Genomic DNA, 133490 nt, shown 5'->3' with positions numbered 1-133490 from the left:
TCTTTTGGGGGCGGGGCGCGTAACAAGGGATGGAACTCAGGGCCCTTAACCCCTGAGCCACGTCCCCTTTTTCAAAATGTACTTTATTTAGAGTCAGAGTCTCGCTGAGTTGCCGAGGCTGGCTTTGAACTTTCGATCCTCCTTCCTCAGCCTCCTGAGCTGCTGGGGTTACAGGTGTGTGCCATTGTGCCCGAGTCTTGGAGTCTTAATTTGAACTTTGTGTTTCTTGATTCCTGTGTTTACTTTTTGATCACAATCACAGGGCGATGCACCCAAGATGCCACTTGCCCTCTTACCCATTTGGAAGCATGCCGGCCAGTGACATTAGGGACATTGGCAGCCAGGCATACGAAGCTGTGGTGGAACTCTGACAACCCCTCCCCACCCCTCTGCCCACCCCTGGGCAGCACCAGGCTGCTTTCCGCCTCTGGGGACGGTCTGTTCCTTCTCTCCGCTCCCCCAGCAGGGCCTGCGACACAGGAGGTGCTCAGCCACCCCATCCACAGGAGCGTGGCAGGCGCCACGTCTGCCCAGATCTGTGCACCCTCCCGGGTACTTTAGACCTCCCGGGTGACTTGGTGCCGTGTGCCTTGTCCCGCTGTCCTGTTTAAGGAAGGGTGACAAGACAAGCGGCCTCTCTCTGTCCCGCAGGCCTGCTGCTCCTGGTCAGCCTGGAGGTGTTCCGCCACGCGGTGCGGGCGCTGCTGCAGGGGGCCGCCCCCGAGCCCGGCCCGGCCCCGCGCCTGGCCTATGAGTACTCCTGGTCCCTGGGCTGCGGCGTGGCGGCCGGCCTGGTCCTGCTGCTGGGCGGGGGCTGCTTCCTGCTGCTCTCCCTGCCTTCCTGGACCTGGGGGTCGCTGTGCCCCAAGCGAGGACCCCCGGCCACCTAGCGCCTCCGGCGTGCCTCCCAGGCCTGCGCGGCCCCTTCCTCCAGCGGCCCCGGAAGACCTGCTGGTCCCCTGGAGGACTGGCCCTCCCGGGGCCCCTGCACCTGCTCCCACCAGCACCTTGTCCTCTGGGAACACGCTCTTCTCGGTGGCCGACGTGGTGTCATGGAGTGGGACAGGAAGAGGCTTTCTGCACCTGAGGGTTCCCTGGGGGGGGGCTGGTGGACCTGATGGGGAGACTGAGGCTGGGGTGGGTGTGGGGGTCTCGGAGGGGGTCGGGCCTTCCTTTTCCAGGTCTGGACTGGTTCCCCTGCGGAGAGACTCCTGAATCTGCAGCTCGGGTGGGATGAACTCACTGTGACCTAACTGTGACCTGATTTGAGATTAAAGATTTGGAGATGTAACGGCTTTGATTTGGAGTGAGTCTGTGACGCGGCCGTGCTTTCTGGGGCAGGGCGGAGCGGCCTGTGTCCTCCCCAGAAACCCGCCATCACACCTGTCAGCCCTGGAGTCCCGCAGGACGTGGAGACAGGAGTGACGTGGGTGACGGTCGACTCGTGTCCCCACCAAAGGCCACGTGCTGGGGGCCCGACCCACAGTGCCCCAGAGTACAGCCTTGTGGGGAGAGAGGGTCAGCGGGGACCAGGTGACGGGTGGGGGAATCCAGAAGGACCAGTGTCCTTGTGAAAGGCGGATGATGTGGACACAGAAGCACAGAGGGACAGGCACCTGAGGGTGCAGCGGAGGAGGAGGCCCGACCACCCTCCCTCCTGGCCTCGCGGGGTCCAGGGGTGGGGGACAGGGGCTGAAAGACGTGGAGGTGGCTCTGGAATTGGGTGCTGAGCACAGGCTGGGCCAGCTGTGGGGTCGTGAAAGAAGCAGCCCGGGGTCCCCGGGAAGCCTGGGGAGACTGTGGTGTCATAACAGGGGCATTCTGAGGAGGGCTTGGGAGGACAAAGGAGCAGGACAGAGGAGTGGGTGCCACGGACCACCCACCCCACTACTCACAGCGGGCGTGAGTGGGCACTGTGGTCAGGGCCAGCTTCTTCCCTTAGGAGACCCCCATGCACCTTGCACCTCCTGTGTTCTGGGTGCTGGGCTGAGCATCTCATGAGCATCATCTTGGCAACAGGCACAGTGCTGCTGAGCTGCCGTCCGTGGGCTCGTTGGACTGCTGTAAGCACAGTGGATCAGAGCAGTTAAGCAACTTTCTTCAAGTCACACAGATACTGAGTGGAGAAGGTGGGGTTCGAACACGGATCTTCTGCACAACCATCCTCACATGTGCCAGGAAGTGTGAGAGAAGAGGGAGGATCAGCATCCCTGGAAACGAAGACCTCCCACCGCCATCCGTGAGCTTGGAATGGGTCACGTTAGTTACTGCACGTAGCAGTGAGGTGACGTCACACTGGTTCAGATGGCCCATGGCCAAGGTCAGGAAGAACAAGCTCTGAGGAGCTCTTAGACGAGAGGAGACCTGGGAGACAGGCCAGACGCAGACGGTGCAGGGTCCTGGGGCAGAAATAGGCCACCGACAGAAACACTGGCTAAGTCGGAGTCCTCGCGGACCTGACCAACATGGTCACGTGGGGGGTCACTGCAGGGGAGATCAACGCCTGGTGAGGACCTGGGGCCCCTCTGGACTGCCTTTGCTGCTTTCCCGTGTGTCTGAGATGATTCCAAAGGGGAAGTCCCTTCCCACAGACAAACTCCACCAGTGGGCCGGGAGCTGGGTCCTCCTGGGACACCTGTCATCCCTGAAGCTCGAGTCCTGCACTGGACAGCAGGCAGGAAAGTGAGCTGGACCTGCCTCCCAGCGCAGCTCGGCCGGGCCACAGGGCAGCTGGTGAGTGCGGAGGTGGGGGCTCCAGCCGTGAAGCCCAGAGGGGGAAGAACCCCTGGAGAGTGGGGGTTGGCTCAGGCACGGGAGGAGGAGACGCCTAACTTGAGACTTAGGAAGAGTAAAAGGCAGCGTTGGGCTCCTGGGCTCTGGGCATTCCAGGTAGGAGGGAGACAGACCAGAGATGGCGGGAGACCAGAGATGGCGGGAGCCTGTGAGTGGGGTCTAGTGGGCAAGAGAGGGGTCTCAGTATGGAGGAGGCGGGGAGACCTACCTGTCCAACTGTGTAACTTGGCCTTTATCTGAGGGCACTAGGGAGCCGTGGTGAGTTGTTGAGCAGAGTCAGGTTGAGGGGTTAAAATGAATTTCTTGTTCTTGAAATGATAAAGTCATAGACACAGAAGAGATTGGTGGTTTCCAGGGGTTAGGAAAGATTGGGGGTGTCACAAAGGAAGGCACTAGGAAGGATCCCTCACGACAGAGATGACCCAGCCCTCCAAATAGAGAAACCCCCTGGGTATGTTTTTCCTGAATTAAACCTTTAATTTCTGTGGGTTTTTTGTCCAGCTTTATTGAGGCATAATTGGTCACAGTGTAAATATCTAAGATGTATAACATGGTGTTTGTCATATGTGTGCCCTGAACGTCGACCCAGTTGGGCGGACCCACGGGCTGCTGCGCTGAGCCTGAGAACTCGTAAGATCCCTTGCTCTGCTACCATCACCCGTGTCACCTTCTGAGACCTACCGGAGTGTGCCCAGCAATGTCTCGGTAGTCAGTCAGGACTACACTGCAGGTGACCTCACTCTGCCATGAGCTCTGTCCGTAAGACGTTGAGACATGGAATAGCTGAGTCCCACCATGGATTCAACACACCTCGCCAGGGATGTCACCACCCAGCCACACACATGCTGCTGAGATGGCGGTTTCCCTGTGTGACCCCGGACCTGCCACCAGGTGTCCACCAGGTGCCCAACCCCGGGAAAGACCAGCTTCAAAATTCAAAGTGTGGTTTCTTCTGAATACATAATGCTTTTGCACCATTTTAATCCTCAAAAGCATGAGCCCGGCAGGTTCATACAGGTACTGTGTGTGGGATGTAATATGTTCTGTAATGTGTTTCGCATGTATCCTGCTAATATCCTATGGGAAATGTGGCGTTTATGTCCTATAACATGACAGCAGGGGTAGTGTCATGATAGGTTGCCCCAGGGTTGAAAGCCACCGAGAACGTGGCTCTGCCGTCCAGGCAACGTGGGCGGCTGGACCGACGTCTCAGGAGCACTGCGGGGCAGCGCTCCCCTGGCTCCTGGTGTGCCCAGCGCAGTGCTGAGGGTGCAGAGGGCAGAGAGCCGGGCGTGGGCCCCTCCTGGACCCAGCAGGCAGAGGCCGTGTCCTCCTCGGTGCAGCGCCTGGACCCAGAGGGGCAGGCTCAGCCCGAGCGACCCCCCGGCCTCTGGATGTCTCCATTTCTCCATCCTCCCAGGCTGCACGGACCTCCCAGGGTCACTGTGAGGAGCAAATGCGATAATAATCCCCACAGAGCGGCGCGGGGCCTCCTGGCACCGGGTCGTGGGACTTGTATGGAGTGGCACTCCAGGCCTGGCGTACAGTAGAGGGCAAAGCAGGACCCCTGTGGAGCCTACGGCGTGTGGTTGGAAACAGATATTAATCACATCTCTGCACTAATGAGTGTGTAATTATAAACTGAGATAAGTGCCGGGGAGAGATCCGCAGCAGCTGCCCTTCCTCTCCGACCCGGTGCCCAGCTAAGGGAAGCCCGAGCCGTCTTGCCCCGGGGTGGGGTCCTCACTCTGGCCTTCCTTCCCACCTGGGCTCAGGGAGGGAAGCGGCAGGCCTGAGATGGGAGGGAGAGTCTGGCAGTGTCCCTTGCTGACCACGGCCCCCTGCGGCTAGGCTGCTTTGCGTCACTGTCACAGAATACTCAAGAAGTCAACTTAAAAGGAGGGAAGGTTTCTTTTGGCTCTCAGCTTCAGGCTGAGGTCACTTGGCCCTGCCTGTCCTTCCAGGGCAAGTCCTGATGACCAGCTTCTCCCACTGGTCCCACCCCCTGATGGAGCCAGCACCTCCCAACAGCACCATGGCCCTCGGCCCTCAGGACGCCCCTGGTCCAGGCCATCGCCCGTGTGGGTGGGGACGGCCGTGCGTGCACCCCTTTCTGTCTGTCTCTGGGGTGTCCTGGTGTGCTGCTGAGGTTTCTGGGCACGCGCTTCTCGGTGGCCTCGAGCTGTGCCTGCTTGGTGCGTCTCTGCAGCTTCTTTGTATCCGTGTGTGTGTGTGTGTGTGTGTGTGTGTGTGCATTTCTTCCCCGGGTTTCGTCCCGACTGTGCGCATGGGCTTGTGTGTTGGAGGGTGCTGTGCTGAGACTCTTCGTGTGTCCTCTGATGTGTGTCTGTGCTGTGCGACCCTGTGTGTGTGTGTGTGTGTGCTCGCTAAGTGATTTGCAGCATGTCTGTCTGCAGGTTTCTACTTGTCCATCTCTACCTGGCCCAGGCTTCTTCACAGAGGGGGATGGGAGAGAGGAGGAGCTTCCCTCTTACCACGGCCTTGGCAAACCCAGAAAGGGGAAGCCACGGGCCTCGTGGGCAGGAAACAAGAGGAACTGGCCCTGGGCACATCCCTTCCTAGCTCTGTGACTTTAGACAATTTGCTTCACCTCTCTGTCTCCGTTTCAGCTGTTACACGGGGTAGTAATGTTACTATTTAGTGGCATTGCTGGGAGTGAGCTAATCCAGGTAAAGTTTCCAGCAGGCCTCTGGCACAACACCTGGGCCACGCATGCTGGCTCTTTGTGACGTGACGATGGTTGTCATGGTTTGGGTGTGAGGTGTCCCCCAAAGCTCCTGCCAGTGCAGGGATGTTTGGAGGTGACATGGTTGGCCTGTGAGAGCTGTCCCTCCATCAGTCCATCTTAGTTTGAACGGACTGACTGGGTGGCCACTGTGGGCAGGGGGGGTGTGGCCGGAGGAGCTGGGTCACTGCCCTGGAAGGACTGGTCTTCCGGTGGCCCTGTCCCAGCCCTGCTTCCTGACTCCCCATGACGGACGGCTGTCCTCCACGAGGCCTTCCCTCAAACGCAGCCTCAGAGCAGGGGAGCGGCTGCCATGGAAAGGACTCTGAACCCCTGAGCCCCGGGAACTTTTGCTCCTCCAAGTTGTTCTAGTCGGGCGTCTCGGTCTCAGGGACGTGAGAGCTAAGACACGCCTGGTAACGCAGGGCGCCACAGGCAGGTGATGAAGCTGTGGCTGTTTTAATTTCACCTCCGTCATTTAATTCTGCCGTCCTCACCCGCCCTCTCGGGAGTGACTGTAGCTGTGCTGGAGAGGCCAGAGTTCCGAGGGACACTGGGGAGCAGGGAGGTACCAGAGGCGAGCCTGGTGACGGAGGCTTATGAACTTGAACTCCTTCTGCCTCCGCCTCCCAAGCCACTGGGTGACAGGCACGTGTCACCACGCCCAGGAAGCAGCTGCGGGGGTCCCCCCTCCAGCGGTCCCCCCTCCAGCTTCCAAGACCGACCTGTCCCTTTGGCTCATTTCTCTCAGCGGGAGGTCCTGGAGGGGCAGGGGCCGGTTTCCCTTTGTGTATCCATCAGTCTATCAGGTCACGGGGCTGCTTTGCCTCCTGGTTGGTGTGAAAGACTCTGCCGGGGAACGCGGCTGCGGATACCCGTCCAATTCCCTGCCTCCCATGCTTGGCCTCTCTGCCCAGGTGTGCAGTTGCTGGGTCACGGCTGCTTCTATTTGGAGTTAGGATGTGGTGTACGAGTGTTCGCTGTGTCAGTCGAGGACGCGCCCTGAGACCAGCCTGCAGGAAGGGGACTTTAAGACTCAGATGTTGCAACCCAGTGACTACAGTTAATAACAACGTGCTGCATCGAAGACCTAGGAGAGTAGATTTTAAGTGTTCTCAGCACAAAAGGGAAAAAAATTTGCTGATCGGCTGAGCGCTGTGGGGTAATTAGCTCGCGCTCCCCATTCCCCACGTTACATTTTCAAAACATCATGTTGTTCACCGTTAATTTGTACAGTTTTTATTTGTCGACTAAAAGCCAATTAATTAAAAATAAATCAGTAATGGAGAAACATTTCAGTTTAATACTGCGGTGGGGAAGGAGTTTGCTGCCGAAGTAACCACATCATTCCCCAAGGTTGGCAGGAGGCACGCTGCGGGGTGGAAGACGGGCACAACGGCCGGGGTGAACGCCCACCATGCCTGTCCCCTCGGCAAGGGACGAGGGTCTTTGGAACAGGACAGGGCCCCATGTCTCAGCTCCTGCTCTGCTTTAGGGGGCCCTGGGGACTTGGGTCAAAGGCTTGGGGTGGAGATGGGGACATGGTGTGGAGTGGTGCCGGTGAGGCTGGGCTTCTGTAAGGAACAGGGGTCACGTTTTTCTGATGGATGCTCTGTGCACACTAGAGGTAAGGCAAGAGCCACTGAAGACTGGGACAGAAAAGTGCCTCCCTCCTCCTCCGCCTGTGGTGGGTAACGGCATTGGCCGCCATCTGGCTGTAGAAATGGCAGCAGTGCCCTGGTCCCCGCAGGGCTGCAGGAGTGATGGCCCTCGCCACCGCGCTGTCCAGTCTGGACAACTGCCTCTCCCCAGACAGCGCCTCTGCCCTGGCCAGCTTTGGGTGGTACCCCACCACCCCTCTCTGTGGCACGTGCTCAGGAGCCTGTGGTCAGGGATGCACACGGCACGGTCAGTGGGTCCTGCTCACTCCCCATCACCCGGCTCAGCTGGGGTGGCTGTGGGTGTCTTGAGCTCAGGGTGCTGGACTTCCCTGGAGTCATCTGGAAGCTTCCTCACCCACATGTCAAGCTGGCCGAGCCGGGGGACAGTGACTACGAACCTGCTATCTAGGTGGCCTCTCTGGGAGCCTCACAGCATGGTGGCCTCAGGGCCACACAGCGCAGCATTTGGTTCAAAAACCAGGCAGAAGTTGGGTCACCTTTTATGGCCTAGACTCAGTGTCACTTATGCCGAACCAGCACGGCTCACCAGGGGACAGCCAGTGTCGGGCAGCCTGCGGCAGAGCGGCAATCTCTCCTCCAGGATTCGAGTATGGAGCTGGGTTCGGAGGAGTTGCTGGGTGTGGTGAAGCCAGACAGGAGCAATCATTCTTTGCAGGGCTTGGGGGAGAAGGTGCAGGTGGACCAAGAACTTAAAATAAGCACTGCTAGGACTGTGGCACATGCCTATAGTCCCAGTTATTTGGGAGGATGAGGCAGGAGGATCACAGGTTCAAGGCTAGCCTCAGCAACTCAGCAAGACCCTGTCTCAAAATAAAAGTTACAAAGGGCTGAGGATTGTGGCTAGGGGTAGAGAGAGGGCCACTGGCTCAATCTCCAGGACCAAAAATTAAAAACAAGTAAGTGCCGGGTTTCTGTTCTCGAGACTAAAAGGCTCAGGGGTCACTCTAGTTAAACTGGGCTAACTGGGCTGCATGAAATAACCACACAAGAGACACAGATACCTTTTTCTTTGGGGTCACTGTGACGGCTCCTCTGACCTTAAGGGTCCGCAGAAAAGAGAGAGAGAGAGCAGGCGCTGACCCCTTTTATTGAGGAGAAGTTATTCAAATGAGGCAAGGGGTCAGGTTTCAGGGGCTGAGTCTATCTTCATGATGTCCACTGTCAGCAGGTTGACTGACACCTGGGTAGGCCACACCCAAGGGCACAGTAAGAGAAGGGGACACACACAAGGCACTTCCATGGAAGATTCTATCCTAAACAGGGCAAGGGGTTATATTACAGAGGAACAGGTGAGCATAGCTTCACCCATGGGGCTGTAGCAAGACACATCCATTTCTGTGACTGAGCGCTTCAGCACCCAGCTGGGGAGTGTAACTCAGTCACCCATAAGGTTGGCCTCCCGCAAGTAAGCATGAGAAATACACCAAGAGAGGCAAGGAAACAGGTTAGCAATGAGAAGCAAGAACAGTGATCCGTAAAGCAAGGAGTTTGTGAACATAATGGGTACGACGATAAATGGTGGTGAATAAAGAATGTGGGGCTACCCTCTGATAGACAACCAGCAGACTGGGTAGAGCTGGAGTGCTGACTGGGGAACTTTTCCAGGCCACGCCCGTCATTCCAGCGATTCCAGAGGCTGAGGCAGGAGGATCGCAAGTTCAAAGCCAGCCTCAGCAACTCAGCAAGGCGCTCAGCAACTCAGTGAGACCCTGTCTCTAAATAAAATACAGAATAGGGCTGGGGGTGTGGCCAGTGGTCTAGTGCCCCTGGGTTCAATCCCCAGCACCCGCCCCCACCCCAAGAAAAAGAGAGAAAAAAGGAAAAGAATCCACTTGGACAACACAGATGAACCTGGAGGACCTTCCATCAGGTGAAACAATCCAGGCAGAGAGACAAATGCCGCATGTCTCCTCCCACAGGGACCTAAACCCACACTATGGAAGCACGTCCCAGGGGCTGGGGCGGGATGGGCCAAAGTCGACCACAAGACTCAGGGGTTTGGGGAGAGAGGAGGGATAAACTCGGGGATCTACTGGGCTGCTACTCTGAGGGTCACCCGGCTCCTGGACCCATTGCCCTGAAGTGACCCGCCTCTGGCCTTGGGGTCAGGGGAGGCGACAGGGGTCTCTGTTGCCTAAGCCCCTCCAGCAGGGCCTTCCGAGCAGGGGACCTGCCCTCCTGCAGGTGGAGGGGCCTCCAGCCCTCCTCCCCATCTTTTTGAGATCCACGTGAAATAAAGTCCCTGACCTCGATTAGTGGTCAGCTTGTGGCAGTTCAGCTGGGCAGGCGTGGCCAACACTTCCTTGTCTCTGATTTGGCTTTAGTGTCCAAAGACAAAATCGCAACACATTTAAAGACCTAACTGGCTTCTATTTGCCATCTTCAATCCGACAACACCCTGCTCTACAGAAGGGCCGTGCGTGGGCTGAGCAGGGAGGTCGGCTTCACAGACAGAAGGATGAAGAGGTGGGAACGTCACTTCCGAGCCACCGTCCCAGTGGGGTTAAAGCAGAGGGGACGTCCTTGACACGCTGACTCAGGTAGACTGGAAGCTCCTGTGTTTAAAAACTGGCCTTTATTAGAGTCCAGTTTGATGACGTGGCACGAGGCCCAGGTGACTCTGCTGGGGTTTGGTCTTGTCACCTGGGGCCAGAGCAGGAGGCTAGTCCCACACTGTAGCTCCCCCAAAATGTCGGGTGATGGGGACTCTTCTTGGAAGGGAACTTCAAGTTCCTCAGTGTCAGCGTTTCTCTCGGGGACGTCTAAGGTCACCAGGTTTTATTAAGCAGATTGGGATTTGGATGAGAGAGATGAAGCTCAAAGGTGATGTGACCAGCTGTGCCCTTGAGAGGCTCCGCGAGAGACAAGCTCCACAGATTTATTTACTCAGGAGTTTTGTGTGACCCAGGCGCCTGCAGAGATGAAGGCAAAACCCGGGGGAAAACCGTCCTCTTCATGCTTAGACGTGAAGGGACAGAGGGGAGAAGGGGGCTGGAGGAGTGTGCTGCCTGGTGGCAGGGCTGGGACAGAGACCCAGCAAGGCGTCGGGCCGGCTCCTCTTGGTCTCTGTGTGACTTTCCTTCACCCAGGGAGACGGCAGGCCCCTCTGGAATGAGGGCCCCCAAGACTGGGGCTCTCCTAGCTTTATGATTGGGGGGTCAGCAGGAGGGGGAGGGGGGAGAGGGCTTCTGGGGCCGGCCTCCAGGAAGAGGAATTCTGCGCCTGCGGCCCAGCGTCTGGGAACAGTCAGGAGGAAGAGGGGCAGGAGGAGGTCAGAGGAGACGTAGCTCCTAGGCCCGAGCAGCGCCCTCCAGTGAGAGCGCCCAGCCTGCTCTGCGCACGCCCAGGTGCCCTCGGAGCCCAATGGAACCACCTGGAGCGAGTGAGGGCCAGGCCTGCTGGTCGGCCGCCTCCTTACCTGGGACCCGGGCACCTCCCTGGCAAGACGGCCGCCCTCACCTTACCTTCCTGTGGCCCTTGGCCTTACCTGGAAGTGGCTCTGGTGGCAGAAGAGCATTGGAACAGGATCACCTAACGCTGAGCACATTAGTCTAAACGTGCTAAGGGGCGGGAGTGTGAAGGCCGGTGTCCCCAGACCATCTGCTGGGCTTTGCCTGGCGTCCTTCAGGCTCTCCTTCTGTCTCGGCCCCTCCTGCTTTGTGGAGGAGAAGGGACAGCTGCCGTCGGGTGCACCCTTGAAGAACATCCTTGGTGGGGCCTGGGGGTGCCAGCGGCTGGAGCACACCATCATCTCCCACCCCAACCTGCAGCTCTCCTTTCCGACTTTCCATTCTTTCAAAAGGACCCTTCCTTAGCTGTGGTGCAGGACTGAAGTGGCCAGAGCCAGCCAGAGCCAGGTGCAGTGGCGCACACCTGCAATCCCAGCAGCTTGGGAGGCTGAGGCAGGAGGAGCATGAGTCGGAGGCCAGCCTCAGCCACCTAGCGTGCCCCGGTCTCAAAAATAAGTAAGTAAACAAATAGAAGGGCTGGGGACGTGGCTCAGTGGTAAAGCACCCCTCGGTCCAATCCCGAGTACCGCAAAAAAATGAAATAAAAAGGCTAAAATGGATCCAGAGAAGACGCAGGTGTGTCCCCACCTTGTCTGCAAGAATCAAGCACCACAGAACAGAAATAAGGTGACGTTGGTGGAAAGCATGGTGTGCCACCTTTACTCACGCTCACCAACCACCATGGCTGGCCTGCCGTCCTCCTGTAGGTGACAGAGCATCTCAGCTGCTGATCAGGCCCAGAGACCTTGGATGCCCAGGATTCTAGGCTAGGACACTTTGTACAACTTCAAGATGCCAGGAACCCAACTCCTCCACGGCCCTGGCCCCTCTTTGTGTCTCTTTAGGAGGGACAGTTGGTGAGTGTGGCTTGCGCCCTCTCCACCTTAGGGGCTGGACAGCGGATGGTGGTTTCTCCTTGGGGTCCAGCTGGACCAGAGGGAGGGAGACAGGAACCCTGGAGGCTCACGTAGCCGCTGCAGGAGCGCCACCTGGAGGCAGGAGGTGAGGCCTGCAGGGAGAGGCTGGAAATGTACAGAAGACCAGGGAGGTGACCTTAGGTGGCCAGCTAGGGGAGGTGCGCAGCAACAGCAGGGGAGGGATCTGCAGCCTTGTGAGCCCGTGGGAGAGGAGCAGATGCTCCAGGTGGGAAGCAAGAGCTGGCTGACCATGCTCACCCTGCAGCGCCGTCAGCCTCCAAGAGCATTCCAGTGATTGAGCTGACGCCTGTCCCACCCCGCAGCTGACCAAGAAAAGGAGAGGACATAACAGAAAAGGAAAAACGCTGAGACCAGAAGTCCTTATGACCTTAAGATGACCATAAGCCTCATGAGGCTTACCTCCAGGTCACCCAAGGCCTCGGGAAAGTGATCCCACCGAGAGGTGGCCACTGGGGGAAGAAAGCAGGTGTTTGCTGATTTGCAAGATAAATGGTTTTGGGCGGGATCGTGGCTCAGCGGTAGAGCGCTGGTGGGACCCAGGTTCAGTTCTCAGCACCACATAAAAATAAAGGCATTGTGTTGTGTCCATCTACAAAAAAGATTCTCTCTCTCTCTCTCCCTCCCTCCCTCTCTCTCTCTCTCTCTCTCTCCCCCTCTCCCGTTAAAAAAAAAAAAAGATAAATGGTTTCCTGCTTCCAGTCAGACGAGCTGTTTAACAGCACTGACTGATTCCCTGACTTCACTTAAAATGCCTACGAAAGGGCTTGCATAAAAAAAAGCACTGCAATGCTTTAATTTTAATATGCATATAAGTTCAGTCTATAATAAAATGTGTTAAATGTCAACATAAAAAGGAAGACGAGGAAAGCAGGGTTCCTGGGCTGGTGGGGCCATTGCAGCGCGGACTTCGCCTTTGCACCCTCTCGGGTCTCTCCCTCATCCCTGTTGAAAAACAGAACATGCCGCATCCTGAGATACCTGTTCACACTACACCAGCCCTGGGAAGAGGGAGGTAGTGGTCACACCACTGGCAGGACCCTCAGGGACCTTCCTGTCCACCGCGAGGAGGTGCACGGAGCCCTGGAGGTCTGAAGGGAGCTACCCAGCTTCGCGCCACCTGACCTGTGCCCAGGCTGAAGACAGACCCGCTGCTCTCCCCACTTCCTGTCCTGGGTCCCTGCTCTCCAGGGCTTGCAGTGGGCCATCCTCACCATGTCCTCTCACTCCCGCCCCTGTGCACACACAGTCCCCTCACCACGTCCTCTCATGCCCGCCCCTGTGCACACACGTTCCTGTGTGTCTTTGAGTCCTGCTGCTAAATGACCCAATAAAGTGGGTCCAATAAAGTCATTCACAAAAACACTTCCAAGTTTTTTTCCACGTCCTCAATTTACCGGGCTTCAAATCCTGGGCCTGGGTTTCCTGTGTCCCAGTGCTGCAGCTCACATATTGATACCGTAACCCCTGATATGAGGGTAAGAAGAGGTGGGTCGTGAGGGTGGGGCCCTCAGGAGTGGGATTAGTGCCGGGGGCCCCCTGGCCCCTTCCACCTTGTGAGGACACAGGGAGTTGGCCGCCTGCCCCCTGAGAGGCCCTGGCCAGAACCCAGCCTCACTGACACCCTGGTCTCAGACTCCCAGCCTCCAGCACAGTGCAAAATGCACTTCTGTGGTTTACAAGCCACCCAGTCTTGGTGCTTTATGGTGGCAGCTTGAGTGGACTAAGGAGCCTGATCCAACCCTGGAGACTGGCGTCAGAGGAGGCCCGGGCTGGCGGGCAAGAGGGGAGGTTGACCAGGGAGCCCACGGTGTGGGCACCTGCAGCAGGGTTGGTTGGCCCCCACTTCCCTGTCAGTGCTCAGCCCAGGATTGCACACAAAGGGCCCCAGGACGGATGATCCGCTGCAGATTCACCACCCAGGGATGGCGCGGGCTTGCCTCTCAGGCAGGCGGGAACACAGGAGCCCAGAGGGTGCGCTGCAGGAAGGAGGCCGTTCCAGGCCCAGCTTGGAAGTGCCTCCTCCCACGCGGGACGAGTGCGGCTCCGCCACCAGGACGGGAGGACTTCCTTCCCCCCAGAGAGCCGCAGAGGAGGAAGCTGAAGGGAGGATGCCGACTTTGGAAGCCGTCAGAACAGGGAGCCAAGTTGAAGGCACCGTCTCTCCCGCCTGTTTCCCGTGTTCTCTGAGTCACCAAGAGCGGCTTCCTCCACATGGCGGGACAGATGGCCACCGAGGGCTCCCCGTTTTAAAGTCCAGGACCATGTGCGATGAGAGGAGCAGGGAACACTCCTCCCCGGCCCTGCTGTTCCCGTGGGACTTGGGCTCTTTGTCAGCTGGGCTGGGGGTGGGGACAGAGAGGACGGGAGGGTGAGGATGCCCTTCAGGCCCTGACTTCCTGGAGCGCAGCGGCAGGACCAGCTGCGTGGGTGCTGTGGACCCAGTGTGTGTCCCCAAATCCATGTGGTGGACCTCAGCCCACTGTGACAGCGTGAGGAAGTGTGGCCTTTGGGAGCTGATGGGATCGTGTCCTTGTGAAGAGGCCCCAGGGCTCCCTCATCCTCTACCCGTGAGGATGCGGGGAGAAGCCACCATCTGGGAGGCAGAAGCGGCCTCCCCAGACCTGAGCCTGCCGCCTCCTTCTCAGACGTTGGTCTCCAGGCTGTGCACAAGAGTCAGTTGTCACTAGCCACCCAGTCCCAGGAGCTTTGCTCCAGCAGGGGAAGGGCCGAGCTCTCTCCTGGGGAGGCCTAGGGGGTGCATCCTGGGCCCCGTGTCCTGGAAACACTAGGGCCCCGACTTCAGGGACCGTGGGGCGCAGGATGTGTGTGCTGCCGCGTCTGCGTGTGCACGTGTGCTTGTGTCCGTGCGAGTGTGGGGCAGCGTGGCTCAGCCGGGGTGCTGCTGTCCCGGGAGTGCAGCCGCCTGCACTGGGTGTGCAGCTACCTCATGTAGAACACAGTGTCACTCGTGCCACCGTGACCAGGTCCAGCGTTCTAGCAGCTGAAGCAGAAGCTCATCGTCTCCTGGTTCTGGAAGCCAGAACCCTGAGCTGTCGCAGGGCTGGCTCCTTCAGGGCCCTGGGGGAGAGTCTGCTCCAGGCCTGCTCCGTTCCGGGGCTCGATGGTGAGCTTGGCTGGCTTTCAGGCAGACCCCTCTACTTCTGCCTTCACCTTTACGCAGGCTCCCCACGTGCACGTCTCTGCGTCCAAACTCCCCTTTGCATAGGGACACTAGGCCTGTGGGATGAGGAGCCCCCCACTCCAGTATGGCCCCATCTCCAAACAGGCCCTACCTGAGGTTCTAGGGGCCAGGACTCAGCAGACGGACTCAACCTACCACAGTGTGTGGTGGTGTGTGTGCCATGTGTCAGGGCTCTGAGTGGCTCTCACTGGGCATGTCCACACGCTGAATGTCCTTGTTCCCCCAAACTCCCAACCCTCAGTGTGGCCCACAGTGCACGCACACGTGTACACATATTCATTGTCCCAGTCAGTTTTTTATTCCTCTAATAGAGCACTTGAGCCTGGGTAATTTATAAAGAAAAGAGGTTTATTTAGCTCCTGTTCTGGAGGCTGGGGGTTCAAGATCCGGTGTCCCCCTTGGCGAGGGCCTCGTGCTGCATGGTAACATGGCGGACAGCATCCTGTGGGAGGCGGGTATGTGTGACTGTGAGTGGGCCCATGTGGGAGAGAGGCGGGATGAAGGGGACACACACATGGCCACTCACTGTCACAGTGGCTCACCCACTCTGTGCTGATCTGCTCAGGGAGGTGGAGCCCCATGATCCAAACACCACTTGGGGGCCCACACGCTCCAGACCCCCACATTCGTAATTGAATTTCAACACGAGCTTTGCCAGGGCAGACCACAGCCTGCGCGGTGGCTGTGCCTCCAGGGTCCTCTTCTTCCAGGCTCCTTACTCTGAGACACAAGCCGCAAGCTTCCCCGAAAACAGGCGCCTCCCAGGCCCCTGGGCCAGCGGGGCCTTTCTCCAGGGAGATGCTGGCCGAGCCCTCTTAGGAGACCTACACCCTGCGCAGGAGGCTGTCCAAGGCGGGAGGACTGGGTGCTCTCCCATCCTGCAGGATCGTTCATTCTGAAAATGGAGAATGAGGAGGCAGAGTTCCCTGTGCGCTGAGCCCGTGTTTCTGCCCATTCCACTTCCTACTCTGGTAAGTCAGACTGGCAGAAGCCGCGGCCCAGGACAGGGACTGGCAAACACGCCCTTGCTCGTTTTGGTAAATCCAGTTTCACCTGAGCGCAGCCACCTGTGCGTGAGCTACGATGGCCCAGCCGCCTGGCCTTGAGGAGGCCCTGTGGCCAGAGCTGACAGCACCACTCTGGTCCTGCTCGGGCCATGGTTTCTGTCCACTGGTGCAGGAGTCAGCGGGTCAGGGCTCTGAGCTGAGTCTGCCACTGGTACTTGCTCGACTTTGGAAGAACAATCCTGACTCAGATCACCAGCTCTTGCACCTGTCACCAGGGACCTGACCAAGGTGTTGGGCAAGATGGCCTCTGAGATGACTCTCCTCCTGAGGTGTCACCACGGACCCCCTGGTGGCTGTGAGCCCGTGTGCGAGGTCCTGCTAATGTCACACTCTGCTTTTCAGGGACACCCATCCAGGAGTGTTTGAGAGGTGTGGAAGCCAAAGGAGAAATGTCATGTTTTTCTTGTTATCTCCTGAGCCAATGGAGCAAGGTGCGGCAGATGTCCCTGGCCTCGCTGCCTCTTTTAGACACTCTCCGAAAGCTGATTGGAATATTTACATACACTTTAAATTATCTTGTCTTCCCTCTCCATTGAACATACTGAGTTTATATGGAAAGACCATTCTCTCAGGAGGCTGAGGTGGGAGGACCACTTGGGCCCAGGACTTAGAGGCCAGCCTGGGCAACATAGCAAGAGCCTGTCTCAGAAAAGCAAAAGCAAATTAAAAAAAAAAAAAAGGAAGACCATTCAGTTATGACCGAGCCCTTAGATCTGTGACATGCCCATCCATTCTACCTTTGCATAATTGTCAGTAATACGCATAGTTTAACTCTCTATCTTCCGCTCATTGGGTAAAACAGGCCACGGAACTGAGCTGAATCCCTTTGACCGTTTTATTCTCCCAGTTTCTCCTGGAGAGGCTCACTAATTATTTGCTGACAGTGGGTCAGTGGTTTTTGGTTATTTCCTTGAATTGCTCAAGGGAGAACTGTGTGCAGAGATAGTGGGGTCCAGTTGTTGGTCTTGATAATCCATGAAGAAGCCAGATCCTTCTGAGATGAGAAACTTCTTTTATTGATGTGGCTACGAGCAAGGCCGCAGGGACAAGTGGATTTCCGCATTCCCAATCACCACAGTGCTCCTAATCCCTCCCCCAGCGCGTCCCCCTCTTCTACACTTCCAGCTCTGCACCTTCTCGAGATGCTGGGGGCACCTCAGCGGGGACAGAAGCCACCTCGGAGGGTAAGTCGGCGTTCAGCTCAACATGGGTCACTTCCTGGAGATGGATACAGAGGGTCTGTAGAGCTGGGTGGTCCAATGTGGCAGTCCCTAGCCACAGAGGGCTACTTAAATCCACATTAATCTAAGTTGCATTGAAATTCAGGACCTCGGTGCCACTGGCTGCATTTTGCATGCTCAGGGGCCACATGCACTGGTGCTGGTTGCATTAGGCAGAGCAGAAGAACAGACATGGTGCCGGTTCAGCTGGACGGCCCACTCCGAGCTGTGCTCGAGGAGGTGGGGTGTCCTGCCCATGCTCACAGGGACTGCCACAAAGGCCCAGGGTCGAGGAGAGGAACTGCTCCTCTGCAGCCACTGGCTGTGAAATATTGCATCATTACAATAATTCTACCTCCAACTCTCTGTTAATTGATGCCAGAATTTGAACATGGCAAATAGACCAGATCAGAACAGAAAAGGAGAAAAAAGAAAAACGCACAGCAGACCAACCGTGGGTTCTGTGAGGCTGGGACGCCGACCTGGGACAGAGACCCTGACAAACCTGACGTCTGCGATCCTGCTGGGTCCCCCAGGCCTTCTAAAATGAGGGTGCAATATCCACCAGGTATGGGGACCGGAGTGAAGCCCAATCCCTGGGGATCCTGTGATTACTCTAAGACCACGTGGGTGGTGACCAGGGGCACCCTGGATGGAGCCCAGCAGCTCTGGACTCAGGCTCACGGGGTGAACACAGTGCCGGCCGGCCTCCTGCCACCTGGGTGAGTTGGGGCATCATAAATCAGAGAGTGGGGTACACCAGGGGGCAGACGTGACCCACACTGGCAGTGAGTGAGCTTCTGGGAATTCCTGAGGGGGGCACTCACGGGGACAGGTGAATTTTCCAGGTGAGCGAAATCTGTAGGAGAGAGAGAGAGAGAGAGAGAGAGAATATCAATTTTCAGGCATTCGGTTTTTCTCTCCATGGTTTTTACCCATCTCTTTGTCACTCACCTGAAGTCTCCTGCTTGTCACACTTGGAATGGCTGCTTCTGGGGGGGGGAGAGAGACGGGCTTTGGAGAGGTCAGGGGAAAGGCACACAGAGGGCTGGGGCGGGGTTTGGGTGGGCTGGACGCCAATCCCTGAAGTGCAAACGGGGTCTCTGAAGAAAGGGGTGGGGTACAGGCCTTGTCGGGGGCTTGTGTCCATCTACCTCTTGGAGGAGTCTCCGCCCGAAGCGTCTGAAAAGAGCAGAGGGAGGGGTTCCCTCCTGAGGACGCCTTCTCATCGTGCCCACCCCGGCCTGGCAGAACGGCCTCCAGCTCACCTTGCCGTGTCCACCCGTCCACCAGGAAGACACAGATGAGGAGGAGGACGATGGCCAGGCAGCTGAAGGTGGCGGCAAGGATGCTTCTGAGGTCTGCTGAGAGAAGGGTGGGCAGAGTCTGCTGGGACACAAGCAGCCAGGGGCCTGGCGGCCTGGCTCCCCAGCTGGGACGCCCCCCACCCTCCCGCCTCCTCTCCCTGTAGTGTGAGGGAGCTGTGGCAGCCGCTTTGCTGAATGGTGGGGAGGAGACGTGGACCCATGCAAAGGCCTGGGACGTGCCTTGCCGCCAGGGAGTTCCATCCTCTGCGATCGATCGTTCTGGTCATTGATTGAGAGCCAGCTCTGCACTAGCTGCTGTGTGTACGTCTTCCTCATCTCCACGGTAAGCACATAAGTAGACTGACTACTTACTACCTCCATTTTGAACTTTTAATCCATCCATTCACTCATTGATTTTTTGGTGCCGGGTATGGAACCAGGGCCTTGCTCCTAATAGGCAATTGTTCTGTCTCTGAGCTCCATTCAGCAGGGACAAAATATAAACCCCAAAGGCACTGCCCCAGTGACCCACCTCCTCCAGCCACTCACATCTGCCTAGTCACCACCCAGTTAGTCTGCATCAGTGGACTAATCCACTGGTATCTGACCATCTCACCTCTGAATGCTCTTTCATTGTCTCACACATGAGCTTTTGGGGCCATCTAAACCACAAGGGGTGAACATTTAGCCAACTTACTGCAATGCGAGACACAATCACTGATGAACAAAAAGTCCCAACTCGCACCTGAGTCAAGAATCACTTTATTTTTTTCTGCCTTCAAAATGGCACATTGAACCCACTCATTTACCCCCTCCCCAAGCCCCCGACACGAGGAGGCAGCTTGCTATTATTTCTGGAAACACAATGGACTAGACGCACTAACTCTTCTGGCTGAGAACAGCTCATAAGTTCAAGTATTTTCTGACTTTTCTTACGTGCAGCGAGTTGACAATGAAGTTAGAAGGTTCTGGAGAGAGGGAAAAAAAAAAACTGCAGACAAGAAACCAGACAGGAAGCAGACCCCTGGGGCTGGCTGTGGCCGGTTAGTTGCCACTGCTCTGGGGCACGGGCTGGGGGGGGCGGTAATACCAGGTGCCCAAGACAGGACCTCCATGCAGCGGGGACCCCTGAGCCACGTCCCAACGGCCAGTGGAAGAAAAGAGAAAGCCCTGATGTTGTGTGTGAGTCTTGATTCTGCATTAAACAATCAACATTAGTGATAGGTTAAAAAGAAAAAGAAAGAAACAGCAGGGAGACCCAGCTCTCTAAATCCTGTGGAAGAAAGAAAGTGCCCTTGGAAACCAGGACACCAGCCCTCGCATGGGGTTGGAGCCAGAATTCAAGCCCAGAGAATGACAAGAGCGGAATCTGACTACAGGAAGGTGACAAAGGGTGACAAAATGGATATCCTTGAACACAGAATCCTTAATTCAGAAGACACCTACTGAATGATTTAAGAGTCTGGAGTAACTCAAAGTGGATCAAGGACCTAGGGTTAGATCAGAGACCCTGTGCCTACTAGGAAGAAAAGTAGGCCCAGCTCTCCATCGTGTGGGCCTAGGAATCAAATTCCTCAATAAGACTCTTAAAGCACAAGAAGTAAAATTTAAAAAAAAATTAATAAACAGGATAGCATCAAACTAAAAAGCTTCTTCACAACAAAGGAAAAAAATCAAGAATGTGAAGAGAGAGCCTACAGAATGGGAGAAAATCTTTGCCACCTGCACCAAGAGAGCATCAATTTCCAGGATATATAAAGAACTCAAAAAACTTAGCACGCGCACACATACACACACACACACACACACACAAATAACCTAATCAATAAATGGGCAAAGGAACTGAACAGACACCTCACAGAAGAAGAAATATGAATGACCAACAAATATATGAAAAAATGTTCAACATCACCAGCAATTATAGAAATGCAAATTAACACTACACTGAGATTCCAGCTCCCTCCACTCAGAATGGCAATTATCCAGAATACAAGCAACAATAAGTGTTGGTGAGGATGTGGGGGGAAAGGCACGCCCATACATTGCCGGTGGGATTGTAAACTGGTACAACCACTCTGGAAAGTCTGAAGTTTCCTCAGAAAACCTGAAGGCACGAATTGGTATGAATATACTCTGTATACAGCCAGAGATATAAAAAACATTGCGCTGTAAATGCTGTATATGTGTAATAAGAATTGCAATGCATTCTGCTGTCATACATAAATAAATATAATAATTAAAAAAATTAATCAACTTGCAGATCATAGATTACCCTTTTAGTTGTGCCATGTAGTTGTAACTTGGTTGTATTTTAAGAAAAGCAAAAGACCAAATGGTCCTTTAAGAGACAAATAAAATGAAATTTAGACCATTAAAAAAATCGTACATCTAGAAAAAAAGAATGTGGAGTACATGTTTGTAGTTAGGAGAAGAAAGGTAGAAGGTAGTAAAAGTGGTAAGTTTTATGTCATGCATTTGTTACCACAACGAAACGGGAAAGCCTGCGAGGTCCGACTAGTTTCCTAGATGCTCCTCTCCCTTTGGACTCTGAACCCGCAGGCCCAGGCCAAGCCCATCGGGCCCAGGGGGTGTCTTTTGTGACCACAGTATTTCTGAGTCTCATATAGAATCCTGGTGCCATCGGGCACAGCCAGAAGCCTGGGTGTGTAGGAAACTGGTTTCTAGACGGAGAGTGTCAAGGGGCGCGTCTTTGTCTTATCCTGCAAGGCCACAGAGGACATTGCGATGTTGATTTTGTATGTCCGCTTGGCTGGACCATGGCACCCAGCTGTTCTGCCAAAAGCCAGTCCCGACGTTGCTGCGAGGCCTTCTGTGGCTGGGATCGACATTTCAACTAAGACATTTCAGGACTGCACAGAACAGATCACCCACCAAAATGTGGTGGGCCTCGGCCCATCAGTTACGGCCTCAGAGGAAAAGATGGAGGTCCCCGAGCAGGAAGGGGTGGTGGCTCCGAGGGTCTTTGGCTCAAGCTGCAGCATCAGCGTCCCCATCTCCAGCCTGCGGCTTCCAGACTGGCCAGTTCCCCAAACCATGAGGCGATTCCTGGAAATAAGTCTCCGGGCACACTGGGTTCTGCTCTCTGCAGCCCTGACAACAGACATGGCCGTAGCTCTCACTTCAACGCCCTTCCCTGGGCTCGTGGGGCTTGGAATGGGCAGGGCCTGGGGGACCTGGGCACCAAGGGCGTTCAGGGTGGGGCTGCAGGACCCTGAAGGAGACGTGATTCCAGGAGAGGACTCAGGAGGTCCTGTCGGGAGCAGAGTGAGCGCACTGTGGAGAAGCCCGCCCATGCCCGCGCGCACCGTGCTCAAGAGAGACCCCCCAGGCCACACACAAGACACTGAGTCTCCAGAAGTGACAGCGCGCCCCTGAATCCAGCCCCACTCCCAGCTGCAGGGCACACACGCGGCTCCACCATGCTGGACGCTCCCAGAGCTCTGCAAAAGCAGGCCCCAGTCCGCCCCAGCTCCTTGTTGCCCCTAATAGTCTAGGAAGCAGACATGGGAGGCCTGTGGGATTGGGAAGCAGAGGCTGAGAAGCTGAAGACGGAGTCCACAGTCACAGGGGCAGCCTGCCGCCACCTTCATGAGTGAGCACCGGCCTGGCAATGTTTCCCGGATATAGGACCATCTGTGGCCATGTGTGGAACCAGGTCGGAGGCCTTCACAACTTCCTGTCCAGTGCACTGACCCAGGGTCACTGCCCCAGACTCGCCCCCACCTGTCACCTCACTGTCTATAGGTGGAATCATCTGTCTAATCCATCTACTCCTGAGGTCTAATCTGTCCTCTATGTAGGTATACAGGTATCCACTGGTTACCTCTCCACCATCTCTAAGTATATTTCTACCTACCTACTTTCCTCGAATCTTTTTATCGAAGATGTCACACGTTGAATTGCCTCCAGTCTATGTCATCTGTCTGGTATCTATTACCTAGCTATCACCTCTGTCAGCCAACCCTCTGTTACCAATCACAGAGCTAACGGATCTCCTTATGTTTCGTGCATCCTCTTGGGGTATGTGTGTGTGTGTGTGTGTGTGTGTGTGTGAGACATTGGGGACTGAGCCCAGGCTGGGGCATGTGACGCAGGCTCTCTACCCCTGAGCTGCATCCCCAGCCCTTTTTATTTCGAGAGAGTTGTGTTTTCCAGGCTGGCTTTGAACTTCTGACCCTCCTTCCTCAGCCCACCCAGTGGCGGCGATGACGGTGTGTGCCACCACACTCAGCCCAGGGAGGCTCTTCTTAATTGATGAGCAGGAAGTCGTGCAGGGACTGCAGACTTTGTAAGTGTCCCTTCCCTTCTCAGAGCAGGTTACTGTTTGGTTAAATAGAAGAAGGGCAGTGGGCAGGTGATCACGCCTAACAGGATTTCTGCAGTGACGAGAAATCAGGACTTTAAAGCACTTGGTGTGAAGCTGCGGCCACATGCAGGATAAAGACGAGGTCATATGACTGCGTCCCCCCATCTCGTCCCCATAACAGATGCCACGGGCTCCCCTGCAGCCCACCATTGCTGCACACTGCAGACCGTCCCTCCCCACAGCTGTCCTTGCCGGGTGACTGTGTCTGGGCGACTGCCTGGGACAATCCAGAAAGCCACGGGCCCTTGGTCAACGGCCATCGCTGTGGGAGTGTCAACCCCAGCTCCCTGCCCCTGTGCTGTGACCACCCCGACTCCAGCACCTCCCTGAAGACAACTAGAGATGCCATCTGAGGGCGAGATGGCCACCCTGCTGAGCCTCTTTCCCTCCCAGGCCTCGTCCTGACTCCCCTAAAATCTCACTTTCCCAGTGTCCCTAAGGGCCTGTCTCTCGATGACCCTCACCCAGGAACCCTCCAGAGCAGCACTGAGTCGCGCATCTCAGGGACAGTGACGCCGGCGAGCACCTCTGTTCGGGACCTTTGGGACCGTCCGTGGAAGCACAGAGTCTGCTGCCTCACCTCCTCCTGGCCGTCCCCCCCACTTCCTGGACTATGGCTTCTTTCACCCGCAGTTCCTAAGAAATGAGAAGTAAATCATTGCAAAATCACCCTCCCCACATGGTCCCACAGCCACTGACCTGGCTTCACACTGCGGTGTCCACACAGCCTGGTCAAGTTCCACATCACTGTTTCCAAATGGCCAAAACAAACAACAAAGTGTCCACAATATTGGCATCCCCCGACCGAGCAGTGGGCACGGCCAGAGCGGGGTACGAGTAAAGCCTCAGGTGCCCACAGGGAAGCCGGGCCCCGGGTCAGAGTTAGGTGGTGAAGCTCTTCACCTAGAAGTTGGTGTGAGGGTCCGTTTCTGGAGGCTTTGAGGTGACAATGCAGGGTGGGGACGTCATTCCTCTGCAGAAGGGTATTTTATTCTTTTTAGAACTGTGCCGAGATAAATTTGAACTCAGAAAGGATGTTTTAAGAATTCATATCTGTACCTCCTAGGAGGCCTATAATTTTTTAAAGAGGAAAACATGTGTTCACGAGGAGGTGGAGGTAAACAGAACCTGCCCGTGTTTCTGGTGGGAAGGTGAAATCACACAGCTACGATGGAAACGGCTTGGCAATTCCCAAAAATTAAACAGAAAGTCAGGGCAGGGGCACACGCCTGGAATTCCAGAGACTCAGGGCAGGAGGGTGGCATGTCCAAGGACAGCCTTAGCAACTTAGCAAGACCCTGTCTCAAAATGAAAGAATAAGAACTGGGATGGAGCTCAGCGGCACCCCTGGGTTCAACCCCCAGTGCTGAGCTCAGAAACAGACAGACAGACAAGCAGATCACAGATGGGCAGGGCCTGGTGAGGGAGGGACTGCTCAATGGATAGGGGATTTCATTTTGGGGTGGTGAGAATATTCTGGAATTCTGGAATTAGATAGTGGTGATGGTTCTACCACCTTGTGAAGACACAAAATGTTACTGAATGGCGCACTTTACGACAGTGAATAGAAGGAAAAATAAAACAAAAAGGGAAATGAATTATCCAAGAGCTCAAAGCTGCACGTCTCATGAGATGGCCTGCTTGCTTCCGATACTCCCACACTCCTCCGCTCTCTCAGATTTCAGAGTTCCTCGAGAAAACATTCCTGGCATCAACTGCGTCCATAAAGCTGGAGCAGAAATCATTTCCAAGTCTGTTAACATGGAATCCAACCCTATTCAAGACTGATGCTCATCCCGCAAGAGCACACTGGGGGTACCTTTCCCAAAATAAATTTCACCAGCACAGACTCTCGCGATGCCATTCTCAGTTTCGCCACTGGGCAGATTACAGGAAGGTCATGGGTTGCTGAAAGAAAGGTTGCTTAAGCACGTAGTGGGCCATTAAAGTCTGGGCCAGCTCTTCCAGCCTCCTGCTGCCAACAGCCCTGATTTTGGGGGGAAACTCTAAGGACAGACTCTTAGTCACTTGCTCATGGAGGGGAAAAAAGAACATAATATAGTTTCCTGGTTTTGAGAATTTCAGAGCTTTAAAATGTCTTCAATCACACATTTTCCCAAAGCACTGCAACGCACAGGTCCCAGACCCCAAACAGTCCCCAGATCCACCACAGTTATCACCATGTGACATGGCGGACGATGCTCCTTGTGCTGTGTACCCACCAGCATTTCCAGAACCTGTAAGTGCCTCAGAGATCTTTGCCCCAGAGAAGGCAGCGCTTCCCCCAATAACCCAGAGAAAGTGGGCATTTAGTTCTTGTGCTCTGAAGCAAAGGGGATCCCCGTCCCAGGAAGCAGACCTAATTGGGAAATCACCTCCTTTCTAACAATCTTACCTGTTTTTGTGGAGGGAGCTCCAGGTCCATCAGTTTCATCTAGGAAACAGGATGCAAGGAAAGGAATCACAAAGTTGTATGGGAACGTTGAGGCATTAAGTCCTCGATCCTGCAGAGGGGCTCGGGCCCTCTCTGGGAAGCAGAAGAGTGACATTTATGAAAGGCATTACTAATCCCATCCCTTCCGTCTCTCTCCTTGTCCATCTTCCCACCTCAACAGAGACCACCATGGACCCCCACATTCTAAAGCCAACTCGCGAGGACCACCCCGTACTTTCTGACATCTCTGCAACAGTGAATCCAGCCCAGCACCACAACCAGTAAGTTCTATCTCAAATGTGTATCTGAAGCCTGGGGCAGTGACACACAGCTGGAATCCCAAAAGCTTCAGGGGCTGAAGCAGGAGGATTGCAAGTTCAAAGTCAGCCCCAGTGACTTAGTGAGGCCCCAAGCAACCTAGCAAGACCCTACCTCAGTAAAAAAAAATAAAAAGGACTGGGGATGTGGCTCAGTGGCTAGGCGCTCTTGGTTCAATCCCTGGCACCAATATGTATCTTGAAATACAGGTCAGGGTGAGTCCACATCCCACGTCCAGTGGCACTAAGTTGAAATGTCCCCCACCTCCAGCCCCGGAAACGATCACTCTCCTCCGTTTGTGGGAGCTTGCCTGGTTTAGATTCCGTTCACACAGCGTCTGTCTTTCTGTGTCTGGTGTATTTCAGGTGAATCGTGTGGGGGGGGGGGCACAAGGTTTCTGATGAACAAGCTCTGGGGGCTGATGAGGAGTGCAGTGACAGATGTGCTCAGTAACCTGACCGTGATAATCATTATCGCCTTGACAACTAAATATGTTAAAATAAAGTGTCCCGTTGCCTGAGATACAGCTGCCAGCACCCTCCTGGGCTCCTCCAAGCCTCTGCCGTCCCAGAGCCAGAGGTCCTTAAAGCCGGGGCTTCCAGTGCCTCAGAGCAGAGTCTGTGGGCGGGTCAGATACTCCTGCTCCAGGCCACTCGGGCCCCACCCTTCACCCTGCTCTCCCCTCTCCATCTTCCTTTCTGCTTCCCGACCATTCCCAGACATGGGTACTTCTGGGAACTCGCTCCTACTGTTCTCCCTCCTGGATGCCCTTCCCCAGAGGTCAGCATGGCCGGGTCACTCCTGTCCTCCATGCCTGCGGCTCAGACTCCAGGTCCCTCATCAGCCCGAGCTCCTGTGTGCACACCTGTGTGCTGTCCCCTCTCCCTGAGTGCGGGGACCTGTGGCTTGCTTCTAACGACAGATATGCAAAGGTTATGGGATGTCCCTCCAGTGGTGACATTAGTCCACAGGAGATTGTTTTGCTAGGGGAGAAGTCTCCCCCCCCCCTCTCTGCCTCTCTCCTGTGGGCTCTGGAGAAGCAATGGAGAGGAGAAGCAGCCTCTTCCACAGTCAGGCCTCCAGATGAGAGCCCAGCCCTGCCTGACACCGGGCCGCAGCCTGGGAACCCCGAGCAGGGAACCAGCTAGGTGCTGCCTGGCCTCCCAACCCACCAACACCACGGCATGCATAAACGGCTGTTGTAAGCTGCTAGAGTTGTGGCTAGTTAGTTGGTTAGTTAGTTATCATTTATTCTCCATCTATAACTTTTTTTTTTTTCATTGAACCCAGGTGCACTCTACCACTGAGTCACTTCCCCAGTCCCTTTATTTTTTTATTTAGAGACAGAGTCTCTCTAAGTTGCCCAGGCTGGCCTTGAATTTGCCTCCTCCTGCCTCAGCCTCCTGAGTAGCTGGGATTACAGGCTTGCACCACCACACCTGTAATTATCTACTATCTGAGAAGCTGGGATTACAGGTGTGCACCACCACACTTGGTTTATCTATTATTTTTTTAAAACATAAGCTTCATATCTTCTTATTTATTTTTTTTTCTCCCCCCAAAAATGATGTATGCTCCTATTGACCAAGAGAACTGATCTGTCTGTTACTGCTGATACTACATATCAAAGTATCTAGGTTTGTAGGGTAAATGAACAGCCACTTTGTGCTGTATACTTTTAATTTATTTTCTTCTGTAACAGAAGCATTCATGTTCTCATTTTGTAATAGGTGAGGGGCAATAACGAGAAAGTGGTTTGCAAAGCAACAAACGTTCTGAATGGAGAAGGAGGTCTGAATAATTGAATCACTGAAAAGTGGTAGTATAGCCTGTCTGTTGGCATAACAGGCAGCTGAGAAAGAGAGGATCAGGGGAGAATAGACAATCTACCAGCAAACAGCTGGGACCTGGCAAACTAGCACCACGACTTTAGGTCTAAAGTATGGATAAAAAAAAAATTCTTAAGACTGCAAGAAAAAGTTATTAGGGATAAAATAGGAAATTAATTTCAGGGTGAGGAACACATGGCTGGAGCACCAATTATCTTGAGCCTTCCAAAGGGGTAGTCAAAAATCAAATGTTGTCTTCAAGTCCCAAGTCCAAGCTAAGCCACAGACGTGGATACGTGGCTACTTGTACACACGCTGGTTATTGTGAAGTTCCCCAGGGATTCTCCTACTGGGAGCAACTTCGGTCACTTGAAGAAGAATGTTGAGTGATTGGTAGACAAAATGATGGAGGGATGGAGGGATGATGAGTGAATAAATGGATGGATGGATGCCGGGTGAATGGATGGATGGGTGGATGGATAGTTGGAAGAAAGGATGGATGGGTGGATGGATGGATGATGTGAAGATGAATGATAGAAGGATAGTTGGAGGAAAGGAAGGATAGATGGATGGATGGATGGATGAAAAAATGCAAAAAAAAAAATCACCCCTTATGCTCCTTCCTTGAGATCTCAGGTGCTTATGCAGCCACCTCCCATGAGCCCCACATTCCACTGGTCACCTTCCCTACGTCCCTCAGAGTGTACCGGTCATTCTTTCTGGCTTTTCTTTGGCATTAATAGGAATTAATTTTAAACTTATGTTTGAACAGCATTGTGAGGCTAATTATCTTTGTGTACCTAGGAGGTCACCCCTAATCTCTATAAGCAAAAACCACCCTCATAGGGAGAGACGACTGAACACGCTAATGGAGGTAAGTTGCTTATTGTAGAGTCTGGAGCATAGAAAACGCTGGACACGTGCCCAAAGTCAGCGTCATCACCTGAATCCTCACCTGTCGCCTGCATCTCCAGGCGGCTGCTGCGGGAGGAGCCCAGGTGTGGCCAGTCGCACTGGTAGTACACACAGCTGTAGTTTCCCCTGTCCTCGCTCGACTCGCGGAGCGTGAAGTTGGTTTGGTTTTCTCTCCCCTCCTTGACTTGCACGGGGTCTGGGGTGCCTGTTCTCAGCAGAGCGGTGATGAGGCACTCAGAGCCATTGTTTGGAGTCAGGCATCGCAGCGTCCTGTGACCTGGAGCAGCCCCGGGGTCTGCACTGACTGAGAGGGAAGGTGCTGGCCAGGATCCTGGAGGAGGAGGAGGAGTGAGGGGAAGAGCCAGGGCTGAGAGGCCCCACATGCCTTGGGGCCTTGGTGGCCTTGAAGGGACTCCCCTTAACAGCTGGGCTGGTTAATCCCATTGTCAGGCTTTGGCTTTCCAGTGCCAATCACCCCATCCAGAGCCCCATGCCAGCCCCCTGCCCCACGGGGCTCTCATACTCAGGACCACAGCCCCCCTCCCCACCACCCAGGACCAAGTGCAAGCCACCAGGAGCACCCCGGGACAAGGAGCGGGTCCCAACCTACTCTTTCCTATGGAAATACAAGGTGGCTCTTGCCCGCAGTTCCCCCTCCCTCTGTGGCCTGAGCAGCCCTGGCTCCCTGCCATGGGGCCTCTGTGGCGCAGTGAGCTCCTCCCCAGGCACTGAGTCACCAGCTGTCTCAGCGGCAGGTGTCTCCTCGACTGATGGCCTCCCTGTACCTTGAACCCTTAATTAATTGATTATATTCTAAAACTCCCCCCACATCCGCATCATGAAGACCCCCGGGAATCCCCACACTCGGCTCCCACCTCCCCGGCTCCCCCCAGGTCTTTCTTGGCTCCTGGATTCCTTCTTCCCAGCCCACTGCAGCAGAAGGAGGTGATCTCAGGCCGCCCCCTCACCTGTGACCACTAGCTGTAAGCGCTGGCTCTGCTCTGACCACTGGCCAGTGGCTGCCGTCTTGTAGGCACAGAAGTAGCCCCCGGCATCCTCAGGCTGCAGGCTGGCCAGGGGGAACTCAGCCTTGGTTTCTGCTGAGCTCTGCTCTTGCTTGAACCCGGGGTCGTGCAACTTCCCCAGCATGAAGGTGGCATTCTGGAAACCAGACTGGCACTGCAGAGTCACACTGCTCCCCAGTTCCACCACAGAGCTAGGCCAGGCACAGAGCCAGGGCCTGGGAAGTTTCTCTGGAAAGAATTCAGAGTTAACTGCATCTTCATCTGGAATCAGGAGGATTGGAGGAGAAGGCCAGAAAATGTGGAGTGCAGGAACGCCAGGGGACCGGGGGACACTCACCGTTCTCTCCCTGGTCTGCAAGGCCCAGGCACAGCCCTGGAAGAGAGGATGCTTTTGAGAGATGGCTGTGCGCCTGGCTTCGCGTGCAACCAGGAGAGAGCGCAACAACCCAGGTTAACCTCTGTAGGTCCCCATAGTTCCCCCGGCTTGCTCCGGGCCTCACTGTTGTCATTCAGAAGTTGCGCACAGAGGGACACTCCCACAACCCTTTCAGGATCAGTCCCTTCACCAGGTAGAAATCACTCACCTCGGCCTCCCCCCTCCCCCCTCGCACGGCGGGCATTTTCCAAGGTTGTGGTTCTCAGTCACACACTTACATAAATGCAAAGGTCGCTTTACCGTGGGGGTGTGCAGAGGGTTTTCTACTCCTTCAAAGGGACCCCTTGCCTCCCTGGAGATTCAGGCCCCTCCCTCAGGCCGGCCAGCTGCCTGCTCTAGCCCCCCTTCTGCTCCTTCTTGAGGTCTTCCTGGGAAGGGAGCCTGAGGAGCCCCCGGGGGAATGGGACACCAGCCTGGAACGTTTTTCTGGGGGAAGCTAGTATGTCTCTGGAGCCACCAACTGTCTCAGGCTGTCTGTCCTTGTTTTGAACCAAGTGGTGAGTCAGAGCACGGACGCCAGCCTCCCCAGGAAGGAGAGAGGCAGGGCCTTAGACAGGACTTCAGCTGTGTGAGCGTGGGTAGGGCCATGAGGGTAGGTGGGGACTGTCCTCCAGGGGGACCCATGTCAAGGGGCCCGTGTCAACCTGGCTCTGCTCTCTGCAAGCTTCTCTTCAGTACCTATAAACTGGAGCTAGTTTTTGGTGATCCGGTAGTTGGGAGTTTACATTACCATCCTCTTCTGGGGAGCTCAGTTTCTTTCTTTCTTTTCTCTTTTTGTTTAGGGGATTGAACCCAGGGGCACTAAACTCTGAGCCACACCCCCAGCTCTATTTTGTATTTTATTTAGAGACAGGGTCTCACTGAGTTGCTTAGTGCCTTGCTTTTGCTGAGGCTGGCTTTGAACTTGTGGATCCTCCTGCCTCCGGAGCTGCTGGGATTACAGGTGTGCGCTTCTGTGCCTGGCTGGGGAGCTAGGTTTCCAGTGTTGCTCTTCCCACTTGACGGAAGGCAACAGCCCCTAAACAGCGCGGGAACTGCACGGCTCTGCATTGGAGTATGGCAACACACACACAGAGACGGTACAGATGTTAAAATTGTAGCTGTAGGTAAATGCTGAGAGTGTGTAGAAGACCTGCTACTGGATTACCAAAAACTAGCTACAGTCTGACAGGTCCTTTGAACACAGCACCTGGTGAGATCTACACTTCTCTGTAGAGTTATTCAGCCACAGAAAAGAAGGGAGTACGATTTATGCTACGATGTGGGTGAACCTCAGAAACATGATGCTAAGTGAACAAAGTCAGGCACCAAGGCCACCAGGATATGATTCCATTTTATGCTACATCCAGAACGGGAGAGTCCGGAGAGACAGAGTGGATGCTGGGAGCAGCGACCAACATATGGGGAGGAAGCACCAAAGGTCCTGCAGGCTGATGAGGGTCTCGGAACCTGACAAGGTGCTGCTGAACGTCACCAGTAGAGACTCAGTCACCACCTCATACACTTGGAAGTAATAACTTTAAGATTTTATGTGCATTGGTGTTCTTACCCTGTCTAGTCAAGACCTACATAAATTTAAATATTAAAAGTTCACCCCAAATAAAACGAAGCGGAAGACTGATAGGTGGCTCTGGCTCACGTGCACGCCTTGCCTATCGGTGCCCGGCAGTGCCAACACTCCAGGCTCTGTTCTCCTGGCTTTCCTGTCTGGCTCCCTTGGGACGCCGGCTGGAGCAGAAGGGGCCCAGGAACAGGGCTGTAGGAGCTACAGTCTTGCATCTTTGTAGGTCACACTCGGGGAGGAAAGAAGTCCCCATCTCACTGCTGGTCTAAAAACGTCCAGCAGTGTCAGACTGGCCCGTCCTGTGTCACAGACCTGCTTCTGGAAGAGTACTACAGCCAGAGGAGGAGGGTGTTAAAGGTTCACTTGTGTCCCCAGGAGACACAATTGAGTTCCAGCTCCCACAACTGTGGACAGTATCCCGCTTTACAAACGTGAAGAGTTAGGCTAAGTGGGGCCATCCTCTGATGTGACCGCTGTCCCTGTAAGTGGAGGATAAGAGACACAGAGACGAAGAAGGGGGGGGGGGCATCCACACACAAGCTGAGTAAGGACAGAGGCAGAGATTGCAGCAATACATCCACATGGCAAAGAATACACAGGATCGCTGGTGCCAGAGCCAGGCAGAGGGGCAGGGAGCAGAGCCCCTCGGCACCCTGGTAAGGAATGGGCATTGCCAGCACTTGAGAGAGAATAGTTCCCATTATGCCAGGTTGGCTGCGCTGGGGTTCAGCAGCCACCTAAGGAGCACAGGGCAGAGGAGGGCACCTCTGGGCTACCCTGTTCCCTCTGTCCACACCTTGCTTTTCACAGTGTCGGCCGTTTGATAAGGGTAGGCTCAAACTGAGGACAGCCCCTGTCCGCTGTAGCCCATAGGGACGCCCTCCGCAAGAGGGCACAGTCAGAGGGCAGCCTTGGAGATGCCCGCGGAGCACTGCCTTTCTCCTGGAGTAGGCTGGGAGTCCCCGAGCCCTGCGCCTGGGCTCCCGTCTCTCAGGATGCGCACAGCCCGAGGCGGCCAGCTCTGACGCACCCTCGCAGGGCCATCCATTCCTGCACTCCACCTTCCCGGGCGTGAACCCACCCCCATCCAGCCCTAGCGCCCACTGGAGACCTACCGAGGCAGAGCAGCCACAGGGATTCTGCGCTCATAGCGCCTTCTGCCGGAGCCCGACCGACCCTGGCTTCAGGCGGAGCAGGCAGCGCTCTCCCCGCCTGCCCGCCACGAGCCCAGAGCAGAGGATGAGGCTTTGCTCTGATGCTTTGGATCTGTCATCACCGGGTGCAGCGTTTCCTTCTTGCAACTGACTCAGGAAGCCAGAAGCCAGCGGTAACCACACGTTCCACAGATGCTGGGGTGTGGCTCCACCTGCCCCGCCTCCTGGGGGTCCTGCCCAGCAACGTTGTAAACTAATTTTGAACAAATATTTCTTTACTATATTTATGTATTATATATGTCTACATCTTCATTAAGATGTTTTAATTTTGTTGTTGTTGCTTTTAGCTATTGGAGATGGTTACAGTTTCACACACAAAAGAGTCATCATTCCTTGTTATCTGACGGAGTTTGTTTCCAGAGTGACCCCAAACCAAAATCTGAGGATGCTCAAGTCCCTTATGGAAAATGGGGCAGTGTTGGCATGTAACCGAGGCACAGCACACAACCACAGCATGCTTCCAAGTATCTGGATGACCTGTGATACCCGATACAGGGTAACCGCTCCAGGAACCATTGTTACCCGGTGCTGCTTAGAGAATACACACAAGGACGCTTCCTCGGGGCAACTTCTCCAGAATATCCTCCATCCCTGGTGGAATCTGCCAGCATGGACCTGCGGCTCTGAGTGCCGACTGCAGCAGAGCACCCACGTCCCCTTCAGCCACCCACCCAGTGGTGACATAACCACAGGACATTTTCAACACCAGAGAGCCGGCATCTGCACAGACAACCCACAAGGTCACCGATGTCTCTCAGACGTCGCCAGTCTCTCTGCTCATCACAGAATAAGGATAACAATAAGGGCGGCGGGGCTTACAAGTGATGGATGTGTGTCTGTCCTTGGTGGAGATGACTTCACAGGTGTGCACTTACCCCAGACTCACTGGGTGGTAGACATTAAATATAAAGTTTTTTACATGTCAATCCCACCTTAATAAAGTGCTTTAAAATTTTATTAGTTTAGCTTCATTTTTAATTGACAGATAATAACTGGATATACTTAGGATGTACAATGTGATGTTTCAGTACATGAGCACAGTGTAGAATGACCAAATGAGAGTGAGGAGCTCATCTATCACCTTAAAAATGTATCATTTCCCTGGAGTAAGAATATCTGAAATCTCTTTCCTGAAATGGTCACAAGAATCAGCATCAAAATACTCCAGAACGGGAGGGGACAAGTCTCCCAGCAGCAGATCTGAGCAGCATCGTGTGGAACTTGCAGGCATCTCAGCCCGTGGGGCTCAGGAACGGGCAGGGTTGGAACTCGGGCAGAGTCCTCTTCTGCCTGTGTCCTGTTCAGTGCATCTTATTTCTAAAAATAAATTGTGGATCTGGGGGGAGGCTGTGGGTGCCAAGGACAGACCTAAGTTCAGAAGAGGATCACTGATTCTCCGCGCCTCCAATACGGGTTCTAGATGGAGATGAAAGTGTGGCAGGGAACCCAAACCAGGTGAGCCCCTGTGGACGGGAGAGAGCGTCCTGAGTCCTGAAGCCCCTCGCCTGAACCAGCTGCCCTGGAGGTGAGGGAATCCAGCTCTGAGGCCATTTTTCATGCTCCATTAGAAACTGGGTAGCGTTGCTGGCAAAGATTCGATTAGGGCCAGCAGTGAGCCGGGCTCTAAATCAAACCTTCCCATAGGTACAATTATTGGCAATGTTCACTCGTGTGTGTTTACAGGGTTAAGGGTATCTTCAAGCCAGATTCTAAGAGAGAGTGTGGATATGGAGTTTTGATAGATAGCATCCAATTTTTCTCTTGAAAGGTGGAGTGGGGAAAGGCGAGAGAGTATTCCACAGGTACCGAGTCACCATCCGTCAGGAGGAGTTCCCAGCGACTGCACAGCGAGGTGACATAGTTAATGGTAATGGATGGTATGTTTCAACAGCCTTGTAAGGATTTTGTTTGTCAATTATCTGTCAATAAAACTCAGGGGAGGCTGGGGATGCAGCTCGGTGGTACAGCACTTGCCTATCATGGGATGAGGGGCCCTGGGTCGGATCCCCAGCACTGGGGGGTCGGGAAGAAGATGTGGTGGTGCACACCTGCAATCCCAGGCACCAGGAGGCTGAGGCAGGAGCAGGAGCATTGCAAGTCTGAGGCCGGCCTGGGCAACTTAACGAGACCCTCTCTCAAAATAAAAAGGGCTGGAGATGTTACTCAGTGGTAAAGCACCCCTGGGTTTGATCTCTAGTACTGAGAGAGAGAGAGAGAGAGATTTTCCTTGGTGTTCTTCACCCAGACTGGCTGTAAAACCAGAGCTCTATCAACTGTGGCCACTCTTGACCAGACAGCAGCCCAAAGCCTCCTAAGCAGGAGTGAGTGGTGAGCCTCTCCCTGGGATGGTGGGCTAGACAGCCCTCCTGCTGCCTGAGCACACCAGGAACATCTGGGTGAAGAAGGCCAGGCACAGGGGACAGCCAGGACGAGCCCTGACACCAGGGCAAAGGGCACTGGAGAGAGGCAACAGAAATAGGAAGGGAAACCAGAAAACTGGGAAGGGAAACCAGAAAATTGAGTCCTTCACCAAGGGGTGGGCAAACACATTTCTTAGCTAGGATACAGAAGGTTTTCCCATAAAGGAAAAATATTCTTGGTTTCTCATTTTCACCAAAATTCAAAACTCTTGCTTTTCAAAAGATGTTAAGGGGCTGGGAGCTGGCTCAGTGCAAGGCCCTGGTTCAACACTTAGTATAGAAAGGAAAAAAGAAGTTAAAATCTGAAGATAGGGCATGGACTGAAACCAATAATTGCTCAGCGTATATGGGCTGAGGGGCTTGTGTCCAGATTGTGTGTATCTTTACGTTGCAAAGTTAAGAAGATAAAGAATTCAGCTAAGCATGCCCCAGGACCCGGGCTCCATCCCCAGTACTGCCCCCCACCAAAAAAGAACTCAACTAAACATAAAAGTGGATAAAATGTCCAATCAGCAACTTATCAGGAATATAAGTATGTATTATAATAGATGATATATATATATATATATATATATATATATCATGTATATTTTATATTCTCAACATACACTCTTAGGAAAAGGAAAAATAAAGCCACAATGACCAAACTGATAGAATTGGGATCACAGAAAAGGTTCATACATACATGGGCTTTGGCTTAGAATCCAGGTGACATGGCTGTGTCAGTAGAGAAAAGAGCTCCTACGTTTTATTATGATAATCATAAAAATGCTTTATTGGTGAGGGTGCCAAGCCTGTCCCTGTCCCAGGTAAGGAGTCAGGAAGAGGGAGCCATTATTCAAGGAGCTGGGAGACCCGGTGGCACAGGACACTGTCTCAGACCAGCTGACCCAACTTGTCCAGGATTCACGGGTGCACTGGGGATCTGGGGGGAGCCTGTGGGTGCCAAGAACAGACCTGAATTCAGAAGAGGATCACTAACGTATCCCCACCTCTAACACAGGTTACGGCGGCCCCCCTCCGCCTCCCCTCCTCCCCTCAGGTGCTGGCGAGCTGTCATGGAGGCTAACGGCTCCTTGTTAAATTCTACTATGACCGGGGCTTCACTGGCACCCCATAACAATTTAGAGTCTGTCCCTAAAATGAATAAGACAGTCGCACATGGTGAAAAGAACAGTCTACCTAATCTGCCATCTGTACCCGTGTGGAGGAACCAGAGAGGGCCCCGGGTAAGTTTGGTGCTCAGAGAACCCGGGCGGGTGGAGCACCGGGTGGCTGCAGTCAGTGGCGCGGCACCAGGTCGCTGAAATTTGCTGGAACAGTGGATCTTTACGAACAGCTGCTTGGTGGCAATCATCTATCTCACCAGGAGTGGGAGGACGTATTTAGTGCACAATAAATGACCTGATTCTTCCTCCCAGGCTGACTGAGGCAAATAAAATTGGCAAATAAAAACAAGCGGACGTGGCAATAGTGTATTCTGTTTCTGTTCACCAGAGACACCCCTCCAACCGTGGGGGCGTCGCTGCAGCTGCCCGCCATGGGCGGTGCTCAGCTGCCTTACCTGGCCGAGCGTGTGGCACCCCGCTAGCATGCCAGGCTTCCAGCACGAGGACCACCCCCATCAGCAGGACGCCGGCCGCCACTCCCAGCCGCACCAGGTTGCCCTTGGTGTAACCCTCGGACGAGGCCCTCGGGGGAACTGAAAGAAAGGCCAGCAAGGCCGTGAAGGCCTCCCTGCGGCTGGACTTGGCCCTGGAGAAGCGCAGCTTGGTGTTGGCCCTGGCTCCTGTCCTGGCTTCAGCCCACCCCAGGAGCCCAAGGCTCACCTCATGGGCAACAGGGTTCCCTGCAGGCCGAGTCCCTAGGGAAGACAGCAAGTCCCTCGCAGGTCGGGGAAGCCCTCTGCTGCTCTCACCAACGACCATAAAGACCTAAAGACCTTACCTCTTCCCTTTCCTTTTTTCTTTTTTGGTACCAGGGATTGAACCCAGGGGTGCTTAACCACTGAGCCACACCCTCAGTCCTTTTTATGTTTTTGTTAGAGATAGGGTCTCACTGAGCTGCTGAGGCTGGCTTTGAACTCCCGATCCTCCTGCCTCAGCCTCCCGAGTCACTGGGATTACGGGCGTGCACCACCGCACCTGGCCAGACCTTTATTTCTTACTATAAAACAGTCGCACTCCGCACACAGTCTCAAGGCACAAAAGAGAATTCACAAAGCTGAAGGAGGGGAGAGGGCAGCTGGCCTCGCCACCTGCTGGCCTGGACGATCACTCAGTCCTAACAGTGGCCCCAGAGACAAGAGACCCGAGGAGAACCTGCGCCAAACCAGGTGGAAAATGGAGAGTCCTTGAGAACAAAATCCGATCCCGAGGACCACACGGACCCGCAGAGATGCAGGGAACCCGAGAGGCAGGATTCAGGATGTGGAAGGATGGCGCAGGGGTCACCAAGGGCCAGAAGCAACCGAGGAAAGGAAACTGGGGAAGGGAAGGCTGTTAAGAGAAGCGACAGACTAAGAGGTGACAAAGAGCTCACCTGTCACCAGGATGTCCAGGGCAGGGCTGGGGTCCGAGGCCCAGAAGGGAGCCCTTGCCTGGTAGTAGATGCAGCTGTAGGTCCCCGTGTCATTGACTGTCACGCCCTGAAGGGAGAAGTCTGACTCCGACCCCACTGGTCTGTGCAGCTGCACGGGCGACGGGGTCCCGGCCTTCAGTAGGGCAGACTCCAAAGGCCGCACGATGGTGCTGGGTATCTGGCACTGCAGGGTCACCTCTCCCCCTGCGGTCACCTGGCCCACATGATGGGCCTGGAGGGAAGGTTTAGGCAAATACCCTGCAAGGGAAGGTAGCTCTGAGGTCCTGGGGAAAGGCCCCCCCCCCCCACCACCCCCCCACCCCCACCCCCACCCCCGGCCTGGCAGGAAGTCCCCGCCCCACCTCCCCTCCCCCACTGTCTGCTCTGGATTCAGGACAGAGATGTCCCCTCCCACAGTCCTGGATGAAGCCAAGGGATCCAGTCCTGTCCCAGCCCCTCCCCAGATGCTCTGGAGATGACAGCCCAACCCCTCCCCCTCTTCCTCACCTCCATCCGTCCATCTGAGGGTCACCACATGCTATTCTGGGCAACCCCTCCTCTCACCTGTGACCAAGAGCAGAAGGACATTGCTGAGCTGAGAGGTCACACCAGAGAACCCTCTCCAGAAGCATTCGCAGGTGTGTGGCCCAGCACTCCGGGGTCCTAGCTCAGTGAGAAGAAACTCGGCCGTTGTCTTAGTGGGATCCAGTGGCAGCCTGGAATCCAAAATATCAGGTCCCTTTCTGAGAATGAATCGGATCCCCGGGACGGGGCTGGAGCACCGCAGAGTCACGTTGCTCTTGGCGGGGACCACGGAGCTGGGCCAGGCGCTGAGGGTGGGCTTGGGAAGGGAGCCTGGAAGGAAGCAGAGCTCAGGGCTGGGTCGCAGAAGCCCAGTGGGAGAAAGGGTAGGGCTGGGGACGTTCTTGCTCAAGGACCCGGCAGCGTGGGCAGAAGCATCACTCACCATCTCCTGGGGGGTCTCTTTGGCCAACACACAATCCTGCAAAAGAGCCTGTGAGGAAGCTGAGCCAACCCTGGCTCACCCTCTGGATGCAGGTCCCGGGGCTGCGCGTGTGCTGCCGGGTCTCCTCCACCCCTCGCCAGCCTCCCGTGCTCCCACCTGCGCTCCCCGGGCTCCGACAGAGCCTCTGTTCTCATCTTCTATCCCCAGGTTTCACGTATTCCCACCAAGTCCGCCACAGCCTGGGGCGCAGGGTGCGAGCCCCCTGCCTTGACCCCAGGGGAGGGCTCCCTGCCAGGCAGACTGTTGGGGAGGATTCAGGCCTGGGGGACCATGACTGCTCCTGAGGACCTCAGGACCCTATTGCTGGAGTAGGAATCTCCTGTAGACTCCCGGGACCGAACAGCCCACATAGGCTTGGTACCTCGGGTGACGTGGATGAAGACGAAACCACTTGGTCGTCATAGTTAGGAGCTGAGAGAAGTGTCTGTGCCCCATGCCATGGAGGTGCTGTGACGGAGCAGCAGGAAGGCTGGTCTCTGTGTGGCCCCCAGGTCTGTCCAGGCCCTGGCTCCTGGTCGGCCATCAGCAGCACGTGTTGGCTGACTGGTGATACGCCCCATGATGGGGTTTGAGTGTGTCCCCTAAAGTCTCTAGTGCTGGAGGTTAGTTAGGTCCCCAGGGAACAGTACTGAGGTGGTGGCCCCTTTGAGAAGCAATGCGATCACAGGGCAGCGCCTGTGAAGGTTGATGCCCTTCCCACAGGACCAGGCCAGCTCCCCCGCCAGCACACATGCCCCTTCTCTGCCAGGCAGGACAGGGCACTCTTGCCAGATGCCAGTGCCATGCTGTTTGGACTTTCCAGCCACCAGGATGGGAGCTGCTCCAGTGTGGATCTGCAGCGTCCCCCCAGGCTCGTGTGCTGAGGCCTGGTCACTGGGGGTGTGCTCCTGAAGGGGTGATGGGGACCCTGGCCCCTTCCCATGTGTCTCCTTTTGCTTCCTGGCCACTGTGGGATGAGCAGCCTCCTCCACCGTGGGCTCCCGCCATGATGTACTGTACTGCCACAAGCCCAAGGCCACGTGGAACCGACCCTGAGCTGAATCTTCTGAAACAACAAGCCAGAATACACCTTTCTTCCTTCTAAATTGATTCCCTCGGGCACTTGATATCACCAACAGAACGCCCACTACAGCAGGAGCCACAGCCTCAGGTAATTTGTTATAGCAACACAAAGCAGACCGCCGCTCAGTTTTAGCATTAGTCATATTTTACAAGGATGGGCCCGGGTGCTCCTGGCCACAGCACCCCGTCTTCCTCCCTTGCTTCCGATACTGCACCATCATATCCACCTGCTGGGGCGAAGGACTGGCTCTTGGGGAGGGCTAGGGGAGCCAGCCTTTACTCTAAACCTGAAGGACTTCTGACCCAGTGTTTACCATTACTTCTTTTCATGTTTGGTGCCCTGTGTAAGCCTCAAAAAAATCCAAACAGATAGTCCAGAAAACACAACCTTGCCCACCCACAGGTAGCTGCACTTGTGGGATGTTCCATCTGGGTGGTCTTACCCTGGGCTGCCCACTGGGCTGGGGACCTGGGAAAGTCCAGTGCACAGAGCCAACCCAGAAGCACGAGTCAGGATCCCTGGGATGGGCTCGGGCCCTGGCACTTTTCCACATGCCCCTGGTGATTTGAATAAGAGGCGGGGGGGAGCACCCCACTCTAAATGAACCAGACCCGCACCTCTCAAGACTCGGACATCAACTGATGCAAAAAGAAACTTCTAAGTGAAGGTGTCTTGACACAGGTGACCATTCACAGTGGTCCTGCCCTAAGTGCCCAGACACGGGGGACTCGGTTCTGCCTGAGTGCCAAGACCTCTTTCAAATGAACATCAAGCCTGAGTATGGACACTATCATAATAAAGAGATTGGGCTGATTCAAAGAGATTTCCTCTTTTTCCTCCACTGCGGAGCAAACAGTTTTGTGTCTTAGTAGTAAAAGGAGGAAGTTTCTAGGCTTTTGTGCTAAAATTACATACAAGAATCGGTTGAAAATACATTTCATGTTTTAAAAAGGGAAGTAATAAATAGCTAAATGGAGGAAAATACCCAAGTGCCCGTCGACTGAGGAATGGATAAGCTAAAGGTAGTCCATCCTCAAATAGAATGTTATTCTCACACATACACTCACACACACACACACACACACACACACACACACACGAACAAGGAAATGTCGACATGCCAGGCCATGGTGGGCAGACCTTGAGGACGTTGCGCCAGGGGGAGGTGCCAGGAAAAGAGGACATGCACGGTGCCCCTCCTACAAGATACCTAGACTAGGTAACTCATATGAACAGAAGAGGGACAGGAGAAGTTTGCATTTGGCAGTTTGGGGGACGTCTCTGCTTCTGCCACTTCGAGAACCAGCTCCTTGGAAAAAGTCCCATTCTAGATCTAGATCTGTGTCTATGGAGCTATATGTTATCCCACCTACAATGAAATACTATTCAGCCATAAAAAAGAAGGAATGAGATTTCCATGCAGACAGCCAGGGAAGCTCTCTCAAAGAAACAGTTGACGGAATCAGTCCCTAACCAAGTCAGAGACGGAAGAATAACAAAAAGTATCATCATTAGCCAGGCATGGTGGTGCACCCCTGTAATTCCAGCTCTCAGAGGTCTGAGGCAGGAGGGTGGCAAGTTTGAGGCCAGCCTGGGCAACTCAGCAAGACCCCATCTCATAAAAAAAATCAAGAATCATTTTTGAGCACTGTTCACTCACACACGAACCTGTTAAGCTGACCTTGAAAGAGGAGGAAACGGAGTCCTAAGTATTGACACAGCGTCCTGACACCCTACAACTGGTGCACCCAGGAGTGAAGGTTCTGGAACCCTGCTACCTGCCCAGTCCCCCCAACACATCTGAACACCTCTTCCTTAGACAGGCCTCTCACAGAAGAAAAGCTCCGGGAACCTGAAGTTTTGGGGTCAAAGAATCAGAGTGACGGAAGGACCCCAAGGCCACATCAAGGCCAGGCGGCTTTCTTCAGGGCTTCGGGGGATCCAGCGCCACTTGTTTCTAAAGGTATTTTTCCGGGGTTGCGTTCTGGCCCCACAGCTGGGCACATTCTGAACTACTCTAGCTCCTCAGATTTCTCCAGATCCAAGTCCCTTCCCATACCCCCAGGACACACCAAGGACCCCTTCTATACATGCCCCTCCCAGGGGACCTCCGTGGCTGTGTGGAAACATTGACCACGTGGCGACAGACGGTCTTGTTTAGAAATTCAGTTTCCCTGAATCCATGCAGTCCTAAGCAAGTCACTCTACATTGCAAATACAGATTAAATTCCTAAGCTGTAAAAGTGGACCGAACTTGCTTTTGCAGGGCTCTTTAGGGGCTGGGGATAGAACAGAATGGTGTTCCCCAAGTATGGCACCAGTCCCACAGGTGTTCTATGCAATGATTTCAGGTGGGAGGAAGGGCGGGTAAAGTATCGAATCCTACCTGAAAACTCTGTTATCTGTGGGGCTGGGGCTGGGGTTGTGGCTCAGTGAAGAGCACTTGCCTGGCATGTGTGAGGCCCTGGGTTCCATCCTCAGCACCACATAAATAAAAAATAAAGGTCCATCAACAACTAAAAAATATTTTTTTTAAAACCTGTTATTTGTTATCTTCTGATGTCTCTTGTATTACTTTTGATTATAACAGGAAGAAATTCCATTTGAAGCCAGCCTCTCTATACTGCCGTCATAGCTAACTGCCTCCTTAGAAAACAGCAGGCGGCAGGCTCAGAACCGTGGCCAGCAACGGCGCAGGGTCGGAACCCCGGACCTTGTTTCCTCTGCATCTTATCTACTTTACAGTTACGTTCCGCTTGACATCGGACTTTAATTACGACCCTGATATAAAGTCTCTATCTTCAACACTTTTACTTACACAAAAGGCTGAGTGATATTGAGAAGACCAAAACCCCCGGGCAGCCTGGTGCAGAGGCACTCAGCAAAACCAGGAGGTTGGCACGGGCTGGAACTCGTGCCTCCCCTGCATCACCAAGGTCCAGCTCTTCCCTGTGACTCCTCTCTCTATCCGTCCCCAACCTCTCACCACTAGGAGACTTTCTGCAGCCCCAGGGGATGGCCCCGGGACACTTACTGAAGCAGAGGAGGGACAGGAGCCGTGGGATCATGTCCGCTGCCAGCTGTTCCAAGCGTCCTTCTTGGTTTTGCAGCCCACAGACCAGCCACAGCCTCCCTGACCCAGGAAGTGGCCTTGCAGTGCCTCCCTCCAGCAGGCACATCAGGAAGCATGCTGATTTCAACACGGTCCTCACACACCCGCCTTCAAGGGCCTGACTCACAGCAAACCCTGCTCGGCCTCAGTCGCACGTCGGGCCTCCGACAGGAAACCCCCAAAAGCTTAGCACTGGGGCCTGCAGAGTTGGTCCCGAGGAGGTGCAGGCACCTCGCTCTTGAGAACCCGGCATTCTGCACACGTGAAGCCACTCGATGCCGGCTAAATCGTCCTGCCCTCACACGGGCCGTCAGGGCGTCTCGCTCAGGAAGATTCACAGAGCCCAAGGGGACTTTCCACCCACAGGCCACACCGGTGAGTGCAGAAGGCCAAGGCGGACTTGCTTTGGCTTTGCTTTCGGGTGGCGTGAGGCTCAGAGGTACAGTGCTCGCCTAGCACACATGAGGCCTTGGGTTCGATCCCCAGTACCACAAAAATAAAATACGTAAACAAATAAAAAAACATATTCACTTGAAACTTTCATTTGAAATTAGGTAAGGATTATTTCAACTCTACTGATGTCCCCTGTGTCTTTATGATGCCCCCTTCTGCCCCCATCTTATTCCTCTCCAGCTTCCACACATGAGAGCAAACGTTGGACCTTGACTTCCTGAGTCTGGCTTATTTCATTCAGCATGACGTGCTCCAGTTCCTTCCATTTACCAGCAAAGGACGTCATTTCACTCTTCTTGATGGCTGGATGGAGCTCCATTGTGTATCTAAGCCACGTTTTCTTCACCCACTCACCTGTTGGTGGGCACCCGGGATGAGTCCACAGTCTGGCCATTGTGAGTTATGCTGCTATAAACACTGATGTGGAGAGCGAGAGGGAGGGAGGAGGGACGGGAAAGGGGAGGGAGAGTGGGATGAATCCAACAACCCATGCTATGTGCATATGTAAATATACTACAGGGGATGCAGAAAGCCCAATTAAAAATAAATAAATGAACAAGTGAAAGGAAGATCAATAGAGGAAGGAGGGTGGGGGAGGGAGGAGGGGAGGGAGGAGGGACTGAAATCAAATTCTATACGTGTATGATTTTGTCAAAATGAACCCAGCTCCTGTGCATCTCTATAATGCTCTCTAATTTTTAAGAGGATCATTTCTGATGTCAGAATAGAGATGCGCCTGGCAGTTCACCAGGATACCATTTGACTTTCCTTTCCATCTGCTTTCTGTAGCAAGCTCCTGCGCAGGAGTCCGCGGGCAGGAAGGACGTTAGGGCCATGAGAAACACCGCTGCCGAGGACACGCTACCTCCCGGGCCACGTTCACGGAATCCAGAATCCAGCAGGGATTCCCAAGGGGCACAGCGCGGGCGAGGGAGGGGGGCTAAGAGATGATGGCCAGAGGCCAAAGCCTCGGTTAGCCGGGTGGGAGGCTTTTCCTTGATATCTGCTGTGTAGCAAGAAATGACAAGATGCCATACATTTCAAATTCACTAAGAGAGTCAGTAAGAGAGTCAGTTTCAAATGGTCTCACCACAAAAGCTGACAGACGTAGTCATTAGCTTGATTCAATCACTCCATGTCACCTTCACGAATCATAATACCCCCTTTCACACCATAAATATATATGGTACTTTGTTGGTTTACGATCTTTAAAATGCAGAAGTGTTAAAAAGAGGTAACAGGTCAAATGAGGTCGTTAGAGTGGGCTCTAATCCAGTCCCACTGGTGTCCTTCCAAAGGGACAGATAGGCATAGCGGGATGCAGGGGGACAGCGCCACCTGCAGGCGGAGGAGAGAAGCTTCGGAGCTCCAGCCCTGTCCTCTCCTGGGTCCTGGACCTCTGGTCAGCAGGACTGAGAGAAAACACAATCATGCTGTTCCAGCCACCCAGGCTGTGGTCCTTCCTTACGGCAGCCACAAGACCCCCAGGGATAAAACAGCTGCAGGTCGGATGGTGACCCCAGACTGAGCCTGCGGGAGTGATTCTGCAGCTCTCCCGGCCGCAGCACGCAGGGAACCCGGGGCTTGCGTTTCACTCACCCACTGGCCCCATTACCCACCCCACAGGCCTCGCCAGTTCCAGTTGCCTCTCCAGCCTGGGCCCCAGCCCCAAATGGCCCTGCTCTCCCCCAAGACTTATCCCCGGATCATATGCCTTGATCAAGAATGTTCCTTCAGGGCGGGGTTGTGGCTCAGTGGTAGAGAGCTCATCTAGCACTGGTGAGGCACTGGGTTCGATCCTCAGCACCATATAAAAAAATTAACTAATAACATTTTGGTCTGGGGATGTGGCCCAGTGGTAGAGTGCTCGCCTAGCATGCACAAGACACTGGGTTCAATCCTCAGCACCACATAAATGTAAAATAAAGATATTGTGTCCACCTAAACCAAATAAATAAATATTTTTAAAAAAGAGAATGTTCCTTCAGATTTGCTATCGAAGTCGATATCGTTTTGCCTCTGGAATTGGCAGTAACCCCTTTAGGGTTTTAATCCCCTAACACACAAAGCCTGATTCCTAGTCAAAAGTCAGGAAATACCTGCTCACCCAACCCTGTCCCAGGGGCTGGACACACAGGGAATCCAGACGGCCCTCACTGAGGCACAGACGTGAATCCACACAGAGGACAGGAGAAAAACTGCTGGTTGAACACCAAGACCCACTGTCCCCTCCTCTGCAGGGCAGAACAGAGCTGGACACACACAATCCAGGATGACAGCTCAGAAAGCTTTCTCGCAGTCAGGTTTTCTGGTCAAAAAGACACAAGTAGAAGTGACATGTCAACTCTGGCCACCCTGGGCAGAGCCGATGACTGAGAGAGAACTTTCAGGAACACCACCAAGGAAGCGAGGGTGGAGGAGGGGACGGAAGTTCCAACAGGAAAGGTCAGAGCATCACGCTGTCAGCAGAGACCCAGGGGAGGAGGCAGGCCGTGCCCCACGTCTGGGTGGTGCAGACAGATCGCAGAGAACACGGATGCTGGATCCCAACAGGCGGGGGCCGACATGCCCTGGAAAAGTCTGGAAGGCTGTAATCACATACTCTTGGAACACTGTTCTCTGAGTGATGAGGGATTGTGGTCGATGTTTTCCCATTTGCTTATTTGTGCTTTCTAAACGGGCTGGAATCAATATGCTACTTTCACCATTTCACATGTTTAAAAATTCTTAGCTTTTAGAAATTTCACATGGAGTGGTGTGGGACGAGGAGAAAGCCAAGTGAAAAGGAACCGCAAGGACTTTCACATAAACACGCAGCCGGACGCTCCCTGAAGCACTGTTCACACCCCTGCCCACCTGCGGCTGGGAGGCTAGAGATTAAGTCAGGTCTGGCCCAGCAACTCTGCTTCTGGTGTAAACCAAACTAACTGAAGGCAGGGTCTTGAAAACTCTGTTGCTCATAGCAGCGCTGTTCACCAGAGCCAAAAGGTGGGCCTGCCCAGCTGTCCACAGTCGGGTGAGGACGGGCAGCTCGCAGCCCCTCCACATGGCATCGAAAACGAAGGAACCTGGGGCCTGCCACCCCACCAAGACCACGTGACCCCACGCCCCTGGAGCTCCCAGTCCTCCAGGGTCACGGGGACAAAGGTGGACGGTGGTGGACAGGGTGGACTTGACCGATGGGGGCAGAGTTTCCAACTGGGGATGGCGGGGTTGAACAATCATGCAGATGGTAAGTTTTATGTGACGTGCATTTTACCACAATTATATGGGGAGTCAAGGGGGTCGAAGTCAGAGGCTCTGTGTAAGAAGTCAGCCTGGGACCTCCCCTCCCCTGTGCTGCCAGCCTGTACTGCCTGTTCCCTGACCCCCGAGGTCACCTCTGCCCTCCTCCTGGGCACACCCGAGACCACATTCCCAGCCCCTGGGGAAGACAGCAATAGAGCATCTGTGGAGGTGCCCTGCCCATCAATCAGGGGCCAGGAGGCAGCACCTTGGGCAGGTGGGCACCTCAGCTGCTGTGGCCCTGAGGACACGGCTCAAAGAGCAGTCAGCGCTGGCCTCCAGAGCAGAAGTAGCAGTCCCTGCCAGCAGGCCCACTGCGGGGCCTCCGGAGCCCCACCATCCGCTCCAGTGTCCTTCCTTCCTTCCCAAGAGTGCAACTCGATCTCGCATCCTTGTCCTGGGGCCGCTGCTGGGTGCTGCAACATCGTTTCCTGAGGGGACATGGAGCAGGCTGAGCAGCCCTCGGGTGAGTGACATGGACTGGGACCAGCTTGTGATGAGGTGCTGTACTGTTATGGACATCACAAAAGCCACCCTTCAAGTTTAGTGATCCCTCTGTGAAATCATCTTCCTCACCTCAGAATAGTCCGGTGCATGGCTATCTTTATCAGATAAGAACCATTTTTAAAAATAATCTCACCACCACAAGCAATATCACACCAGGAAAGTTCACAGAGCTTCCTTGATAGCAGCTGATAGCCCGTCAGAATTCAGATTTGCCGGATGGCTTTAAAATGTTCTTTTTATCAGTTTTTTTTTTTTTAATTGGGATTCAAATAAAGTTTAAACATTGCATTGGGTAGGTATGTTGATGTAAGGAAGAGAATTCTCGATTTCTATGTTAAAATAGGAAATCAAATAAGTCACCAGTCTTGATTCTTTCTTCCCACCATGCATTTGGAAGAAGAGCAAAGGCCCCAAGGCTGTTTTGTCCTGATAAAGCTCACTCATCTCACTGTTTGAGGTTACAGAAAAATAATAAAACAACAAATTATCAAGGAGTAAAACCAATTACAACGACAGATGTTTCTTGAAAAGTTATTTTCAAAAGATGTACAAACAATTTTTAAAGGCTTGAGAATCCAACAAGACCCTTTTATTCAAGCAACGCTTCTGTGTAGAGATTCATTTGAACAGAGAAGGGAACACTTCAGAGGCAGTCATGAATATTCATGTGGTTCTCCATATTGCACCAGAAAACAAGATTGATATTCTCCGGAACGTTCTCAACTCAACACCTTATCAAATCAATTCCTTAAATTAGTCTTATGACTCAGAAGAATCTTTCTCCTTATGTAGTATCAGGAAAACGGGGACATGTTCTCCCTCTTCTTAACGTCTCTTTGGCTAACTTTGAAGATGTGCGTTTTAAACGTAGGCTCTGGAATTTATCAGCCAACAGCAAAGGCCTGCCAAAGCTCCATTCCCCTGGTGGCCATGAGGAAGGACTGTGTAAGGTTTGCTTTAGTGAGAGAGTCACAAGGAACCGACAGCAGCGGTCTTCCTGCCACGACCCAGCCCCGGCTGGCAGGCCTCAGCTCTGTGGTGGGGAAGCACAGGTGGGTGCAGTTAGGCACTCCCGAGGTGCTCAGGAGACTGAGACCTACTGTGTGACTCACTTCATGCTGCGATTGTGTGCTGCGCGTCCGTTCCTTGGACACTGGACCCAGGACACCCCACCCCACACACATACCCAGATCTGCAGGTGAGTACCTGATACAACGTAGGGGCTGATCAATGGTTGTCACGCTCACTGTTCAGGGGGTGTCCGCAGAGACAGAGCCTGGGCCTGTCACACACACGCACTTTTGTTTTGTTTTCCACCCGTGGTTGGTTGAACCTGCAGAAGTGGGACTCGTGGAGACAGAGGGCCGAGGACATCCCTAACTGAGGAGGAGGCCCTGGCTTCTGGGCCAGCCTATGTGAAAGAAGGCGCCAAACTTAGTGTGTGAGAGCGGATGCCTCCCAGATATCTGACACCACACCCACTTCCTGAACCCGGTACCCCACCACGGTGCCATGAGGGGCATGAGCCTCTCCCTTAGGCCTGCTGCTGGCTTCTGCCACAGGTGCTAAGCTGGTCCTGTGCAGGTGCCATGGAAGATACTAACAGAGCTGGTTGTGGTGGTCCACATCTGTGATCCCAGCTGCTCAGGAGGCTGAGGCAGGAGGGTTGCAAGTTCAAAGCCAGCCTCAGCAACTTAGCAAGACCCTGTAAAAATAAAAAGGATGTAGCTCCGTGGTGGGGTCTTCCTATGTTCAACCCCCAGTACAAAAATGAAAAAAAAAGATGGAAGAGGAGGAGCTAACACAGCAAATGAGCACTTGATTGCAGTCCCAGTTTATGAGCATCATCAAAATCACCCGTACTGGGGCTGGGATTGCAGCTCAGTGGTAGAGAGCTTGTCTTGCACATGTGAGGCTCTAGGTTCAATCCTCAGCACCACATAAAAATAAATCAGTAAAATAAAGATATTTGTCTATCTACAACTTAATTTTTTTAAAAAAAAAATCACCTATATTGCTACAACTCTAAAAAAATAAAAATAAAAAGATGTATCTCAAACCCTTCACCTTAACATCAAAATGTAGGGTAGCTGTGTTTGAATAGCTTTTGTTTAAGAATAACTTTGTAGCATGTTTTTGACAACTGGGGACTAGGTTAGATGATTTTGATAAGTTACTGTTCATTTTATTAGGTGTTTATCACACGTAAACACTAGAGATATATTAATAAAAGTAGAAGTCTTTATAGGTGAAATAATATAATAAAATTTTATAACTGAGATCTACTTTAAAACAGTATAAAGTGGGAGGGGTGGGGGCCCACACCTGTGATCCCAGCAGCAGCTTGGGAGGCAGGCAGGGGGATCGCAAGTTCAAAGGCAGCCTCCGTGACTTAGCGAGTCCCTAAGCAGCTCGTGAGACCCTGTCTCTAAATGAGATATAGAAAAGGGTGGAGGATGTGGCTCAGTGACGAAGCACCCCTGGGTTCAATGCCTGGTACCTAAAATAGAATAAAATCATAGGAGACATAGGGTGAGGAGGGGAATGGGCCAGAAGCTTGAAGAGAGAGGGGGTGTTGGGCTTGAAGAAAGGGAAGCAGATAAAAGAAGGAAGAGGAGGGTGGGTAAAAAGGGGGTTGAACACACAAGGCCAGGAGGGGAGGAGGAGGTGGAGAACAGGGAAACCAGAGGCGAAGGAGGCATGTGAGGAGCAGGGTGTGAGAAGAAGGGAGAAGGACCATGGCAGAGGGAGGATCCGGTCGTGGCCAAGATGGCCCATACCTACAGCTTAAGAATCTGGAGCCAGAATATGAAGTTCATTTTAATCAACTTCCTCAGAACTCAACTTGCCCAGTATACCATAGGTGCTCCATAAAGGGAACTGTGGCTGTGCAATAAAAGGTCTGAACTTGAGCAAAGAAGTGTATCTCCATGTGGCCAAGAAGGACAACTGTCCCTGCAGTGAGGTCTGCACATGTCCTCCAGGATCAGCTTTAGGAGGCTTACCTGCACCGCAGCTGGGCAGAGGGGCCTGAGGGCAGGGGTCTGGGTGTCCAGACTCCATCCCACCTCTCCTGCCCTCTCCCACCCTCTGCCTTCCACCATGGGCACTGCAGCAAGAAGGCCCTGGCCAGATTTTGCTTCCTTCTCTTGAACTTCCAGCCACCGAAGCTGCTAGAAATAAATTTCTTTTCTTTAGGAACGACCCAATCTGTAGCCTTGTGCCATAGAAACACAAAACGGACTAAGGCCCAGAGCTAGCAGAAGGACCCTCTGGAAGGCAGAGTTAACGGCAGGAATGAAAAGCCATGCATTGTTCTGGGGTCTCCAGGAAACCCTCCGGAATCTCTGCTTTCAAAACCCCAGGCAGAGGGAAGAGGAGCGTGTGCAGGGCGCTGGCATGCCACTCGCACTTGGACACCTTAACAAGCATGAACGCTAAGCCTGCAGAGCTGAGCAGACTTCCTCGGGAGAAGGGGGACTCCCTGCCAGGCCACAGGCACGCAGCCTTCTCCCCAGCAGCCAACGCTGTGCACCACAGGCAGACTGACGGATGACCTACAGCATGTGGCCCGTCCACACCCGGGAATACCAGTCCACCTGGAAAAGGCAGGGCCTTCCGAGGCCAGCCACAACAGGGGTGAGCCTGGAGGTCAGCTCTGGGGCAGGAGGCTCTGTGGAGTCAGATCCAGAGACAGAGATAGAAGGGCGCCCAGGGGCCGGGCAGAGGGCACACCGAGGAGTAGCTGTGCGCTGCGTGAGCTTCGGGCTGACCTAGGGTTCCCGAGACGCTGGTCGCGATGGTTGTACAACACGGTGATCCAGGTCAGGGAGCGGCACTCTTAAAAACGGTCAAGATGCTCAATGGAAGTGTGTGTGTGTGTGTGTGCGCGCATCCTTCACATCTCAGGCCCTCCCGGTCCACTTTCCTCTACCTGGTGACCCCCTCCCACCCATTTTTTGCTTGACCAACTTCCCTCAGAGGCCATTGTAGGAACCCTCTCTTCAGCCGGGCCTTCTCCACCTCCACACCACTTCACCAGCTCTCCCACAGCCTCCCGAGGCTCATCCATGGTGTCCTTGTCTCTAACATTCCCCCCCCCCCCCCCCGTTCTTCACCATGGCCCAAATCAGGGGCAACCCTTGTCTCTGTCAGATCTGGTGTTAGATTCTGCAACTGAAATTAAATCAGATTCTCAAACTCTTGCCGAAGTACAAAATCTAGTCTCCTTGGCTTTTAACTTTTCCATCATAAGTGTGGGAGGAAAACAGCACACGGTGCTAATGAGCGCCTTCTGATGCCACAGAACTGATTGGTTCCACAGCTCCTGCCGCCTGGGAAGGCAGGGGTATCAATTATAACACGTTGCCAGGGCAACAAGGCATGGCCAGGACCCCCACTCAGCACCAGGTTGCTCCTTGAAAGCTACTGCCACCATGCTGTATGGGTCCCGATGCCGTCAGACTCCTACAAGGTTATTCTGTGCGAGTAAAGCTTCAAAGGACAGGTTTATAGGACCAGAGGACAGAACACATGAGTGACCGTAATAAATAGCCATACATCCCCAGACTGCACATGACACATTTATAGTCTTCTGAATATCCTCAGTTATCGGCTTATCAAATGAGACTCTTGAATTGGTTTTATGGCACAGAATAATAGCTTTCTTCTTGTTCTCACTTCTGGGCCTTTCTCTGTTTCCCACCCTTCTCTCTGTCTCTCCCCTCTCCCAAACCTGTGAAGGAGGAACATCCTATTCTAATTCTCATCCTTAGACTCCTTTTGGTTACAGAGGCTTGAATTTTTAAAGCTAAACTTGGAGATTTTATTAGGTAGCCTAAAAGCCCAAAGCAGGCCCTTAAAGTTCAGTTTGGTAGAAGAAAGCAAGCTATGGGTTACTAGGATGTTCACTGGTAACAGTGTGACCAGGAGGACATGCAGCTGTCAAGCTCACACATGGCGGATGAAGCCAGGACAGGGCTGACTGATCCAACCAGGGAGGATAAGACAAGCCACTTTTAGATTTAGGTGAGGCATTATTTACCTAAAGAGCAAAAAGAACAACCAGTCCAAGGAGCCGGCTCCCTGTGAACCTTGATACCAAATGTGTGAGCTACAGTCTGCAGACCACTGGGTGTCCAGAGGTCCAATTCCAATCTGATACTAACACCTGGAGTTAGCCCAGACCCCGCCCCCGCAGATCAACCCCCCCCAGCAGGCTGCTCCCGTCTCAGGTGCCAGCTGCAACAGTGGGTCCCTAAGTTACCATGCTGCTGTCTGATCTGGGGAGAAGTGCTGCCACAACCTCCCTTCATATTTGAGAATTTGCTACAACAGCTGGGGGAATGCAGGGAAGTTCTCCACTTACTATGGCCAGTTATTATAAAGGATGCTATGAAGGATGCAAAGGAAACCCAGCTGGAGAGACAGCAGACATGGTCCAGAAGGCTCCCCAGCACAGGTCCCCAACCACAGGGTTGCCCCACGTGGACGTGTTCGCCAGTGGGGGGGGTTCTGCACCCATCATTCAGAGCCTTTATGGAGGCTGCATTGCATGGGCATGGTTGATTGGCTGATCACCCCCAGCCCCTCTCTCCTCCCTGCCGGTCAGAGGATGAGGTGGAAAGTCTCAGCCTTCCAATCACCCCGTTGCTTCCTTTGGCAACCTCTCCACATCCCCAAGTCACCTCCTCAGCATAAACTCGGGCAGAGTTGAAGGGGCTCCTTGTGAGTCACAAAAGATGCTCCTGCCCCCACTACCACCCAGGCAATGCCAGGGGCCAGGAACCGGGGTTGAAGACAGAGTGTGCATGTCTTATTGTACACAGGATCCCTGGAGGTGGGCGGGAGATGGTCTCGCAGCCAATGCTCGCAAGCTGGGCTCCACTCCTGTTCCGGGAGCATCACACAGGCCGGTTAGGGTCCTCCTGGATCAGTGGCAGTTGAAGCCTAGTTTTTACTTTTTGGTACCAGGGATTGAACCCAGGGATGGTTTACCTCTGAGCCACATCCTCAGCCCTTCTATTGTTTTATTTTCAACCAGGGTCTCGCTAAGTTACTTAGGGCCTTGCTAAGTTGCTGAGGCTGGTCTTGAGCTTGTGATCCTCCAGCCTCACGCTCCTGAATTTCTGGGATTACGGGAATGTGCCACTGTACCCAGTCAGTTGGAGCCTGTGAGCATCTGGATGAGCATACGGTTTCCAGAATTCCATCACGCAGCCAGCCCTGACAGAGACAGGAAACTTCCACAAATCTGTAAAAATAAATAAGGATACTCAATCGCCTAGCGGATCTGTCAAGGGCTGAGTGCAGGGTAAAGCCCTGACCCCCATGTGATGGCATTAGGAGGTGGGCCCTTGGTGGCCATTTGGCTTGGATGAGGCCATGAGGGTAGATCCCCAGGATGGGATTAGGATCCTTAGAAGAAGGGGAAGACACACCAGAGGGTTGGGTGCCGGGTTTCTGTTCTCGCGACTAAAAGGCTCAGTGGTCACTCCAGTCAAACTGGGCTAACTGGGCTGCACGAAATAACCACACAAAAGACACAAATACCTTTTTCTTTGGGGTCACTGTGATGGCTCCTCTGACCTTAAGGGTCCGCAGAAAAGAGAGAGAGAGAGCGATAGCACGCGCTGACCCCTTTTATTGAGGAGAAGCTATTCAAATGAGGCAAGGGGTCAGGTGTCAGGGGGCTGAGTATCTTCATGATGTCCACTGTCAGCAGGTTGACTGACACCTGGGTAGGCCACACCCAAGGGCACAGTAAGAGGAGGGGACACACACAAGGCACTTCCATGGAAGGGCAAGGGGTTATATTACAAAGGGACAGGTGAGCATAGCTTCACCCATGGGGCTGTAGCAAGACACACCCATTTCTGTGACTGAGCGCCTCAGCACCCAGCTGGGGAGTGTAACTCAGTCACCCATAAGGTTGGCCTCCCACAGTTGGGGGCTCTCTCTCTCCCTCACCCCCTCTCTCTCTCCCCCCTCACCAAAGCCCAGCCACACTTCATCATGTACCTCCCCACACCCCAGAACGGCTCTTCAGGTCACCCAGTCTATGACATGTCGCTGCAGCCTGAGCTGATGGAGACAGATGCCCAAAGGGCCAGATGGACTCCTGAGCGGGGAGCTGGGTGTGGAACCAGGCATGTAGGGAGACTGTAGTAGACTCAGCCCGCAGGAACCTCTGTGCTCCTCCTCCTCCTCTGGGCACCCTGTTTCCAGCAATGGCCAGTCAGGGTGCCACTCTGAGAGATCTGGGAATGACATTCGTGACTCATGATCCAGAATCGGCACAGTGACTGGCAAGTGTGCTCTGGACTTCAGCTCTGGTCAAGGACAAGGATGTGCCACAAGGTGGCGGTAATGCACTATGAGTTTATTTGGATGAACCTTGATGGGTTTGCAGAAGGGAAGTCCCTCCGGATGCCTAGGGGACAGCAAGGGGGTGGACCAGAACTCCAAAGGGTGGCAAAGACCTGGGGTCTTTCCCAGCCTCAGGGTTTGGCTTGCAGGTGTTGAATGTGGTTTTGTGGGCGGTGCAAAGCAGGTAAGCTCCGACTGTCTAAAAATCTGCTTACTTGGGCTGCATTTGAAACAACTGGAGCCAAGGGGAAGTGGTGCTCTCCTGTAAGCCTGGAGACTTGAGAAGGCGGATTCAAGAGGATCAGAAGTTGGAGGCCAGCCTCAGCCACTTAGTGAAACCCTGTCTCAAAAAATAAAAAGGGTTCAGTGGTAAAGTGCCCCAGAGTTCAATCCCCAGTAACAATATGATAACAATAATAATATTTATAAAATAATAAAACAACTGGATGTATAGAAATTTGAGTTTGGCCCCATGAGAGTTTGAGCCAATGGAAACAGCATGACTAGCATCAACTCAGCAAGGAGGATGGATGGAAGATATGTACCAGAGACCTCGGACTCATCACCAGTACCTGACACACTCTGAGCACATATAGGTGACAAGTAAAGAAATGCCTGCCTCGAGAGCCACAGGTTGCTTTGCAGATGTGAATTGTGAATTGTTCCCCTCTCTCTTCCTTATTTAAAAGTAAAAGTGATAAAGGAGGCAAAAACCCAACAAAACTCAGAAATCTCCACTCAATACATTCTTGTGTTGAGAAGTAGCCACGGAGAAAACAACTCTGACCACACAGACTTGAATCCCGGGCTGACCGCCTGGGTCTATCTTGGAGGGCTGTTGGTGACAACAGGAATAAAAGATGTGGATTCAGTGCACAGGCAGATGAATGCATAGTGCATTGACTAATTAGTCAACAGTTCAGTGGGTCAATAGATTGATTAATGCAGGGATGGAGGGATGGAAGAATGAATGAATGAGACGGAGGGAAATGGGAGAATAGAGAGGTGTAGAAATGACAGCAAGCAAGAAGAGGTGGGTGGTGGCTACAGATGAGCGTCCACGATAGGTGTGAGTGGACAGCAGATGTGTGGTGGAGTGAGTGAGGAGGACGCCAGGTGAAGTTGCACCAGGTGAAGTTGCACCAGGTCAAGTCGCACCAGGAGCGCCTCCCTGATGTGCCTCCGACTTCCTATGGTGTCAGGGGACTTCACCACACTGCTCCTTTCCACAATTTTTCATCTACAAAGAGGGAAGACTGGGTTTGATGACCCTGAAGCCCCATCCAAGGCTGCTCCCTTCATTCTCACTTTTTTTTATATTTATTTTTTAGTTTTAGTTGGACATGATACCTTTATTTTATATACGGTGCTGAGGATCGAACCTAGGATCCTGCACGTGCTAGGCAAGTGCTCTACCGCTGAGCCACAACCCCAGCCCCTTCATCTCTCTTGATGTCCCACGTCCACCTGTGTCAGGGAGCTTTGCCCTGGATGAACCTTGCCAGGGTCCCACATGGGTACCAAGGACAAACCCAGAAGGTCCAGCGGACACCTTTGCAGCATGTCAGTGCACCCAGGTAGCCAGTCTGACTTCAAAGCTCAGTTCTGCCTGATCTCACATTTGAACACCCTAATCTTGCCCACTAAGACAACTCAGGTATTAAAATAACACTATTTTATATGGTCTGTGCACATTTTAAACTTCTCAATCTTTATGCACAATGTGGTGTAGGTTAGTCTCTAAAAGAAAAGAGTACAGCAACAAACGTGGCTTATACTTCTTGAGCCCGTGAGCACGTTTGGTGTGGTCCTAAAGGCATTTTTAATAAGACAGAGTACGTCAGTGTGCATCTGCACAGAAGCAAGCGTTGCTTTATGAATGTTAGTGCATGTGTGTGGGTGTGTACACAGTTACATGTAAATTTTACTTGTCGTGTGCAGAAAAAGGAGCAGTGAAGGCTGCTGGCCTAAGGTTGGAAACACATGTCATCCGTTTAACTCTCTCTAGAGATGACATGGTCGATATGTTCAGTCCCCCCTTTCACAGAGGAAAATTCAGAAGGCTTGATAAACTGCACAAGGTGACAGCCGGCAGAGCTGGGGCTGTCCAAGAGCTGAAAGTTACAGTCTTCTCCATTAACTGGGAAGAGGAGGAGGAGGAAGTTGGAAAACATAATAAAAAATAGAGTCTGTGCTCCACCGCAGAAGTCAAGAGGGGAATACATGAACGTTGAGTGGGGAGAACTGCTTGGAGACGGAATCTGGGTTCCTGGAGATGAGAACAGCCTCAAGGTTGGCCAGAAAAAGATAGAAGTTAAATGAATAAATCCAGGAGAAATTGTGCAGGTCAGCCAGGCCTTGGGGAGGGAGAGAGAGAAAACAAGGAAAGGGAACAGGCTGCAAGAGGAAGGCTGTGTGTGTGTGTGTGTGTGTGTGTGTGTGTGTGTGTGTGTTTTAACCACTACTGCAGCCAAGAGTACGATGGGAAACTGACGGAGTAAAGATCAGCGACCAGGTCCAAGCTCTACTGCGCATGCACCACTTGCTCTTGCCTGGCAAAGGAGCTGGCTTTAACGATGATGGTGGTGGTGGTGGTGGTCAAGGAGACCACTGCAAATGAAGCTGTAACTAGGGCAGAAGCTCTGCTTGGTCTCCTCTAAGTCTACTTTTGGGGGAAGGCCTGAACAGTTTGAAAGGGATTTGCTTGGCAGTCAAGGGTGCCATAAAAGGAGATAACGAGTTGCTTAAAAAGCGAGATGGAGCAGTGCAAAGGTAAACTTCAATGGGGTCTTGCAAGCCTGGTAGAAATTACAATAGCTAACATTTATTGAGCATTTACTGTAGGCTACTCACAGTTTCTAAACACTTTTTGGGGGGAATTATTCACTCAATCGGACGATAATCTGTGGTGTGATATTATCAACGTGCCCATTTTACAATAAAAGAAACCAAGGTTTGAAGAAGGTGGCAGGACACAAAGGTGAAGGATGGCTAAGTGGGGCTGAGCCTGGGGGGCTGGGGGACTCCAGTAGGGGCTGTCCGGCCCCAGGGATCCCAGTGTCTGCGCTGCTCTGCAGGAATTCTTCTGACATCACAGGTGTCTACCTCCAGACCCCCTAGGGCAAGGCCTGGTCGAGCGCACGGCTCCTGCTGCAACAGTCCAAAACGACCAGCCCACCCAGGGACGCGAGGACCAAGCCCGCCAGCCCCAGGCGGATGAGGTTCCCCTGGGTGTAGTCCAAGGAGCTGGAGTCTGCAGGCCAAGGAGAGAGAGATGCGCTGTCAGCTCCAGACCCCCAAATGTGCACCTTTGGGGCTCTAACTCCTGGGGTGGAGCTGGGGACCCAAGTCTCAAAGTTGGGCAGGGCAGATGGGAGAACAAGGCCTCAGACTCCGGGTCTGAGGGAGAAGGACTGGGCTTGGGGCCCTGGATCTGGGGAAGGAGGGCTGGGTCTATCTCTGTGTCCTGAGGAGGGCTGGCGACAGTTCCTTAGGTCCTGGGGAGAAGGGCTGAAGCCACTCGCCAGGTTCCAGAGGAGGAGAGCTGGACTGTGTCCCTGGGTCCCCAGGAGGAGGGCTGGGATCGGCCCCTAGGTCCCGGGGCGCCTCACCGTCAGAGCTGACGACCAGCGGCTCGCTGCGCGGCGACAGCACGTAGGGGGCGGAGGGCGTGTGGTAGTAGCAGCTGTAGGTGCCGGGCGCCCGGGCGCCGAGCAGCGGGAAGTCGGCCCAGCGCTGCGCCGAGTCGCGGTACTGCAGCGGCGCCGCCAGGCCCACGCGGTACAGCGCGAAGCTCATGCCCGGCAGGCGGCCCGCGCAGCGCAGGCTCACGTTGGCACCGGGCGCCACCACCGGCCCGGGCAGCGCCACCAGCGACGGCCGCGGCAGTAGGTCTGCGGGGCGATGGGGGCCTGAGCTCGCGCGACCTGGCTCCTCCCCGCCCATCCTCCCCTGTATCCCCCTCTCCGCTTTCCCAGCGCGTCTGTTCACCTCCCAGCTACCCACCTAGCTCGGTCTGTTCACCTCCCAGCTACCCACCTAGCTCGGTCTGTTCACCTCCCAGCTACCCACCTAGCTCGGTCTGTTCACCTCCCAACTACCCACCTAGCTCGGTCTGTTCACCTCCCAGCTACCCACCTAGCTCGGTCTCCCCTCCCTTTCCCGGCCCCGGCGCCCCTCGCCTTTCCCGCTCAGGACCTCACCTGTCACCAGCAGCTCCAGGACGTCGCTGGGTTGGGACCAGATGCCCGGTCCCCAGTCTAGCCTGCGGTAGCAGCAGTGGTAACTGCCCCCCTGGGCGGGAGTCACCGCCTCCAGAAAGAACTCGGCCAGCTCCGTGGACACGTCCCGGAGGAGCAGGGGCACGCTCTCTCCCGCCCTGAAGAGTGCAAACCTCCAGGCGGGCTGGGGTGCGCGGCACCTCAAGGTCACGTTGACCCCCGGGGTCACGACTGCCGCTGGCTGAGCCCCCAGCCATGGCTTGGGGTAGGAGGCTGGGGGAACTTAATAAAGGAGTCGGCGTGAGCCCTGGGACCTCCCAGGAACCGCAGGGGGTTCAGGGAGGTTGGGGGAGGAAGAAAGCAACCGGGACCAGCCGCCTTTGCCCCTCTGTGCGCCTCAGCTGTGTAAAGTAGAGGAAGGCCTGGACCACACTCAGGCTGGTCAGAGAAAGAGGCAAGCCGGCGTGGTGGAGCCGCCGTGATCCCGGGAGGCTGAGGCTGGAGAAGGGCAGGTTCAAAGCCAGCCTCCGCATTTGAGTGATACCTGGTCTCGGTCTCTCTCTCTCTCTCACACACACACACACACACACACACACACACACACTTCCAGTTTTGTTGTTTGTTTGTGTAGTTTGTTTGTTTTGGGTACTGGAATTAACTCACTGGTGCTTTACCACTGAACCACATCCCTAGCCTTTTTTATTTTTTTTTTTTTTAATTTTGATTCAGGAGCTCACTAAATTACCCAGGCTGGTCTTGAACTTGCAATGCTTGCCTCAGCCTTCCAAGTGGCTGGGATTATAGGCATTTGCCAATGCCACTGCACTGGGTTATGGCTTTTAAACAATTTCAGAGGGCCATGTCCCAGACATCTGCGTTTTTAGTCTCTAGAATGTTGGTACCAGATTTCAGTCGTTGCTGCTCTGGTTTGAATTTGTCCCCAGGAGATAATGTGTTGGAAACCTAATCCCTAACACAATAGGGTTGAGAGGTGGGAATTTAAGAGGTGATGGATTGTGGCTCAGTGGTAGAGCACTGGCCTAGCTCGTGTGAGGCCCTGGACATGTCGATCCTCAGCACCACACAAAGATAAATAAAAATATTGTGTCCATCTACAACTAAAAAGCATTTTTTTTTAAAAAAAAAGGAGGTGATTGGTTGGATCAGTGCCATTATTGCCAGAGTGGGTGTTTGATATAAGGGTAAGTTACACACACGAACACACACACACACACACACACGCACATGCATGCGTGTGCGCGCACACACACACACAATACCCTTCTTGACTAGGTGATGCCTTTGGCCACAGCATGATGCAGATAGATGGTCCTTACCAGGCCCTTTGATATTGGACTTTGCAGCCAGACTAAGAACTAAATAAAATTCTGTTGTGTATAAATTGCCCACCCTGTGGCACTCAGTTATAGTAGCACAAAACAGACTAACAGTTGCCAAAACTTGCTATTTGGAAAAAAGTAACATGGGATCCTACCTCGCACCATTCCCCCAATCAAATTCCAGCTTAATTAAAAACCTACATGTGTTTCTTAAAATGTATTCTTAGAATATGTAGAAAAACACAAATATCTTGAAGTAGGAAAGGTTTCTTAAGCTGTACAATGAAAAATTCATGAGATAAAATTAATAAACTTGACCTCTTGGGTTATATTTGCCAAAAGACAAATGAAGCTAGAAGTCATGTGACAGTATTGGCAAAAATCACTTGATTCATAAATCATTTGGATTAAGAATATAGAAAGAAACCCGAGAACCATTCAAATAAAATCTGTACAAGACATGAATAGGCAATTCACAAAGGAGGAAGTCAGTCGGCTACAACACAACTAAAGGAAAAAGGTTGCTTAACCCTCATAGCAATTATTAAAAAAAAAAATCACCAAGATTGTTTTGCCAATCAGGTTATCAAAAACTGTGGTTAACATTGAGTTTGGGTGAATATGTTGAAACCGGCCCCTGGGCACTTGAATGTACCCTCTCTGAAGGAAATGTGCCAGTTTCTATCAAGATACAGGACATGAGTAATGACCTAATAATTCCACTGCTTCTCCAGGCACAAAGGTGCACATGTGTGCACCAGAAAGTCATGCAGGAGTGCTTGTTGCAGTATTGATTGTATAGCCAGGAAAACTGGATATACCTAAATGTATATCAAAAGGGAATGACCCCTCACCCCAGAATCCAGCCATCCTGCAATAGCAAATTCTGGTCAACAGTTGGAATAACAATAAAAAGTAGAAAGAGTGGCATGGAGATAGCTCCAAGACAGATTATAAAGTAAAAAGCATGAGATACAGAACAGGGTGAGTCATCCATTATCAATATTGCTTGGGAAAAACCAAAACCAAAAAACAAATCTATAAATACATGCATGTGTGTGAATATAAGGAAATTCAGATCATTTAAGGAAGATGAAGAAGAAGGAGACTGTTATATGTTTTTTGCTAATGACTGAATTTTTATAACCATGAATAGATATTAGCTTTATCATAAAAAAAAAAAACTTAACTTGAGCTGAGTGTGGTGGTGCACACTAGGAATCTTAGCAACTAAAGAGGCTGAGGCAGCAGGATGCAAATTTAAGACCAGCATCTGCAACTTAGTGAGTCTCTGCCTCAAAATAAAAATAAAAGGGCTGGGGATGTGGCTCAGTGGTAGAAAAACAATTTGAAAGAAGCTGGTAGCTCAGACATCGATGGTTTCTCAGATAATTCTTTTTTTTGAATTTTTAATATTTATTTATTTATTTTTTAGTTTTCGGGAGACACAACATCTTTGTTTGTATGTGGTGCTGAGGATCAAACCCTGGCTGCCGGCATGCCAGGCGAGTGCACTATCGCTTGAGCCACATCCCCAGCCCTTTCTCAGATAATTCTTATTTGAAGTTGTAGTGTTGTATAGTGGGAGAAAGGAAAGGTCAGTGTCACTTCTGAGGAAACAGGAAGAAACCCGTCTCAGGATGGGAGACCCTCCTTTTTGTAAGGGTGGAAAACTGGATATACCTAAATGTACATCAAAAGGGAACGACCCCTCACCCCAGAATCCAGTTGAAGGGATAACTGGTATGGCAGGAGATGGTACTTCTCCAAGCCAGGGGATTTACCCATGTGGTTAGACTAAGTCCTACAACAGCCCATTTTATAACGAAGGAAATGTCTTCAAAGCCGTGGTTTGTTCAAGGTCATCTAGTAATAAGGTGGTGAAGCTGGAGTTCTAGGTCATGTCTCTTCACTATCCACCTATCATGGCCACTAAAAGGAGTGAGGAAGGAAGGAAGAAAAAGAAGGGGAGAGAGGGAGCAGAAAGGGGCAGGAGAAAGGAAGGGAGGGAAGGAAATCTGGGGTGAGCCTGAGCACCAGAATAGAATCTGAGTAGTTGGAAAAGAGATGTCAGCAAAGCAGAGGATGAAGAGGAGTGTTACTCACCAGACGGAGTGAGGTCTGCGTGACCCAGAGCCCCTGCACAGGGTTGAGGAGAAATTTTTTGTAAAGTCCTTCGAGGGTGCCAGTCCCACCTCACCAGGAGCCCAGGAATGGGATTCCTCAGCCTCTCCTTAGTCTGAAGAACAGGAACTTCTTCCCTACTTACTCCTCTCTAAGCTGTCAGGAATTCAGGCTTCCTTCCACACCTGCTTATGAAGCCAGATGTTTGCCCCTAGCCCCCTCCTCCCTCCAGCCAGGAGTCCTGCCCCCCACCCCTCCTTTCCCAGGGATTCAGAGGTCCTGGCTCCCACCTCCTCCCCTATCAAAATCAGGAGTCCACAGCCAGGTGGGGGGTGGCACAGCCTGTCATCCCAGCAGCTCTGAAGGCTGAGGCAGGAGGATCTCAAGTTGAAAGCCAGCCTTAGAAATTTAGAAAGGCCCTTAAGCAACTCAGTGAGAGACTCTGCCTCTAAGGGGGAAAAAAAAAAAAAATGGTGGTGGGGATGTGGTTCAGTGGTTAACTGCCCTTGAGTTCAATCCCTGGTACCAAAAAATACAAATAAATAATTAAATCAGGACTCCACACTCCCTAGTCTCTGATCCCCTCCTGTCTCAGGATCTAAGAAGCCTGTTCCCACTTCCCTCCTCTTCTAGGACTCCGTGTTTTCTAGTTTAATGCCCAGCAGTCTTGGCCCCAGTCCTGTCCCTTGATTCTCAACTAGACGTGGAATGCTAAACGCCCAGCTGGTGCTGCAGGGTGGCTGGGTCCCCAACCCTTTTCTCTCTCTGCTCCCAGCCCAGCCAAGGACCCAGGCAGAAGGGAGGGGGCAGCTCACAGAGGGTCAGCAGCTGGAGGGCCACCGCCAGGGCCATAGTGGGCTCTCTCTAAAGCTGAAGCCAGGAATGGAGATGCCCTCCTCCCTCCCCGGAAATGAGGCAGAAAGCCAGACGTCAGACAGCCCTGTATAGGGAAGGAGAAGGGCTGCGGGGAGGAAGGGCTCTGGGTGGCTGTGTCACAGCCCCGTGGTCTGTGGGAAAAGTTGGAAGGAGGAATCATAACCTGTTGTGTTCATTAAACTTAAAAAAAAAGAAAAAGAAAAAAAAAAAAGCACCCATTAAGCGCCAGGCCCTTGCTGCGTGAAGCCGGGAGCAGAGGGCTCAGACCTCGTTACTGCTCTCAAGCAACTCCCACTTTCACTGAAAGACAAACCTGGACCATTTCACTTAAGGAAAAAATGGGGAGGGGAGTGATCCCAGCTATACGGCAGTAACAGCGGGAACTGTGAGAGCCCACAGAAGGTCCCTAAACCATCTGACACGAAAACTAGCGCTTCCAGCACCAGCTGATGCCGAGCTGCAAATCCGCTTCTCCTTCTGTAAATGGGTTTTCAAAAATTCCGCCGTATGTGAGTTGCTGCAGGAAGACTAGAAGTCAATCCTTGGGAGCGACCCCTAGACTGAGAAAAGTGAACCCAGCTGGTGCTCAAGGTATTTAAATCTTCCCCGCCACAGCCTCCAACTTCCGTGCGCACGCGCGGACTGAGAGCGCAGGGACCACAACTCCCAGGGTGCTGCGCGCCTCCGCTTCCGCCAAGACACGTCTCCAGGGCGCACGCGCAGCCCAGGTTGCGGAGGCTGGCTCAAGGACCACAACTCCCAGGGTGCTGCGCGCCCTCGCCGCCGCCAGGAACAAGATGGCTGAGAGTAAGTGTGAACGCTGCGGTTGTGCAGGGCACGGGTCTTTCTGGTAGCCCGCGGGCGGTCGTAGGGCTGAGGTGCGGCGGAATACACGTGGAGGCGGTGGGGTCCGTCCTGGACAGGGCGCGGCAGGCAGATGGGGGCTCTTCCCGGGCGGGGTGGCGCGAGCGGGCTAGAGGTCACCCGGCAGCCCCTGCAGGTGACTCTCTACCCGACCCCCCAGAACTCGCCGCCTTTCTGAAGAATGCCTGGGCCAAGGAGCCGGTGCTGGTCGTGTCTTTCGCCATTGGAAGTCTCGGTGCGTGAGTGCCCCGGGCGCGAACGTGCGTCACCCCACCCCGTTCCATCTCGCGCCCCACGGCGTCCCCTCGCCCGCCCGAGCTCACGCCTGAACCGCTCCACGCCTCCCAGTTCACCGCCACTCTAGAGGTGCAGAGCCTCTGCAGGGCTGTCCACCCTGGTTGTGCCTTGGGACTCACCCAGTGGTGAAATAATGAGCCCTTCCCCGCCCCCGCATCCGCTTTGGGTTGGCTGGGGTGGGAGTGAGCTGGGGAGTCTGTGCCACTCACCTTGAGGAAGGAGCTGTGCCCCGCACCTGCGCTGCTCACCCAAGGCTCACCATGGGCAGGGTGGGCGGTCCCGTTAAAAGCATTTATGATTCTGTAAGCTTGGGGCAAGGCCTGGGATTCTTCATTTCTAACAAGTTCCCGGGTCTTGTCAGTACTGCTGGTCTGCAGATCACACCGGGTGAGATTCTAGAACGCCACGGGGCTCCTGAGCTTTTGAGGGGGGCCAGTACTTTGAGATGGTAGGAGACACACTGGATTTAAAAGCTTAGCATGTTCAAAAATATGTACACTTATCAACATTTTAATGTTGATTTTTTATGTAAAAATGATGTTTGGGTGTACCAGATTTAACATAAGATTAATATGAAACATTTAATGCCACTCTGTAAAATTACAATGTAAAGTTATCTTTATGTCAGGCAGCCCTGGCCTAGATCCTTTTGCACACCTTGCACACCCTTTCACCTCTGGGATGCCTCACTACCCTCTGCCCTCCAGGCCTGACTTGTCCCTGACTGATGGGCTCCCATCCCTGGACCATCAACTCCCTTGAAGTATTCTGCCTGTAAATGGGGATCCTAGAATACTGAAGGGCCCACAGAATGAAGTGTCCTCCTGGAATTTCTAGCCCTTCCTGCTCCCCTTGATACCCCCTTCTTTGCCGAGACTCAGCTTTTGCCCTTTTTCCCACCTCAGAGAATCACTTTAAGCTGGGCCTTACTCTTCTCTCCACAGCTGTGATTCTGCCCCCACTCAGCCCCTACACCAAGTATGCCATCATGATCAACAAGGCCACACCCTACAACTACCCAGGTGAGCGGGGACGTGTGCTGCAGGGAGGGGTGGAAGTGGGCAGTCCACTCCTGAGCAGGGTCAGATATTGCAGTTTGTCTGCACTCTCCCTGTCCAAATCCTTAATCCACATATTTTGCATCCCATTGTTTTTATACTTTTGAGTTTCTATTGTCTTTCCAGATTTCTGTTCCTCTTTGGGTTCCTGCATCTGTTGCTTTCCAGGTGTCTGGTTCCCCCATCACTGGGGATAACCGTCATTCCCACCATTTCCTGTTTCTCTACCTCTCTGCATCACTGATTCTCTGATCCTGGTTCTCCTTTCTCTCCCCTGGAAACCTGTTTCCCTTTGAACTTGCACCACCATCCCTGCTGTTCTCTGCAGGGCTGTAAAGATCTGCTGATCTCAGTGGCCCACCCTTCTGTCTCACAGTGCCCCTCCGAGATGATGGGAACATGCCTGACGTGCCCAGCCACCCCCAGGACCCCCAGGGCCCCAGCTTGGAGTGGCTGAAGAAACTGTGAGCACTTCCATTGACAGGGAGGAGGCACCTTCGCCCAATAAAATGTGAAACCAACCCACGTGTGATGAGAAATAGGAACAGTTGACAGGGACTAGGTTGGATGGGGGGGGGGGGCAGTTTATTGGGTTGGGGTCAGTCAAAGGGTGGGCTGGCAAGAGTTGGGTAGGGCAGCAGTTTGTCTGGTCCCCGAGAAACCCAACTTGAATCCAGGGTCTCATCTGTTTCAAAGCCAAAATCTTCCTCAGCCTTAATCTGGAGAGGGAAGGAAAGCACAAGTGAGCCTGGGAACGCGGGAGACCCGGGGTCTCCCAGCACTGTTTTCACAGGCCAGCTTCCTGTGCTCAGAGGCAGCCCCAGCTCTGCGCCCAGACGTGCCACATTCTGCACCCTCACCCGCCTGCCCTCCTTCTCTCCTCCTATCTTGCTACCTCTCCAGCCACTTCCTTCTGCAGGTCTTCCCCTTCGAGACTTGTCCAGCCCCAGGCCTCCTCAGCCCTTCCTGCTTCACCTTTCTCCAGCTCTGCCTAGCTCTGGGCCCCTCAGCACAGCAGCCAAGCCCAGGAGCCAAGTGACACTCTGGCCACAGCACCTGGACTCCTTCCTACCTGTGCTGGGGCCAGTTCTGGAGTCAGCGTGGTTCCTGCCCGGCACCCATCCCTAGGTACCCGCCGCCTCTTCCGCCCACTGGGCCCCTCACCAGGGGCTGGGCTGCTGGGTTCTGGGGGTATAGGAGTCCTTCTAGGCGGGGACAGCCCCTCTTTCTCTGGAGGCTCGTTCTCAGCATTGCCTGGAGTGGGGGCGTCTGTACCCTGGCTGCCCTCATCCTGGTAGGTAAAGGGGAGGAAGTCAAGATTGTGTCCTGGGCTTCAGTTCCCCAACCTGCCCGAAGGCCAGTGCTCACCTCCAACACAATGGTGAACTGGCTGGCCCGATAGTCATCCCCGTAGGAGTCCAACACTCTCATGAGGAACCTGTGTGAACAGAGAGGCCACCAGTGGGACAGCTTATTTATTAGTGGGGTTGGGGGCACACAGTAGAGCCCAGCTCTTATTCTACTTGAAGCCAGATTGTCCTTGACCCAGATTTAGAGTTCTGCAGCCTGAGAGGCCTGGAAACTGGGCACTAGCCAGGCAGTGGGGCCTTGGGCAAGATGGCTTGTCTGACCTTTCGTTTCCTCTGTAAGTGGGAGATACTGATCTAGGCTGGGCTGGGCTGCATGCAGACACAGCGATGGCTCTCTGAGGCTGGCATTTTGCAAACATTCACTTAGGAGCTGTGATTCCTATTAATGACTGAGGTGAGCATGACACTCCTACTGGGAACCTCACCTCTGACCAAGGCTGCTTTCTCTTCCTCCCCTCTGCTTCCACAAGTTTTCTGCACACTTCCCATACCAGGGTCCTGGCAGTGGTTTACACAGGTGATCTTTCATTTCACAAATACCTCTTCAGGGAAGTTCCAAGCTGAGAATATCCCCAAGAGCCCAGCCTAACCCTCAGAGCAGCTTTGACATTGGTGTTGCCCTCAGTTGATTGGAAGATGCAGCTCAGACGGGATATTGCTTGCTCAGAGCCAAACAGCAAATAGGTGCCACTGCTCCATCCTGCTGTCCTGTCCACTCAGTCTGCTCTCCCAGCCCTTCCCTGGGTCCTGGAGCCAGCTTTTCCCTCTAAAACCCAGCTCCACTCTTTCTCCCTGTCTGCCTCAACCCTAGCCTTCATCTTCAACCTCTTGTCCTTGAGGCCTGTGAGGGCCAGGTGGGTGAAGATGGCAGAGATGGTGAGGGGTGGTGGCATAGAAAGGGTTACCTGCGCTCCTGCTGGAGTCTTCGAGTTATCCTCTGCACCTGGTGGAGCCTGTTCAAGACCCGCTCATTTACCTGCGGGGAGATGGTGAGCAGGTACACTGGATTCCACTAGTCTCCCACTCACTGGACAGGTCTGATGGAGCGCCATCTATGGAGGGCCTAGTGCCTGCACACAGCAGCCCCCGTCGGCCTTGCTGAATGAGCAACTGCAGGGCTAAGTGCGTGATGCACACCAGCCAGGCTGACATGCCAAAGGCAAGGCGGGGCCACTTTAGTGAGTGCTATCAGAGGACTGGTGGGCTGAGTGATGGGAAGGAGACAAAGGAGTGACCACCAGGAGCAAAGCCTTCCAGGCTGAGGGGACAGCCTCTGCAGTTTCTGAGGACTTCAGCCTGGGTGTGGAGGGCAGAAGACATGGCTCAGGCAACAGCCTAGTATTGGCTGAAGCATGTGCTCCTCTTGCTCAGAAAAACCTAGGTTCAAATCCTGACCTTGCTGCCACTACCTGTGAACTTGAGTAAGTTACTAAATCTTGAAGCCTTGGGTTCCTGCATGTGTCAAACAGGGATAAGAACAGACTATTCCTAGAGAAGTGGGTTAAGAGCAGGCTCAAGTAGAATTCCCTTGGACTCTGCCATTCACCTGTCAGGCAGCATTCTGAATACCTCCCTGGTCTCCTGGCCCCTGGTCTGTCCGCTCTCAGAACCACCATACCATTGTTATGGGTTGACTTGTGTCGTCCCCCCCACCCAGAAAGGTGTGCTGAAGTGCTAACTCCCAGCGCCTCAGAATGTGACTGGATTTGGAGGTAGTCTTCACAGAGGTAGTCAAGTTAAAACATGGGCTGGGATTGTGGCTCAGCAATAGAGGATAGAGCGCTCCCCTAGCACGGGCGGGACCCGGGTTGGGTCCTCAGCACCACATAAAAATACTAAAGGCATTATGTTGTGTCCATTTACACCAAAAAAATAAATATTAAAAAAACAAACAAACATGGTCATGGGAGGCCTTAACCCAGCATGACTGCCATCTTTATAAAAAGGGGAAACAGACGTAACACATGTGCAAGGAAAAGGCAGAGGTCAGGGGATGCCTTTACACACCAAAGAACACCAACGATTACTGGCAGCATGAGAGAGGAAGGCCTGGAACGCAGCCAGCATCCAGCCCTCTGGGAACATCCCTGCTGACAGCTGATCTCAGACTAACAGGCCCTCGAACTGTCAGAGTGACGGTTGAGCTGGTCCCAGTTTACTAAGCAAACCTGATAGGACCACCTTTCAAGAGTCTTCGAGGACCCAGGCCTGGCCCTGTGTTTCCCTCTGTTAAAACTGTAAACGGGTTCCCTAGCTCCCAAGAAAGAAAAAAACCCAAGCATCTGGCCCTGGTGTCCCTGGCCTGCTGCTCCACCCTTATTCTCACCAGGGGACCAGCAGCCGTCCCAGCTGGGGAATCAGCCTGGGGAAGGGGCCGGGGATTTGAGGGAGGCGAAGGATCCAGGGAAGGTTCTTGAGCAGAGTAGACTGGCCTCGGGGCCTCGAGTTAGGGGCACAGAACTGAAGAGCTTGGGCTGAGGACGGGGAGGTGCGTGGATGGAGCCGCCAGAGCTGGGCTGGCGTCAGGGGCTCCCGAGGAGGGCTCTGCAGGAGCGGCGGTCCCAGGCCGGTAAATAAACGGGAAGGGAAGAGGGAAGGCAGGGCCTGGCCCGGGACCCCGACACGGAAGCCGCGCTGCCCACCTGCTCGATCTCTCGGCAGCGCCGGCCGAGCGCCTGGTACTTTCTGCGGTTCAGTTCCCGCTGGCGTCGCCGCCGGCCCCGGGCGGCCTCCTCCTCTTCGTCCCGCTCCCTGAGCCCGGAGCCGCCCAGGCCTCCGGACACGAACTCCACCTCCGTCTCCAGCTCGCTCTCCAGGATGTGCCCGCCGAACAGGGGCGGCAGCGCCAGCTCCGAGCCCGGGGGCGCCGAGAACTCCTCAAAGCCCACGGCGGCCATGGTTCTGTGGGTCAGCAGGGGTCAGGCGCAGCCGGCTGCTCTCCAGCCCTCCCCCAGACCCGGGGTCCAGGGTCACCGCCCCCCAAAACCCAGGGTCCAGGTCCAGCCCTCCCCCCTCAGACCCGGGGGTCAAGGACCAGGCCTCCCCCCCAGGCCCCAGGGTCCAAGGTCAGCCCTACCGCCTCAGACCCGGGGGTCCAGAGCCACCTACCCCCCCAAACCCGGGAGCCCAGGGCCACCTGCCCCCCAAACCCGGGGGTCCAGGGCCAGCCCTCCCTCTCAGTTCCGGAGGTCCAGGGCCACCTCCCCCTCTCAGACCCGGGGTCCAGGACCACCTCCCCCTCAGACCCGGGTCCCAGCCCCAGCCTCCTCCCCTGGAGCTCAGCCCCAGCCCCCTCCCCTAGAGCCCGTCTCGGCCCCGGAGCGGACAGCCCTCCGGTGCAGGACACTGCTGTACAGACCACAAACTACAACGCCCACGGCCTCGGGTCGAGCTCTGACAACCGCACGTTGCGAGGGCGCGTCGTCTTTCTGCAGCCGGGCACCGGGCTCCGCTACTCACCCCTCTCTCTGCTCCAGCTCCATGTCTCCCGCTCCGGGCACCGCAGGCCTCAGCGCTCCAGCCTCAGGTGCCCAGGTTGAGCCGTGCACAAAACTACTTGTCCCATCAGGCTTCGCGGCCCGGGTAGCTCGGCCTGGCCCGGGGCCAGCCGGGAGTTGTAGTTTCCTATTTCCGGCTTAAGGCCTTGTTTTCTCATCCAACTCCGCCAATAGTCGGCCGCGGGGCGCCGTATTTATTCTTGTCCCGACGCCGTGTCGCCTGCCCGCGGTGACCCTCACTTGCAGGCCCAGGCCTCGGCGGGCCGTGAGCCCGCCAGGCCGTGCCCTGGGCCCAGCAACCCCGTCTCTGCTCCGAGGCAGGTGCTAATAAAGTTGTTCCAAGCGCTGCCGGAAAGTCGCGGGCGGTGGCCAATCAGAGCGCAGTTTTGTCGCAATTTCGGCGCAGGTTTGAGACGTCATCAGTGAGTGTCGACCGCTCTCGCAAAGCTGATATCCTAGGCGCCGTGGAGCGGAGTGAGGAGGTGAGTGTGATGGAGGCGAGGGAAGGGCGGGAGGCCGGGCGCCGGGGTCTGCGCGGGAAGTGTGTGAGGAGAAGGACAAGGAGAGGTCTTCCTAGGCCGGTCGCTGAAAGGTCTGCTGTGCTTCTCCCGTGGCACGGCCCCGGGGGCGTGACCGGCGCCCTCTCGGATGCCCGGGAGGCGAACTTCATCGCGGATCGCTTAAGTAATCACGAGTGTGCGGAGCGCCTTAGGGCAACACGCAGGGCGTGTGGGGTGCATCACAAAGCTCCCTGGGCTGGAATGGGGTGCAGGGGTCGGACGGGGACAAGGAACGCGCGGGGCCGAGGCGTTGGGCCGGGGAAGAGTGAGGCGAAGAGGACTGACTGCACGAGGCTCCGGAGACACGAGAAGAAGGTGGTAAGTCTTAGCAAGGTGGCGGTGAGAGGGGTGTGCTGTGGAGACGCCCCCAGGGAACAAAGGAAAGCGCTTGTCCTTATGGAGTCTGCATACTAGAGCTGAAACGAAGGACCAGGGCCTGCCTTCTGGTAATAGGAGGGACTCAACTGGGGTATGGTCTTGCTCCCCATAGGCTTTGGGATGTCTCTGGCAGATGAACTCTTGGCTGATCTTGAGGAGGCAGCAGAAGAGGAGGAAGGAGGAAGCTATGGAGAAGAAGAGGAGGAACCAGCCATCGAGGATGTACAGGAGGAGACACAGCTGGATCTTTCTGGGGACTCTGTCAAAAGTATTGCCAAGCTATGGGACAGCAAGATGGTGAGAGGATGAGGGTGCGGATGGCTATAAAGAGAAGCTCCCAGGAGCAGAGGGTGGGAGCCATAACTCTTCTTTAACAGTCCTGGATTCTGACTCTACTCTCCTTTCCTGACAGTTTGCTGAGATCATGATGAAGATTGAGGAATATATCAGCAAGCAGGCCAGAGCTTCAGAAGGTACTTCCTCCCCTTTGTCCCTTGTCCTGCTGGGCCTTCTTGCTCTTTTGCTCTATGTTGCTTTGAAAATTGAGTGTAGTTCCCTCTCATCCTTTTCCAGAGCCATTTTCTTTTCTTTTTTATTCCACTCCAATTCATTTATCCCCTAAAAATACATTGCATTATAAAGCTGACACTTAAGTGTTTACTCTGTTGAGCACTTACTAATTTTGATAGTACTTACTTCAAGGTTCCCCAAACTTTAGTGATTGACATGACCAGTTGGAGAGTTTTTGCTATTGTGTAAACCATATGTCCTATTATTAACATTTGCTTCAAATTAATGAATGTTTCTGCTTAAGTTTAAAAACTAAAGGAATTACTATTACAAATGGAACACTGGGAGTCATTTGATAAATACAAAGTAACCATAAAAATAAATACAGTTGTTAGGGTGTCACCTAAATTCTTTTCACACTTCCAACTTTGGGGAACACTGGGTCATCTCTTAAGCACTCAGATCACATCTTAAGAGTGCAGTTTGGTTTCCATTCCTCCTCTTCTGGGCAGGATGGGCTCTCAAGTGAAATTCCCTAGCAGTGGAATTCCTGGGAAGCTGCTGGGCATAGGAATGATGTAGTCAGAGTAGAGCTTCAGGGAGATTCACTTCTTCCATTATTTAACACTTTCCTGAGCCCTCTCAGTTGAATCAGCCCAGGTCTCTGCTTTCAAAATGCTGAGGGTCTAGTGGAGGAGTTAGGCCAGGCTCCAGGCAGTTATTGGTGGGTGGTGACAGGCTCAGTACACTTCAGAGCCACAGGGTGGGTTAGCTGAACCTGTCTCAGGGGTCAAGGAAGAAGTGATACCTGAATTAGAGTTTGGAGCATGAGTACATATACCAAGCAAAGAAAGGGAGGAAGGCGTCCCAGAGCAAGAGAACAGCATGCCCAGAGCTCCAGGCATAACTAGGAAGATGCCAGCTCCTACAGGTTCTAGGTGCTAGTCTGAGGAACTTCTTGACCCAGAGAGCCATGCATGGGCAGTTCAGAAATGGACAACTTCCTGAAGTCAGGCCAGGCTCAGGGATTGAGTCAGAGTTGCTTGGACTTGGAATTTGGTGGGGAAGGTGGACACAAAACAACTCAAACCAGGTGGTGATCCTTGCCTAGCAGAGGTAGCGTGTGTTATGGAGTGCAGAGGAGACATCTGGTTACCTTGGGTCACCATCTGAGTCTTAAGGGCTTCAAGAGGCATTTGGGCGTTCAGGTTAAAGACATTACGACTCTGACTCTGAAGCCACCCTGCCTGCAGTCAGGTCTCAGCTCTGCCATCTACTGACTCCAACATCAGACAGCGCCCTCCATTTCCTTCTTGGCAATTCTGATGTAATGTCCACCTCCCTGGGTGGTTGTGGATGAAGTAAATTAGCACGTATGACACTTAGAACAATGCCTGACACATCCCTGCTAAGTCCCGACTGTGACAGCTGCTGTGGCTGCTGCTCGTGATGATAGGGTCAATGTCAATCCCATGGCTGTGAGTACTAACACAGAACGAGGAGCTTCTAGAAACAGACTGAGGAAGGGAGGTTTGAGGGAGAGGAACAGCACATGTGAAAGCCAGAGGAGTGAAACTGAAGTCTGGCCTTTGCGGCTGGAGTGTGAGGAAATGGAGGTGTGCTGAGAGGACGGGCTACGAGACTGAGAGCCAGACTGCAGAGCTGGTGCGTCCTCAAGTGCCAGCTGAGTGGCTGCAGGGTCTGAGCACCAAAGGTGCCGCCTCGTACTGGTCCTTACCAGGCTTCTAGGCATATGAGGCCTTGAATATCAGTCTGGGGAGCTTAGTTGTGAGCCTTGGGGTAACAGGGAGCCATAGGAGGTTTTAGTTCTGGGGCACAATGGGGTCAAGTCTAGACTGGCCGACAGGGCAGACCAGAGGGAGAGATTGGAGGCAGGCCGTGAGTTCCGGGGTATTTGCAAACATAGATCCATCAGCTAGTGGACGTTCAGCCTTCCCGCTTCCCTCCAGCTTCATGCCCCTAGCTGTACCTAGGAGGTGTGGAGTTTAAGCACACACCCATCTAGGCTGCTTCTCATCCTCACAGTGATGGGACCAGTAGAGGCAGCCCCTGAGTACCGTGTCATCGTGGATGCCAACAACCTGACTGTGGAGATCGAGAATGAGCTGAGTGAGTGCCGGGAAGGGCGGTGAAGACAGCTGGTCTCCCCTCAGTCCCTGCCCTCCCCACAGGAGGGACAAGCAGGAACCTGGACCACTTCCTTCACTGGCCATTCCCAGGGGGCTTCCCCCAAGCCCTGGTGTTAGCTCGAATCCAGGTTCCGCCGCTGTCACAGTGGCTTTCATGTGATATGTGAGTCAGAGTCAGCAGACCAGGCCTGGTGTCACCGTTGAGTCTCTGCAGGACCCAGGCTCTTTCTGTCTTGTTGCTCTGTCACCTATTTCATGCTACAGGGTGATGCCCTGCTTCCATCCCTTACCTCCACACCCCCACCAGTAGGTGGGAGGGAAGAGAAGGTCCTGGTTCTTTTTTTCTCAAGGGCATGACCTGGATATTGCACAGGTCACTTTGGTTCACACCTTGTGGGCCAGAACTAACTCATGTGGGCACACCTACCATTAAAAGCAGCCAGGAAATGTAGCCTTTATACTGGATGTCCATGTGCCAAGCTGTGATTCAGGGGTGTGGTTTCTAAAGGAAGAGGGGGCAGTGGACATTAGGAACAACCAGTAGAGCCTGCCAACCCCTCACTGGACATCTGCTCTTCCTTAGACATCATCCATAAGTTCATCCGTGATAAGTACTCAAAGAGATTCCCTGAACTGGAGTCCTTGGTCCCCAACGCATTGGATTACATCCGCACAGTCAAGGTGAGTGGACCCTGGAAGAACTGAGGCCATTAGAGTGCAAAAGGGGGCAAGGCCCACTCAGGCCCTTGGTCCAGAAACCTCGAGGTCTGGACATGACGGGAGAGGTGACTGGAAGCTATGGTGTTCCCATCTGCTCAGCAGAGAGGGATGGAACCAGGAGGGATATTCTTGTGCCACTCCCTGTGCCCCCACCCCTTGCTGCTGTCTTCCCTTCATCTCCCAATGGGATCCCCACTGGCCTGACTATTATTGCCCCAGCTGTGGCCAGAGCGGGTGACATTTGAGTTGAGGTCTGAGGGCTGACCCAGCAGCCATGTAAAGATACAGAGGACTGTTGCGTAAGTGCAAAAACCCTGACTGGCAGGAGGCAAGAGGAAAGGAGGAGGGGCAGGGAGCGAGGCTAGAAAGGGAGACCACGTCAGACCTATAAGGTTCTGAGTCTCATAGGAGGGCCGAGGGAATTTGAGAAAAGAGCAGCAGGAGGAGAAGAACACGCCCCCCCAACCCCGTGTCCCTGAAAAGACCAGGATGGTGGCAGAGGAAGTCCTTTTCACTACATCTGTGCCCATAGTTGAATGGACCAGTGGGCTTATTCAGGGCATTTCCCCTGGGTGACAGCTCTGCTCAGGCCCATTTCTGGATCAGCCAAGCAGGCAGACAAAGCTAATACTCTGAGCGAAGCTTTGGGAACTGGTAAGAGGAAGGAGAAGCTCCGCATGTATAGACTACAACTTCCCAGTGTCCCCAAGAAGAGTCCCAGACGGGTTGCTGAGCAAGAGCCAACTTCGTCCTGAGTTCAAGGACCCTGCTCCCTCCCCTCCCTACCTCAGGAGCTGGGCAACAGCCTGGACAAGTGCAAGAACAACGAGAACCTGCAGCAGATCCTGACCAACGCCACCATCATGGTCGTCAGTGTCACCGCCTCCACCACCCAGGGGTACGTGTGCCAGGGGATGCTGTGCTGCACATCTCCCCAGGCCTGGTTCACAACAGAGGCCAGAAAGGGCAGGACCAGGGCCCAGGCTGGCCAGGGTGGTGCTAGCTGAGAACTGTGATTCCCTTGTGCCTCGGCTTCTGGGATGATAGGACTTGACGGCCCTGAATCTACGCGCGGGTGTGCCCACACACAGCAGGGGGGGCCTGGGCTGAAACCAGGCAGCTGGGGCACTTAGCAGGGCTGGGGCCATTCGCCTTGCAGGCAGCAGCTGTCTGAGGAGGAGCTGGAGCGGCTGGAGGAGGCCTGCGACATGGCGCTGGAGCTGAATGCCTCCAAGCACCGCATCTATGAGTACGTGGAGTCCCGGATGTCCTTCATCGCACCCAACCTGTCCATCATCATCGGAGCATCCACAGCTGCCAAGATCATGGGTGAGGCCCTAGGCCATGTCCCACAGACAGGTTGGCCAATGTATTGTGTGACTCTGGGAGCTCTAGTCCCTCAGAATGTGACTACATTTGGACATACGGTCTTGCTTTAAGGATTCATTCTTTTGATGAGGTAGTTTGCGTGATCCTTAAAAACACCCTGTGGGGGCTGGGGCTGGGGCCTATCCATAGCGCACTTGCCTGGCACGTGTGAGGCACTGGGTTTGACTCTTTAGCACCACATATAAATAAATAAAGACCCATCAACAGCTAAAAAAAACACCCTGTGGCTGGTGCAGTGGGGCACACCTATAATCCCAGCAACCAGGGAGCAGAGACAGAAGGACTGAAAGCTCAAGACCTGCATCAGCAACTCAGCAAGGTCCTATGCAACTAGCAAGACACTGTCTCAAAATAAAATAGAAAGGGCTGGGTTGTGGCTCAGTGGCAAGGCCCTTGCCTAGCAGGTACGAGGCCCAAGTGGATACCCAGTGCTGCAGAGCCGCACAACACCACTGTGGAGCCTCGTGTACAGCCCCCGTCCCCTTCCCCCGGAAACCAGGATGACTAGGCCCACGCACGGTCGTCAGAGGAGCCCTGGTTTGAAGAAAACTGTTCCAAAGCAGTCAGTATCCTTAGAGTGCAGTAGTGTGGCTTAGCATGGACTTTGGGGTCACTTCTGTTGGGTTTCCTCTGAACCTCCTCTGCATCTCTCTCCAGTGAGATGAGAGGCGTCAGTCCTTCCTGGCAGGGCCTCTGTGGGGATCCAAGCAGATCCTCATGTAAAGGCATGGAGCACACAGTGAGTCTCCAGACACACGCCCCATGTTTCCTCTGACCTCTCCTCTCCTGCTGCAGGCGTGGCTGGTGGCCTGACCAACCTCTCCAAGATGCCTGCCTGCAACATCATGCTGCTCGGGGCCCAACGCAAGACGCTCTCTGGCTTCTCGTCTACCTCGGTGTTGCCCCATACTGGCTACATCTACCACAGTGACATCGTGCAGTCCCTGCCCCCGGTGAGCCCTCCCTGTTGTCACTCCTCAGCCCCAGCTCTTGCACAGCTGTCAGTAACCGTTAGGAGCCTGGAGAACAGGGTAGTGCAGGCACAGGAATGAGGACATGGGTTCTGAAGCACCGCAGAGCAATTGGGTGAGCTCAGCGAGGGCTGCTCACCATGCTTTGGGCTTGTCCTCTGTAAAGTGGGGAGATGGTGTCTGCTTCATGCGGCTGCTGTGAGGACCCATTATGTACAGAACACCTACAGAGCAGGACTGGACGAGCAGCCTGAGGTTAGCTTGTGAGTGAGGGGCCCAAGACCCCTCAGGTTTGGTGATTCCCTAGAAGGATCTGCGGGGCTGCCTGAGAGATGCTGGTATGGCTTATTACAGGGGCAGATTCACATCAGCCAACAAGAGGTCTAGGGCTTGGATCCAGGAGAGAGAAGCACCTCAGGACTCAGTTCCTGTCCCTTGGAGTCAGGACACTGTTGCTTCCTTGCATCAGCACATGATAGGCACAAAGTATCACCAACAGGAAGCTCTTGTAAGCCTCAGTGTTAGGCTCTTGGGGCTCAGCTGCATGGACATGATCAAGTTGCCCTTATGACTGATCTCAGTCTGCAAACAAGAGCCCCCAGCCTAAGTCACATGGCTGGTCTTCCCTGAGGGACCAGCTGTATAGGTACACTGGACCACCTCATAACCAGCCAGCCAGCCCAAGTGCTGCAGGCCTGCAAAGGTCACCTCCCAGGAGCCCAGGGCAAAGTTAAATTCTTTAATACACATTGCTGCCTCTGGCTTTGTTGTTTTAATGTTATCTATCAAGTCTGTGACCATGGGCTTTCTGCACAGTTTTCATGTTTCTTAGAACAGGAGCCACCTCCCTTTAGAAGCACAGAAGCGTGAATCTCAGGGACACGCGGATGAGTCTTTTTATTTTAGTCACCACGTACTTTGCTTCTGTTACTTAGTAACCTCCCGTTTGTGATACCATTAAGTTCCCTTCTTAAACAGGTTTGTGCTGTGTGAGAGTAGGTTAAGAAAAAGGGTTGATGGCCGTGTGACAGTGCAGGGACAGCGATGGCTGGAATGGTGACGGTGGCGGTTGAGACCATGGTGGCTGGAGTTTTAGAAACACTTAGGGATTTCCCTGAGTCCTCACCACACTGTGAAGATGGCACTTCACTCTGCTCCAGTGTTGCCAGCTGCTCTTGGCGCCCATTTTACAGAGGAGGAAACCGAGGTGCTGAGTGTTGGTGGCTTCTCCAAGAGCATGCGGGTAGTGCAGTCATCTGGATCCAGGCCATCGGCCCAGAGCTGGGGTCCACCTCTGCTGCTTGGCCCAGGCGCCGCCTCACACTCCCTCTTGTGTGGGAGCCACGGCTCTGGGACAGGCAGGTCTGGGTCCAGCCCTGGTCTGTTGGCCGTGGTCCTGTGCCCTGGCCAGCTTCCCTTCTGTCTGTGGGATGGGGGAACACTGTTGGTGGCCGGTGCTGAACGGGCATCTGCATGTGGGTTTTCTCCTTTGGTCCTCATGGTGACCTTCCAGGTCAGGTACCGCTACTAGAACACCTGGGGAGCCAGCAGCGTGCCCTGAATTACATACTCCCAGGGGAGGGTGAAGGTGTTGGAGCCCAGTACTCGTGGCCAGGGTCCTCTGGCACTACCTGTCCTACTCCAACCCAGGCCATGTCACCAAGGGCCCCTCCTTTCCTTTGTTCCAGGATCTCCGGCGGAAAGCAGCCCGGCTGGTGGCTGCCAAGTGCACGCTGGCAGCCCGTGTGGACAGCTTCCATGAGAGCACCGAGGGGAAGGTGAGGGCGGCTGGCATCTGGGTCTGTCCAGGGGGGAGCCATCCCCAGAGGCCCACAGCATATGTCAGGACCGCCCAGGTGGTGTGTCTGTCTGTGATCCCCATGGAGGCCGGATCTCCCCCACCCGCCCTGTGTTCCTCTCCTGGGACTGATGTAGCAAGTCAGCACAAACTTGGGGCTTAAAACACAGGTTTATTATCTCACAGTCCTGGAGGTCAGAAGTCCAAAATGCAAAATGGGTCTCGAAAAGCTGATGTCCAGGTGCCAGTAGGGCTGTTCCCTTCTGGGAGCCTTGTCCCTATGCCTTTTGCAGCTTCCAGAGGTGGCCTCCTTCCTGGGCCAGCCACCCCCCACCATTTCCAAAGCCAGCCGTGCAGCGTCTTGGCCTCTCCAGCTCTGCTTCCATCTTCCTGTCTCCTCTGTTTTAAGACCCCTGTAATGACATTGAGCCCACACTGATAATGGGAGCATGTCTCCACCTCACAGTCATTACCTCAGTCACATCCACAAAGACTCTTTGCTGTGCATGGTGACAGTCGTGGGTTCTGGTGGTTTGAACAAGGACATCCTCGGGGGGTGTTGAGGGGACATTGTTTTGCAGTATCCTCTCTACAAGCAGGGGCTCCTGGACCTCATTCAAGCAGTTATTCAGCAACTTCTGTTTTCCTTCCTGGATTTGTTCGGGAAAGTAGGTCTGTCTCCATCTGGCGCATCTTTGTTTTCCAGGCAGCTGCCTGGTGGTGTCAGGTGCTCGGCCTCTCTGTCTCCTGTCTCAGCTGGGGACACAGCAGGGGCGGCACAGACACAGGGGCGGGCGTGACCGATGGTAAACCATGTGTGTAGTTGTCCCTCAGGGCTAAGTGAATAAATAAATGCCAGGAGTCATTCAGGGACCGGGTGGGAGGGAAGTGAGATGCCCACGTAGCTGGGATGCCAGGGAGGGTGTCTCTGAAGGGGAGAGGACTTAGGGGGTGACTTGCATGGATGCGTGGGGGAAGAACACTCCAGGCAGAGGAAATGATCAGGGTAGGGGCCCTGAGGCTGGAGCACTGTGAGCCCCAGGAGAGGGGGCCTGGGGACACAGGTAGATAGTTCACAGGCCAACATACTCTGGCTGTGATAGAGGTGCCCAAAAGGGGCCAGCTGGAGTCATTCTGAAGGAAGAGCCTCGAGTGATCCGCGGTGTGGGAGAGAGGCTGTGGAGGTGACCTGCCGTCTACTGGTCTGGGAACGAGGGGGCAGAAGACTGGAGAGGGGAGGAGGCAGGGATTCTGCCTGGCTGTGTTACCGTTGAAGCGTTCCTGTAGAGGTGGTTGTCCATGGGGTGCTGAACTCAGAGGTGCGGGCTAAGCCCCAGGTAAAGGTTCAAGGGTCATGAAGTCCTAGATGGGATTTGAAGCCCTGAGAGTCCATGGGATCCTGTAGGACCCCAGGAGGAAGACTCCTGAGGAGACTGCTCTGGTGGACAGGGATGGTGGGTGGATGGGCAAGGCCTGGTGGGCAGCCACCGCCTCTCCTCACCCCTCCCCAGGTGGGCTATGAACTGAAGGACGAGATTGAGCGCAAGTTTGACAAGTGGCAGGAGCCGCCACCTGTAAAGCAAGTGAAGCCCCTGCCTGCACCCCTGGATGGACAGCGGAAGAAGCGAGGTGGCCGCAGGTGAGCAGCCCTGGGTCCAGGGCTGGTGGAAAAGGAAGAGGCTGCCGTGCTCTCAGCTGATTCCTGGGCCTCTGCTCCCCGCCCCTGTTGCAGGTACCGCAAGATGAAGGAGCGGCTGGGGCTGACGGAGATCCGGAAGCAGGCCAACCGCATGAGCTTTGGAGAGGTCAGATCCCTGCCTGGCAGCCAAGGAACCTTGGTGTCCTCCCACTCTCTGGTCCCACTCTCCTATCCCAGCCTGTCCCCTTGCCCAGCTCCCCAGCTCCCCACAAGTCTCCTCCGCACCCAGGCTCCTCAGCTGAGCCCTACGGGCCTTTCCAGCTCCTCCCTCCTACCTTGAGGCTGCTTCAGGGCTCAGCTGACTTTGTGAGGGGCCCAACTGCTCATGAGCCCCCTGGCTGCACTCCGTCCTATATCTGAGCATCCTCCAGCGGGTCCCTCAAGAACTAGCTCAAGAACGGGGTGCCATCTTGGCAGTGAACCCCACCCCACTTCTTGCCTCTAATGTGCTCGTGATGGAGCAGTGAGCTATCACTGCAACTCAGGGAGTAGCACCAGAATCCTGTTTCTCAAGGGTCCCAGCATCACCTGAGCACTGTCAGGCAGGGGTCTTGAGTGCCCTTGGGCTGGGGCTTCACAAGGCACTCAGACTGAATGGGTGTCTTTGAGGCCAGCACTCGAGACTGCTGGGTTTCAGCAAGTTGGAGGGTGCCAAGGGGCTGGCTGAGTATAGTCCTTGTGTCTGACTGAAAGATTCTCTCCCTCCCACCAGATCGAGGAGGATGCCTACCAGGAGGACCTAGGCTTTAGCCTGGGCCACCTGGGCAAATCAGGTAGTGGTCGTGTGCGGCAGACACAGGTGAATGAGGCCACCAAAGCCAGGATTTCTAAGACGCTACAGGTATGGGCCATCTGCATGGGGCCAGGGGGTAAAGGGGCCAGGGGCCAGGTGAGCCCAGATCACAGCCTCCCTTTCCCTCCCGCAGCGAACTCTACAGAAGCAGAGTGTGGTGTATGGTGGGAAATCCACAATCCGAGACCGCTCCTCTGGGACTGCCTCCAGTGTGGCCTTCACCCCTCTCCAGGTACCCTCACTCTCACCAGAGTCAGGTGCTCCTGCCCTGGGTTAGCTTTGCTCCCTGGCCTCTGAGTGATCCTGGTGAAGCTCCCTCCCCTCTGCCTCTAAAGAAGGCACATGATAGGGCTGTGGTGGAGTTTCATGTTGACAAGGTACATGAAGGGCTTAAGCAGCTCCTGGCATATAGTAAGTGTCAAAGATTAGCAGTGATGGGAGGCAACCCATGGCTGTGGTCAGCACAAACCAGCTTTAGAGTCAGGACTGGAACTGTGTCCAGCCATCCCTCTTACCCTCCATTTAGGTTACATCTGAGGCTTCAGGTCCTTGCCTTGGAAATGACTGGGGCATTGGGGTATCTCATGGCCTTGCTCAAGAAAGATGGCAGTCAGGTGGGCTTGGATGTCATGCCTGAGTTCAGGTCCCTGCCCAACAGTAACAGACAAGTGTGGAGCTGGGTATCTCTCTGCTTCAGCTTACTCACCACAAAGTAGGGTGAACCTGTCACGTAGTGTCAGGAGGAATCGATGAGTTCACTGACTCTCCAGCAAGTGTCTTGTTGAGTGGCCACAAAGTTTCCAGCACTGTTCTGGACTCTGGGATAATGAGAGAGACAAGTCTTCCCCTCGAGGTTATGGGGCAGCAGGGTAGTGGACTGATGAGCAAAGCACCCAGTGTGTGAGAGGATGGCAAGAGCCAGGAAGAGACAGGGCAGCAGAGGGGCTGGGAAGGGTAGGGGTAGGGCAGCCAGGGAAGCCTCAGCAGAAGACAACAGGTATGCATTGGGCTGGGCATGGTGGCGTACACTGGTAATCTCAGCAACTTGGAAAGCTAAGGCAGGAGGACTGCAAGTTCAAGGCCAGCCTCAGCAACTTAGTGGGGCCTTAAGCAACTTAGCAAGATCCTGTCTCAAAATAAAAAAGTTGGGATATGACTCAGTGGTTAAGCCCCCTAGGTTCAGTCTCCGGACCAAAAAAAAAAAGAATTATTGTGTTGGAAGAATTCAGAACGGTACTACCACTATCCTTGGCTGGTTTTGGTGGTGGTGTGGTAGGACTTTGGGCTAGCCGCTTCCTCTGGGTCTCCGTTTCTTATCCAGAAACCAGGCAGGAATGGCTTTTCTCAAACACTGGTGATCTTAACATCATCTTGGGAACTAGTTAAAAAGCCTGATACCTAGGCCCCTCTCCTCAGCCCCAGGTCTGCTGATCAGAGTCTCCTGAGTTGAAGGAAACTCCAGGAACTGGTGAACCGTTTTCATGTCCACTGAAGCCTGAGGGCTTGGGAAGGATGGGGAGCTCTGACACGTGAAGAGGGCCATGGTGGAGGCCTGGCCTTTTCCCCACTCCACTTCTCATCCCCTCTTACTCTCCTCATCCAGGGTCTGGAGATTGTGAACCCACAAGCAGCTGAGAAGAAGGTGGCTGAGGCCAACCAGAAGTATTTCTCTAGCATGGCTGAGTTCCTCAAGGTCAAAAGTGAGAAGAGTGGCATCATGTCCACCTGAGAGATGGCATACGCCCAGGGTGGCCACCCACTGAAGAGAACTGGAAGCCCAGCCCTCTGAAGGGATCCAGCTCAGAGCCAGGAAGTTCTGGGGTGGAGAGCCTGCTCTGCCCTGCTGTTGGTTCAAGACCAGGACATCGATGGAGTCAATGGAAGAGGCTCTGTCCGCCACCCCCAGGACTAATACCACCACCCCATTCAGGGGCAGAACTGGTCTTCCTCATACTCATCTTTTTAACTGAGACAAGAGATCCTTTTTTAGGGAAGAGTGTAATTAAAAGCACAGTACAAAGATCTGTCCTTGGGGAGTGATCATTCATCCAACACCTTAGAGGAGCCAGAGCCACTGGGTTTAGGGAAAGAGCTTGGGCTTCCAATCCAGGTGGTGTCTGGGCCACCCCCCTCCCTTATCCTGGGGTCCTGGGTGAAGCCCTGGAGAACATCAGTCATCGTGATGCCCTGGCAGTATTGCCCTTAAAGGCTTCAGCATGCAACATGGGCAGACTGGATTGTTCTGGTCCCTTGGGCCAGTGGCTTCACCTTCCCAGCATTCACGCCCTCCCCATGAGGTACCTGGGAGGACTGGGAAGAATGCACAGCCCACAGGAGGGGCCCAATAGCTGGATTCTGTTATTTTTTTTTAAATCATTTATTTTTTAGAAATTGTTGGACACAATACCTTTATTTATTTTTATGTGGTGCTGAGGATCGAACCCAGGGCCTCATGCATGCTAAACAAGTGCTCTACTGCTGAGCCACAATCCAGCCCTGGATTCTGTTACTTTTAACCCATGTTTGCTGGGGGTAGGGGGTGCTGAGTTCTGACAAGGGTGAGGGAAGCAGACTTCCTGCACCAGTATGAACTACTGACTCTCAAAGTCCCTGCCAGGTAAGGAAAAGGAGCACACGTACACCCTCACTCACACTCACTGACCACCCTGTCTGGGGAACTGGGGCTCAGTTGAAGTGCCTTCACTCACTTAGGCTGAAGGGAGAGGTGTCCTGGTGAGCAACAGTGTCGTGGGAAAGGGTCCTTTGTCCACATCTCTCTTCAGAATCTCCTTTCCTTCCTTGACCTGCGTTTGTTATCTGCCATTGGTGGGTGGGGTGGAGGCATAGAGGTGTGAATCTCAAAATTCAGTATGCTTCAGAGTTCCTGGAAGACTTGTTAAAACATGTTTACTGGGCCCAGAGTTTGGTTCAGTTTCACTAGGGTGGCGCTTAAAATGTGCATTTCAAAGAAGTTCCCAGGTGGTTGATATTTATGCTGCTGATTCCAAGGACCACATTTTGGGGAGTCAATGCTCTAGAAAAATCTTCTGTGAGTGGCTCAGATTAGCTGCACACTGGAATCATTTCAGGAAAAATTACTGTCTGGTTCCCACCCCCAGAGAGTAATTTGGTTGGTCTAGTGTGAGCCTGGGAATCTGGATTTTTTTAAAGCTCCCCAAGTGATTCTATTGTGCAGCCAAGCCTGATCGTCATCTCTCTGCATTCTTGAGGTTCCAAGTGTGAAGTATGGACTAACAGCATGATCTATGAGCTTGTCAGGAAAGCAGAATCTGAGACCTCTTAAACCAAATCTGTATTTTAAGAAATCCCTAGATGATTTGTGAGATGCCTACAAGACATCTTTGTACCCATGGGCCACACTTTGAAAGGAAAGCTCTAGATCAGTAGCTCTCAAACTTCCTGGGAAATATGTAAAAATGCAGATTCCTGGGTGCCACTCCCTTAGATCGGTATGGTTCTAGAAATACGAATTTTTACAAGCATTCCTTCCTCTCTTGCCTCATGCAATTCTGACAGAGGTGGTGCAGAATGTCTAACAGGCCATTACTTTTCACCATAAGTATGAAAATGACAGTCATGCAAAAATAAATCCTCACCTGAACATTCAGTATGGTCAATTAGACTTTTTCCCCCAAGAAAAAGACAACGGAGCTGGGATGTGTAACGAGCAGGTGTTACTGGAGACAACCCAGGGAAGGGAAGGGCAGCCTCATCTGTACCTTCTGCGGCATACTTACTGAAGAAAGGTGCAGAGGACAGTATTCCACTGTTCGCTCACTTAACCAGTCAAGGCAGGACAAAACCTCCACTTCTCGCGCTTTCCAACCAATTCTGCTATATATGATACTAGTGACTTGGAGGCACTGTCTCAAGTTCCTTCCTTAATTCAGCAAATACTGAGATTTAGAGATGTTCTAAACAGAAGCAGTTAGAGAAAGACCATAAAACTTAGAATGCAAGAGATGCGGAAGGATGCTCCTGAGAGCCACACCTGCGGGATACACCCTAGGTCACACGATGTATGTGTAGATGCCGCCCCACTCGCTACATTATTGGTCAAACTGAGATGAATAACAGGACCTGCGAAGGAAAAGGGGTGGGCCTTCTTGCCTAGCTCCGCCCCCTCGGGCTGTCAGCTGTTTTGATTGGCAGATGAATTCAGTTCGGCACCAGCTAGGAAGGCACCTGTCTCGGATTAGGTACGCGGCTTTTAACGCCCACTCTCCATGCCTTCCTCCACTTTCCCCACCCACTTCCAGGTACAACCAATAGCTTCAAGGCAGAATGTACCCCGCAACCAATTAAGAATGGCTCCGAACTTGACGGACGACTTCCCGCCCCTGATCAGCTTGGCTCCTCCTCCCGACCAATTGGTTAAGGAGAGGGGGGCGGGTACATCCAATCAGCACGACACAGGCCTCCTGATGGACGCACAGGTCCTCGCGCTGGCGTGTTGTGCCCTGAGGCGGGAGGAGGAGGAGGAGCGAGGAAGAAAATCTGAGCCAATCCTAGCAGGCTGCGCGGGAGGCCAATCGAACGCCGCGCCTTGCAGAGATTGCCCAATCCGCAGGAGGGGGCCGGCCGCATCTCTGCCAAGAACCAATAGAGTGCGTCCGACGGCCAAGAGCGGCGTGCGGCAGGAGCAATGACAGGCCTATATTCGGGGCTCGGGGGCGGGTCGGCGCCAGAGACGAGAAGAGAGGAGGGGAGGCCTCCTCCGCCGCCGCCATCTTGGACCGGGCCCGGTCAGCTTCCGCGGAGCCATCGGCAGACGCCGCGGCCTCCCTTGAGCCCCGACCCCCGTCGTCAGAACAACCCCGGGCCCACTCCCCCCACCCCACTTCCGCTTCGCGCCGCTATCGCGATAGCGCCCGGGCCCGGGGCGCGAGAAAAAGGCGGCGGGCGCTCGCCTCCCCCGCCTGTCGCGATACGCTCCTCAGCGGCGGCGCCAGCTCCTGCGGTGAGAGCGTCGGGCTCGACTGGGCCGGACCCCTTCCCCTCCCCCGGTGCCGCCGGCCGCCTTTCGTGCCGCCTGCCCCGGCGGTCCGCCGCCTGTCGTGACACGGCGCCCTGCCCTGCCTTGCCCTGCCCTGCCCTCGCCGCGCGCCCGCCGGGCCCCGCCGCCGCTCCGCGCCCTCCGCTCGGCCCTTCCGGCCTCGGCCGCCGCCTCCCGCGTGGCGCCGCGCCGGCCCGGGTGCGAGGTGCCGCCCCCTCCGCCGCGCTCGAGTCCGCCCCCGCCGCGGCGCCCGCGCACCCTCCCGCCGCCAGCCCCCGGAGCGTGGCCGCCCCGCCCCGGGCCCTGCCGCCGGCGGGCGATCGGTGGCGGACTGAGTCCCCGGCCCGCAGCGGCCGCGCTCGGAGTTAGAGCCTCAGCCAAAGTTTCCGCCTCGCAGCGTGTGGCTGTTGCCCCAGTGTAGAGTCCCGGCGGCCCGTGCCTGAGCCTGAGCCTGAGCCTGAGCGTGGCGACCCCCGACCCAGGCGGTCCCTGGCGTGCCCGCCCTGTTATCTGGGGCTGGGCGCCGCCTCTGCTTCGGGGGTGCCGGGTCCCCTGGATGCACACTGCCTGCCTCTCCGGGTGTCAGGTCCACCGCGGTGCGGGTGTCGGGGCCGGTTAGCTCCCCGGGTCTGGGTGAAGCCTCCCGAGCCCACTCTCCTGCTGTTGGTGAGCTCCTGGCGTGGGCAGGGCACGCGCCTGTTTTTCTGAGTGGTAGCTGCTTTTTGGTGCAGGGGCTGTAACCTCCCCCAGGATTAGCCTCCTGCCCTTTTGGTGAAGGTTCTCCACGCCAGGGGTTGTGCCTTCCCTGAGTCTGAGACATCTGTTTTGGGTGTTGTCACCCCAGGAGCCAAGAGCCCCTTCCCCTTCGGTATTCTGGAGAGAACTCTTCCTATGAGGGTGTGATTGTCCCATCATCGAGTTTAGGAAGTTGTAGAATATGGGCTTGCAGGCCACTCACCTGTCACCCCACAGGGATGGAAAACCTCTCAGACCTAAGGCTTCTGATGGGAGAGGTGGCTTTTCTCTCTAGGGTTGTGCTTTCTTTCCAGGGTAAGGAGTTTGTCTTGGTGTTGCCACTCCCAGGAATAAGGTCCCTGCTTTCTTTGGTGTTGACATTGTCCCCTCTCCTGGTTTTGAGGTGTCCATGCCCCCATGTGTCTTCACTAGTGAGACTAAGGACCCCCTTGGGTTGGGGTGCCCTTGGCCAGTGCTTCTCATCTCTGACCTTGTAATCACAAAGACCTTGCTGTGGGTCCCACTCTATTGTGGGAGTATGAGGTGCCTGAGACTGGAGATACCTCATGTGACCACCTTCCCAGGGAATAGAGTGCTCTGCTATAACTCCATGGTGGGAATTCCCATACCTACCCTTGGTGTTGGGCTCTCCCAGGGAATATAACTACCTCCACCCATGACCTGCCACCTGGTGCCTGCATCTTCCCCAAATTGAGACTTGCCTTGTGACACTGCTCACCAGAGCTCCTTATCTAGAGTGTAAGCTCTCCTAGATCAAAGGCACTTTGCACCGAGATCTCTGTATGAGCATGTGATGGCCCCAGGATTAGGGACTAAGCTTCGTGCCCCTCATGGCGCCTGAGGTGAAGTTCTGGGGCCTCTTTGTTATTGGCTTCCCTGCTCTGGTGTGTGGCTCATCCCTCCTGCCCCCTCAGTGTGAGCTCCTAACTTGGTGATGAACATGAGATCCTTGTGGTTGGGCCAGTTCTGGGCCAAGAGTCCCAGATTCTTCAGTTCTGTCTCAGACCCCACTGTCTGAGCACATGTTTGGTGTGAAGGCACCCCTTCTTCACAGGCCCTGAAGTAGTTAACTCCTGGGGGGTCTCGGGGAAGCCTTGGATGAGGATCCTCTGGTGGCGTCTTCACCTCCGTGCTGCGCACCAGCCTCGTTTCTCTTTGTACCTTTGCTGGGGATGGGGCATCTGGTGTGCAGGCATCCTCTTGGGGGCGGGGGTTCTTGGTGGGGAGAGCACTGAGCTGAGACTCCAGCATCCCAGGGAGGAGTACCCTGGGCCTGTGGCACTTGCCCCTTCTCTTGTGGAGATGCTTTTCCCCCAACCAGGTATTGTCCACACCAGTAGCAGCTGTGCCCACCTTGATGTCAGAAGCACTGCCCCAGCACCGTCCCACTCCTCTGGCTCCTTGCTTCTGACTCCTTCAGGACTTGCGCCTCCTTGGTGCCACAGCATGGTCCCTCCTGGAGGGTATCAGCTCCTCCCCTGACTAAGGTCCCAACCCCTTTGGTATGGGATTTGGGGAGGGCGTCACTTCCTTAAGGTGTAGAGTGCCTTATTTAGGAATGTGAACCATGAGATGACTTCTCCCTCCAGCCTCTGACCCTCTGTTGCACACTTGGGTGGAAGGAGGGAGTGTAAAGTCTTGTCCCTGATGAAGTAGGGGCTTTTCTGTGCTGGCGTGTTGGAGCCAGTACTCAGTCTTGGTCAACATCCCTGCATGCTGCATTTTGGTGTCTGGGCCCTGGTAGAAGGACGCTGGATCAAAGGTACTTGCCCCAACCCAGTTTGAGTTCTCTCACTGGGACTGTCCTCTGTGTCCTGTTGCTTCACTTTCCTGGAGGTTCCCCGCATTTGTGTCCGTTGACCCTGAGGTACTGCTTTTCTTCAAATGACCCTGTACTGAGTCCCCTGAGTCTCAGGTGCCACCTCCACCTATCTCCATCCATAGGAATAGGTCCCTATGGGATCAGTAAAAACAAAAATAGTAAACCCTGTGGTGAAGGTATGGCTCTGTTCTTTCTTTCTGTGCCTCGTGTCTTAAAGCCTGCTGTCTTTATAGTGCCCCATTCAGTAGGTGCTAGCCCTTGTGGCAATTAGTAACAACTTTAAAATAAAAGAAGTTGTTGGGTATGATGGTTCTTGCCAGTAGACCCAGCTGCTTGGAGACTGAGGCAGGAGGACTGCTTGAGCCTGGAACTAGAAAACCTAAGCAACATACTGTGAATTATTTTTTTTAAAAAAAAGTAAGTTCCTTAGTTGCACTGGCCACCCTTCAAGAATTCAGAGGCCAGCCAATTCAGAGGCTGTGGAACATTTCCCACATTGTACGTGCTATTGGACAGGACTGTCCCCTGGGTGTTTCCTACCTGTTGGTGAGGATTCCTGGTGTGGTCCCACCAGGTTGAGGCTCTTAGTCCTCCGTGTGAAGCAGTTGCTGCCTTCACAGTAGTAACTGTGGGTACCCCTGCCCTTTGCCAGTGGAGTAGGAATGTCCTTGGATCCTTGCTTTTCAGTGTAGGCCCCTGGGGAAGGCAACCTCTGCTTGCAACTCAGAAGTCCTCTTAGCATGGTCCTCCCTCCCAAGGGTCCCTTGGTCTCCGTGTTGGGCCCTGTGGTGTGGCTTCAGCGTGACTAGAAAGACTGTGGTCTCCCCTGGATTGCATGTAACTTTCCTTAGGGCAAAGATGCCTGTCTTTAAGTTCTGGGTGCCTGCCCTGGTGGTATAGGTTCCTCCAAGTCTAAATTACCAGTCTATTTGATATGGAATTTCTTTGCATGTGCAGATCAACTCCCTTGTGGCTAAGGTACCTTTACATCCTCTTATCTTTGTAAGATTTCTATCTTTTCCCAACTCTCTCTTGGGTACTGCTTTCTGCCCCCAAATCACCTGCCCTTCTTGGTATCACACTCTTTGGGTTAGTATTGTTCCCTTTTGGCTCAAGGATTCGGCCCTGGGGTAAATTTCTTGGAGATCTACGCCCTCTCTGGTAGGATTGGGTTTAACTCTTCTTAGTTTTAGGTATCTCCTGTCACTCTTCCACCTTGCCCCAGCGTCCCCTCCCTCTTGCACACTTCATGGGTGCATACATGGTATCAGGCCTTCATGCCGCTTGTCTCTTGGCTTGCCTGAGGAATGACTTCTAGTCGCCCCTGTTCCCAGTCCCTTTTTGTAGGAAGTGTGATTTCTAGGGCCAGTGCCTTTGTCTTGTAGTCAACCTTGTGCAGTATGACTGTCCTGCTCTACAAAATCCTTGGATGGTTATCTGGGGAAAGGATGCTCTATACTCTAGGAACCTTCCAGTTCCTGGGTCAGAGGACCACAAAAAAGTGTCTTTCCTCATTTTAACAAAACTCCCAGAGTATCGCAGCTGGGCAATTGAGGGAGCATAAGGAGAACTGGACCCGGCCTCTCATTAGATAGTACACATTTTTTCCCTTTACCCTGCCTCTTACCCCACATTTCCCACCTGTGTTCTTGTCTCTGGACCAGCAGAGGAATAGGTGTTAATTCCTTCCCAATCTTTGCCAGCAGCGTCTGTCTCCAAGGGAGTATGAAGAGAGTGCGTCTGTAGGGCAGGGAAGATGGCGGACAAGCGCAAACTCCAAGGTACCGGACTGACTACCCACTGCACGTGTAGCTGAATGCTCTCTTTGGGGGGTTCCTCTTTGGCTGCTCAATGGGCAGGATTCTAACTGCCTGCCATCCTCCTTCACAGGTGAGATTGATCGCTGCCTTAAGAAGGTGTCCGAGGGTGTGGAGCAGTTTGAAGATATTTGGCAGAAGGTACAAGGGCCCTAAAAATCTGGGTTTCCAGGGAGAACACAGGAAGCGCTTTGGGGGTCTCTGGGTGTTGGCAAGGGAGGGGGCTGTATATCCTGGTGCTGAGGACCTATGAGAACCAGCTTAAAAATGGATGGCGGGGGCTGGGGTGGGTGTCAGAGTCCCCCGCCTGAGGAAGAGAGACTGGACCTTTGCCGTGGAGCAGGTTTCGGGACAGCCACTCCCACACTGACTGCTGGATTCTCCATCCCTCAGCTCCACAACGCAGCCAACGCGAACCAGAAAGAAAAGTATGAGGCTGACCTAAAGAAGGAGATTAAGAAGCTACAAGTGAGGGGGCTGGGGCTGGACTCCTGTGTCCTGTGGGAGGAGGGCCTGGGAGAGTGGACTACTGGGTCCCAGGAAAAGAGGGAGCTGAGGGTCCTGGTTCCCAGATCCAAGATCTGACTTTCTTGCTTCTCTTCTCTGCAGCGGCTGAGGGACCAGATCAAGACATGGGTAGCATCCAATGAGATCAAGGACAAAAGGCAGCTTATTGACAACCGCAAGCTTATCGAGACGGTAGGAACCCAGAGCCTAGGTCCCTAACCAGGGTGGTAGCCAGATTCCTGGGACCCCAGGGGGCAGAGATGGAGCAGTCACTCCAGAGATCCCAGGAGGAATACGGCATTTAACCTGAGGGAAGGGAAGAGGCAGTGGGCCTAGAGTCTGAGGGATGGGTCCTGAGGCTCAGATTCAGGTGTTGCTGGCCCTTAGTTCCATTCCCACCTTCAAGCCCCCCCTGCCAACTGCTTTCTCTGCAGCAAATGGAACGGTTCAAAGTTGTGGAAAGAGAGACCAAAACCAAAGCCTATAGCAAGGAGGGCCTGGGCCTGGCACAGAAGGTGGATCCCGCCCAAAAGGAAAAGGAAGAGGTTGGCCAGTGGCTCACGGTGAGTTGGGGCAGAGAAGAAGAGGTAAGCTTGGGGTCCTGGCCCCAGCATACCCAGGACCCCTGGCTAATAGCCTTCTCCCCCTGTAGAATACCATCGACACCCTAAACATGCAGGTGGACCAGTTTGAGAGTGAAGTGGAATCGCTGTCAGTGCAAACGCGCAAGAAGAAGGGCGACAAGGATGTGAGTGGGGGGAGCCCTGAGACCCATGGGGTGGAAGATGGAGGTGGGCTAGCAAGTGGGAGCCCATGGGAACTGGGTCTGGATGCCTGAGCAAACCTGGGGTGAGGGCTTGGAGAGGCAGAATTACGGTAGTACAGGAAGGAGGTAGACAGAATCAGGCCCTAGGTGTCTGGGTAGATGGTAGGTAGCGAGGCCATCACAAAGAGGAGCAGTTTGGAGGAAAATGAACTCAGGTTCAGCTGGGGCCACAAAGTAAGTGTGAGACCTGAAGGGTGACATAGGTGGGAGGCCACATAGCACCTAGAGCCCAGATTCTCAGGAGAGGGTGGCAGGACAAGACAGGGCTCTGAGAGCAATGGGTATGGCCTGAAGGAGAAGAGTGGTCTGGGATGAAGTCAGATGTTGGAGTCCTGGATTCTACTCTAGGATTGTAGGGTGTGGATTCAGAGGAATACAGATAATGACCGATGGGGTTCACTAGGAAAGTTGGAGGTGGGAGTATGACAGTGTTGGATGTGAGACCCTGAGAAGTTTGGGAAGTAGGAACTCAGAGAGAGTGGTTCCTTGAAGAAAGGAGAAATTTGAAACTGATCTAAGATGTCAAATCCAAAAAGGAACTGGGGCCTTGGGAGCAGGCAAGAGCTGGGCTTCTGGATCTGGGTCTCTAGGGGTATACAGATAGGTGTGGGGGCTGGTGATGGGTGATTACAACAAGCAGATCCTCAGACAGGAACTGTCATTGTTACTGTTAGGGCGAGACAGGAGAACGGGTGTTTATCCCAGGAGGTCAGAGCAGGTAGGGGCGCAGTTGAGAGGCTGCAGGTGGCATAGGAGCATCTTGGTCTTTCACCAGTTTCCAGGGATCACCGGAGACAAAAAGGGTCTAGGGAGGGTGTGGTAGGGATCCCTGAGATGTCCGAAACCTTGAGCTTGGTTCCTGTGGGGTAGAGGGTGGGCAGACTCCACACTGCCCCATGCTGGGAGGGGCCAGAGTGGAGCCTCCGGGTCACCATGGGGATTGGGGACTGAGGACAGGTTCTGTGGGGGCAGGAGGGGCCGGGCAGGCTCTCTGCAGCCCCTGAGCCTGGCCCTGGGCTCGCCAGCAGAAGCAGGACCGGATTGAGGGCTTGAAGCGGCACATCGAGAAGCACCGCTACCACGTGCGCATGCTGGAGACCATCCTGCGCATGCTGGACAATGACTCCATCCTCGTGGATGCCATTCGCAAGATCAAGGATGATGTTGAGTACTACGTTGACTCCTCTCAGGACCCTGACTTTGAGGAGAATGAGTTCCTCTATGATGACCTGGATCTCGAGGACATTCGTAAGGCCCTGGACTGACCTTCATGGTGCAGAGGGTGAAGGCCCCGAAGGGTCAGCTGCACCAGCTAATCATGCCCCTCTCCTGTCTCCACAGCACAGGCGCTGGTCGCCACCTCCCCCCCCAGCCACAGCCACATGGAGGACGAGATCTTCAACCAGTCCAGCAGCACGCCCACCTCAACCACCTCCAGCTCTCCCATCCCCCCCAGTCCAGCCAATTGCACCACGGTGAGGACCCAGAGTAGCAAGATGCTATAACCAGGAGGATGGGAGTTAAGAGGAGCCTGTTTTCTCCAAAGTGGCCTGCAGGGAGGGCAGCTGAGGCCCTTCTTGATGTAAAGAGCTGATAGGTGGACCCTGGTGTCCCACACAATCTTAAGCCATGGGTGGGTCTTGGGTGTGTGGGGCCAGTGCAGGGGGCGCCTGAGGCCCTGGGCAGCAAGCTCAGGCAGAGGGATCCAAGGACTGAAATTCCCTAAGGAGAGAAGGTTCCTAGGTTGTTAGGAAGATGGGGGCATTAATGCCAGCTCCCAAAAGACAAGGACATTGGGGAACCTGAATTTAGGTGGTTTCTCCAGAAAAATTAAGGTTAGGTGTTTGGACAACTCTGGGGTACAAAGTCATTCAGCTGGGTCCAGGTCCCCAGGAGGTTCAGAGATTATGGTGTCTCTGTGTTGGGACCTAAGAGCCACACAGGTGTCTGACTCCACCTCCCCCAACCAGGAGAACTCTGAAGATGATAAGAAGAGAGGACGCTCGACAGATAGTGAAGTCAGCCAGGTGGGTTCAAGCCAGTAATGGATGGGCATGTCCCCTGTTTATCCAGTGGTTCCCAAAGGCTTATTCAGGTCTGAGTGCTAGCCACTGTGCTAGGCTTAGGCGAGTGGAGGCTCAGAAATCGTTGCCACCGTGAGGGGAGATAGGCAGGTGACTGACCGCTGTGGTTCAGGTGGCCGTGCCCTGGGCGCCAGAAGACGACGAGGCAGCCGCAGTTCACAAGGGCAAACTCCGACCGGAAGCTTGGAAGTGGGATGAGTCTGGCCTGGGATTGTTGGGCTACGGGGCTAGGGCTTTGTGGACCAGCCCTGAAGGGGCCAAGCAAGACTGAGAAGCGATAGGTTGAAAGCAGACACCTGCCGTGGAACTACCTGGGTGGGAACACACAAGGATGACGTTAGGAAGGGCAGAATGGGCCTAAGGCCCCCTGTGGGCCAAAGGAGAGGCCCTTGGTGGACATCAGTGAGACTGGTGTGGGGACCAGGATTGGGAGCAGTGAGAGAGAGGCTGGGGCAGGGACTCCCAGGTGGGCTTTGCCACCTTCCTGGGCCCCCACAGCCAAACAGCAGTCCCAGGAGGGAAGTGGGTAGCCAGTCCCATTTGGTGCCTGGTGAGCCTGAGTTTCCCATGTGGTGGTGAAGAAATGTCCACACAAGTTGGTTGGTGTGGCAGCCCACGTTGTCTGTCAGAACTTGGCTGCAGCAGGGATTCTCTGCTACTGCTTTGTGCAGTGCTGTAATGTATGACCCCATGAGTGGCTGTGGTGGTCCTTTCAGTGACATTCAGAAGCAGTGCTTGACTGTCAGCTGGTTTTCTTCTACTCTTGAACATGAGGCTGCTCAGGCTCCTCTCATGTTGAGGGCATTTAGGAGTCTCCCACCAGTCCCTTTTGACCAACAACAGATGGGTCTTCGCTGACTGACAGCAAGAGTTGTGCCAGATCACCATAGGGTACATGGGGAGGTGTCCTGGCAGAATTTAGGGAGCTGGGCAGACTGGAAATAAATGTGTTTTGAGCACGAAGATGACTGAAGCAGTTAGGATGAGGTCCCCCGGTTCCCTGGAGTTTGGGAGCAGTCAAGGGCAGCAAGTTCAGAGAAGAGGTTGGTAGGACCATGATGGAGCCTGAGCCTGAGGTGGGTGGGAACCTGCTGATCCACTGGGTCCTGACACTGTTCTCTCTTCCCTGCAGTCTCCAGCCAAAAATGGTTCCAAGCCTGTCCACAGCAACCAGCATCCCCAGTCCCCAGCTGTGCCACCCACCTACCCCTCTGGTCCCCCGCCTGCCGCCTCTGCCTTGAGCACCACCCCTGGCAACAATGGGGCACCTGCCCCAGCAGCACCCCCAAGTGCCCTGGGCCCTAAGGCCAGTCCAGCTCCCAGCCACAACTCGGGCACCCCTGCCCCCTATGCTCAGGCTGTGGCCCCACCAGCCCCCAGTGGGCCCAGTGCTACCCAGCCCCGACCCCCCAGTGCCCAGCCTGGCGGGGGTGGTGGTGGCGGTGGTGGAGGGAGCGGCAGTAATAGTAACAGCAGCACAGGTGGAGGGGCTGGCAAGCAGAACGGTGCCACCAGTAAGTGAGGCCGGCAGGGTGGGAGGAGGGGCCTGGAGCAGGATAGGGAGCAGCCAACAGCCCCTTTCTCTTTGCCTTTTGCTCCCCCCAGGCTACAGCTCAGTCGTGGCAGACAGCCCTGCAGAGGTGGCCCTGAGCAGCAGTGGGGGCAACAGTGCTAGCAGCCAGGCCCTGGGTCCGGCCTCAGGTCCCCACAATCCACCTCCCAGCACCTCGTGAGTGTCTTGGCAGCGGCAGTTGCAGCCTCTCCTGGAACACATAGGCTCTGGTGGCTCCTCATTGGGGGATTGCTAACCTGGCCTTGATGGGCAGGGCGTCCAGTGGGCTTTGACGTCCACCTTTGCTAGGTGTCCGGTCTCCACTTCTCTTCACCTGGGAGGTGTGCATTAGCCTCTAGCTTTATCCAGTAGCTTGTCCTAAATCCACCTTCCTTTCACTGGGACTTTTCTCCAGTGCCCCACCATATTCTCACCATTTCTGTTTCCTGCCCCAAGGCTGACTCCCACTGGATGGGACATTGTTCCACTTTTCCAAGTGAAATGTCCACAAATCTTCCTTTGTTTCCAGCCATTCCTCCAAAGTTTAAGTCAGAGCACTCCTCTGGGTCCACCTGTTTTTGAAAGAATGCTAAATGAGGGACCTGTCATCCTCCTCCTCCTCCACCCCAGCTCTAGCTGGGTTGCCCCAGGGGCACCTGCCCTGTGTCCATCTACCTGAGAACATACCCCCCCCCCCCATTCTCTCTTTACCTCATGGCCTATTTGAGCACCTTCAGAATCTGTATTCCCACTCCGGCAGCTCTGCTTTACTGAGGAAAAAATCCCAGAAATTAATTCTACCTTGGTCCCAAAAAACTGCTTCTGTCCTAAGTAGCCCCTCTCGGAGCCCATCTGGCTTCTCTGTGCTCATCACTCCCACGACTTTCCTCTGAGCCACTTCCCTTTCTCATCTTATTCCCAGGAAAGAATCCAGTGCGGCAGCCCCAACAGGGGCTGGCGGTGTGGCCCCAGGCTCAGGGAACAACTCAGGGGGACCCAGCCTTCTAGTGCCACTGCCTGTGAACCCTCCCAGCTCCCCAACGCCCAGCTTCAGTGAGGCCAAGGCAGCTGGTGCTCTGCTTAATGGACCTCCGCAGTTCAGCACCACCCCAGAAGTCAAGGTGAGCTCTGAGTATCCCTGATTTCTGTGGCCTCCAGGTGTTTTCCTGCACCCTGTTACAGGTCTCCAGCAACACCTCTACTTCCCCTTCCTTTCTGAATGTTTATCTGTTTTTTTCTTCCCTTTTCTTTGGACCTTTTCCACCCCACATCCTCACCTCCATCTCTGGTGCTCTCAACCCCCTTGGTTCTTTCTGGGACTGTGTGTTTCTCTGGTCTTCTTTCCCTTTCTGTTGGTTGTATTTGCTCGCCTGCTTTCTTTCCATGGGTTTGTTTTTTTATCTCCCCAGACCCTCAGTCTCTGTCCTTCCTGAGATGCATGGTACTTTCTACTTCACATGCCCATTCCTTAAGTCACCATGCCCTTGGGCCTTCTAAAAGACCATTTCAATCAAGAAAACACTTGAGTGGTGTGTGGTGTCACACCTATAATCCCAGCAACTCGGGAGGCTGAGGCAGAAGGATCACAAGTTTGAGGCCAATCTAGGCAACTTGCTGACCCTGTCTCAAAAAAAAAAAAAAAAAAATATATATATATATATATATATATATATGTATACATACATACATATACTGGGGATGTAGCAGAGTGGTAGAACACAACTGGGTTCAATCACCAGTACCAAAAGCAAAAAAATATTTGTTCAGGTCATTTCTCTGAGCCAGGTTTTGTGCTGGTTCCTGCCCTCAGGAATTGTTCCAGTGCTAGAGGGAGCTGTGTGTGATCAGGTGGCCACAGAGGAGGCTCTTGTGGGCTGCAGAGGGGTACCTGACCTGTTCTGGGGGGCAGGTCCAGGAAGGCTATGAGGGGCCTGATGCATAAGCGGTGTGCATAGGATAGGTGAGAACTGACAGCCAGAGGAATTCTGGGAAAGGCACTGATCAGCCCAGGCAGTCTGGGTGGGTTCAGCAGAGGAAGAGCCTGCACGCAGAGCAGGGGGGTGTCCTATGAACCTGACCAGGTTGTCCAGCTCCAGGTCCTGGCTGTCTTGTCTGGGCCTCTTTCTCTTCATTGAAAAGTAGAAATCCTCACTGTTAACACCTGCCACATAGGATTCTTTGCCAGACCATTCTTTATAAGGCCCTTGGAATAGTTTCTGACCTAGAAGAAGCTTTCAAATTGCGTAGGTATCAGAAAATTCATGGTGTGTGCTTTTCTGGAAAACGGAATAAGCAACTTTGAGAAGGAGTCCATGGTTTTTAAAAGGAAAAAAATCACTGGGGTGGAACATGGGAGCTTTGGCAAGGTTTTGGGTAGAGAAGGGACAAAGACAGCTTGCTGGAGAGGTCCCTGTGGACTGCTGGGGGTGAAACAAAAGGTGGTATGAAGGCCTGGGCAGCTCCGGGCATGGCCAGGGGATGGAATGGGTCTATCCAGGATATTTGGATGCAGGGTGGATGGGCCTTGGTGACCGAAGTGTTGTACAGAATGGGTGGAGGAGCAGCCCTGACTGCAGGGAGCAGAAGTCAGTTCCAACCTAGTTAATACCAGTCCAACTTGCTGGTATTCCCAAAGAGGGCACCAAGTCCCAGAGGGATAACCTTTCACTCTCAAGGGAATGAGACCTCCCACCTCCCTAAGATGCCCCACAATACCAGGTAGTCAAGTGGCTTTTTTTCCCCAGAGTTTGGGGTCCTTTTAGGAATGTCTTAAGACAAACGGTGGCACAATTGGTATTCTGTAGGTCGTATTCTACAATGGAGAGTCCACACAGTTTTCAGTTTTCCCCACAGCAGTTCTTTTACATGTTAGGTACATTTTTTTTTTTTTTAATATGACAGCGGAATGCACTACAATTTTTATTACACATATAGAGCACAAGTTTTCATCTCTATGGTTGTATACACAGTATATTCACACCAATTCGTGTCTTCATACCTGTACTTTGGATAACGATCATCACATTCCACCATCATTCATAACCCCATGCCTTAGGTACATCTTCAGGCATGAGTAATTGCCGTTGATGGCTCTCAGCAGAACAGGCAAGAGTACTTGGGGCCTGACAGGCTGTTCTTAGCAATCTCTGGCCTGTGCCCTTAGTACAGACCTTTTCTTTTCTTCCTAGGCTCCTGAGCCTTTGAGCTCCCTGAAGTCCATGGCAGAGCGGGCAGCCATCAGCTCTGGTATTGAGGACCCTGTGCCAACGTTACACCTAACGGAGCGAGGTAAGAGTCCAGGGATGGTGGAGAAGGGGGCAGGTCAGAGAAGGGGTTGGCCCCATCCATCCTCCTCATCCAAGGGCTTGACCCTCCCCTCCCCACAGACATCATCCTGAGCAGCACATCAGCACCTCCGGCCTCAGCCCAGCCACCCCTGCAACTGTCAGAGGTGAACATACCACTGTCGCTGGGCGTGTGTCCACTGGGGCCAGTGCCCCTCACCAAGGAGCAGCTCTACCAGCAGGCCATGGAGGAGGCTGCCTGGCACCATATGCCCCACCCCTCTGACTCCGAGCGCATCCGGTGAGGGGCCACAGAACGGGCTGGGGGCCGGGGCTCCAGAGTCTGAGGGAGGAGGCAGCCGCTGGGGAGCTGGCTCCCAGTCCTGAGAGGCTGTAGGTAAAAGTGAGCTGGCCCCAGGAAGTGATGAAGGCCTGGCTCAGGTTCCCTCCAGATGGCCTGAGATCGGGGCAGGAGCCAGAAAGCAGCTGGCACTAACCCCCTGCTGCTCCACAGGCAGTACCTACCCCGGAACCCTTGCCCGACGCCCCCCTACCACCACCAGATGCCGCCCCCACACTCGGACACCGTGGAGTTCTATCAGCGCCTGTCGACTGAGACGCTCTTCTTCATCTTCTACTATCTGGAGGTACAGCAGGGCCCCCGGGGCAGCCTCGGGCCCCCCGGCTCCGCCGCCACCGCCGCCGTCCCCCCTCGGGCTGGAGGGGCGAGGTGGGTGCCCCAATGCGGCCACCGGGACCGCACCCCCCTCCCTATCCCAGTCCTGGGCCCTGCTCCCCCAAACCAAGACTGTCCCAGTCTCCATCCAGCCCAGTGGTGTCAAGAGCTACTCAGACTGAGTGAGAGGCAGGCCTCAGTGGCAGCCCAGACCATTTGGTTTCTCCCTGGCATGGCCCAAAGCCCCTTCCCAGCTCTCCTCAGCCAGGCCCTTTAGTCTTGGACCCCCTGTTTTCAGGCATCCCTGCAGACTTCTTGGAACCCATGCATCCTCCTGACCCCAGCCCATCATGAGTACCCTCCCCTCATCCCTACTGAGTAGTACTCTAAACTTTCTCTTTTGAGCTCTCTTCATATATTAGTTTCTCTTCCTTCTCAAAGCTTCTCTGAAAGCAATTTCCACCTCCTGTCTCATTTTTCTTCTCCTGACCAACATTGGTATGTTCCATGCCCCCAGCGCTGTCTGCAAACGGATTGTCCAGCCCAACTGTGGTCTGTAGTGGGGGCCCGGGTCCAGCCCTAATGCCCCACCCCATTCCCCTGGTCCCTACCCAGCTTGGGGGCCCCCTGATCCCCCCCTTCCTGCCTTCTTCCCCTAGGGCACTAAAGCACAGTACCTGGCAGCCAAGGCCCTAAAGAAGCAATCATGGCGATTCCACACCAAGTACATGATGTGGTTCCAGAGGCACGAGGAGCCCAAGACCATCACCGATGAGTTTGAGCAGGTGAGGGCCCCACCCACCCTGGTCCCACTGAGAGATGGCTAGCATTCCCAAGCCCAGGCAGCCCCTGCTGGCCTTTCTCCTTTACTCCCACTCTTCAGCCAGCTGAGACCTGCAGACTAACCAGGATTGCTCTGCCTGGGATGCAATTCTCATCCTTCACTTGTTGAGCTCTAGGTCTGAACCCAAACACTGGGCCCAAAACAGGCTCAAACTGAGCCCAAGTGTCCCTGCCCAAAGAAGGCTTCCTGGAGCCAGCAGCCTGTGTCTCTTCTGTGTGGCACTAGGCGCCTTGGTTGGGAGTGTGAATGTCCTAGTTGACACGTCTCCCTGAAGCAGGCTGTGGGCTCCACTGTACCCAGCAGCAGGGGCTCAGCAGACACTAGGGAGGCTGTCAAGGTGGCCTTCTCACGTTCCAACAATTAGCCCCTAGTAAACATCTTGTAGTCAGCCTCCTGAGTTTGAGCCCAGCTCCAGCTGGCTGACCTTGGGCAGGCAAGTCCCTTATTCTATTCTGTCATCTTATTTGTAAAAATGGGGTAATAGGACCCACCCCTGCAGTTGTACAAGGATGAAATGAGCTAATAACATGTACGTACTAATGGTGCCTGCTGCACAGTGAGTGCTGGGGGACATTTTTTTTTTAAAGTTACTTTCATTTGGTGTGTTCCACAGTGGTTTTCCTCCACAAATGTTTCCCAGATGTCAAGCCCCTTCAGTGATCCTTGTCCTCACCAAATTCCATCCTGCTCCTCTGATCTCCAGGCTGCTTTCTTTGAAGCATTTCAGACCCTCACTCAGGACCTAGCTCTTCTCCAACCTTGATCGCTTGACTGCTGACTTTGTGTCCCATCCTAGTTTGGTCCTTCACATCAGTACATTCTAGGGCATCCAGTCATTTAGAAATTCCCACACCATCACTGTCACAATAAAGTGTCCCTGCAGAGCACTTGGAATGTAGACTCTGAACATGTTGGGAGCTCTAGGCAAGGGCAGTGGTACCTGTGGCCTTAGGTTCTTTGTGGAGACTCCACACTAGGCCTTTACATCTGTACTGGGCACCCGGGAGATGCTCCACAGCTGCAGCCATCTGAAAGCAGGGGGAGCTCTGCAGACAGGCCTGGGTAGAGGCTTGACTGGGGTGCACACACCAGACCACTGTGGTGGAGTGGAATTGCGTGTGCATGTGGGGCAGTTGGTCTGGCACCTCTATGGCCCCTAGAACTGTCCCCTGTTGGTCTGACCCAGCTCCCAGTCCACCACCTCATCCACTCACTGACCACCTTCTCCCCTGGCCAGGGCACCTACATCTACTTTGACTACGAGAAGTGGGGCCAGCGGAAGAAGGAAGGCTTCACCTTTGAGTACCGCTACCTGGAGGACCGGGACCTCCAGTGACACCGGCCCCCTCTACCTGACCCTTCCCCCGCATGCTGATCCCCCTGCCCAGGTGAGGGCCCTGCCCTGGAAGACTGGGGAGGCCCCAGGCCATGGGGCACCCCCTCCCCCAGGAAGCAGGGAGAGGGCCGGGAGGTTTTCTCTTCCTCTCAGCCCCACCCTGGGGGCCCCGGGGGCGAGGGCTGCCCCCTCCTCCCCTCCCCAGTGAGGGACATTTTTTGGTAAACCTATTTTCATTTTGGAAAATATTTATGAATAAATAGTTTTATATGACGGCTGGCAGCACAGCCTCTCCTGTACCCCCTCAGGAGTCAGTGAGCAAGATGATCCTGCTGGCGGGGCCGCCGGGCTAGCTGGGGGTTGAACTGAGAGTTGTACCGCCGGCGTCGATCATCTATCTCTTCCTCTGGCTGACCTTCCTGGGGTACCCTGCCTTGGATCCGGGCCAGCAGGGCCTCAGCCCGAGCCCTCTCAGCCACTTCCCGCCGAAGACGCTCAGCTCGAAGCTGGTCCAGGGATGGGGGCCTAGGGAAGAGAAGCAAGGTCAGAAAGCAGGGCAGCCCTCTCACCTCTACCACCAGGAGCCCCTATGTCTCAGGCTGCTGCTTCAGCTCTTGAAGCCACCTGGTGCAGGAACACCATGAGGAAGTCTCTGCCCACCCTTTTGTGGGCTTCTGTTCTCCCCAGTCCTAAAAGCAGGTGCCCTCTGCACCCCACACACCCCAACCGAGGTCAAGTGCAGAGTAGCATCCTGGGGAGAACAGGGAAACCTCTGGACTGGTTTCCTCTTGTGAGGTAAATCAAATTGTAGTCAGAAACGCCCCCTGCACTTGGGATCTAGCATCTTGAGGACACAAGCCTGCTTTTATTCTCTAACCCAGTGATTCTCAAATGTTTTGGTCTCAGGACCCTTTTATACTCTTAAAAACTGAGGAAATCAAAGATTTTTAAGTTTACATACTGGAGTAGAAATTAAACAAATTTTGGACGTAAGTGTTCATAACATCAAGCAATCAGAGCAAAGACATCTCACATCATGGAAAAGCAGCTTGACACTACAGGACTCCAGAGGGCTTTTTTGGAACTTGGGGTCCCTGGACCACATGTTGAGAGCCACTTCCTACCCCACCTGCCATATCAGCTGTGGTGCCCAGGCAGGGCTGCTGCCTCGTTCTCTGTCTGGAATGGTCTGCCCTGCATTTGTCTTTGTTCTTACTGCTTGGGCCGCTGCTTCTCAGATCCTTCCATTTTTCCCTTTCTGTTGTGACCTCGTTCTTCACTGCTGTGCCTTCTCTTCTTCCCCAGATGTTTCTGCATCTCCTGTAAGGGGTCTAGTCGGCTCTTGATCTTCTCATCTGTGCCTGAGCCTGTTGGGGAACCCCCTCGCTTTGGGGGGAGCTGGTACCAAGGGGGTTGAGTCTGGGCCTCTGCTGCACTCTGGCCCAGGTATGTCAGGATGCCCAGCGCTTTTTCTTGCCTCTCCTAAGGGAGCCAGAAAACAGAAGAGATGTTGAAAGAACTTGAGTTCCTCAGGGAGCTCTAGATATGGTAACAGAGAAACCGAGGGCATCCTACCCAGAGCACAAGGTCCTGGGGAGACATAACCAGTCATTCCACCACTGGAAATCAAGGGCCAGTCATCAATCAGCTATCAGGTGCTAAGGCCTAATGCAAACAGGCTGAACTTCTGATGTAGGCACAGTGGCAAATGTAGTACCAAGCAGGTAAATGGGAGGATGGGGCAGAGCTCTCTGAGTTCAAAGGCAGGCTTTGGGGAGACAGCTGAAAGCACAGTGGTGGAGGGTGGGGAATAACAATCTCAGAATGATGGAAATGCCAGAGAGCTACAGAGTGGCAGGGTCTGATTCACATTTAAAAAGTTTAAGAAGCTGGGTGTGGTGGTGCACGCCTGTAATCCCAGCCGCTCAGGAGGCTGAGGCAGGAGGATTGCTAGTTCAAAGCCAGCCTTAGCAATTTAGCAAGGCCTTAAGCAACTCAGCAAAACCTTGTCAATAAATGAAATACAAAAAAGGGCTGGGGATGTGGCTCAGGGGTTGAGTGCCCTAGGGTTCCATCTCTGGTACCCCAAAATAAAAAATGTCAGCACCACCTCCATCATCTACTAACCAGGACTGTGAGTACCCCACAGGAATAACCAGTGTCCTAGGCACTGTGTTCTAGCCTGTTGCAAATGTTCTGTGTTTATTTCTTTCACTATACTTCTTAATGCTCAGTCACAGCCCGGGGCCAAAATGTCCTCCGTCTCCCAGCTCTCTTCAGTATCCCTCTGATGACACAGATGAGGCCAGCTTACTTTTTCCTGTCGTTTTTCTTCTTCATAGTCCTTATTGCCTCTGGTCACCCCTTTCCCTTCCTCCAGCAAATCCCGGAACAGGTCCACAGGGCCAGACCTTGGAGCTCCTGCCTCTGCTGCATCGAGTTCAGACAGTGAATTCTGATGCCTGGCTTTCTTCCTTAGGAACTCTGTGCGAGCCTGGGGGGAAAGAATTATAGGCAGGATATGCAAAACCTACAGGTCGCTCAAGGGGACTCAAATGTGCTGACTGCAGAAAGCATAGCGGTCCATCACGCTGGGGGCTACAAGAGAGAACACAGGCACTGGGACCCAGAAGAGGCACCTGTCTCAGCATGGGTGAAAATAGTAAATGGTGAGGTTATCAAGACAGGTGGAAAAAGATCCCTGGCCTAAACCAAAAGGGATTCCAGTCTGGATAAAAACAGGTACAGGACCAGGCATGGTGGTGCTTGTAATCCCACGTACTGGGAAGGCCGAGGCAGGGAATGCAAGCTGGAGGCCAGCTAGAACAACTTAGCAAGACCCTATTCCAAAATTTAATGGCGGGCTGCAGATGTAGATTGGTAGTGGAGCATTTGCCTAACATGTTTGAGTCCCTGGTTTCAATCTCCAGTACCACAAAGAGAGGGGAAAAAGAAAAAAAAAAAAGCTATTGGGCTAGAGGTGCAGCTCAGTTGTCGGAGCCCCATCTTAGCATGAGTGAGGCCCTCGGGTTAGATTTGATGGTAATGGTGGTGATTTACAACGGTTATGAATGTAGTCAGATTGCTTCAGGGCAAACGCTCTAAATCCCAGGCATTGTATCAAGTCACTACCCCAAAATGATTAGTAATTTATACTGAGAAACGTGAATTTTAAAACCCCAGATTGCCACCACCTCTCCAGCCACCGTTGAGGATCAGATTAGCTGAGGAATTAGGTGTAAACCAAACAAATTTAGGAGCTATACAGAAAGCCTCTGAGTTGAGTGTGGTGGTCCATGCTTCTAATCCTAGAGACTCAGGAAACTGAGGCAGAAGGATCTTAAGTTTGAGGCCAGCCTCAGCAACTTAAGTGAGACCTGTCTAAAAAGCCGGGAGGGTGGTGGGAATGTAGTTTAGAGCGTCCCTGAGTCCAATCCCCAGTACAAAAACAACAGAAAACAAAAACAAAAACTTGCGTCTGGGAAGCAGTTCAAGGAAAGGGCTCGTCCAGTGAAGTGGAACCTGGCTTGTGCCACTGTTCCCTCTTCCTGTGCCTTCCTCTCTGAAGCTACCTCGCTTCGTGCAAGATGACAACCCCCCTCCGAGAACTCAGTGCTTAAGATTCGGAAATCAAGTGGTCTGCACAAACTGAGCACACAAATAGGGTGCGCAGGCAAACTGGTTAAAAAGTGACTTCCTTGAAACGCATTTTTACAGATTCGTTTATTTATTCAACAACTAATTATTAAACTCCTACTCTGAGGCAGGCTCTGGACACTGCAAACACATCAGGGGAGAATCAAGACCAGAGATTTCTAGAGGTTTTGCGGAAGTGGGCTTAGAGCTAGCAAAAAAAAAAAAAAAAAAAAAAAATCGTCGCCAAAAGCTGGAGCGGCGACTAGTAGCAGCGCACCGCGCCTGCGCATCTCCCACTTCCGCTTCCTGCCCGCGACGCCGGTGCGATTAGCCGCGATAGCTCCGCCCGCCCGTACTCGAAGCTTACCTCTTGTTGAGCAAGCAGTACCCTCCTTTCACGCTCCTTTTCTTCCTCCCTGGCCTGAGCTTCGTCACGCCTCACGCGGGCGACATTGTCCTTATTCCGAACATGCCAGCTCTTCTTGGGCAAGATGTTCATGGCGCTGTAGCTGTACACAGACTGGCAGACCCGCCTTCTAGCACTTCCAATTGGCAGGAGATGCCCCGCCCTGTTCCCTACCTCGGCCACGGTTTGGTTTAGGTCAATTAGCACCGCCCCTCCAAGTCCGTAGAGAAAGGTGATTGGCCGAGACACTCTCCATCACAGCCAATCCTAGACATTGGGCGTTTTGTACGCCTGGCGACAGCTCTTGTCGGGATCGTCAAGCGGCCCTGCCCCTGATGCTACCGGAAGCGGCCGCCGATTGGCTGCCATGCCGTCTAGCCCTACGCGCCGACACGCATGCCCATACATCCGATTGGCTAGTCCCGGGGCAAAGCCCTACCCCAGGCTTCAGGACTCTGGTTTGAAAGAGCGCTCAGGAGCCTCAACCCTGTTTATTAAAGTGATCAGAAGGTTCAATTAGACCGTCCGTACTTGGCAGCGGAAGCTCTGGAAATCTCGGGACAGGGCTGGGGAATGTCTGGGGCCTCACGGTGGGACGTCATCCCGAGACACGCTGGTCGAAGCCCCTCTGGCGGAGCTCATTGCCACTGTCCGCTGTGCCAGGAAGACTTTATTCTGCGCTTCCTGGGGTCAAGAGAGGTGAAGATGAGACACACCTTCTCTCCCCCATGGCACTTTCCATGTCCCCGAGGAGCCCTTCCCAGGGACTGGCCTGGCTCACCGTCTTTATCTGGCGTTTGAGCTCAGAGATGAGGCGTCCATAAGAGTTAGCTAGGGCCACGGTATACGCCATCAGGATGCTAAGGGAGAAAGGAATGGAAACATCTCCAGAAACTCTCTTAGATTATCTTCACCCTATGTCTCATTAAAAAACAGAGACTGGCACGCATGAGCCAGGCCCCAGGTTGAATCCCCAGCAACACAGAACAGCCACCACGGACACGCGTCCTGACCTATGTATTTAGGCAGGATGCAGTGGTGAACACCTGCAATTCCAGCTACTCGGGAGACACAAATAAAAAGGGCTGGGGATGGGGAGATGTAGCTTAGTTATAGAGCGCCCCTGTGTTCAATGCCAGTGCTGAAAAGAAGGGGCGGGGGAAGACTCCAAGACCCCCTCCTCCTTCAGATTCAGGAATTCAGTCTTCTAGACCCTCCTCTTTCTTAGGAGCAAGGACTCCAGGGTCCCACCCCTCCTCTCACGCCCAGGAGAGCAAGACCCTATTCTCCTCCTCTCAAGACCCAGGAATCTAGTACCGAGCCCCAACTCTTCCTCAGGACCAAGAAATCCAGGCCCCAACCCACCTCCCTCAGACTCAGGAATTCATACCCCTGTCCCTTCTTTCTAGGATATCTTGAGGACACAGGTAATGGGACCCCAGATCACATATTCAAACTTAGAAGTCTGTGTCCCCTCACCTGGAGATCAGCAGGAGAGGCACAGCAAAAGCCTGGGTCCCCAGAAAGAAGAGAAAATTCTGGGTGGTCTGAGGGAGGCTGTCAATGGATTCAGGGATCTGGGCCCAGATGGATGACTTATCCCGGAATGGACCGCATGCCTTAGAAGGTGGGATCCTGGAGGCAGAGACAGGCTGGGCACAATAGGACCAGACTCAGAACCCTGTGAGAGGGTAGAAGAAGGAGGCAGGAACCGCTCCCACTCACTGGAATATGCTGTAAAACACCGGGACAGCAGAGATGGCCAGACCCATGAGAAGGACCAGAGGGAAAAAGAAATTCGCGGTGGAGGCCCGGAAGGTGCGGGAGGCTGGAGAGCAGGTGAAGAAGAGGGTGACCTGGCAAAGAAGGTTGGAAAAGGGGTTCTGAGACCCAAGAGTCGCTCACTTATCCTTTTTTCCTACCCTAGAGTCCTGCCCCCCACCCCAGGCTGTACCAAGGAACCTGAATTCTAATGGCTGGGACCTAGATGGCGGGATGCCCTAGACCCCTTCTTCTGCCCTCCAGCGCTCTCTTCTCAGGACCTAGTAGTCAGAGCACCCGGCACCCTTGTCCAGCCTCCGGGGTGGTCCCAGTACTTGTTGGCTGGGTCCTTCTCACTCACCTTCTTCAGATAGAAGAGCAGCAGGAACTTGACCGTGTTGAGCAGGGGCAGTAAAGGGCAGAAAAAGCTCCCCACCCAGACCACCGTCTGGGCGTAGATAAGCCCCAGCACCTCGTCGGGCACCTCGAACTCCTGCGTCCCGGCGACTCGACCCAGCGCACCAGGACAGAAGCCACACACAAGCCTGCAGCGGGAGCGGGGCGAGGCGGTGAGAGACGTGCCGGCAGGTTTCCCCGCCTCCAAGGTCTCAGCCACCAATGGGAAAGGAGCGCGGGGCGGGGTCAGAGGGAAGGAACACCCCCCCCCCCCCCCCCCCCCGCCCCAGCACGAGGCGGCGGGGTCTAAGCACTAAGCCAGGGCCCCGGGTCCCCAGCGGCGGGGCGAGCAGGGAGTACTGCGCCTTGCGGGCGGGGCCTGCTCCCGGAGAGGCGGAGCCACGGCGAGGGGCGGGCTCTCACTTCCGAGGAAACCGGACGAGCAGCGTGACCGCCAGGCCGCTCAGAAAATCAAAGATGAGGAGTTTGTACATCTCCTGGCCCAGACGAGTCTCCCAGCACTGAAAAAGGAAAAAGCCGCGGCAGATAGCCAGGCTGTAGGGCGCTACCGGTGCATTCTCGGGGTCCTCCTTTTTCCCAAGCATGCACCCCTATAGAGCAACCCAAGCTCCTCCCGCCTCCCAACCGGGACGTCAGGTCCCCTTCACCCACTCCTCCTTTCCTCCAGGGATCCATGATTTTAAGCTTCATATCGACCCGCTTTCTGCCCCGGGAGCTTCTCACCGGAAGTTCCTTGTAATTATAGCCACAGGTCTTGCAGTCCTCAGCCTCGGCGTCGCCCCCGCAAGTGAGCTGATTCCAGAGGGAGAAGAGCAGGACCAGCAGGGATGCAAGGCGCAGAAACACAGTCCTGCAAGGCAAAGGAGGAGGAGGATTTTCCCCATGTCACAGATGAAGAAACTGAGGCTCAGTGTGATCCGATTTTGAATCCAGAACCCCTGGATCCTACATCCGTGGGATTTCCCCCGTCTCATTTGCAGAGCCAAACAACCTGACCGCTGCCATTCCACCACCCCCAGCCCATCCCAGGAGGCTGGAACCTGAGCAGGATAATAACGATCTGGCGGCTCCGAGTGTAGCCCTCCAGTGGGGCGATCAGCTTGAACACAAACGGCGGCACGAAGTTGACCACGGAGATGAAGATGGACGGAAGATAATTCACTACAAGATTTAGCAGTGGGGTCTGCTGGACAAGGGACATCTCCTGGGAAGGAGGACAAACCAAGCAAAGAGCCATGCCTAAGGGCCTCCCCCAGCCTCTTCTTCCCTCAGGGCCATTGAGTCCAGGGTCCAAACACCTCCTCCGCCCCTGTGCTCCTAAGATTCCAGGAATCCTAGACCTCGGTTCCCTCCCACAGCCCTCCATCCTTGGAAATGTAGGTTCCAGGACCCTGGGGCGCTCCTTCCCCAAGACCCTTGACACCTGTAGTTGCACGGTGTATCCTGTGGCCCAGAAGACACCGTAAAAGGCCGCGGCCAGGAGCGCCAACACCAGCAGGTTGAGCAGCGCGCGCACCAGCCACACCTTGGCTTGCTGGCCCAGTGTCCGAGCTGCAGCCTGGCGTTGCACCACTGCTTCCTCCAGTTCCACCTAAGGCCAGGAGAGACGTTCCCGTGGGCTCCATCTCCTCAGTTCTGGGGGCTGCCCAGAGCCCCTCCTCAAGTTGAACGGATGCACTCCTCACCTACCAGCTAAGGGTCTCTTGTTGTCCCCGTTCCACCCACTCCTGACCCTACATAGGACCATTCAGGCCCCCTCTCAAGACTCCCGCCCTGCACTTCCTGCCTGGAGCTCCAATCCTGCTTTACCAAGCCGCGCCCGCTCTGGCCAAGCCACCAGGCCACTTTGAACCCAGGTACCTCAAGGCCGGTCCTGTTCTGCTGGGTACTTGTTTCTGCACGGCTCAGCCTCAGGCAACCCTGTTGTCACACCATGCTCCTCAGCCCTGCCATACCCACGACCTCCCTCCTTAGAAGAATCTCCGACCCGCTTCTCTCCAAAAGCCCTATCACAGGGTTAGGCCCAGCGTCTTCTCAGCTCGGTCCCTTCGGTCCTTAGGGAGTTGTGGCCCCTGCCCTACCTCAAGCGCACCTGCAACTCATACAGAATGATGCCCTGGCGCAGCCGCACATTCTCGTCCCCACGGAGGCCAAAGTCCCAGGCTGAGAACACCTGGTGGCTGTAGCTGGTCAGAGCCCCGGATTCAGCCAACAAGGTCTGCTTCAGTCCCGACACCGAGCTGAAGAGGGGAGAGGAGACCCGCGAGACTGGGTGTGAGAACAGCCACGAGTGGGGGGTCCCAGGGCACCCCTCTAATGGGACAAATGGAACAGGAACTCTAAGGTCTTTGGCAAACTCCGCCTGATGGAGAAAGACTCAAAGAGGCGGAACACACATAGTCCTTGGAACCAAAGGCCACGAGGTGCAGAGAAACGTGGGGTACAGACAACTAAAAGTGACACAGAAGGAGAGAGTGAGTCCCAGAGAGCAGAGGAAGGGACCTGGGAAGGAGACAGAGGCCCAGAGAGGGTAGAGGTAAAGACCACAAGAGACAGAGGGCACAGAGGCCCAGGGAGGGGACAGAGAACCAGAGAAAGGGACAGAAACCACACCCAACCCCACATCCACCTTCACCCCGCTGGCCTCAGCCTCACCTTTCCCATGCACAGCCAGGAAGGCTGCACCGCTGAGAAGCCATTCTCTGGGTGTATTTTTTTTTAACCCAGGATTGAAACCAGGGGTGCCTAAACATGGAGCCACACCCACAGCCCTTTTTATATTTTGAGACAGTACTGCTAAATTGTTGAGGCTGGCATTGAACTTGTGATCCTCCTGCCTCAGTCTTCCAATTCACTGGAATTACAGGTGTGCACCACCAAACCCAGCTCATTTTGTTTTTCAGCTGGTTGGGACTTCCTTTTTTAGGCAAAAGAGATGCTGTTGGCTATTGAAAACCCATTATGTAACTTCTCCCCGCTCGTAAGATTCAGGCTGCTTCCTAGCATAACCAGCCAGGGTCCACAACTTCACCTACCTTTGAAACTCAAACCTCATCCATCTTCTTCCTCCTCCTCATACTGGCTTTTTATTTCCCGAGACAAACCCAAACATCTTTCCCACCACAGGGCCTTTGCACTGCAGTGTGCTTTGCCTGGAATGCTGGAGTCTTGGCTGTCCAGCTGGCTGGCTCCTTGTCTTTCCAGGGCCCATCTACAGGTTCCCCAGTCAGAGAAGCCTGTGCTGACAACTGCATCTAATGAGGGTCCCCTGCCATTCTCTATTACAGGGGTTAGCAGCCCCTGTGTCAAATCCCACTCAACACCTGTTTTTGTAAATATTGGAACAGCCACACCCAGTCATTTGCATGTCACCTATGGCTGCCCTCACAAACTATGATGGCCAAGATTAGTTGGGACTAGACTGCGTGACCCTCGAAGATGAAGATGCGTACTCGCTAATTTACAGAAGTCTGTTGGCTCCTGCTGTCACACCATGCAGCCTGTTTTTATACAGGGTCATTCCCCAACTCAAATTACTGATGTTTGCTCATTCCACATCTGTCCCACTCTTTATTTCCCCTCCCGGGCTGGGCTGTAAAGCATGCAAGGGATGGGGACCCTTGGGTGGCTCCCATGCCTGGCCACAGTGTCCAGCTTACAGGAGACACTCCATTTTTAAAAAAATGTTTATTCTTAAGTTTTAGGTGGACACAATATCTTTATTTTACATTTATGTGGTGCTAGGATCGACCCAGCGCCTTGTGCATGCCAGGTGCGCACTCCACCGCTGAGCACAACCCCAGCCCCTCCATTCTTTTTAAGTCCTTGATTTCCTTCTTGAACACACTCCTTTCCTTGGGGGTCTCCCTGTCCTGCCTGAATGCCAGAGTCCCAAGTGTGTACTCTAGTCCCAACCCACATATCCAACTGCATGCCTAACACTGGGTCTGAAAGGCACCTGGTGCTTGGGATGTGGCTCGGGGGTGTCGCCTGGCATCCATGAGGCCCTGGGTCCCATTCCCCCCACAATATCAAAATAAAAGGCACCTCAAAAATCACTGGGTCCGAAGCTACAGCTCCTGTACGGCCCGTCTATCTCAACCTCTACCCTGCCGTGTGTGGGTCAACAGGGAGTCCTTCTGGACTTTGATTTCAACCACACCCCTAATACAGTCAATCAGGAACCCCTGTAAATACATCCAGCATAACAAGATGAAAACCAGGCCACAGGGCGGTGTGACAGAAGGGCGTGGTTACAGGAGCACCCGCGCTCTGTCTCTCTTTCTTTCCCGGTGCTGGGGATTGAACCTGGAGGTTCTCTACCAAGAAGCTACGTCCTCAGCCCTTTTTAGTTATTTTATTGTGAGACAGAATCTTTTGCTTAAGGCTTCACTAAATTGCCGAGGCTGGCCTCAAACTTGTGATCCTCCTACCTAAGCCTCCTGAGCTGCTGGGATTACAGGTGTGTGCCATCAGCCAGCTCCTGATCTCTTTCTTGATACCAGTGGAAACTCAAACCCTTTCCTTGTGTACTTTTAAATACTTGTGGCATTTTTAAAGATTAAAACTAACTCCAAAACTGACCCCTTGTCACCACCCTGCTTCTCCCATCAGATGGTGGTCTGTGCCATCGCTTGTTACCTGGACTCTGGCAGTGACCTCCTAATGGACCTCCTCCCCTCACTCACTCCTCCTTCCCTCCCTCCCCTTCTCTCTCTCTGCCTCCTTCCCTCTCTTCCACAAGCCCACAGGGGGACACTTTCATTCCCTGGCTCAGGTCGGGATGGCCTTCTGTCCGAGGACCTGCCGGGCTGGTGCCTGCCTTGCTCTGGCCCTGGGTCCGCCTGGAAGATCTTCCCCCAGGTATCTGCCTGGCTGAAACTCTCGCTTCCTCAGCGTCATCCTCTCAACACTGTGTTCTCAACAATGCTTCCCTGACCCCCTGCAGTACAGCAGCCTGGCCCAGGCAGCACTGGGATGTCCCTCGCTCTGGCCCTGAGTAGCTTCCAGCAGCCTGTGCAAGTGACGCGCTCCTTACCTATCCCCCAAGTGCAACGTAAGTGCCACTGCGATGAGACTCTGTGTCTGTTTTCCTTAGTGATGTGTCCAAACATTTAGAACACTGCCTGGCACAGAGTATGAATGAGTGAAATCAGCCCTGTTTGTAGTCTATACAGCTCTATCCTAATCAGAAAGCACGAAATACACGTGCTTACTTAACCTCCTCCCTCCCCCTGGCCTCCAGCCTGCTGGGGCAAGGACCCGCCACCTCCTGTGTGTCCCTAGCCTATGTGCACAAGAAGCATCTTAAAACGGACTTCAACTCAGAAAGGAGCACAGAGCGAGAGCCAGGATATTTGAGGAGGGCATTGACCACCACCACTCACTCCCCTCCTGTCCAGGGTATCAGGATATGGGCAGAACTGACCGGTGCAGGATGAGCAGGAGGCAGATGAGGCCCATGGCAAAGACAGAGCACAGGTAGGTCACGGCCAGGTACTTGCGGGGCGGGTAGAACCCGTAGAAGAGAGGAGACCATTCTAGGTAACCCTGTGAGGGGCAGATCGGGGTCAAGGTGGAGGCAGGGCCCAGGAAGTAGGCAGCCAGGCCTTTGGGGCAGGGCTATAGATACAAGTCACAGGAACACCAGTGCTCGAAGGTGGGACCTACGGAGCCCAGCCACCTACCTCTCCAGAGAGCAGGTTGAAAAGCTGCGTGGGAAAGGAGACCAGGCCCTGGGTGTGGGGGCTATAGGAGCCGCAGGGCGAGGAGGTACCAGGGCCGGGAGGGCCGGGGGGAGCCCCTTCCAACCAGGTGGGCAGCAGCGTCATGCAGGCCTCGAGCACAGAGGCCAGCACGTTGAGCAGCAGCAGGAAGCGCAACAGGGAGAAGTAGGACTCGGTGCCCCCGCCAAACTGGCCTGCAGGGGGGCAGGGGCTCAGTTCCTCCTGCTCAGCTCAGGCCCAGAGGCCCAGCCCAGCCTCCCCCCTCAGACCTGGGGTGGGGCCCCAGCCCTCCCCCTCAGGCCCCACCGACCCCCGATCCTCTTCAGGGTCCAGGCCCAGGGCTGTAGGCCGCGCAAGCCTTCCTTCATCTTCTCCTTGGACCGAGGGAGCAGCCGTGCCCAGTGGGCAGTCCTCGGTCCAGAGCCCAAGGCCACTTGTTCCCTGGCCTGGCTCTTTCTGGAAGGGAAACAGACAGAGACGAGAACCAAGGGCGAGTCAGCACAGACTGGGAACACCCAAAGGTGCTGTGCTGTGCTGGCTCCCAGAAAACTCTGTGGCAAGGGGACAGAAGTGACCCGACCCACGCAGAGCAGGGAGACGGGAGGAGTCACGACGGGTGGCTCCTGAGGGACGCGTGTGCTTGTGTGGGAGCCACAGGGAAAGACAGGGGGCAGCTGCTGGGGGCAAGGAGCAGTCAGTGCCCGAGGAAGGGCTCAGGGAGAGCGGCTGTACCTGTGAGCCCTCCTGGCCTGCATGGGCCACGGCAACTCCCGGGACGGGCGAGGGTCCTGCAGCTCGCTTTGGCTGGCTTCTGCAGAGGCCTGCCTGCTCCTCTCTCCATCCTCATCCTCCTCTTCCAGTGTCCCCCAGGGCAGCATCCCAGGGCCACGGTACCGAAGGGTAGCAGCACTGGGGAGCTGGTGCAGCACAGCGGCCAAGGACTGGCCTGCGCAGGAGAGCAGAAGGCTGGGGGGACACAGGGGTCCAGGCCCAGCCTCCCCCCTCAGACCCAGGGTCCAGGCCCAGCCTCCCCCCTCAGACCCAGGGGTCCAGGCCCAGCCTCCCCCCTCAGACCCAGGGGTCCGGGCCCAGCCTCCCCCCTCAGACCCAGGGGTCCGGGCCCAGCCTCCCCCCTCAGACCCAGGGGTCCGGGCCCAGCCCCCTCCCTCAGACCCAGGGTCAGCCCCAGCCTCCTCCCTCAGACCCAGGGTCCAGGCCCAGCCTCCTCCCTCAGACCCAGGGTCCAGCCCCAGCCTCCTCCCTCAGACCCAGGGTCCAGGCCCAGCCTCCTCCCTCAGACCCAGGGTCCAGGCCCAGCCTCCTCCCTCAGACCCAGGGTCCAGGCCCAGCCTCCTCCCTCAGACCCAGGGTCCAGGCCCAGCCTCCTCCCTCAGGCCCAGGGTCCAGGCTTAACTTCCTTTTCCTTTACTTATGAGCTTGGAAACTTGTCCCCTCCTGAGGCACTGAGACTCTGGCCGTCCTCCCCCACGAGCCTGGGTCTCCTAACTCCTCCTCCTCATAACAAGGGATAGAATTCTCCAGTTCTCTTCTCCCCTCTTCTCTCTGCCCTGAAAACCAGGAAACCAGGGCCCCCACCTCCTGAGTCCCCCTGGCTTTGAGGCTGGTGGACCTGCACCCCCAGTTCTCCCACCTCCCCTGGCTTTCTGAGGGGCTGGCTGCTCCCCAGAGGAGCCCCAGGCGTCAGGGTCCCAGGTCCGGTTTTCCTCCATGGCGCCAAGCCTGCAGCGTTTCCGTCTCTACTGGCTCCCTGGGCGGGGACTGCCCAGGTAAGGGAGGGCCCTACGTCAGGGCCACGCCTGACCACCAGGTGGCCAGGAGGGACAGGGTGCAGTTCTCAGGAACTCCCAAGGCGACTGCTGTAGGCTCTGCTGGGAAATGAAGACCCTGTGGCTTTTGGAGCCGGGCAGTCACCAGAGTTGCCCTGGGAGGTGGAGCAGTGGCACTTCCTGTTGGCACTAGGTGTCCTAAGTGTCCCCAGGGGTTTACTGCCCACAGATACTCTCACAAACAGATGCCTGTGCCACACTTTATTGGGAAAGATTTACACACTCTGACCTGTTGTAGGCCAAGGGATGACAACAGGGTGGCAGGTGGGCCGGGCCCTGAGGTGGCCGCTGCGTGAGCAGAGTCCCCAGCAGGCCACCTGTGCTTCAGCCCCCCGCAGGAAATGGAAGGCTACATTCCTTTCCACCCTGAAGTACTGCTCTAAAGAGACACAGGAGGACTGAGACCCAGGAAGGGGCTTCCTCTCCCCAGAACCTGACCCTGAAACTCCTGCCCCACACCAAGGACCCAGCGGGAATCTATCAAAGAAGCCACATGGCCCCTGGCCTCGCCCTGTTTCTGGGGAAGCGCGGCTCTCTGAACACTTGCAGGCTGGAGCAGCAGCCAGGGCTGGAGACCGCCTCTGGACAGGGCCCTGACTTCAGGGTAGGGAGGAGGGGCCTGCTGCAGGCACAGGGAGCAGGGCAGCTCTGCTGCAGCGGGCGCAGGGTCATGGCTGGGAAAGAGGATCCTCTCCAGGCTCCTAGCCAACTGGGGGCTGTCCAGGAGGGGCGGCGCCGGCCTGGCCCACAGAGCTGGACACCACCACATTGGGGGTGCTGGCCGCTTACTCCTCCCGGAGCTTTTCTGGGGCAAGGCCAGAGGATTGGAGTGCTGCCTTTCGCCGGCTCGGGCTGCCCCCACCCAGAGCTAGCCCCAGCCCTAGGCAGGCCAGGGCCACGAAGTGGACGCAGAAGTAGATGGAGGACCAGTACCGGAGCGTGTCGCCCGTGGAGAGGAGCACAAAGCCCATGCACATGTAGTCATAGGCGCGCATCTTCAGGAACCAGTGCACCCAGTCCCAGGCCTTCTGGCCCCTGGGACTGAGCCGCCACCTCAGGGCCGACTCCAAGCGACCCTCTGCGGCCAGGCACAGCGGGATGGTCAGGAAGCTCAGGTAGTAGCCAGGATGCAGGCCATGCCAGTAGGCGCTCAGCAGCATGGTCCAGGCGCTCCTGGGGAACAGGCTGGAAGTCAGGCCCCGGGAGCCACAGCCTCAGTCCCACAGGACCCAGGGGGCCAACCCCAACCCCCTCCCTCAGACCCGTGGGTCCTGGTCCCCAGCTCCTGAAGGCAGAGGAGGCTATGGATTCTGTCTCCTTTGGGAATCCTGAAGCCCCACCTGCCCCATCCGCACCCAGTAACCCAGGCATATGCTGCCCTTTACCGTCTTTGGCTCACAGCCTTCCTCCCTCAGGGCCAAGGAGTCCCATTCCTTGGCAGGGTGCTGCTCCCAGTGAGCAGGTCCCTGGCCTGGCTTCAGCACACCTGGGAACCTGGTGATCCTTGCCCCACCCCACACCACAGGGACCTGGGCACGAGGCCCAGAAGGCACTGCCAGCGAGCCAAGGCCTCAGGTGGTGCTGGCGCACCTGAATGCCCGAGAGCTGCTGCCCAGCCCAGGAGACCCAGAGTCAGCCCCTGGACTGCCAGGGCCGTGTGTTCCCCTCTGACAGAACCTGCCTTCCTCAGGAAACCAGGAGTGTTTGGCTGTCCTCCATCTATATGTCCAACTCCCCCTTCCTCCAGGAGGCCAGGATCTCAGAAGCCTGTCCCTCCTCCCTCGGGACCCAGGAGTTTCCACTTCTGATCTGGGAACCCAGCTCACCCGCTCCTTTCTCTGAGGACCTAGAAGTGGAAGACTCCAGCCCCTTCTTGCTTTAGGGACTCAGGAGTGTAAACGCTGACCCATGAGGACTCAGACCTCCAGCCAGGATCCCCTTCTCCCTGGCAGACCCAGGGTTTGCCCGGCCGTGTGTGTAAGAAGACAGAGACAGAACCTGCCCAGTGTGCGGGGGGCCTGTGCTAAGAAGAGTCACCCCCCGACTCCAATTCCATCAGTGGCTTGCCATACCTGTGGCCTCAGGAGGGTCTTTCCTGCCTGTGGGCTTGTTCCTCTGACACACTAGATGTTTAAGGTACAAAGATCACCTAATGACAGAACAGCGGTCTGCCATCGGGCATGGGGGTGTGAGGCATCTCCTGCACTGTGGTGTTCAGGGGTGTCCCTGGTCCACCCCCACTCCAGGCTCCATCCCCAGCAACACCCACAGCATGCACCACACACTGCCACAGCCATGGCACAACCACCCCCCTCAGAACTGCTGGTCTGCAGAGGCAGCCCTGGGCTATAAGCATCACCTGCAACTGACCACACTCAACATTCACTCTTCTCTTAAGTGCCAGAATCCCATGACTAACTGCCTATCCAGTGACCCCAGCTGAACATCTGAGTCATCTCAAGGTCAATGACACCAAACCCAAGTCTTGTCTCTTCATCCCACCCACTGCTGCAACTTCTCCCTGTAGGGTGCTCCCCTTCTCAGGAAGGGCCCTTCTGGACCCTCAGGCACCCAAACTCATAACCTGGGAAACAGGTTTCATTTACTCTCTCCTCCTGCTGGACACGCGGTGTGCCCAAGCCTAGACTCCCCCTCGAGTCTACGTACTTCCTGGCCACTGACCCCCACGGAAGATCCCAGCTCTTTCACTGGCCCCACCTGGAGAGTCAAGGGCTTCGGATCAGCCTCGTTGCTCCCCTTCTGCTCCCTCCAAATGAGGCCCCAGTGGAGCTGTCCACTGATTTTTTTGTGATGCCGGGGATCAAACCAGGGCCTCGCTTGTGCTGGGGGTGGAGTAGACCTGGAACTCCCAAGTCTGACCACACCCAGGCAGGCGCCATCAGCACTTGCACCAGGAGAACACAGCACAGCGCATTCTAACCCCAGGAATCTCAGGGGAGGCGAGTGAGACTCAGGAGGTTACCCAGTATCCCTGAGCCTTAGTCCCTTCTCCTTAAGATGGAGATAGGAACTTTGATGACTAGAGATAATGTGCCTAGCAGTCTCAGGAAACACGGGGAGAGGGCTGGGGATGCAGCTCAGAAGCAGCGTGCTTGCCTGCCACGCAGGGGGCTCTGGGATCCAAGAGCACAAGAAGAAATATCAGAAAGACGGAACACAGTGACGGCTCTTACACGGCAAGCACCCCCGTGAGGCCTCACACTGCACCCCACTGACCGCTCAGCCTGTGATGGAGGTTAACAGGTTAACCCCACTTAACAGCCTAGGACACTGTGGCCAGCTGCTCCCTGGAGTCTTCTCAGTGATCTGCAGCGCCATGATGTGGCAAAGTCTGGCCCCTGAGCCTGCAGGACCCAGGCCACTGCTGCTATTCAATGAGGACCTCACGCCTGAGGAACTACAGCTCCATGAGCCTCAGGACAGGGGTTGTCTGGGAAGTCTCTGCACTGGCCCTGGCGCTGGGCAGGGCCCCTCACCTCAGGACGTAGGAGCGGGCAGGTGCGCTCTTGTAGATGTACTGCGCCAGCCACCACTGCACTGTCATGTTCCAGTACCGCATGCCATCCCGCACCCGCACGCAGAAATCTGTGCTGTAGCAGTCGATGTTGCGGATGGTCTCAAAATCATACTCCAGGGAAGCCGCCTTCTCCGGACTGGGGGTGGAGGGTGAGGGTGGGGACAGACATGCAGCTCAGCCAGGCCCCTCCGGGTGCCTGCTCCTGTCCCAGCCCCAGATGCTAAGGAGGGGATTCTGGACCAGCGATAGCCCTCTGGCTGTCAGACTTGCTACGACCACAGGGAAGGACAGCCCAGAGGGAGACTTCCAGAGAGCAGGGTGGACAGGGCAGTGTTCACCAACAGCAGGGTTCTCTTGGTAACCAAGAGGCCTACCACAGCCACCAAAAGCCTGAGCCACAAGTCCTTCAGCAACCAGGCTCAGTATGTTCAGAGAAGCTTCCAAATATGGTCCCTCCTGAAGTGTGGGGCAGTGTAGTTTCTAGGGAAGAATCCTAAAAGGTGGTTCAGGGTTGCTAGGGAGACATTCTAGGCCCTGTGACTCTGACTGATCCCTGTTGCTAGGGAAAAGGCATTCCTTAGCAACAAGGCCCAGGCTATTTAGAAAAGCTTCTAAACGGGGACTTTCTTCCTGGTCTCTGTAATTGTTCGAGAAGTGTCACCTCCAGAAATACAGTGGCTTCCGGGTCATTGGTACCAAGGATCCCATTTGAACCCTCAGTGGCTTGATGACGGGAACAGAGCTGCCTTAGAAGTGGGGCCTGGCAGATCTGGAAAAGCCTTCCTTCTGGCCTGTGCTCGGGGCACCTCCTCTCTAGCAGCTGCAGTCCACGGGTGGTTACCAGGGCAGTGGCAGTAAATGAACATGGGAGTGCCACGAAAGGGATGGTTGCTTGTGGGGCACAAACCCAGCAAGGGGTGGTTCATGATTTATACCAGAGGGCTGCTGCCAGCCCCAATCCCAAGAAGGCTGACCATGGATTCGAGGAGCAGAGGGCCATTCCCCGATGCCAGGGGTACCACTTCCCTATGGGGGCAGCACTTCCTTGGCAACAAGTTTCTGCCTCTATGACTCACCTAGCAACGGTGGTGCTGGGGGCAGGGGCAGCACCACTAGCAACAGGGCCAATCCACAGTTATGGGGTGGGAGCTCGGCTGCGGCAGGAGGAAGGCCCCAGAGGTTGTTGGGAATGGTATGTCCTCAGCAGGACAGTACAGTCAGGGATTCTAGATCCTTAGAAAACAGGGCAACTGAACTGCTATGTGATGACATCCCACGGGAAGGTGATGGCTGCTAGTAACACAGGGCAGTTTGGGTGGCAGGTTCTGTAGCCACAAAAGCAAGCCTTCTGGCCTGAAGGGGCTAACAGTTCTAGGGATCCTGCTTCCCCAGCAACAGGGGATGACCTGCCCCTACCAAAGGATGGCATCCTCAGTAACCAGGATTGGTAAGGTTCTTGGGGTGACATGTCCCTGGCAACACAAGGATGCATGTGGTTGCTAAGAGAGCGTCTTCCTTCTCCTAGCAACGGAGAGCAATTCACCATAGTGAGGGTGGCAAGCACTTGCAACAAGGGGCAATCCACAGGTACCAGGAACACAGTTCCCTACCAACAGGGAAGGCAGCTGGGTTGCCAGGGGTGACACACCTACACACAAGTGGTGGCCCTGCCCCTGCTCCCCGCTCTCCTCCCTGCTAGGGGCAGGGCCAGCCCTTGGTGGTGGGGCCTGCTGGGTCTTGGGAAGCCTCCCTCCCGCTGCCTGACCTGCTGGGGGGTGGGCATTGGAGGGTGGGGCCGCCCCCGGCCCGGGCTTTGGCGGCCACGGGGTAAGCCCCGAAGCCCGCGGCAATGCAGCCGCACTCGGCGGCAATCCAGGCCACGTAGAAGCGCATGCGGAAGGCGAAGAAGACGGGGATCATGTAGAAGAGGCGGGCGGGCAGCGGGCGGGCGTAGAAGGCGTCCTCACGCACGGCCTCCAGCGGGAAGAGGTGGGAGGACAGCAGGAAGAGCAGGCCAAACAGCGGGGCCGGCCAGGCGCGGCGCAGCAGTGGCCGCAGGCTGGGCACGGCCTCCGGGAAGGGCTGCTCCAGCCAGTCCAGGTAGGTGCGGTAGCGGAAGAACGGGCCTGTGGAGGTGGGGAGGGCAGCGGTCAGACGCTCGTGCTGTGTGCGGCTGGCGAGGGGAAGAGCTCAAGTCTGGAGGAGGCTGACAGGGTGAGACGGGGACAAGCAGCAGAGACAGGAGGACCGGGGACCCAGAGAAAGAAGGAGGGACAGATCAGAGTGGAACAAAGATCCTGGGAATGAGACAGAGGAGGGCAGGACTTCAAGATGGGGTGATCTCCATATCAGTGAGTCACAGAAAGTAAAGCAATGGCCAAAATAAACTGGGGGTTGGGGGGGGGGGGTTGGCAGGGGCTCCCCAGGCAAGGCAGGCAGGGAGAGCATGGATTCACCCGGAGCTCCAGGAAACCACTGTAGCCCCTCCAACAGGACAGGGGCTGCCCAGCACCCCACAAGCTCCCTCTGGCTGCTGAGCAGGCTGGGTGTGTAGAGGGGCAGTAAAGGAAAGTGGAGACAGTCGTGGCTCTTCATATGTGACGGTGGCAGCCTCGGAAGCAGCAGTGGGACTAACAGAAAGGACAGGTGTGGAAAACCTTGTGTGTTCACAGAAGATCACGTGTTATGATTCCATTTACAAGAAATGTCCAGAACAGGCACATCTATAGAAACAGAGGTCAGTTAGTAGCATGCGGAAATGGATGGATGGGGGGCGAGGAAACTGTTCTTCAGTGGTGGCAGTGCACAACTCCATGGCTGCACCAACAGCCTGTGAGTTGTGTGCTTCAAGTGGGTGAACGTGTGAACAACAGCTCACTAACCCTAAACTGGGAAAACATTCTTAAGAAACGCTTTCTGAAACTGAAAATGGCTCTAAGCTCTGAATACGTGTCCCCTGAATGCAGGAAACATCAGGGGTGATCAATCCCAACTGATCAGGAGACTGAGGCAGGAGGCTGGCAAGTCTGATGCCTTTCCAGGCAATTTAGCAAAATACATTCTCAAAAAAAGAAACATGAGGTTTCAAGAGGCCTAACCCCTTGATCTCTGTTAGCTCAATAAATCATAGGAGGAAAGTAGGGAATCCTGCAGGCTCAGAACCATTAGCATCTACCTATAAGAGCTCTGGTCTTATGTGAGAGTCAGTCACAGATGGAGCCACAGAAGAGACAATAAACTCTGGGTGGAGAGAGGAACATCGGGTGACCGCGGTGGACAAGCAAATGTGCAGGGTAGGCCCACTCACCTGTCATGATTCCCACATAGCAGTAGCTGTAGCTGAGTGTCTCCATCAAGGAGGGCACATCGGGTAGCAGCCCCAGGGTGGGCCCCTTGCTGAAGCCGGAGGCCATTTCCTTCCTCTGGGCCAGGTGCAGGTCCTGGACCTCACTGGCCAGACTCACCAGCTGGGGAAAGGGAACAAGCAGCTGAGCTCTCCTCACATCCATTTCCCTTAAGCTGCCACTCTCAGCAGCAAGGTAGGCTGGGGGGTTACAGTGGGCTGAGGTCCCCGCCACCAGCAGCTCTGTGCATGAGAGGTGGGAAACACCTCCAGTTGGCAGTGATCCCCACGGCTCCATCTTGGGCCTCCTCTTCTTTCTCTATGGTTCATTTGAATCCATGCTTTAAGTATGCTAATGACACCCAAATTCAGCCCCTACCCTGGACCTCTCCGGTAATTTGCCTATTGCCATTTACACTTGGATGTCTCCTAGGCATCTCAAATTTAACACCTCCAAAGTGAAACACGCTACTACTTGATTCCCAGGGTTTCAAAGGCCTGAGGTAGGGCGTGGTAGTCTTGCTTTTGTCCACTTGCCCAGGTGGTTAAGAGTCAGAATGGCTATCCCAGTTTTGTGCCCTTGGGCCAGGTACCTCCTCCCCAGAGCTGGAATCCCTCCTTTGCAACACGGCTTGCTACAGAGACTCTGCTGGCAAAGCACGCTGGACAGGCTCACTCCAAGTGCCAAATCGCTCCTCCTGCTGATGCACTTGGGCCATTTCCTTACCTCAGAACAGTGGAGAAGTGAAGAACTGCTGGGGCGTATGTGAAAGGGAACCCTATCCCTAGGGAGAGGTAAAGTCCTACTCTCGGGGTTTGGATGAAATAAAATCCCACCCCCCACCCCCACTGGCATGGATGGGAGGAGGAGGTGAAGCAAGGGAGGTTAAATGGCCCGTAAGGAAGCTGGAGGGAGAATGCAGCCCCAAGTCTGACCTTCAGTGTCAACAGCAGCTGGACGGCATTGGTGAAGGGCGTGGGAGTGGGCAGGCCCAGCAGGCTGAGGGCTCGGAAGAACAGGAGATAGGAGAAGGTCCAGGCGAGAGCCAGGGCATGGCAGGAGCTGGAGCAAGGAGAAGCCAGTGTGGGCAGGGACCTGGGCCTCTGTCTTCCTCTTGCCAGAGTCTATCCACATATCCTCCCCCACCTTTCCCTACTGGGACGAAAAAGGAGAGGACAGAGAGAGGACTGGACAATGGGATGCAGGGATGGAAGAGGCAACATGTGGAACTGCACAGTCTCGGAGAAGAATGAAGAAGGGTTGAGAGAATCTGCAGGGTGAAGACCTTCAGTCCTCCATTTTTTCTTCATCACCAAGATCCAGAGCTCAAGATGAGGAAGAAGGGGGGTGGCTATGCATGACTATGAGTGGTGGCATGTCCAGCCATAACATGGACATAAAGAACTATGGCAAACACACAGGGACAAGGTGCAGGACAAGATAAAAGGGGAAAAAGATGAGACAAATGACAGAGAAACAAGAGATAAAGAGGAGAAATCCAGAGCTGGAGGCAGAAGCTGAGAAAGACCCAAAGAGGAAACAAGTGGCTTCCTCCACACCCCCACTCTCCCTGCCCTCCCTCCCCCAGTTCTCACCAGGGCTGGGCCTGAATGAGGGCCCAGGTCCCAAGGATGGTGATCAAAGAATGCAAAGTATGGGGACCACAGGTGAACAAGGTGAGTCCCAGGCCCACAGCTGCTGCCCCCCATCTCTTCAGCCCAGGCCCTGCAGAGAAAAGGGACAGCATAAGCCTGGAACCTTCCAGGGGGTCCCCCTCCCGTCCCCCTTATTTTACACTGGGGAGGGAACCTGACTCACCAGCTTTCTTAAAGAGGAAGCCGATAGGGATGGAGATAAGAAGAACTACCAGATAAGTCCATTCTTCTGGTGACATGATCTGGGGGAGGGATAGAGGGCAAGGGCTTGTGGTGAGAGCCCAGGCCTTCAGCTCTTCTTAGGGAATCCAGGAAACCAGGCCTGTGCTACTCCTCCTCCTAGGATCCAGGAATCCAGCCCCCACCCCTCTCCTTGGCCAACGCAGAAATCAAACCTATTCCCCACCCCCATTTAGGACTCAGACATAAAAGACATCCCTTCTCTGAGAACACAGACGCAGCTCCCCTTCCATACTCCTTCTCTTTCAGAGCCTGTACATGCAGACCCCCCATCCCCTCCTTGGAGGACCCGGGAACCCTCTAGACTGTTTTCCAGATCCCCCAGCTACTCCCCCTTCGAGGACCCAAGAACCCCGACCTCTCCGCCGACAGCACCCAGAGAAGCTCGGGCCTCCAGCCCTCCACCTCTTCTGGATCTCGGACCTCTCCTCCAGAGCAGACCCTGCAGGTCTTCAGGCCCGTCCGCAGCTGGGCTGAGCCGAGCCCGTCCCAGGCGCTCGGGTAGAGCTACAGGCGGTTACGCCACAGCGCCCGGCGCACTCCAGCGCGGTTCCCACACCTCACCACTAGCCAACCCGCAGCGTCCCCACCCGGTCCCCCCCAGCCTAGCCCACCTGAAATGCCCGCGGGGCTGCAGGCGACCGAGCAGTGCCAGCCCGCGTCCGCCGCCACGCCTCCCCGCACAGCAAGCCCCCGCGCCGCCTGCTCCAGCTGGGCCGGCCGGGCCTCACGGTCCAGGCCTGGGGCGCGCGGCAGCCGGGCGCTGGACAGGCTGGGTAGAGAGGAAACTGGGAGCACCAGGCAGAAGCAGCCAACCTGACGGACCGGCTAGACCCGAGCGCCGAGCACCAGTACGTGAATGGGCAGGACCACTGGCTCGGAGAAGAGGGGCCAGGAGCTTGGAGCCGGGAGGAGCCAGCGCGGGGCCCGGGTGGGCGGGGTCAGGAGCTCGGAGTTCCGGAGGAGGCGGGGCCTCTGCCTCGGATTTCTTCGGGAGCTTGAGCCCACCGTTTGGAGGCGGGGCCACAGCCTCGGCTTACATCGGAGATAGTCGAATACGTGAGCAGCGTTCGGATGTAGGCGGGCTACACGCTTTGACTTACTTCAGAGCTTGCCAAGCACTTAAGTCACTGTTCCAACATAGGCGGGCCTCAAAGGCCACCGGATGTGGGAGGGGCCATAGACACGGCTTACTTGGGAAACCGTGGGGGCAAAGGATCTGCTCCGATGTGGGCGGGGTCACACGCCTAGGCACCCTTCAAGTACCTAAGTTCCCACGCAGGCAGGGCTATAAGCCTTGGTTTACTTGGAGAAAATAGGTATAAGCGAAGTGGCACCTCTTTTTGTCACAGAAAAGTCTTAACTGGGTTCTCCAGAAATCTTCACCATGGCTGATTTTAGGACTGTCAGCAAAAGAGTCTCTGCAAAAGAGGCCAATGTAGATAAACTTCCTATTTTCGAGTCGTCCTGTTTACTTGGCCACTGGCCGAGAAGATATCAGCAGTCCAGGTGCTGCACACCCCTTACTAGTTTTTCACAAACATATGCAGTATAGTAGTTTGTAGAAATGTACAAATAAGGCCGCTGGGCTTCACAGAGATGTCTACATTTTTAGGATAAGAGGAGTTACCAACTGGGCTCCATGGTAACAGCTGGCAGGGGGAGGAAAGAAAGGGGAGATGAAGCTCTCCCCTTCTCAGGTGTGGTCCTTGGAGGGTTAACTTGCCCAGAACAGTGAAAGAAAAAGCTGCTTTTATGTGAACTTCTGCAGACTGTGAACTTCTGAGCCCCTCCCCTTACATGCTGGGTGTAAAACTCTGAAACTACATGAACTCCTGGTTCAGGGTAATGATTGATTATAGCAAAAGCTGTGCCCTCTGAACCTGGCTGCAGCCAAATAAAACTGTTTGCTGCTGTCTTCAGTGCCTTGCCTCATTTGTCCCTACAACATAAGTAACCTTGGTTTAATTACAGGCGGAGCCAACAGCTTCCCAGAGCATTGAGCCTCCTTTAAGGTAAGAAGGCGGGGCCATAGGCAGTATGAAAGAGGAGATGAATCCCCTCACTTAGAAAGGGGCGGGGTGAAAGCGGCCCAAGGGGGGCGGGCCTCAGAGGACCTGTGTGCCTAGGGGGCGGAGCCAGGGTAAAGAGCCCCAAGATCGAATCTTGCAGAATACCAGGGGTCCCAGGAGGCACGCTGAGGGCTGGACCGAGGTGCTGAGGAGGCGCGGCCACAGTTCTCACTGGGCCGCCCCCAGGCTTCCCGCTCCGCTGACGTGGCGTGATGACGAAAGTGACGCAGACAGTCGGCGTGTTAGGGGCTGGAGGAAGCCCTGCGCGGCGCACTACGTAGGGGCTAGCTCCGCCTCGGCCAAGTTGGTGTTTACGAGGACATTAGCTGGTTCTGTCGCAGGACAGTGGGACACTCTCAGAGAAAGCAAGCCGCTGACTGAGCGCTCTCAAGTGGGGTGAGCCCGCCCAGCGGAGCCAACGGCGGGCGCCCAGGGGGCGGGACCTGAGGCTGCAGGGTTCGGCCGTAGGGCGGGAACTCTCCGAAGTGGGGCGCGTGGCGGCTGGGGGTGGAGCCACGGGCTGTGGGATTGACGGGAGCCTCCGAGGCCCGAACGCGGCCCGCCTGCGCCGGGAAGGCGCGGGGCTGTGGAGTCGGTCCGGCCGAGAACACCCGAACGCCGAACATCTTGCGTTCGGGAGCGGGTGGGGTTCGATCCCGTGGAGTCTGAGTGGGAGCGAGCGGGCCGCAAAGCCAAACCGGGGTGGCTCGGGAGGGGAGGAGCCGAGGTCCCTGCGCCGGGAGAAGGTGTGGCCTGCGCGGCCCCCTGACAACGGGAGGTTGCGACGCCTGACGCCCGCTCCGCGAGGGGGCGGTGCCAGAGTCACCCTGCGGCCTGTTTCTTCGTGGCGCGAGGCGCGATGGCAGACGCAGTAGCGTTGGCTGAGCGGGCGCCACCGGGAGCCCAAGGGCCGGGTGGAGCCCCGGTGGCTGCCCTGGGGTCCGCTGCTGTCAGCGGCGCTGGGCGTGGCCTGGAGGCGGCTTAGCGGGTCCTGAGCCGGGGCACCCTTCCCGGCCCCGGGCGGGCCCCGCGGCCGCACGGTGACCGCGCTCCCGCCCCGCAGGAGGATGCTGGTGGTGGAGGTGGAGAACGGCCGCTCCCTGGTGTGGGGCGCCGAGGCGGTGCAGGCGCTGCGGGAGCGCCTGGGAGTCGGGGGCCGCACGGTGGGCGCCCTGCCCCGCGGGCCGCGCCAGAACTCGCGCCTGGGCCTCCCGCTGCTGCTCATGCCCGAAGAGGCGCGGCTCCTGGCCGAGATCGGCGCCGTGACCCTGGTCAGCGTCCCGCGCCCCGACCCCGCTCGCCACGGCCTCGTAAGTGTTGGCGCCTGGCTGCGGGGTGCCTGGGAACCCCGTTCTGGGGAGGCGGTTGGGAGAGTGCAGGGAGCGGGAATCCCGGCTGCCTGAGGTGGCCGGGGCTTGGCCTGGGTCCGCGGCTTCCAGCTCCGCTTACCTCGCAGGCTCTGGCATCCTTCAAACGCCAGCAAGAGCAGAGCTTCCAGGAGCAAAGTGCCTTGGCAGCCGAGGCCCGTGAGACCCGGCGTCAGGAGCTGCTGGAGAAGATTTCAGAGGGGCAGGCTGCCAAGAAGCAGAAGCTGGAACAGAATTCGGGGTCCTGCGAGAGCCAGCAGGCCCCCGGGAGCCAGGTTGCTGAAGGGAAGGAGACTGGAGATAGCCAGGCTTCGGGGGAGCAGGAGGAAGCAGGCAGGTTTGGAGTCCAGGGACCAAGGAAGGGGTAGAGGGAGCTTCTGGGAATTTGGGCTGGGTCTCTCTGGGAGTGGGAGCACTTTGCCCTTGGATTCACAAAACTTCTCTACACCTCTCCAGTTTCCTCCTCTCCCCAGCCAGGGCTTTCTGATGGGGTAGACCCCCTGCCCAGATCTGCCCTGCTGGTCCAGCTGGCCACTGCCAGGCCTCGACCTGTTAAGGCTAAGCCTCTGGACTGGCGCGTCCAGTCCAAAGACTGGCCCCATGCTGGCCGTCCTGCTCATGAGTTGCGCTACAGGATCTACAAAGACTTGTGGGAGAGAGGCTTCTTCCTAAGTGCTGCTGGCAAGTTCGGGGGTGACTTCCTCGTCTATCCTGGTGAGCCTGGGTTGGGAGCGCCGATGGCTTGCTTTTCCTCACAATCTCAATGTATTTTGCATTTTTACTTTTTGTCTCTCCTTGTCTTAGCCTCTGAAACCCCCAGGACAGAGAGCTCTTGGGAGTTCCCGTAGAAGAGTTTCGTTACAAGGCCCTGGGTTCTAATCCTCAGTGCGCGCACACACACACACACACACACACACACACACAAGAACAGTTTCGTGACTTATTAATTACTTCCTATAACCCAGGGGAGTCACTCAGAAATATTTAGAAATATGCACAAAACACCTAAGAATATTCATTCTGAGGGGCTGAGGCTGTAGCTCAATGGCAGAGCACTTGTCTAGCATATGTGAGCCACTGGGTTCAATCCTTAGTACCACATAAAAATAAATGAATAAAATAAAGGCATGCTGTCCATCTACAACTACAAAAAAATTAAAAAGAGTATTCATTGCAAGATTATTCATCATATTGAAGAATTTAAAAAACAGCCCCCAAAATTAATAGTTACACATAACAGGTGGTTGTCAGAGGGACGCAGCATTAGTTATCAGAGACTGATGTAGGTCCACGTATGCTTATGACCAGCAGTTGTTGTAGACAAGTGTTTGTGGTAAGTTGTGTCGGCACATACATATCACTTAAATAACCTTGAAAACTGTGGCTCTCTCTGGGTGCATGTCTTAAATACAGTATACCACATAGGCAGTGTGTCCTTGTCCCTAAGTGACCTGAGGTTTGAATCCCTTACATGTTTATAGACTTGTTTCTAAACATTTCTGAGGTTAAAAGATGATAAGCCTCCAGAAAAACAGTTTTGGGGTTAACATCTTAAGCATTTCGATGCTCCTTTCTCAGCTGGTTAAGGTATCATGACAGCCCGAAGGGTGCCTGGCTTCTGGCTAGGTTCTTGTTGAAACCAGCTGACCACTGGGCTTTAAATTTTAGAGATGCAAGGCCAGTCCCCTTGGGTGGATAGCCTTCCCTTGTAGATTTGTGGTGTCTGTCATGTGCTCTTCTGTGGAGTGCCCCATTCAAATTCCTATTCTATTTTCTCAGAGTCACCTAATCTAGGGGAACTATAGCCTGAGGTCAAATCTGGCCCACCATTTTTGAAACTAAAGCATTTTTTTAGTATTTTTTAGTTGTGAATGTACCTTTGTTTTGTTTTTATTTGAGCTGCTGAGAATCAAACCCAGCGCCTCACGCATGCCAGACAAGTGCTCTACCTTGTAACTCTTAAATTTTCTTGTTAGGATTTTGTGACACTAGGGATTGAACCCAGGGTCTTCCACATGCTAGGCTAGTATTCTGCCATGAGCTGCATCACCAGCCCCCTTTTAAAAATTATTTTGGGACAGGATCTTGCTAAATTGCCAAGGCTGGTCTTGGACTTGTAGTCTTCCTGCTGCAGCCTCCCAAGTAGCTGGATGACAAAGCCGCTGGCCCACTTGTTGGCTCACGGGCAGCCATGCTGCTGCTATTGCAATGGCAGAGTTGCACGTGTGAATACAGCCCATTAAACTAGCTCTTGGGAAAATTGTGTGGATCTCCTATGCCAGTGTATGTGTGTTAACTGGAGATTGAACCCAGGGGTGCTGTACCAGAGTTATAACTGCAGCCCTTTTTATTTTATGCCATTTATTTATTGCTCCATCCTACTGTAAAATCCTTTAGCTGACTGGAGTCACTTCTCAGAAATTATTGGTATGGTCTTTTTGAGTTCCTCATGGCTTTGACTGACTGGTCCTGGTTCTCAGGCCACACCATGACATATTCAATCACTGTTTTTTTTTTTTTTTTTAACATAGGATGCTGCTGTACACAGTGCGATAACTTGCTCCTCTCCTTCTTGTCTCCCTCAGAGTCAGTGACCATTTTCCACATTGTCTGTCATTGGGCGGGGATGGGGGATGGGAAAGTAACTGGGATTACAGGCCTGGTTAAAGTTTTTGTTTGTTTTTAATTGTGAGATTATCAATATTTGCTTTTAGTGTGCAAATGTAAAGGTATTGGAAGGCCAGAATATACTTTACAATTAAGTATGTGTCATCATGTTTGCTTAAGTGGATATCATATATTTCTTCAGTACCTCAATTTTTTTTTTTTTTATTTTTAGTTGTACACGTTTATTTATTTTTATATGGTGTTGAGGTTCGAACCCAGGGCCTCGTGCATGCTAGGTGAGCGCTCTACCGCTGAGCCACAACCCCAGCCCCAGTACCTCAATTTTTAAAAAATGTTTTATTTAGAAACTCACAGAACTACATATTAACCATTTTTTTTACTTTCCTTATACTTGCCAAGTTTCTGTCTAGTGCTTGGATAGCATTTACCCTCAACTTGCTGCATAAAATGAACCTTGGTCACAATAAAAATAAGACATAATTCATTCCAAACCCTTCAGTGCTCTTCAAACCCCATGACTGCTTCCTGTGTTGGGGTAGAGTGATAGGAGCCAGGTGGTGGAGATAACCAACATGGAATGCTCAGGGTCTTTCAATCGTAACAGCTGTGTGTTGTTTCATGGATATACCTCAAGTCTGTGGTTTGTTTCCACTGGTTAGTAATTTCAGGTAATGACAAACTGATCATCTTGCTAGGTTTATTTCAGTGCCACTGTACTTATAAGAAAAAAATTTTAGAAGTGAAATAGTTGGGTCCAAGAGTATGTGTTTCAGGTACTTGTAGGGAGTGCTGACGTGATTCCATGTCTGTTCCAATGTGTCCTCACTCTCTGCCATTGGAACTGCTATGTGCCTGTCTCTCTCCTGCAGGTGACCCACTCCGTTTCCATGCCCACTACATTGCCCAGTGCTGGGCCCCTGATGACCCCATCCCACTCCAGGATCTGGTCTCTGCCGGCCGCCTTGGAACCAGTGTCAGAAAGACCCTCCTGCTGTGTTCTCCACACCGAAATGGTGTGGTGGCCTACACCTCCCTGCAGTGGGCCAGCCTGCAGTGAGCACCAGAGACCCAGGGGTGTGGCTGACAGCTGCAGGAACCTCCTGGGCCTCCCCCCCATGGAGGCTCATGCTCTCTCTATGGTTAGTCTCTGATCCCAGGGTTTTGAACATTAATCCTTTTTTTTTGGTTCTTCCTGTTTCAAGCACTTGTTGGCTGTGTCGTTTTGTAGTTACCCATGTCTGAACTGTGAGCTTCTTGAGAGTGACTGTGTTGGGTGGATCTGTTTTCTACAGTGCCTAGGCCCCAGCAGATTTCAATAAACTTGTTGAATAAAAGTTTTTTTTTTTTGAGAGAGAATCTTTTTCATAGATGGACAACACAATAACACAATGCCTTTTTATTTTTTTATTATGTGGTGCTGAGAATCGAACCCGGGCGTGCTAAGTGAGCGCTCTACCGCTGAGCCACAATCCCAGCTCAAGAGTCAAGTTTTTGATGAGCATTCTTAGAGGTGTGGGTACATTCAGCTGCATGTGCAGATGGGAGAAAGGAGGGAAATGACTTGCCAGGGACTTGTGGCTAGCAGGCTGCTGGGCTGGGTGTTCCCCTGGTCTTTCTATATCCTCAGCCCTCAGCTTCCTCTTGAAAAGATTTCTACAGACATTCCAGATGCATGTGAAGAAAAGGAGTGATGGGTGCGGTGGCACATGCCTGTAATCACAGTGGCTCTGGAGGCCGAGGCAGGAGGATCAAAAGTTCAAAGCCAGCCTCAGCAACTTAGCAAGACCCTGTCTCTAAATGGGATGCACTGTTCTTTCTCATGGCCTGAGTAGTATTTGAGATTTGTAACACAAATTTTACAAAAATTAATACAAAAAATGTGTTTATAGCCAGGTACAGTGTCATAAACCTTTAATCCCAGCTGTTTAGGAGACTAGGTGGCAGAATTTCAAGTTCAAGGCCAACCTGAGGTTAGACCCTGTCTCAAAATATAAAGGGCTGGGGGTGTAACTCAGTGGTAAAGTGTATGCTTAGCATGCAAAAGGCCCTGAATTTAACCCCTAGCACCAACAAAAGCCAAAACAAGCTGGGCACAGTGGCACACACCTATAATCCCATTGGCTGGGGAGGCTGAGTCAAGAGGCTCGCAAGTTCAAAGCCAGCCTTAGCAAAAACAAGACACTAAGCAATTCAGTGAGACCTGGTCTCTAAATAAAATACAAAATAAGGCTGGGGATGTGAGGATGTGGCTCAGTGGTTGAGTGCCTCTGAGTTCAATCTCTGGTACCACCCCCCAAAGAAAATCCAAAACAAATGTACACATGCAGTATTCAAATAGGGGAAAATTGGAAATGGCTCTTATGTCCCTGATAGGTGGAATGGCATTATAAATTATAGTACATGAAGCTGGTGAGGTGGTGCACACCTGTAATCCTAGTGACTCAGGAGGCTGAGGTAGGAGGATCACAAGTTGAGGCCAGCCTCAGCAAGTTAGCAAGACCCTGTCTCAAAAACAAAAACAAAAAGTTCTACATATTGTTTATTTGAACATGGACACAATACCTTTATTTATTTTATTTACTTTTTATGTGGTGCTGAGGATCAAACTCAGTGCCTCACATATGCCAGGCAGGCGCTCTGCCACTGAGCCACAACCCAGCCCTGTCTCAAAATTTTAAATTCTGAGGATGTACTTCAATAGTAAAGCACCCCTGGGTTCAATTCCCAGTGCCAAAAAATAAAATAAAATAAAATAAAATTACATGAGGTGCAACTTTACACAGGGAGGAAGCTCCATGGGAGAGCTGCGCTAGAGTGTGGCCAAGGGAGGGAACAGGGCAGAGTCTGGAGGCAGGAGGGGCATGACAGGTCAGGACCAGAGAGAGAAGTGGGGCAGTAAGTGACACTAGAAGACAGACACGAGGTTTTATTCCTGGACTGTGGGTCAAGTGACAGACTGTCTCCCAAGCCAAGAACCATGGGCTGGGGTGTGGCTCAGCACTAGCCTAACCTGTTTGACCCCCAGCACTGCAAAAGAGAAAAGCAAGTTTTAGGGGCAGACTGAACATTTGTTCTGCAATGTGGTCAGCCCAGAAGTGTATGTAGGCATGGAGGTTTAGGCTGAGAAGACTGGACTGGAGTCACCTGGGGAGCAGGGAACATGAAGATGATGGGTACAGTTCTTCAGTCACACCTTCAGTATCGACTGTGTTGACCTGTGCTGCACAGAAACAGGAAAGGTGGCACCTGCCGGTAATCCCAGTGACTTGGGAAGCTAAAGCAATAGAACTGAAAGTTCACAGCCAGCCTCAGCACCT

General features: G+C 54.4%; 12 protein-coding genes and 1 long non-coding RNA gene across 24 annotated transcripts in view; 6 read left to right on the top strand and 7 right to left on the bottom strand.

Annotated features, from left to right (window-relative positions):
• Cacng6 (calcium voltage-gated channel auxiliary subunit gamma 6) overlaps positions 1–1084 on the top strand; it is a 12483-nt gene extending 11399 nt beyond the window's left edge. For both annotated transcript variants that reach the window (XM_071604314.1, XM_027921505.2), the window contains one exon: positions 652–1084. In XM_071604314.1, coding sequence (XP_071460415.1) covers positions 652–890 — 239 coding nt within the window. In that variant the 3' untranslated portion in view covers positions 891–1084. The remainder of the gene's footprint in view (positions 1–651) is intronic.
• A 15845-nt stretch (positions 1085–16929) lies between these two features.
• Positions 16930–39519, bottom strand: Vstm1 (V-set and transmembrane domain containing 1). Of its 2 annotated transcripts, XM_071604651.1 has the most exons (11): positions 39516–39519; positions 32488–32540; positions 29710–29745; positions 29316–29600; positions 28388–28678; positions 25247–25285; positions 23316–23487; positions 18426–18521; positions 18112–18149; positions 17985–18016; positions 16930–17155 (listed from the first exon to the last, which is right to left on the bottom strand). In XM_071604651.1, exons 2-11 carry the CDS (start codon positions 32519–32521, stop codon positions 17051–17053), a joined length of 1128 nt encoding a protein of 375 aa, XP_071460752.1. In that variant the 5' UTR covers positions 32522–32540; positions 39516–39519; the 3' UTR covers positions 16930–17050. The 2 variants fall into 2 exon arrangements, with proteins under 2 accessions (XP_071460752.1, XP_071460750.1); XM_071604649.1 differs by lacking the exon at positions 39516–39519 and having other exon boundaries at positions 32488–32672.
• On the bottom strand, positions 35753–42826 carry Tarm1 (T cell-interacting, activating receptor on myeloid cells 1). 3 transcript variants are annotated; one of them, XM_027921535.2, is made up of 7 exons: positions 42711–42824; positions 42124–42152; positions 38554–38589; positions 38151–38441; positions 37548–37844; positions 36571–36708; positions 35753–35942 (listed from the first exon to the last, which is right to left on the bottom strand). In XM_027921535.2, the coding sequence occupies exons 2-7, from the start codon at positions 42149–42151 to the stop codon at positions 35845–35847; spliced, it is 888 nt and encodes a 295-aa protein (XP_027777336.1). In that variant the 5' UTR covers position 42152; positions 42711–42824; the 3' UTR covers positions 35753–35844. The 3 variants fall into 3 exon arrangements, with proteins under 3 accessions (XP_027777336.1, XP_071460753.1, XP_071460754.1); XM_071604652.1 differs by lacking the exon at positions 36571–36708 and having other exon boundaries at positions 42711–42826; XM_071604653.1 differs by lacking the exon at positions 42124–42152 and having other exon boundaries at positions 42711–42757.
• A 36-nt stretch (positions 42827–42862) lies between these two features.
• LOC139702723 (uncharacterized) lies at positions 42863–45175 on the top strand. The gene is made up of 3 exons (XR_011705302.1): positions 42863–43163; positions 43422–43636; positions 44031–45175. It is a non-coding gene; the product is annotated as an uncharacterized lncRNA (long non-coding RNA).
• Positions 45176–57203: 12028 nt separating this feature from the next.
• On the bottom strand, positions 57204–62958 carry Oscar (osteoclast associated Ig-like receptor). Its single transcript, XM_027921524.2, has 5 exons — positions 62901–62958; positions 62068–62100; positions 58604–58903; positions 58013–58294; positions 57204–57654 (listed from the first exon to the last, which is right to left on the bottom strand). The coding sequence occupies exons 1-5, from the start codon at positions 62935–62937 to the stop codon at positions 57518–57520; spliced, it is 789 nt and encodes a 262-aa protein (XP_027777325.2). The 5' UTR covers positions 62938–62958; the 3' UTR covers positions 57204–57517.
• A 710-nt stretch (positions 62959–63668) lies between these two features.
• On the top strand, positions 63669–65701 carry Ndufa3 (NADH:ubiquinone oxidoreductase subunit A3). Its single transcript, XM_027921529.2, has 4 exons — positions 63669–63768; positions 63986–64060; positions 65067–65144; positions 65557–65701. The coding sequence occupies exons 1-4, from the start codon at positions 63759–63761 to the stop codon at positions 65646–65648; spliced, it is 255 nt and encodes an 84-aa protein (XP_027777330.1). The 5' UTR covers positions 63669–63758; the 3' UTR covers positions 65649–65701.
• A 44-nt stretch (positions 65702–65745) lies between these two features.
• Tfpt (TCF3 fusion partner) lies at positions 65746–70389 on the bottom strand. Its single transcript, XM_027921525.2, has 6 exons — positions 70010–70389; positions 69193–69451; positions 67456–67526; positions 66549–66618; positions 66253–66471; positions 65746–65899 (listed from the first exon to the last, which is right to left on the bottom strand). Exons 1-6 carry the CDS (start codon positions 70030–70032, stop codon positions 65780–65782), a joined length of 762 nt encoding a protein of 253 aa, XP_027777326.1. The 5' UTR covers positions 70033–70389; the 3' UTR covers positions 65746–65779.
• A 48-nt stretch (positions 70390–70437) lies between these two features.
• Positions 70438–83043, top strand: Prpf31 (pre-mRNA processing factor 31). Its single transcript, XM_027921517.2, has 14 exons — positions 70438–70529; positions 71098–71282; positions 71398–71458; positions 73542–73625; positions 74229–74326; positions 75157–75263; positions 75525–75694; positions 76550–76707; positions 78414–78503; positions 80035–80162; positions 80256–80328; positions 80935–81063; positions 81149–81247; positions 82619–83043. The coding sequence occupies exons 2-14, from the start codon at positions 71106–71108 to the stop codon at positions 82742–82744; spliced, it is 1500 nt and encodes a 499-aa protein (XP_027777318.1). The 5' UTR covers positions 70438–70529; positions 71098–71105; the 3' UTR covers positions 82745–83043.
• A 2699-nt stretch (positions 83044–85742) lies between these two features.
• On the top strand, positions 85743–101809 carry Cnot3 (CCR4-NOT transcription complex subunit 3). 4 transcript variants are annotated; one of them, XM_027921515.3, is made up of 18 exons: positions 85743–85996; positions 90317–90391; positions 90501–90568; positions 90821–90895; positions 91037–91126; positions 91369–91497; positions 91587–91682; positions 92789–93008; positions 93102–93235; positions 93731–93787; positions 94977–95358; positions 95450–95573; positions 96319–96517; positions 98585–98684; positions 98783–98981; positions 99195–99327; positions 100016–100141; positions 101438–101809. In XM_027921515.3, exons 2-18 carry the CDS (start codon positions 90367–90369, stop codon positions 101534–101536), a joined length of 2256 nt encoding a protein of 751 aa, XP_027777316.1. In that variant the 5' UTR covers positions 85743–85996; positions 90317–90366; the 3' UTR covers positions 101537–101809. The 4 variants fall into 4 exon arrangements, with proteins under 4 accessions (XP_027777316.1, XP_027777314.1, XP_071460821.1 ...); XM_027921513.2 differs by having other exon boundaries at positions 92786–93008; XM_071604720.1 differs by having other exon boundaries at positions 90314–90391; positions 92786–93008.
• On the bottom strand, positions 101767–105950 carry Leng1 (leukocyte receptor cluster member 1). Its single transcript, XM_027921523.2, has 4 exons — positions 105540–105950; positions 103851–104030; positions 102753–103018; positions 101767–102061 (listed from the first exon to the last, which is right to left on the bottom strand). Exons 1-4 carry the CDS (start codon positions 105669–105671, stop codon positions 101848–101850), a joined length of 792 nt encoding a protein of 263 aa, XP_027777324.1. The 5' UTR covers positions 105672–105950; the 3' UTR covers positions 101767–101847.
• Positions 105951–106050: 100 nt separating this feature from the next.
• Positions 106051–115425, bottom strand: Tmc4 (transmembrane channel like 4). Its single transcript, XM_027921516.3, has 15 exons — positions 115134–115425; positions 114215–114428; positions 113793–113938; positions 113444–113676; positions 113185–113306; positions 109849–109996; positions 109180–109347; positions 108797–108960; positions 108480–108606; positions 108159–108256; positions 107701–107884; positions 107304–107434; positions 107058–107213; positions 106360–106438; positions 106051–106262 (listed from the first exon to the last, which is right to left on the bottom strand). Exons 1-15 carry the CDS (start codon positions 115210–115212, stop codon positions 106164–106166), a joined length of 2148 nt encoding a protein of 715 aa, XP_027777317.2. The 5' UTR covers positions 115213–115425; the 3' UTR covers positions 106051–106163.
• Positions 115426–115515: 90 nt separating this feature from the next.
• Positions 115516–125196, bottom strand: Mboat7 (membrane bound acylglycerophosphatidylinositol O-acyltransferase MBOAT7). Of its 4 annotated transcripts, none has more exons than XM_027921518.3 (8): positions 124721–125180; positions 124030–124108; positions 123807–123936; positions 123147–123273; positions 122175–122334; positions 120633–120993; positions 118827–119003; positions 115516–116502 (listed from the first exon to the last, which is right to left on the bottom strand). In XM_027921518.3, exons 2-8 carry the CDS (start codon positions 124103–124105, stop codon positions 116115–116117), a joined length of 1419 nt encoding a protein of 472 aa, XP_027777319.2. In that variant the 5' UTR covers positions 124106–124108; positions 124721–125180; the 3' UTR covers positions 115516–116114. The 4 variants fall into 4 exon arrangements, with proteins under 4 accessions (XP_027777319.2, XP_027777321.2, XP_027777322.2 ...); XM_027921520.3 differs by having other exon boundaries at positions 124923–125180; XM_027921521.3 differs by having other exon boundaries at positions 124932–125180.
• Positions 125197–126384: 1188 nt separating this feature from the next.
• Tsen34 (tRNA splicing endonuclease subunit 34) lies at positions 126385–131322 on the top strand. 2 transcript variants are annotated; one of them, XM_027921526.3, is made up of 5 exons: positions 126385–126574; positions 127242–127488; positions 127635–127878; positions 128002–128259; positions 131043–131322. In XM_027921526.3, exons 2-5 carry the CDS (start codon positions 127246–127248, stop codon positions 131228–131230), a joined length of 933 nt encoding a protein of 310 aa, XP_027777327.1. In that variant the 5' UTR covers positions 126385–126574; positions 127242–127245; the 3' UTR covers positions 131231–131322. The 2 variants fall into 2 exon arrangements, with proteins under 2 accessions (XP_027777327.1, XP_027777328.1); XM_027921527.2 differs by lacking the exon at positions 126385–126574 and adding an exon at positions 126686–126821.
• The last annotated feature ends 2168 nt before the right edge of the window (positions 131323–133490 follow it).

The sequence above is a fragment of the Marmota flaviventris genome, chromosome 18 (genome assembly GCF_047511675.1).
Source record: "Marmota flaviventris isolate mMarFla1 chromosome 18, mMarFla1.hap1, whole genome shotgun sequence".
NCBI classification, from domain to species: domain Eukaryota; kingdom Metazoa; phylum Chordata; class Mammalia; order Rodentia; family Sciuridae; genus Marmota; species Marmota flaviventris.
This window is presented reverse-complemented; position numbering and strand designations above follow the sequence as displayed.

Excerpts from the sequence above, each read along its gene's own strand:
- Vstm1 (XM_071604651.1), bottom strand. The coding sequence starts at position 32,521 with ATGAGCGCAGAATCCCTGTGGCTGCTCTGCCTCG. Across the intron at positions 29,601-29,709 it reads TGCAGACCAGGGAGAGAACG|AGAAACTTCCCAGGCCCTGG; the intron begins GTGAGTGTCCCC and ends AATTCTTTCCAG. Across the intron at positions 18,150-18,425 it reads GGACGGGTGGACACGGCAAG|AAGCAGCCATTCCAAGTGTG; the intron begins GTGAGCTGGAGG and ends TCCCCCCCCCAG.
- Tarm1 (XM_071604653.1), bottom strand. The coding sequence starts at position 42,744 with ATGATCCCACGGCTCCTGTCCCTCCTCTGCTTCA. Across the intron at positions 38,442-38,553 it reads AAGAGACCCCCCAGGAGATG|GCTCCCTTCCCAAGCCCACC; the intron begins GTGAGTGATGCT and ends GCTTCCTTCCAG. Across the intron at positions 35,943-36,570 it reads GGTGCCACACGCTCGGCCAG|GCTCCCCCCAGATCCCCAGT; the intron begins GTAAGGCAGCTG and ends TGGCACCCACAG.
- Oscar (XM_027921524.2), bottom strand. The coding sequence starts at position 62,937 with ATGGCCCTGGCGGTGGCCCTCCAGCTGCTGACCCTCT. Across the intron at positions 62,101-62,900 it reads CCTCCAGCTGCTGACCCTCT|GGGCTCTGGGTCACGCAGAC; the intron begins GTGAGCTGCCCC and ends AACCCTGTGCAG. Across the intron at positions 57,655-58,012 it reads GCTGGTCGTCAGCTCTGACG|ACTCCAGCTCCTTGGACTAC; the intron begins GTGAGGCGCCCC and ends CTTGGCCTGCAG.
- Ndufa3 (XM_027921529.2), top strand. Across the intron at positions 64,061-65,066 it reads TTTCGCCATTGGAAGTCTCG|CTGTGATTCTGCCCCCACTC; the intron begins GTGCGTGAGTGC and ends TTCTCTCCACAG. Across the intron at positions 65,145-65,556 it reads CACACCCTACAACTACCCAG|TGCCCCTCCGAGATGATGGG; the intron begins GTGAGCGGGGAC and ends TCTGTCTCACAG.
- Tfpt (XM_027921525.2), bottom strand. The coding sequence starts at position 70,032 with ATGGAGCTGGAGCAGAGAGAGGG. Across the intron at positions 69,452-70,009 it reads GAGCTGGAGCAGAGAGAGGG|AACCATGGCCGCCGTGGGCT; the intron begins GTGAGTAGCGGA and ends GCTGACCCACAG. Across the intron at positions 66,619-67,455 it reads AGACTCCAGCAGGAGCGCAG|GTTCCTCATGAGAGTGTTGG; the intron begins GTAACCCTTTCT and ends CTGTTCACACAG.
- Prpf31 (XM_027921517.2), top strand. The coding sequence starts at position 71,106 with ATGTCTCTGGCAGATGAACTCTTGGCTGATCTTGAGGAGGCAGCAGAA. Across the intron at positions 78,504-80,034 it reads ATGAGAGCACCGAGGGGAAG|GTGGGCTATGAACTGAAGGA; the intron begins GTGAGGGCGGCT and ends ACCCCTCCCCAG. Across the intron at positions 80,163-80,255 it reads AAGAAGCGAGGTGGCCGCAG|GTACCGCAAGATGAAGGAGC; the intron begins GTGAGCAGCCCT and ends CCCCTGTTGCAG.
- Cnot3 (XM_027921513.2), top strand. The coding sequence starts at position 90,367 with ATGGCGGACAAGCGCAAACTCCAAG. Across the intron at positions 91,498-91,586 it reads AGGTTGGCCAGTGGCTCACG|AATACCATCGACACCCTAAA; the intron begins GTGAGTTGGGGC and ends CTCCCCCTGTAG. Across the intron at positions 91,683-92,785 it reads AGAAGAAGGGCGACAAGGAT|CAGAAGCAGGACCGGATTGA; the intron begins GTGAGTGGGGGG and ends TGGGCTCGCCAG.
- Leng1 (XM_027921523.2), bottom strand. The coding sequence starts at position 105,671 with ATGAACATCTTGCCCAAGAAGAGCTGGCATGTTCGGAATAAGGACAAT. Across the intron at positions 103,019-103,850 it reads AAGAAAAACGACAGGAAAAA|GAGAGGCAAGAAAAAGCGCT; the intron begins GTAAGCTGGCCT and ends TGGCTCCCTTAG. Across the intron at positions 102,062-102,752 it reads GAGAAGCAGCGGCCCAAGCA|GCCCCCATCCCTGGACCAGC; the intron begins GTAAGAACAAAG and ends TCTCTTCCCTAG.
- Tmc4 (XM_027921516.3), bottom strand. The coding sequence starts at position 115,212 with ATGGAGGAAAACCGGACCTGGGACCCTGACGCCTGGGGCTCCTCTGGG. Across the intron at positions 109,348-109,848 it reads TCATTCTGTATGAGTTGCAG|GTGGAACTGGAGGAAGCAGT; the intron begins GTGCGCTTGAGG and ends TCCTGGCCTTAG. Across the intron at positions 107,435-107,700 it reads TGCTCTTCTATCTGAAGAAG|GTCACCCTCTTCTTCACCTG; the intron begins GTGAGTGAGAAG and ends CTTCTTTGCCAG.
- Mboat7 (XM_027921518.3), bottom strand. The coding sequence starts at position 124,105 with ATGTCACCAGAAGAATGGACTTATCTGGTAGTTCTTCTTATCTCCATC. Across the intron at positions 123,274-123,806 it reads CTCATTCAGGCCCAGCCCTG|CTCCTGCCATGCCCTGGCTC; the intron begins GTGAGAACTGGG and ends TCCTTGCTCCAG. Across the intron at positions 119,004-120,632 it reads CAATGCCCACCCCCCAGCAG|TCCGGAGAAGGCGGCTTCCC; the intron begins GTCAGGCAGCGG and ends CTCCACCCCCAG.
- Tsen34 (XM_027921526.3), top strand. The coding sequence starts at position 127,246 with ATGCTGGTGGTGGAGGTGGAGAACGGCCGCTCCCTGGTGTGGGGCGCC. Across the intron at positions 127,489-127,634 it reads ACCCCGCTCGCCACGGCCTC|GCTCTGGCATCCTTCAAACG; the intron begins GTAAGTGTTGGC and ends CTTACCTCGCAG. Across the intron at positions 128,260-131,042 it reads TGACTTCCTCGTCTATCCTG|GTGACCCACTCCGTTTCCAT; the intron begins GTGAGCCTGGGT and ends TCTCTCCTGCAG.